General features: G+C 34.7%; 11 protein-coding genes and 1 pseudogene across 22 annotated transcripts in view; 6 read left to right on the top strand and 6 right to left on the bottom strand.

Moving 5' to 3' along the window:
• Positions 1 to 3,152, bottom strand: part of LOC110669236 (probable protein phosphatase 2C 27) — a 3,839-nt gene extending 687 nt beyond the window's left edge. The window contains exons 1-5 of one of the 3 annotated variants that reach the window (XM_021830784.2): positions 2,957 to 3,151; positions 2,271 to 2,476; positions 1,658 to 1,852; positions 1,121 to 1,326; positions 1 to 162 (exon numbers count right to left, since the gene is read on the bottom strand). The exon at positions 1 to 162 is cut by the window's left edge and continues 687 nt beyond it. In XM_021830784.2, the coding sequence (XP_021686476.2) occupies positions 1 to 162; positions 1,121 to 1,326; positions 1,658 to 1,852; positions 2,271 to 2,291 (584 nt within the window). In that variant the 5' untranslated portion in view covers positions 2,292 to 2,476; positions 2,957 to 3,151. Of the gene's footprint in view, positions 163 to 1,120; positions 1,327 to 1,657; positions 1,853 to 2,270 lie in introns of all 3 variants that reach the window. The other 2 variants (XM_058131045.1, XM_021830782.2) reach the window with 2 other exon arrangements.
• A 16,702-nt stretch (positions 3,153 to 19,854) lies between these two features.
• LOC110669234 (glutamate receptor 3.3) lies at positions 19,855 to 25,074 on the top strand. 10 transcript variants are annotated; one of them, XM_021830767.2, is made up of 9 exons: positions 19,855 to 20,116; positions 20,504 to 20,560; positions 20,888 to 20,991; positions 21,232 to 21,588; positions 21,698 to 23,040; positions 23,135 to 23,412; positions 23,676 to 23,707; positions 23,814 to 24,223; positions 24,503 to 25,074. In XM_021830767.2, the coding sequence occupies exons 4-9, from the start codon at positions 21,324 to 21,326 to the stop codon at positions 24,977 to 24,979; spliced, it is 2,805 nt and encodes a 934-aa protein (XP_021686459.2). In that variant the 5' UTR covers positions 19,855 to 20,116; positions 20,504 to 20,560; positions 20,888 to 20,991; positions 21,232 to 21,323; the 3' UTR covers positions 24,980 to 25,074. The 10 variants fall into 10 exon arrangements, with proteins under 10 accessions (XP_021686459.2, XP_021686461.2, XP_021686460.2 ...); XM_021830769.2 differs by having other exon boundaries at positions 19,870 to 20,116; positions 21,197 to 21,588; XM_021830768.2 differs by having other exon boundaries at positions 19,870 to 20,116; positions 20,504 to 20,565.
• An 826-nt stretch (positions 25,075 to 25,900) lies between these two features.
• Positions 25,901 to 27,899, bottom strand: LOC110669259 (glucan endo-1,3-beta-glucosidase 12). Its single transcript, XM_021830814.2, has 2 exons — positions 26,281 to 27,899; positions 25,901 to 26,179 (listed from the first exon to the last, which is right to left on the bottom strand). The coding sequence occupies exons 1-2, from the start codon at positions 27,650 to 27,652 to the stop codon at positions 26,148 to 26,150; spliced, it is 1,404 nt and encodes a 467-aa protein (XP_021686506.2). The 5' UTR covers positions 27,653 to 27,899; the 3' UTR covers positions 25,901 to 26,147.
• Positions 27,900 to 29,061: 1,162 nt separating this feature from the next.
• Positions 29,062 to 34,141, bottom strand: LOC110669257 (serine/threonine-protein kinase/endoribonuclease IRE1b). Its single transcript, XM_021830812.2, has 6 exons — positions 33,811 to 34,141; positions 33,392 to 33,626; positions 31,202 to 32,679; positions 30,271 to 30,443; positions 29,836 to 30,082; positions 29,062 to 29,676 (listed from the first exon to the last, which is right to left on the bottom strand). The coding sequence occupies exons 1-6, from the start codon at positions 33,960 to 33,962 to the stop codon at positions 29,226 to 29,228; spliced, it is 2,736 nt and encodes a 911-aa protein (XP_021686504.2). The 5' UTR covers positions 33,963 to 34,141; the 3' UTR covers positions 29,062 to 29,225.
• A 1,515-nt stretch (positions 34,142 to 35,656) lies between these two features.
• LOC110669260 (glyceraldehyde-3-phosphate dehydrogenase B, chloroplastic) lies at positions 35,657 to 38,471 on the bottom strand. Its single transcript, XM_021830815.2, has 9 exons — positions 38,313 to 38,471; positions 38,120 to 38,233; positions 37,415 to 37,576; positions 37,167 to 37,334; positions 36,922 to 37,082; positions 36,776 to 36,837; positions 36,645 to 36,694; positions 36,144 to 36,550; positions 35,657 to 35,993 (listed from the first exon to the last, which is right to left on the bottom strand). The coding sequence occupies exons 1-9, from the start codon at positions 38,409 to 38,411 to the stop codon at positions 35,858 to 35,860; spliced, it is 1,359 nt and encodes a 452-aa protein (XP_021686507.2). The 5' UTR covers positions 38,412 to 38,471; the 3' UTR covers positions 35,657 to 35,857.
• A 595-nt stretch (positions 38,472 to 39,066) lies between these two features.
• LOC110669261 (uncharacterized) lies at positions 39,067 to 42,146 on the bottom strand. The gene is made up of 5 exons (XM_021830816.2): positions 41,975 to 42,146; positions 40,817 to 40,937; positions 40,198 to 40,294; positions 39,848 to 39,934; positions 39,067 to 39,416 (listed from the first exon to the last, which is right to left on the bottom strand). Exons 1-5 carry the CDS (start codon positions 42,033 to 42,035, stop codon positions 39,282 to 39,284), a joined length of 501 nt encoding a protein of 166 aa, XP_021686508.2. The 5' UTR covers positions 42,036 to 42,146; the 3' UTR covers positions 39,067 to 39,281.
• A 1,613-nt stretch (positions 42,147 to 43,759) lies between these two features.
• LOC110669258 (MLO protein homolog 1) lies at positions 43,760 to 47,272 on the top strand. Its single transcript, XM_021830813.2, has 14 exons — positions 43,760 to 43,888; positions 43,967 to 44,024; positions 44,124 to 44,389; positions 44,721 to 44,837; positions 44,912 to 44,972; positions 45,057 to 45,142; positions 45,608 to 45,682; positions 45,767 to 45,855; positions 45,954 to 46,003; positions 46,123 to 46,163; positions 46,269 to 46,442; positions 46,531 to 46,566; positions 46,649 to 46,777; positions 46,862 to 47,272. Exons 1-14 carry the CDS (start codon positions 43,763 to 43,765, stop codon positions 47,240 to 47,242), a joined length of 1,689 nt encoding a protein of 562 aa, XP_021686505.2. The 5' UTR covers positions 43,760 to 43,762; the 3' UTR covers positions 47,243 to 47,272.
• A 3,538-nt stretch (positions 47,273 to 50,810) lies between these two features.
• Positions 50,811 to 56,697, top strand: LOC110669284 (protein S-acyltransferase 21). Its single transcript, XM_021830849.2, has 10 exons — positions 50,811 to 51,177; positions 52,157 to 52,270; positions 52,388 to 52,508; positions 52,923 to 53,125; positions 53,573 to 53,641; positions 53,961 to 54,032; positions 54,168 to 54,296; positions 54,711 to 54,791; positions 54,892 to 55,098; positions 55,558 to 56,697. The coding sequence occupies exons 1-10, from the start codon at positions 51,133 to 51,135 to the stop codon at positions 56,482 to 56,484; spliced, it is 1,968 nt and encodes a 655-aa protein (XP_021686541.1). The 5' UTR covers positions 50,811 to 51,132; the 3' UTR covers positions 56,485 to 56,697.
• Positions 56,698 to 57,412: 715 nt separating this feature from the next.
• On the top strand, positions 57,413 to 61,345 carry LOC110669244 (MLO-like protein 9). The gene is made up of 15 exons (XM_058129429.1): positions 57,413 to 57,833; positions 58,316 to 58,373; positions 58,489 to 58,790; positions 58,884 to 59,000; positions 59,165 to 59,222; positions 59,347 to 59,435; positions 59,500 to 59,574; positions 59,656 to 59,744; positions 59,848 to 59,897; positions 59,984 to 60,024; positions 60,109 to 60,282; positions 60,365 to 60,400; positions 60,492 to 60,559; positions 60,665 to 60,725; positions 60,815 to 61,345. Exons 1-15 carry the CDS (start codon positions 57,705 to 57,707, stop codon positions 61,112 to 61,114), a joined length of 1,647 nt encoding a protein of 548 aa, XP_057985412.1. The 5' UTR covers positions 57,413 to 57,704; the 3' UTR covers positions 61,115 to 61,345.
• Positions 61,346 to 61,526: 181 nt separating this feature from the next.
• Positions 61,527 to 63,693, top strand: LOC110669262 (peptidyl-prolyl cis-trans isomerase FKBP18, chloroplastic). The gene is made up of 6 exons (XM_021830817.2): positions 61,527 to 61,836; positions 62,410 to 62,480; positions 62,599 to 62,685; positions 62,928 to 63,077; positions 63,221 to 63,280; positions 63,394 to 63,693. The coding sequence occupies exons 1-6, from the start codon at positions 61,527 to 61,529 to the stop codon at positions 63,454 to 63,456; spliced, it is 741 nt and encodes a 246-aa protein (XP_021686509.2). The 3' UTR covers positions 63,457 to 63,693.
• A 157-nt stretch (positions 63,694 to 63,850) lies between these two features.
• Positions 63,851 to 68,882, bottom strand: LOC110669263 (dolichyl-diphosphooligosaccharide--protein glycosyltransferase subunit 1A-like; annotated as a pseudogene).
• Positions 68,883 to 87,890: 19,008 nt separating this feature from the next.
• LOC110669202 (RING-H2 finger protein ATL8) lies at positions 87,891 to 88,870 on the top strand. Its single transcript, XM_021830720.2, has one exon. It carries the CDS (start codon positions 87,981 to 87,983, stop codon positions 88,563 to 88,565), a length of 585 nt encoding a protein of 194 aa, XP_021686412.1. The 5' UTR covers positions 87,891 to 87,980; the 3' UTR covers positions 88,566 to 88,870.
• Positions 88,871 to 118,994: the final 30,124 nt, after the last annotated feature.

The following is a 118,994-nucleotide window of genomic DNA, read 5'->3' as shown; positions in this document are numbered from 1 at the left end:
AACTGGCCATTAAGGTAGCCATCATATATGACTCCACCGAGTTTCTCAATTCTCAGTTTTTCAGATATGCAAATAGGTTTGTGGTCTTTGGACATCTCTATTGCTCTACCTCGCCTCCCCAGCACTGCTCGACAATCTCCAGCATTGGCAATTATCAAGGTTCTGCAAAGAGAGATTATTTCAGTAGCAAAACAACCATGAAACAACAAATATCAAATGAGAAGCAACCAAGAAGAAAATTCTAAATGACCAAAAATCTAATTGTTCTACTTGTTTAAGAACCAGGAACAAGCAGTAGACTTGTCATATTTCAGTGATTAAAGTAATCTTAAAAAGACATATTGATGTTTGTATTCCTGGAAAAAGATGGCAAGACATAACAAAAACCAGAACAGCCCTTGTTTTTACATCAGTTTTGAACTTGCACAGTTCTTGATATCAAATTTCAAAGGTAAATAACAATGCATCTTAATAATCCCAGCTCAAACTAGCTAGTTTACAAAGTTGAAACAGAATTTGATCTGATGCATCACTATTGCTAAGCTACCCATAACTTTTATCTTCAACTCTCTCACTTCCATTCTCATCCTTCCATTTTTATTATAAATTATAATCATACAGATCCATGTTATTAAGAATAATATCCATCCATAAAGTCATTTGTATCATCCTCCAGGGAAGTACTTTTAGAGGCCAACGTCCATCTGCCAGGTGCTAGGACAATAGGGGCATTACTACCCCCTTAACCTTGTGTTTGGATGGAGAATTTAAATTTTGAGATTTGAATTTGATAAAATTATAGATTTTTTCAATTATTTGGAGTCATGAGTTTATACTAAGTTCATAAATGTTGAGAACATCTTATTTGAGTGTGGACTTAAAATGTTTTATAAAATAATGTTAATTTAAAATCTACTATGAATGAGTTCTTAATAAGTAAAAGGTACTATTTGAAATCAACTATTTATCAATAATTTATATTAAAATCAAATGCAAATCCTTTTATTTCAAATTTGGGTATCCAAACATAGCATAAAGGAATGTGGCAGCAATCATCACTGGTGCCATAACAAATCCCAAGTCAAAATTAAATTTAAATGCAACTCCAAGGCTAACTTACCTTCCAAATATAAGGGCAGTTAGTGCAGTGGTACCAGATGAGATATCAAGTTCACTATCATCTGCAAATGCATAATCAGCTTTCACAAAAGCACTCTCAATTGCCTTCTCCACACAAATTGGAAAATGAGAATCCTCAATTATGAACCTGAGAATATTACGTCTAACAAATGATGCTGCATCAGTACCTCCATGCCCATCAAATACCTGTTCATACGTATCAATAAGTATCGGTTAATGGATATAGCCAGCTAAGGCAACAAATTCTTAACAATTTAACAAAGGCATAACTTTTGCAACAAAATTGATAAATACTGCCACCTCTACAAAAGCAATGAAGAGAAAGAATGATAAAAAAGGAAGTGCTCAGAAGTCCGATCATTAAAAGAAACCCACAGATCAAATGCCATATGAATTGTCATTTGTCTCCTTTCAGTAACTTTTGATCACAGAGATTGTCCACCTAGATTATTTTTTATTGATTAACTAGGAAGGTAGTATATCTAGAAGGTAAATTGTAAGAAAATGACAAACTCACCCCATAGAAAGCTCCAGGTGCGGGAAAGTTGGAACTTGCCCCTAGATGTTCAACAAGATTATCTATACACACGTGCTCATCCTCCATATACTGTTTAAGCCCTCGTTCAGCACAGCTCCCTGATTGGAACACTGGTAGAAAATTTGATTTTTCATCAGCAGGCGACTCGTTGACAACAATCCCAACATCCATTGACTGAAGTAGATCGAAGTAAATAGTTAATAAACGGACTTGTAATAAATCATATAACTATCTACACGTAAAAGGAAAGAACTTTAAATCTTGTATTAATTTTTGAAAGGGAATGAAGAAGAAAAAATTATCAAGAACCTTGCCACCACTAGTTACTGAAGTTTTTGTGTATGAAATCTAAATTAGGTAGTATATTCCTCATCACTCACGAGAAAACGTTGTACTTACAAAAAAAAATGCAGAAAATGACCATTCAAAATGCAAGATGTTCCAATTCTCAAGATTAACTTTCTAAATATAAGACCATTACAACATTCAGCATTTCAATCAAATTTCAGAAGTCAGACACAGACCAACTGCTACTGCTACCACCACCAACAAAAAGGACGAAAAAAAAAAGGACAAAACAAAATAAACTCACCAGATCAGCGGCAGTCAGCATCCTCGTTGAACTGATACTATGCCACACACCCGAGAGGTTCCGTGGAGGTTTCCCGTTTGCACTTCGTTTCAGATTATCTAAATTCTACGAGTTCTGATTTTCAATAGATGATAAATTGTCCGTACTAGAACCACTTTCTAATACAGTAAACGAAGGTGAAAAATCGATAACAGCGGCCATATCCCCTTCCAGTCATAAATCAAATATTTTCTGTGAAAACCCTTAAGCAAACAACTTTATTTGTCCCTCAAATCCTCCAATATATTAAAATATCCTAAAAGTATAAGCTTCACAAATCAACCAAATTGACGAACTACACACTTTAAGAAACGGAATTCCTTAAGATATCAGACAACTATGCAAAGCATAATCAGCAAGTAAATCCAAAGCTTCACAGAACCAATTCTAAAATCTTCAACTACTCCCAGATCATAGAATCATGCTCAATCATTCAAAATCTACAAAAAAGAATTTACCAAATTATTGGAAATCTGCAGTAGTTCAGAGAACCAAATCAAAGATAAACCCACCAATTAACAGGAGAAATACGAAAAAGTATTCCGGAAATGCTACTAGAAATGGTCAGAAACACAAGGATTAAAAAAAAGGCGCAAAATTTGGAAAACAGGGGAGTCTAAAAAAAGAAAATCGGAGAGAATTCTCACAGATGGAGATGATGGTGATTCCTTATTCCTCTTTCTATGTCAGATCATCGAAGAACCCCAAAAACACAGACGAGAGACGTCTCATAGGGGGAAAAGAAAGAGAATCAAAAGTTGTTCAAAAAGGGTGGAGAAAAAATGAAGGCTGATGCGTCGCAGAGAAAGCGAGAACCAACTGGCTGGCTTTCGGTTGGCTACTGGGGATTCCAGGTAAGCCGGTGGATCTTCTAGCTATTGCTATGAAGATAGCAACCGACACGTGGTATGATGTGGTTAGTAGAAGGTCGGTTGACCGGATAGTTTGTGGATTGATGCCACCATTGAGTCCCAGCCGTTGGATGTGTGAACTGCTGTAAAGACGGTGCAAGTGGGCCTTTTTGTCATGGAGGCTTAGGTTTGGTTAACGGCCGTTAAGGTCATAGCCTTGGATTCCCGCGATACACGCGTCGGTGTTTAATTGGTCCACACTTGAAAAATGGGGGTCAAGGAAGCAGTGGGTGCGTTTTGATGGTAATGTGGGAAAATTCAACCCACCCATCCAAAAAAGTTACGGTAATGTTGGTTTAGCGGGTAACATTAATGCACATTATAATATTGTTAAGTTTAACTGTTAGTTGAAATTGATTGTATTAATTATTATTATTAATACATAAAATGATTAATAATATATATTATATTATTTATTTTTTTAATTAAATAAATATAAAATTATTAATTTATTATTTATTTTATTCTTAAAATAAATATATAATTATAGATTTATTATATTACATTATTTATTTTACTATTAAAATAAAAAAAATAATTAAATTTCTTATAAAAATAATAAATAATTTTAAAATTGTAGTTATAAAATAATAAAATTATTATTATTATTGATAAAAAAAATCTTATAATTTTAAGTTTTTTTAAAAAAATATATTCTTTCATAATAAATAAATTTTTATATTTTATGTTATTAATAAAAGATATTTTAATAAAATTACAATACATTAATTATGGTGTTAATATTGTACATAAAAAAGGTAAAAATAAATGATATTAATAATATTAATTTTTGGATTATATGAAATAAAATCAAATTAGTTGTGAACCTATGAGAAATAACTTTAAAATTAAAACTAATATAAATTATAGTTAATGAATATTATATCAGTTACTTATCAGTTATAACTCTATTTTTTTTAAGATTACCAAACACCTTAATTTACTTATTTAAATATCTATAGACTATTAACTACACCTAAAAGATGAACCAAAGACTCCCTATATTGAGAATTGAGAATTCAACCGTCTTTCTTAATGTGATATGTATATAAATCTCATTGTATATTTTGAGAGCCTCTCTCATTTGAATTGGAAAAAAAATAGAAATTTCTTATTTTCTTGTTGATTTATATGTATAATTATAAATTGAGAAATTATATAAATATATAATTTATTTGTGGAAACCTAATATTTTATATATATATTTATTTGTTTATTTTAATTAGCTAACAATAATTTAATATATTTATAAAAAATATATATATTTTATTAAATGGCCTCCTTATATATATATATTAGTTTTGAAATTAAATATATATCTATAATCTGAACAACCCAGTTCAATAATAATTCTTATTGCATTATATACCTAATAGAACTCTTCAAATATATATACTCTAATCATCTCTTTCTGCTACACTTTACTCTCAAAGCCTATTTATCACCTCATTTTTCTACCAAATACTCTCAACAAGTATTTTCATCATCTTTCATTATTGTTATATGTGTGTGTGTGTGTGTGTGTGTGTGTATATATATATATATAAATTTACGATTTATAATCTGATGTGCGTAGAGAATCTATAAACTCTTACTTCTCTATTCATCACCTTGGATTATATTTTTAAGGAGATTCGAATATTCAATCTGTCAGCTGAAACTGTCTCTCTTTCATTGAATATAACTATTGTCTTTGAGGTTTCGGGTGAGTGGTAATTATAATACATGGCACAGTTTTAGTCCCTTTTAAAATTTCTTAGCATTAAATTTGTCATTAAATAGAATTTTAAATCAATATTTTAATAATTATTTTACATGTGGTTTTCTAGAGTTTTATTTTATTATTAAATTTTATTTCGATTTTAATTAAATAATTGATTTTGTCAATTATCTCTGCATTAGAGTCATTAGGATTCTGGGAGCAAACTTTTAATGTCTTTATATTGATTGATATCTGACTATAAAATTTATCAATGTGTTACAATGAATTTATTTGAGATTGATTTGATTTTATTGACTCTATGAAATTATTGAAATTAATTATTGAAATTGCACTATCAGTTATCATTTGCTATTTGAAATTTTTTTTGTTGATTTTGATTGATTTGTACAAATTGATTTTCTGTTTTGAATTGGTACCTGTGCTTAGTATCTGTATCTGTTATTTGACCCCACCGTGTGGACTATCACGGTATTAGGTTGTATTATTGAGTCATGCATCATTGCAATTTATGATTTGCATTAGTATCATATGCATTGATATCTATGAAGGAGGAGGAAGTTATCTGATATCTGGTAGCACGCTTACTATCTGGCCTTTGGTGATGTGGGGTATCATTACTCTTGTGTATTGTACCATAAAATTTTATTGAATGAATTTCTTTTATATATATATATATATATATTATGATATTATTTTATTAATGATTTTGATAGCATGAGCATGATTTTATTGAATAAAAAATTTATTGTGAAATTAATCAAGCGTCTGTCTGTTTTTGTTTCGTTGTGTGCTATAATTATTATTCACTGAGCATTAGCTTAAAGCACGTTTTCTCTGTCTGTTATCTATTTCAGATCAGTAGAATTCTGCAGCTGATCTAAATATTCATTCCATTTTCTGGAGAGGGAAAATTTTTAATTTGTTCTCATGGTATGCCCAAATTCATGTTTCCTCGGGCTAATAATTAGTTTAATTTATTAAACAGTTTAAGTTTTTATTTGAAATCTGTAGAGACTCCGCAGTTTACTTATGGGATATTCATGATGTTTATTCAGTATTTTGTTTATTTGGATTTTATCTATTTTTTTGGAATTAGTAAGTAATAATATATTTATTCAAGATACTCTGATAAGGCTTGCATGATTTAAGATTACTTAAATTATGCGTCGGTTACGATAGAAAATTTTGGGTCGTGACAAAGTTGGTATCAGAGCCCAGTTTAGGTCTAGTAAACTTGCGGAGCATAGGATCCTTAATGTGTTTTCAGTTTATCGTTGCTTTAGATATTTACGTCCTTCGTACTTTTTCACCTATCTTAATTTGGCTCACATTTTCAGATTTAATGCTTGTTTATTAAAATGAATAGGTGTATGGGTCTGTTAAACATAAGAGGAGAACTAGGGCCAAGGGTCTTAATGGTGCAAACCTTTATCCAACAGGGGAGGTACCATCTCAAACTATTAATCAGACATCTGAACAGACGCCTATGGCTAAGACTGGGGCACTACCATTCCAATTAGCTACTGCAGCTCAAGCACCTAGAGCTGGTCAGGTTACTGTGGTAGATCTGGCAGTGGGATTGCATGCATTGAATCATGCTGTTAATAATATAACTGAGTACCTTACAACTCAACAATAGCAACCAGTGGTTGGCCCTATTTCAGCACCAACTCAGGATAGGGCTTCATTTCTTAACTCCACAGACTTTCTCAAGCTAAAACCAAAGGAGTCAACTAGAGAGGATGCATTAGCTGATCCCTTAGATTTTTTAGATGACATGGAGAGGTGTTATGACACTATGGGTTGTAGTAGTGCTAGGATGGTAATGTTGGCAGGAAATCAATTTAAGGGAGTTTCTTGTGAGTGGTATCTCTCTAAGAAGAATGGGCAACCCGAAGGTTCTATCCTCTGGCCTTAGTTTCACTCTCTCTTCTTACAACGATTTCTCCCTTCTAGTGTTCAAGAGGCTAAGGCTTTGGAGTTTAAAACCTTAAAGCAAGGCAACATGATAGTTACAGAGTATGAGACGAAGTTTACCAAATTATCCCGCTTTGGTAAACACTTGATTCCAAATGAGAAGAATAAGGCTCACAAGTTTGAAAGGGGCTTACGAGACAGGCTAATTGATTGTGTAGCTCCTTTACGACTACCTAATTATGAGGAGGTGGTTGATCAGGCTAGACAGATGGAGATATATGATGAGGAATGTTGGGCTCACGAGCAGCACGAGCGATTTAAGAAAGATGGTTAGGGTAATCAGTTTAACAGAGGATAGAGTCATCAGGGTTCTCAGTCTATAGTTGGCAATACGGCACATCAATCTAGAGTTGGTCAGGAACGTGAGCAGAGGACTCATGCATGGAATGGTCAGTATAGTCAGTTAGCACTGGGCCTATTTCCACTCCTTGTCAGCATTATGGTAAGCTACATAAGGGCACTTATCATTGGGTCACTGGAGCATGCATTGGTTGTGGACAGCTAGGACACCGTAAACAAGACTATCCTACTAGTGGGATAACTCAGAGTGCTGGTCAAGTAGCGCATCCTACTCCCTCTCAAGTTCAGCCAGTTTCACAGTATGGTGGTAGAGGTCAGGGTTCTAGTGGTCATGGTCAGGGTGGTTGAGGTTCTGGTTGTAGAGGATATGCTCAAACTCAGGGAGAGACATTTGGTGGTAGAGGTCAAGCCAGGGTTTTTGCTTTGACTCAGCAGAATACTCAAACATCTAATGTAGTAGTGACAAGTACACTTTCTATTTGTTCATTTAATACTAGAGTACTGTTTGATCCGGGTTCCACTCATTCCTTTCTTTCTCCATACTTTTCCATGAGATTTAGTACACCACCTACTTTGTTAAAGTATCCTTTATCTGTATCAACACTTATGGGGAATGCAATAGACACTGATATAGTGTATAAGGGATGTATAGTTCACATTAGAGATAGGGAATTAGCTGCAGATCTTGGTTCTTTGGATATGTTTGAGTTTGATGTGATTTTAGGCATGGACTGGTTAGCAACTTATCACATTTCATTGGATTGCCATAATAAAGTTGTATTCTTTAAAATTCCTAGGGAGGTATAATTTCAATTTCAGGGAGATCACAGTATGGCTTCTAGTAATCTTATCTCAGTAATGAATGCTAGCCGATTATTGCGAAAGAGGTATAAGGGGTATCTAGCTTATGTTAGAGACGTTTAGGTATAAGGTGCAGGTTTGGAGAATGTTACAGTGGTTAAAGAGTTCCCTGACGTGTTTTCAAAAGATTTATCAGGTTTACCCTCGGAGCGAGAGGTAGAGTTTAGTATAGACTAAGTTCCTGGAACTGAGCCCATAATCGTATGGCACCTATAGAACTTAAAGAGTTGAAGGAGCAGTTAGAGGACCTACTAGATAAGGGGATTATTTGCCCTAGTGTTTCTCCATGGGGTGCTCCTATGTTATTTGTGCGGAAGAAGGATGGGTATTTGAAAATGTGCATTGATTATAGGCAATTGAATAAGGTGACTGTCCGTATCAAGTATCCTCTTCCACGCATAGATAACCTGTTTCACCAACTTCAAGGTGCAAAGTGCTTTTCCAAGATTGATCTTCGATCTGGGTATCATCAATTGAGAGTTAAAAAAGAAGACATACTCAAGACTGCCTTTAGGACTAGGTATGGACACTATGAATTTCTTGTAATGCCTTTTGGTCTTACCAATGCTCCAACCACTTTTATGGATCTCATGAATAGAGTTTTCAAACCTTTCTTATATCAGTTTATTATAGTGTTCATTGATGACATTCTAGTGTACTCAAAGAGTAAGGAGGAGCATGAGCAGCATTTGAGAATTGTCCTTCATACCTTATGGGAACACAAGTTATATGCCAAGTTGTAACAATCTAAAAAGACTCCTTTTATACTCCCAAGTATATTCTTTCTCATGAATCTGGAGCCTAAGCTTTAATACCACTCTTGTCACGACCCAACCTATGGGCTGGATCGGCACTAGGACCTGAACCGGCATAAAGCCCCCGAGGCCTGTAGTAAGTCTTACTGTTCTCAAGTCTACAATCAAGGCACAAAAACTTAGGCCTAACATGTAAATAAAATTAAATAAGATAAAATATATTTATTCAGGTTAACCCACTCTGATAACCATAAAAAAATGAAGTCAGGGGAGCCCCACTCAACTCTGATACCAGCACTTACAAATTGTTTAAATACCATACAAATATTCATTTATTAATCTCAAGAATTTAAATTAATATAATCTCTAACAAGGTCCATACTACTACTAACACATACGGCGTTCTAGATTTCAAATTGAGAAAAAATAATAAAATTATTAAATAACCGATATTAAACCTGCAAGGAAGAAAGAAGGTTGCTCTGTAAAAGAACTCCTCCTATAGCCTGAAAAAATAGGTGGACAGGAGTGAGCGTTCAACTCAGAGAGTAAAATACTAATTTTAACCACAATTTCTATAGCTAACTAAAACTAATGCATCCTAAGGAATGTAATGCAACATTATTATAATTTTCATACAAAACACATCATAGTAGTAAAAAGGCAATTTAGAGCACTCACCCACCCAACACTGTTTAAACAGTACATATATGGGAGCTGATCCCCTATACAGCTCTCTTAATCCAACCTCTGCCAGTGAGTGTCCTCAAGCCGGATTTTCACTTAATAAATCAAATGCGGGGTCCCAGCGAGTGTCTCTCAAGCCATGTCTACCCCGACTTATCCATAAAGGATCAGGTCCCAGCGAGTGTCTGTAAAGCTGTGTCTACCCGTCCTGTTTATATCCAATACCATACCACATGCATGCCAACGCATGCACACAACTCCAAATTACCATAAACAACATCCATGGCACTTCATTAATTATGAATGCAATATAAAACATGCCTAGTGTTTAACTACATAGATACATATTTATAAGTGATGCATGGGCATACTTGAACATATAATAATATCGAAATTATAATTAAAATTAATATTTTACTCACTGTACACTGAGGACTTTGTGGCTGCTAAATGGAGGAAAATAGCTGACATCGATCACCTAAATAATTATATTATAAATTTATTAGTACTAAGTCAAAATAAAACTCTAAAGAGACAACAGACAACCTAATTCATTTCGAAAATCCGGCAAAGTTTTTCCTATACCTAGGACCTACCAAACCTGCTAAAAATGGTTCAAATAGCACTTTTAAACTCAACACATATCTCATCATCATTATATGGCCCTCCTGGGCCCTCTAAAAGCAATACTCAAAATCTTAAAAATTATGTTCTAGTCCCTATAATTGATATTTTATAAAAATCCACTAAAACAAGCTCTAAAAATTCTAAAATTTCATCCCGCAGTCCTTAATAAAGTTATAAAGCTATCGCAAAAGTAATTGTAAATTTTTAATCACCCATGAATATTTTATTCAAGAATATTACTCAATTCCTTAAGTTTCCAATAGCTAACATATTCTTAATTCAACCCAATTCAATATTCACATATTTAAATCTCCATCCTCAAGCTTCAACCAATCATATAAAATTTAAATATCATAATTTCAAATAATCTTATATGCCCATATGCTAAAAATCTAACTAAAATCCATCTATATTTTTCAAAAATATTCTACAATCACTCAAAAATTTAACAAACACCATAAAATATCTCCAAATAATTTTACTTTCATAGTATATTTTTCTTAAAATTTTTCTCCAAATTTTCCTGTTTAAGAAACACTGCATTTGTGCTCCACAGACAGAGAAATAATAAAAATAATCTTATCCAAAGCTTATCTGTGTCTTAAAAATTTCAAAAATTTATGAGGAAGCCTATGGATGTTGAATCATCTCCAAAGCTCATCGGAGCCACCGCCGGAACCATCACAGCGCCGCGGTCAGTGATCCGCCACATCCGCGGATCTGATCATACTATCATGTTCCTCTCCTCTCCCTCAGTCCATAGGTGGTCTCGGATCGTCAATCCAACGGTCGGATCGTCCTAGATCTGACTTAAAAGCTTGAAAAACCCGAAATTTCTCTCCTCTATACTTCACTCATCCGACCTCCATTTGCAGCAAAACTAGTATCAAAAGAAAGCTCTTAGAACAAGCTTTCCAACACCACTTGAATCGCCTCGATTGGACGTCGGATGAAGCCGGAATCTCGTCAGAAAGTTGCTGTCCACTGTGCGAGCGTTGATGGGGAAAACTCCTCCATTTGCGCCGTTGCTGGCGCTGCTCCGACCAGCTGGCAGCTCTTCAACATCGCCCAGGGTGGGGGGACTCCTCACTGGCTAGCCATGGTGGCTGGAGGCTCGCTGGTTAGAAGAAAAAGGGAGGGGGAGGGAGAGTGACGGGAGAGAGTTTAGACGGGAACCCTCTGTTTTCTTTTTTTTTTTTTTAATTTCTGGAAATGAACCTGGACAGACATGTTGTTTAGATTCATTCCTGAAAAAATTTTAAATTTTAAATGTTTAATTTAATTTTAATTAATTTATTTATATATATATATATATATTTTTTTTTTTTTGGTTTGTTACATCTTCCTTTAGCTCTACTATATCCGGCTGTAGCACATGAGAAGGATCAGGTATGTATTTCCTGTGCATGGAGATGTGAAATACATGATGAATATGAGAAAGGTTGGGTGGTAACTCCAACCTATAGGTAACTGCTCCAACTCTACCAGTAACCTCAAAAGGTCCAATATATCGAGATGCCAACTTGTCCTTATTTCCAAATCTCATGACTCCCTTCATTGGAGAAACCTTCAGGAATACGTAATCGCCTACTGCAAACTCCACATCCCTCCGTCTGGGATTTGCATAACTCTTCTGCTTACTGAAAGCTGTTTTCAATCGTTCCCTTCTTAAAGGAACCATCTCTGAAGTATACTGCACTAGGTCTACATCATACACCTTCGCTTCTTCCATTTCCGTCCAACACAAAGGAGACCTACACTTTCTGTCATATAGCGCCTCATAGGGTGCCATCCCTATGCTGGAATGATAACTGTTATTGTAGGCAAACTCCACCAAGGGTAGCTGATCATCCCATTAACGTCCAAAATCCAAAACACACATGCAAAGCATGTCTTCCAGTGTTTGGATTTTCCTTTCGGATTGCCTGTCTGTCTGAGGGTGGAAGGCAGTAGTGAAGTTTAACTGTGTGCCAAGTGCCTCTTGCAACTTCCTCCAAAATCAAAAAGTGAACTAGGGCCCTCTGTCAGATATTATGGAAGTAGGAACTCTATGCAATCTGACTATTTCTTGAACATAGAGCCAGGCGTACTGTGTAATAGAATATGTGGTTTTCACAAGCAAAAAATGAGCTGATTTGGTCAGACGATCTACAATTACCCATATCGAATCATATCCACTTGTGGTACAAGGCAACCCAGTTACAAAATCCATAGTAATCATTTCCCACTTCCATTATGGGATAGGGAGCTCTTGCAGCTTCCCTGACGGCTTCTGGTATTCAAACTTCATCTTCTGACAAGTCAAGCACTTGGACACAAAGTCTACTATGCCTCTCTTCATGCCATTCCACCAGTAGCTATCTTTCACATTATGGTACATCTTGGTGGAGCTTGGGTGGACATTGTGCAGTGTATAGTGTGCCTCTCGCATTATTTCATTTCTAAGATTGTCCACGTTAGGCAAACATATCCCAGAACCTTGCATAAGGGTGCCATCATTGGCAAATCCAAACTCACCAACTTCAACCTGCTGTACTCTTTTTATGATCTTCATCAATTGCTGGTCTCTGTGCTAGGAAACTCTGACTTTGTCTTGCAGGTATGGTCTCACTGAAAAATGGGCCAACAACACCCCCTCATCTGAAAGATCTAAAATCAGACATTGATCCATCAACTCATGTACTTCCTGAATCAACGGTCTCTTCTCCGCTGATATGTGCCCTAAGCTGCCAGAAGATTTTATGCTCAAAGCATCTGCTACTACATTGGCCTTCCCAGGGTGGTACTGGATGGTACAATCATAGTCCTTCAGAAGCTCCAGCCATCTCCTCTGTCTCAAATTTAAATCCCTCTATTGGAAGATGTACTTCAAACTCTTGTGGTTGGTGTATATCTCGCACACTTCACCATACAAGTAGTGTCTCCAGATCTTTAGTGCAAAGACTACAATCGCCATTTCCAAATAATGGGTGGGGTAGTTCTGCTCATGCCTCTTTAGCTGCCTTGAAGCATAAGCCACTACTTTTCCATTTTGCATCAAAACACACCCTAAGCCAACTCTGGAGGCAACACAGTACACGGTATATCCTTCACCACTCATCGGTAATATCAACGCAGGGGCGGTAATTAGACATTCCTTAAGCTTCTAGAAGCTCTCCTCACAATTATCTGTCCAAATGAATGGAACATTCTTCTGAGTTAACTTAGTTAGGGGAGCTGCTGTCATGGAGAAATCCTGTACAAAGCATCTATAGTAGCCAGCTAGGCCCGAAAAACTTCGCACCTCAGTGACTATTGTAGGCCTAAGCCAATCAGTTACCGCCTCAATTTTCTTGGGATCCACTTGAATGCCTTCACTAGAAACCATGTGTCCCAAGAATGAGATGCTTTCTAGCCAAAATTCACATTTTGAAAATTTGGCATATAGCTGGTGCTCCCTCAAAGTCTGCAACACCATCCTCAAATACCACACATGTTTTTCCTCGGCCTGAGAGTATACCAAAATGTCATCTATGAATACAATGACAAAACGGTCCAGGAATGGCCTAAACACCCTGTTCATCAAGTCCATGAAGGTTGCTGGTGCATTAGTGAGTCCAAAAGACATCACCAAGAATTCATAATGACCATATCTTATCCTGAATGTTATCTTGGACACATCCTCATTCCCGATTCTCAACTGATGGTAGCCTGATCGTAGGTCTATCTTGGAAAATAATCTAGTCCCTTGGAGCTGATCAAACAGATTATCGATCCGAGGGAGTGGATACTTGTTCTTCATAGTCACCTTGTTCAGCTGTCTATAATCAATACACAACCTCAAGAACCCATCTTTCTTTCTCACAAATAGAAGAGGAGTGCCCCAGGGTGAAGTGCTCAGACGTATGAAACCCTTGTCCAAAAGCTCTTGTAGTTGCTCCTTTAGTTCTTTCAATTCTGCTAGTGCCATCCTCTAAGGCGGCATTGATATGGGGTTTGTACCCGGTACAACATTAATGCAGAACTCTATTTCCCTTCCTGGTGGCAACCCTGTAAGCTCCTCAGGGAAGACATCCATGAATTCTCTGACAACAGGAACGTTTTCTATGTTAACATCTTCTGCAGATGTATCTCTCACCAATGCTAAATACCCTTGACATCCACGCCTCAACATTTTTCTAGCACTAATTGCTGACACCAAATTATATGGAGCCACGCTCTTGTAACCATCAAAGCTAAACTCTTCCACACTAGGTATGTGGAAATACACCTTTTTATTTCTGTAGTCTAAAGTGGCATAATAAGTTGCTAACCAATCTATTCCCAAAATTACATCGAAATCCATTACTGGTACAGGAACCAAGTCTGCTGGGAGGATCCTTCCATCCACTACTATTGGGCTATCTAGAAAAATCATATCCACATATATGTTGTCACTAAGTGGGATAGCTACAGACAAAGGGCATTCTAAAGTTGTAGGGTTTCTACCCAATCTCATGGCAAAAACAGGGGAGACAAATGAGTGCATAGCACCCTGATCCATCAAAACACGAGCCTCATAGGAACAGACTAGAAGAATACCTACCACAATTGCATTGGAAGCTTGAGCATCCTGGTGGGTCAAGGTGAAAACTCGAGCTTGACCCCTACCCTGTATTGCAGAACCCTGAAATTGACTTCTACCTCCTGACTTACCTCTAAATCCATGTCCTCCTTGTCCTTGGCCCTGTTGGCCACTGAACTGACTACATGCCATGCTAGAAGCACCAGGATACAATTGACAAGGAGCATTTGCAATAGAACCCTATGACTGTGGCTCGCTGAACACTGGACATTCTCTAGCAAAGTGACCCTGCTGGCCACACCGGAAACATACTCCTGAACCCATCATACAAGGTCCTGAATATCCTCTTCCACACTGCGTGTAAGGTGCCAAGGAGGATCTTGAACCACACCCAGAACTGCTGTAACCCAAACTGTGACCACTGCTGGATCTGTACCTTAGTCTGAATCCTCAAGATTTATGTTTAAAACCACCCTTCTTGTTGCTTCTACCTCTTCCTCTGTAATGACTTTGGCCGTCACTATCCGTGATACCCGTGTAGGAAACACCTGAAGAATCCTCTATTTTATTCTTTTTTGCCCTTCCATTATCATCTCCTGTATCAATTACCATATCAAAAGACTGATCAGATATCATGGCCAGGTTTGCATACCTTCTGTCCAGCCCCTTTAGGAACCTCTTTACCTTCATAGTTTCTGTAGCCACTGTTGTAGGGCCATACCTGCTCAGTTCCAGAAATTCTATAACATATTCATCTACGAATCTGCCATTCTACCTTAAGGCCTCAAAGGCCTACTGCTTTTGATCTCTGAAGCTTTCTGGCACAAACCTGTTGATGAACAGTTCCACAAATTGGGTCCAAGATAATCCCTCAATACGAGGTAGTACGTAGTTCGTCATCCACTATCTTGGCACTGGCCCCAATACATGCTGCACACACTTTATAAGCCTCCTATCAATCAACTGCAACTCCATCCCTGCCTGTTTGCAGGAATCCAAAAATCGATAGGCATCGTCCGACACATCATAAGTACCAGGCACCAATTTCTTGAAATTAATTATTTGTTTGTAAGGTTCCCCTCTTGGTGCTATGGGCTAATGCTGTTGGGGAGGGTGGATCATATATTGTGCCATCATATCGATGGTTCTCTGCAATCTGGTTAAGGTAGCTATCATTGGGTCCATGGGACCCTGGGCCATTAAAAACTGTTCCTGAACTGGTGGTGGCTACTCTTCTGCTTGAGCAGCTCTAGGTCTCCTACCCCATCTCCTCAGGGCAGGCGCCTCATCCTGTGCTGACACCTCATCAGGCACATTCGGTTTTGGTGCAGTGGTAGCTCTTCTGCTTCTACGCATTTTCCTGAAATTTAATAGCATTAGCCCACAAAAATTCAAAACGACATGTTACACAGCTCTATAGACTCATATTTACACACAATTATATAAAGCAGAAACTAAAAACAAAGATGACAATGCAAGGACGAATGTGGTATCAGAGCTTAGGCTCCAGATTCATAGGGAATATACGTCTAAAGTTTTGGGAAGAATCTAATAGGAGTCACATGACCACATTTGTCACGACCCAACCTATGGGCCGAACTGGCACTAGGACCTGGGCCAGCTTAAAGCCCCCGAGGCCCATAGTAAGCCTAACTATTCCTCAACCTAACTCTAAGGCCCTTTTGGGCCCAATTTCAAGAATTCAACCGGACAGAGTCTGGTCATAAAATGGACCATTCAACGGGGAGTTTTTGATTCGTCCGACCTGTAAACACAATATATAATAAATTGGGGAGCTCAGCTCACCCTCCACATAATTAAAATGTCATAACTCAAATAGGAGCTCAACTCCCTCATCCAATCCCATCATGCATACAGTTAATAATTTTATAAGTCCAACATAACTTTTATAATACAGGCCTAAAATAAAAATAAGTGCTTCTAACATATACGGAGTCTAAAATTTAACTCAATTTTACAAAATACATTAAATAGTATTAATGGATATGCGAAGAAGAAGAATAGGTTAGTCACAACAAATAATCCTCCTGTAGCCTGGAAAAATAGATGAACAGGAGTGAGCGTTCGACTCAGAGAGTAAATACCAATTTTAATCATAATCTCTATAGCTATCTAAAGCTAATACACCCTGTGGAGTGATATGCAACATCCTCATAATTTTCATACAATTCATATCATAACTGCAAAAAGGCAATTTGGAGCACTCACACACCCAACACTGTCAAGCAATACATATATGGGAGTTGATCCCCTATACAGCCCTCTTAATCCAACCTCTGCCAGCGAGTGTCTCTCAAGCCGAACTTTCTCTTAATAAACCAAGTGCGGGGTCCCAGCGAGTGTCTCTCAAGCCGTGTCTACCCCGACTTATCCATAAAGGACTGGGTCCCAGCGAGTGTCTCTCAAGCCGTGTCTACCCGTCCTGTCCATACCCAATATCATACCACACGCACGCCAACGCACACACACTGCTCCAAATTACCATAAACAACATCCATAACACTTCATCAATTTAAAATGCAATATAAATCATGCCTAATATTTAACTACATAGATATATATTTATAAGTGATGCATGGGCATGCTAAAACATATAATAATATCGAAATTATAATTAAAATTAATATTTTACTCACAGACTTAACCGAAGTCACCGCGGTGGCTGGACGGAGGAGGAAGGCTGTCCCGACTCACCTGACAATTTTATAGCAATTATTTAATATATTTGACCCGATACAAGATTGGAAAAGACCAAAGACACCCTAGGTCGTGCCAAAAATTCGGTAGAGTTTCCCCCATACTTAGTACCTACCCAACCTACAAAAGAGTTCAAAATACACTTCTATATCCACAAATCACACATACATAACTCAATCACATCACATGGCCCCTCCTGAGCCCATCCAAACAATCAACAATCACAATGTGAAAAATTATAGTTTAGTCCTTATAATTAACCCCTTTTACAAAAAAACTACCCATATGAGCTCTAAAAATTCTAAAACTTTGCCTCGTGGTCCTTAGCAATATTACTAAGCTAATGCAAAAGGAATTATAATTTTCCAAGCTACCACCAATATTTTATAGATTTTTAATCAAATTCAAGCACTAGATAATTAAGAAAAAGTAAAGTTCGGGTTTACCTATGCCGATTCCCACCCCGGGACCGCATTCGAGACGTTTGACAACGGTAGGGTAGCCAAAATCTAGACCCAATTCCGAGACTTTTTCAGTAGCCTGTCTACCTGGTCCGAAATTTACAGACCCGGACAATCGTTGAATTTCCGCGAATTGAAGGTACCTACACGAAGCTCACAACACGGGGGTTAGTACATAATTTTTACAAAATTTTTTAAGCTCATTTAGTGTTCGAAAAAATACTACGAAATTTCATGGGACTCACCAAAATACAGTGTCGAAAAATTTTGAAATTGGTATTGCCGCGAAGCTCTCGATGAGTGGAGCATTCCGGTACTCTCGGTTTTCTCGTGGGGTTTACGATTTGCAAGAAATTTAGCCCAAAATTTGAAATGAGCTAAAACTTTCCGAACAAAAATTGGACAAACCGCTCGATGGATTTTAGTGTTCTTGGTGTATATGGAAAGCTCTTGAGGTATAGAAGTGTTTTGGGACAAGACCCGGTCTGATTGGTGGCCGGAATCGGCCCAGGAAGGTGAAATGGCGTGACTTGCGCGTAAGCGCCTTTGGGCGCATTTTTCCGGCGTTCCAGGCGGAGGCCGGCGAGGGGGAAGGGCTGAGGTGGTGCGCCGATGAGCTGGGGCGGCGGTGGGGCAGCGATAGACAGAGGGAGGAGAGAGAGAGAGAGAGAGAGAGAGAATACGTCGGGAACGCGCGAAGAGGAAAGAAAAAGAGGAAGAGGGCCGGTCCGATTCGATCGGTCCGATCTGGTCCGGTTTGATTCGGCCGGTCCGATTCGGAATATAAAAATTTAAATTTTTATTCTGCCTTGGGACAAAAAATGAGGCCCAAAAATTTTGAAAAAATTCTAGAAAACTCAGAAAAATTCGTAGAATCAAATATATTTTTAATTTTGCCACGTGATTTTTAAATTAATTTTTTTAAAAAATCATCAAAATTTTATATTTTTAAAAAATTAAACCCAATTTCTAAAATTCGAAAAATTTTAAATAATTTCTCAAATTTTAAATAAAATAAAATATAAATAATTATCTATAAAATAATAAATTTAAAAATGAGGGGGTTACAGTTGAATTTTATAATTTAATAAATTAAAAAAATTAAATATATAAATTAATCAAATATTTGTCTCCTATGCCCTATATTGAATTCTGATAGAGCCATAAGCATAAATTAGAAATTGTCTTGTAATGGCTATTGCTTCAATTAAAGGGGAAAATAAAACTAGGGTTTTAATTTTTGAAGGAATAGCATTGGATTTGGAAATAAAGATATTATCCTCATTATTGGCAAGATATTATCTTTTCATTTTCAACTACTTTATTCTTTCTTTATTCACATCAATGAATATATGCTTATGCCTTCCACATGATTTATACTGTGCCATGTCCTTTTCATATCATTATCTCCTTCAATTTGGTGCTAAAGAATATTAATTTTTCAAGAGACAAATTAAAATGTATACTAACTCATGTGTGTGTATTTTTTATTTTTTTATAAAAAAATATAATGTAAAAATAATTTTTAATTAATATATTTAAGATACTATTTTTTAATAATTAACTTAAATTTATTGAATATTTTTAAATATTTAATTCAATCAAATTTTATTGGGATAAATTAAAATAATATATAATAAGTTCAATGTGAGTTTATATTTAAAAAATAATATATGTATCATATTTAAATTTTATATGTAAGTACTCGTTTATATGATTAATTAATTAAATATATATTTATAAATTTGCATATATTTAAAATAAATAAAATTTTATATATTTTATAAAATTATTAAAAGTTTAGAAAATAAATGATTAATAAATAGATTATTAATTAAAATATATAAAATTTAAAACTATTAATAAATAGTTGAAAAAATTTTAAATAAATTTTAATAAAATTTAAAATATATTTAAGTATTAAAAATAATAATTGAATTTAAATTTAAATAGAATAATTTTGTAACTATTCTAACTATTGTCATCACCAATGGCGTCAACCGTAAGTGTTAGGGGACTCTTACCAGACTTGCTCAGATTCTAGAAATATCAAAGCCATATCTAGAGATTTTGTTCCTAGGCAAGTGCATGTCTTTTTAAGCTCCTTTACCTTTGTATCTCTGTTTACGTGGACTTTGAATTTAATCTTTGGTCTTGGTCATTCAATTTCTCAAGTAAGTCTCTCATGGATTGATGAACGATGGCCCTCCACTCATCTTTCCAGCAGTCGCATTGGTTCATCAGGTGAGTGTACCATCTGCGGGTCTTTTCTCTTCTTTATGCGTTTACACAGCTGCCTCTCTTCTTCTTTTTCCCATTTATTAAGTGAATTGATGGCATCAAGTTGCACATGACCAATGTTTACAGAACATCACTTTCGCTTCAATTGGGCTTTTTCATGTTAATCTAAATCTAGTGGCAATTATTTATGATTACAGTATGTTTTTCAATTATTTCTATTTTGACATTATTCTGTCTTTTGAGTCTTACAAACTGAAAAAATTTCAGTACGTGTTCCTTGCCCAAGTGAATTCCCACTTCTCCATGCCTTTCTTGATCTTTCTATTGTCGTTGTTTTGATGAAACATGCTTTGTAGATTGATATTTGATAGCTTATTTGTCTTTTTCCAGAGAGAAGTTGCTGCTTGGTGCTCCACTCAGTTCCCATGTTAGATTTCTCTTTTTCAAGTAAGGTTGTCGTCTGGATCTTTACTCTTCATAGCTGCCTCCTTATTATTTATTTCGTGGAATTGTTTGTCTTAATTGCATTAAAGAGCAGTAGAGCATATGGATTGTAAAGAACAAGAATCATCTTCACAAACAGGCTGTCTAGTTCTTATAATTTCAGTGTCATTTTTTTCCAACTTTAAATGTGGATTTTAGCTTAATTTGTACAGGGAATCTAATTCTTGTTTTTTGCTTTCAATCTTTTTGAGTATCGAATCTTTTTCTTTCCCTCCATTTCCCTCTTTCCCCTCCCCTATATACTATCCCTATTACTTGTTTGCTTGATAGGAAAGCTGAAGAAACAACACTAAATGAAAATTTTGAAGCACATGGATCAGTGTGTCTTAATTTGCAATAGATGAAGCACAAAGTTAAAATTTGTGTAATAAGAGGTATGATTGAGTTGATGATTTTATTTCTATGATTAATGAACTCTATTTTCCGCTTCTTCTTACTAGTTTTGTTCAGCAATGAAGACTGTATTTCAGCTCATTTAAATTCAGTGCTTGTTCATTTCTATTCTTAGATATTCTCATAGAGGAAGCATCAGATATTTTTAGTCATCTAACTTGTATCTTTGAAAAATTGTATTGTAAGAACTGCTGATGAAGTCCTGGTTTTCATCTCCTTAGAGCCCATGATTCAATTGACTGCAAATTCTCCAGCAGTAGCAGTTAACAAATTAATTTGGGATGCATGAGGATGGTTATGCTATTGATCTGAAATGAATGCAATTGTGCTTGTTTCGTATCTCTTTGTTTTCTGTGGACTGTTTTCGAGTGGCTGTGGTAGGAATGTTACTTCAAGACCTGCTATTGTAAATATTGGAGCCATTTTTTCATTCGACTCTACCATTGGAAGAGTCGCCAAGATTGCCATTCAGGAAGCTGTCAAAGATGTAAATGCAAATTCTAGCATTCTGCATGGAACCAAACTTGCTGTCACAATGCACAGCTCCAACTGCAGTGGGTTTACGGGCATGGTTGAAGGTGAGTAACTACGTACATCCTCTTAAATTGATGTAAGTTGCGCACTTAACTACTTAGCATGGGCTGTAATGTATTTTAATTATATTCTCTAATTATTGTGTTTTGACAGCTTTGCGATTCATGGAGAATGATATCGTTGCTATTATAGGCCCACAATCTTCTGTAGTTGCTCATATCATATCCCATGTTGTAAATGAACTCCAAGTTCCTCTGTTGTCCTTTGCCGCAACAGATCCCACTCTTAACTCACTCCAATTCCCCTTTTTTGTTAGGACAACACAAAGTGATTCATACCAAATGGCTGCAATAGCTGAAATAGTTGATTATTATGGTTGGAAGCAGGTAATTGCCATTTTTATTGATGACGATTACGGACGAAATGGCATATTAGCTCTAAGTGATAAACTTGCTGAGAGGAGGTGTAAAATCTCTTACAAATTGGGGATTCCACCAGACACTGATGTTAGTCAGGGAGAAATCATGGATATTCTTGTTAAGGTTGCATTAATGGAATCTCGAGTTGTTGTTCTTCATGTAAATCCTAAGTTAGGTTTTAGTGTCTTGTCTGTGGCAAAATATCTTGGGATGATGGGTAATGGATATGTATGGATTGCCACAGATTGGCTTTCATCTTATTTAGATTCTTTTTCTCCCTTATCTTCTGAGACCATGAACACAATGCAAGGAGTTCTTGCTTTACGTCATTACACTCCAGATTCAGATAGGAAGAGATCCTTTTCCTCTAGGTGGAGCAAGTTGGCTGGTGGTTCTCTGGGGCTGAATTCTTATGGGCTTTATGCTTATGATTCTGTCTGGCTGGTTGCTCATGCTATTGACGCATTTTTTGACCAGGGTGGGGTTGTCTCATTTTCTAATGATCCCAGGTTGATTCCTGCAGAAGGTGGTAATCTTCATCTTGATGCAATGAACATTTTTGATGGTGGAACACTACTGCTGAAGAACATATTGAAGAGTGATCTTATTGGTTTAACAGGTCCACTAAAGTTTGATTCTGACAGATCTCTGATTCTTCCTGCTTATGATGTTATTAATGTGATAGGAACTGGGTATAGACGGATTGGGTACTGGTCCAATTATTCTGGTTTATCAACTGTTCCTCCAGAGACACTCTATACGGGGCCACCGAATCGTTCCAGTGTAAACCAGCATTTGTACAGTGTCATTTGGCCTGGAGAGACAGTATTAAAGCCCCGTGGATGGGTTTTTCCCAACAATGGGAAGCAATTGAGAATTGGTGTGCCTGTTCGGTTTAGTTTCAAGGAATTTGTAACACAAGTGCGAGGGACGGACACGTTCAAGGGTTTTTGTGTAGATGTATTTACAGCTGCTATAAGTTTATTACCATATGCTGTTCCATATCAATTTATCCCCTTTGGAAATGGTAAAGAAAACCCCAGCTACACAGAACTTGTGAATAAGATCACGACCGGTGTGAGTACTACAACATAAATTTATTGTCTGAAATTCAAATTGATGGGGAATCTGTTTTGCCCTATTGTCTGACTTTCTTGTATTCTTGTTGCAGTTCTTTGATGCTGTCATTGGTGATGTTGCCATAGTCACAAATCGAACCAAAATTGTGGATTTTACACAGCCATATGTAGCATCAGGATTGGTTGTTGTGGCCCCATTTAGGAAATTGAACTCAGGGGCCTGGGCTTTCCTCCGACCATTTAGTCCACTTATGTGGATTGTTATTGGCAGTTTCTTCATTGCTGTTGGCACAGTTGTCTGGATTCTGGAGCATAGGATAAATGATGAGTTCAGGGGTCCACCTAAAAGACAAGTTATAACTGTTTTATGGTTAGTTCCTAAATTAATATCTTGTTATGATATATCTTCCCAACTTGTGTTAATTTGTGATATGGAGCACATTTTGCAAATTTCTCAATTTATGCAGTAGCATTAGCAAGAACAATGAACGGAGCTCTATCATTTGGCCTTTTTTTTAAAAAAAATTTTTTATCTCATTACTAATACCATCGCCATTAATCCCAAATATCATCTTGCAATCATGCAAAGATATTTCCATCTGATCCATCTCTTGTTTGTTAATGCTGCTGCAGGTTCAGCCTCTCAACCCTATTTTTTTCCCATAGTAAGTGAGCTGTCATATTTTTGCCTGGATTTTATGCTTACTGTTGGGGCATCAAGCCTCTTTTTTTTTTTTTTTTGATAAGTTGATTTCTTTGTTCCTTTTGCAGGAGAAAACACTGTGGGCACCCTGGGTCGCTTTGTGCTAATCATATGGCTCTTTGTAGTATTAATAATTAATTCAAGCTACACTGCAAGTCTTACATCAATACTCACAGTTCAGCGGTTATTTTCTCCTATCAGTGGGATTGAAAGCTTAAAGGAAGGTGATGAACCCATAGGATACCAAGTGGGTTCTTTTGTTGAATATTATTTGAGCGAAGAACTTGGAATATCTAAATCTAGGCTTGTTGCCTTAGGATCACCTGAAGCATATGCTAAAGCACTCCAACTTGGTCCTAAAAAGAAGGGGGGTGTTGCTGCTGTTGTTGATGAACTTCCTTACGTTGAACACTTCCTCTCAACCCAGTGTGCATTCAGGATTGTGGGTCAAGAATTTACAAAAAGTGGCTGGGGCTTTGTGAGTGCCTATTTTCTGGTTGCTATGTTCTTTTCTCATCTGAAATCAGAAGCGTTAGGTCTAAAATGCATGGATATTTGTCTCGCTAAACAACTGATGAAACATTCATTCAATTGGTTCTTTTATTCTTTGGCATTTGGACTCTAAATTCTGAGCTCACATTGGATTTATTTCACAAGATGAAATTTGACATAATATCTGCAATTAAACAGTGCAATATATGTTACTCAGGCTTCATTTTTATTCATTCTTTCTTCTCGTGTATTTTCTGCATGCCAGGCATTTCCACGGGACTCTCCTTTAGCTGTCGACATGTCGACTGCAATTCTAGCACTATCGGAAAGTGGTGATCTTCAAAGGATCCATGACAAGTGGCTCATGCATCGCAGTTGCAGTTCAGATACAGCTGAACTTGAATCAGATAGACTTGAGTTGAAAAGCTTTTGGGGCCTCTTTCTCATTTGTGCACTAGCTTGCATCTTGGCTCTCTTCATATACTTTCTGCAGATTATACGCCAATTATATCGTGCTCCCCCTACAGAATCCACTTCCCCTGTTCAAGGTAGCTCACGCTCTGGGCGTATTCACAGACTCTTATCATTAATGGATGAGAAGGAAGACCATTCTGGGAAGAAGAATAAGAGAAAGGTGGAAAGATCATTATCTGAGAATGATAGGGATGCAGAGTTGGGAAGGAATACCAAGAGGAAGGGAGTAGAAATGAGCTCCGGGAGCAACATCAACCCCAGCATTTAATTCTGCATGCTTGTTCATGAGAATATACAGCCCCTTAATTGTATGATTACACAATAATTTAACGAGACCATATTTTAGAGCCTTTTAATTGTTTATATATATGTCCAAAACCATATCATTTTGTAGGAATTTTAGCATAGAAAATTTTGCTTAATCCCCACAAGAGAATCTTGGCTTGAAGATTTTCCCTTGTGAAGAAATGTTAAAAGTGAAATACCGGAGCTAATAAAGAATGTAAAACAATTGCATTATATAGTACATTTTCACTTATTATCCGATTGATCATGAATCTAAAATACAAATATATGAGTTTTATTTATTTTATATAATAACTGCATTAAATTTGAGGAGTGGATTAGGTTTTTTTTAAGTTCATTTGGCTTTGACCGTTATTATAAATTTAGAAATGATCTTAGTATTACTGAATGAAGATTCATCGTTTTTGGTGTAGATTAGGGTTTATAATTTTCTGATGAACGGGAGAGACTAATAGAGACAACCAGAGTTTGGAAAGATGACAGCCGACCCTCTTAAATCTCCTCTTAAATCTGTAAACTTTTATGGTATATTTGGACGAATCTTATAGAATATGTTATGATCCACTTGTGCAAAGGCATATTTTGGAAATGCAAAAGTAGGGCGTAACAGAGCAATTGCTGCCAAACACACAAGCGACTAATTTCCAAAATACTCCAATTAGACGCATTGGATTTGGCATGATTAATCTCTGATGTTCATTCACATGTTGCTGATCGTGAATCTTGAACTTGGAGTATCCATGATTAGATCTTGAGCTAATAATTTTCCTCGGGAAAAGTTTGCCTATGGGACCCATCCTTTTGCAGGTCACTGCAGGACAGATAGGCCCCAAGGGTAGAAAATGGCCTGGCCAAGATTCCCTCTACAAGAAAGGGCAACAAATTTTTCAACCCAAGAACCAAAAAAAATGCCTTTGATTATGGAGATATCCATCCATGTGCTCATCTTTATCTTCTTTCCCGCCAATAAAAAGACACTTTTAAGGCTCCTTTTTCAGACAAACCAACAAAATATTCAAAATTCTGTAATGAAGACAACCATTTCTTATAAACTTTTGGCGGTACTGTAAACAGTACAAAATTAGCTGCAAACCATATGGGCAAATAACATTATTGCTGTACTGCCATATTCACTGCTGGGGATACCGGCATTTACCATAGCCTGGTCACCAATGAAAAACAAGGAGAAAGATTAATTAAATATACTCAATTAACACATAATAAAATGAGAAATAAATTGATTAATTAATGTTCTGAACTTACTTGGATCACTGAAGGTGACGAGTCCAGTGCCCTTGAAGTCGCAGTTCCAGTAGTTCCTTCCATGCATCTGATAATATGCATTCATGGCAAATGATGCATGTGCATGGAGCTTGTCTGGTGCAAAACAATTACCACTTTCATATATCTCTCTGCAATCCACTCCACCTGGTCCACAGCAGAAGTCCAACACAGCTTGAAGCACCTTCTCATCTGCATGGGGCTTAGCCACACACCAAACTGAAGGACCTCTTACTCCACTTGACGTTTTCTCTCCGAATTCAAATGCCCCTTCATTGCTGCAGAACTGGCAGCTCAAATCCACATCGTATACCTTAGATCCATCCCCATTAAAAATCCCAAAATTTCTTTCACTCACACCACCATCCTTTTTGTTCTCATTGAACAAAGCAAACACAAATATCTCTATATTATCCTTAGGCTTCATGGGCGTCCCTTTATTGGACTGTGCACGTTGGATCAACCTGGTATTATAAGTCTTTGCATTATCTGGAGTCGCTGCTGTGTCGCCAGGATCACCTTTGGATGGCCAACCAGATTCCGACACTGTAATCTTAACAGTCTGATTTCCATACCCTAGTGCGTTGATGGCTGATCTAACAGCATCAATTTGTGCATCTAACATATTGTTGTAGATATAGCCCATAGGATCACGGACTCCGGTAGCATTCCCTAGTAAGGCATACTGTAGATTAACTGAACTAGGGTTGTCCCTGTAAGCGAAATATGGGTAAGCATTGACCATGAAAGGAGAACCAGTGTCAGCTAGAAATCCCACCAAGGAGGTCATGGTGGGCATAAGGGTAGTGGCGAAAGAGGAAGCTGAAGGAGGAAATGAGGAAGCAAGAACAGCCATGCTATGTGGGGTTGTGATCTTGATTTTGCGATCAAGCCCACGTGCTACTAGCACTGCATGCAAGTTCTGCATGGCTTGAACAAGATTATTTGGGCGCAAATGGTCGGGATCTGTGGTTAAATACTCATTGCCTACGGCTATGGCCACTATGGAAGTGGCAGGAATAAAGGGCAGCACACGGTTGGCAAACCACTCGTCTGCAGCTGATACCTCGGAGCTGATGTTTGCCACATGATAGTTCTCCACCGCGACAATGAGGTCTATTCCGGTGTTGGAAAAGGCCTCGAGGATTTCAGGATTAGTGTCGTAGATTTTGACCTTGTCAATGAGTGTGGACTGAAGGAGCTGCGCTACTCTCTTCGGTGATGGGAGGTTGTTTCCGAGAGTACCATAGTTTACTCCGACACTGGAAACTTTTTGGAAGGGGCAAAGAACAAGGAGAAGGAGAAGGAGCTGGAGAGAAGCCATTAAGGTTTGTTCAACTGGGGTACTGGGCATTTAGAGCATGAGTTTTGCTGGCTGGCTAGTGTATATATATAGCGGATACCTGTAGCACTTTTCATGGGGCAAATACCATCGGCCTTCGAAAGAGTTACTTTTACTTGCATATGGTGAGATGAAGCCTTGCTTATGCAGTAAAGGTTAGCATTAAAAGAAGAAAAGAATAATAAAGGATTTGAAGTTATAATCTTGGGTAATGAGTGTGGAAAACAGTTTATACATTTTGTTTTTGATGCAAAAAAATAAAATTCCAGATCAAAAGGTGAAGTGTGGGCCATTCATGTTCATGTACCTGGTAAAATGATGGCCTGGATCCGCGGAGTTCATTGGGATCCAACTGTAACAAGTGGTTCTAAGTTTGAACGAGTCCACTGATGGTTGATTCTCCCATGTACAGTATAATCAGCTAGGCCAGGGGTTTCTCAACATCTATCTTAACCACTTCATTTAGGCCCTTGAGCCCTGTTTTTAAAAAAATTTTATTTTTTGTTTTGATCTAAGATGGGATTTACCTACCCCAAATGATCCAATAAGCTTTGAACTGTGTAAGATGACAAAGTCAGGAGAATTAAAAGCCAGTAGAAGAATCGTATCAACCAAAAGGATTGCCAAGAATCTTCAACACCTCAGAAGATCTTTTGCTTCTCAGGCTGTGAACCATTGAACTTTGACTGCTACAACACCAACTTATACAAGAAAATGGAAGTTTAAGCAGTGGATAAAATCATAGAAATCTTTATTCCACACATAAGAAGATACATGTAAATTGATAATAGTGCTCTATAGGCAGAAGAGATCAACACTAGTGTCCAAGGTCGAAGGTACATAACACGCACTAGCCTGGCTGACCAGTTGAGCAATGCTTTAATTGTTCTCTGAAGGCATACAGAATCATTAGAGTATTTGAAAAATTGTCTACCATATTTGAAAAACTCAATGAAATTGAAAGCTCAATCTCAGTAAGACCAGCTGCAATGATGATTTTTCAAATGGACAGACATTGCATAAGCAGCGTACTCACAGCAACTACTTGCTCATTAGGATAAAAACTCCCGTAGGATCCACTGTGCTATTCTGGAAATGTAAAAGTTACGAGCAGAGAAAAAAAAATGCAACATTTAAGGAAGATGAGAACTCACCCTGCTCATTCTTTTTGTTATTACCAGTTCTTTGTCACTAGTCAATGGTCAACCAGATGTAAAAGCCCACTCCTTTTATCTAGCACTCTTTGAAAAATATACCTGTACTTCAATTAAAAATTTTAGAAGCCAAACATAAGAACGGGTTAAGGACCAAACTCATTTGATTGTTGAACTCCAATTGTCCTAGTCCTACCCACTTCTAAGCATGATACAAAGGATCTGCTCCCAACTAACGGTGCTTCTTAACAGCAAAACACTAGCAAATGAGCGTTACAAGAACGTAAATTAGTAAAATAATTGATATGTACAACAGGTTGAATAGTTATATGATACAATTTCTGTTACAACACGGTACAATTTCTGTTTATAATTACTTAAAACTCAAACCTAGTGAGGGAAAAGAGGATCATATAGGGGCAGGGGGTTCTCTAGAATACACTGCACTCTACGAATTTACGAAAGAATTCCTCCTCTTTGCAGTACCTATAAATAACTTTGAAAACCTCGATCAAGAGTTTTGGAAATCGGCATGAAAAATAATTCTCAAATCCTTCTGGATGAGATCCTAATATTTCTTTGATTTCTTGAGGAAGTTCCCTATAGTGATGTGACTTGTTGCGTATTACCCGCAACAAATCACGGACGCTATCATACTTATACCGCCTGTACCGACCAATATTGTTGATAAATGCAGCTTCCATCTTTTCGTCCCATTTCCCATTCAATGCCATTGTTCCAACAGTCTCTAATGCAGTTAAGAGTTCCGATTCATTCTCCCTATCTTCCAGTTCAACCCTATCACTGACATCCTGAAGAAATAAGAGTCTTTTCTCAGAAGTCCAGAACAAAGGATGGTTCAATACCTCCTGAGCTTTTGGCCTACAACAAGTGCCATAATTACACAAGTTATTCACAGCAATTATGAAACAAACACCAAAGATGAGAATTTGGAATTTTCTAAAATGAGAAGATTCTCAAGTTTTCAACTACTAAAGGATCTTAAAGGTCTTCAAAAGATTAATAAAAAATCTGTCTTACCTCTTATCTGGGTTAGGATCCAAGAGGCAAGAAAATAGATCCACAGCTTCTGGTATATTCTCCACCAAGAACAGGTCTTTTCGGTCATTCACAATATTTACATCACGTTCAATATTGTCACCAAAAGGGTGCTTTCCTCCTGTGACGCAGAAAAATAGAACACAGCCTAAGCTAAATAAGTCTACTGCACGTGTTTGGCGTCCATGCAATAGTTGTTCAGGTGCTTGCCAGCCCGAACTCCCATAACCTACATTTAAAAACAAAAAAGAACCAAGAGAAGGAAAAAAATTAGTATAGAACTTTCATTGGGGTGTTGGGGGTTTGGGAGTGGGTAGAAAATCAGTTAGTAGTTTCCCTGATTGAACAATAAAAGTCTAATTTGAATTATGATTCCATTTATCATCGTTCAGATAGTCTATAAAATGACAAACTTACCAGTTGTGTGTTGGGTCAAGGAAGACATGTCTCCAACAAGGCGCTTGCTAATGCCCATATCAGAAAGCTTTGCGCAAAAAGATTTCTCATTGATTATCAAAACATTTTGAGGCTTTAAGTCCCGATGAATAATTCCAAGTTCATGCAAATGAGCAAGACCAGAAACCACATCTCTGCAGAAATAAAAGACACCCATGCGTTTCAGAGGAGGTTTACTTAATGGCTTTACGTTACAAAAGAAAAAGCATCCAAGTGCAGATCATGCATTTTCTTAATATGGTATCTAACCTAAGCTTTTAGCAAAAGTTCTCTGGAATGACTAAAGAAATGTATGCCAGTCTTCCAATTAGTTTAAAATCTAAATATCTTGATTATTGTGAAAGGTCTAGAACTCTAGATGCAAATAAGATAGGAAAAAGTTCATGAGAATGCTGTTTATAACTTTAAAGTCAATTCAAAGGATAGTGACTTTTCAGTTTTCACTAACCAAAGGATAGTGACTTCAACCAAAAGAAATTCTCATTTAGTTAGAGGCTCAATTTGGTTGGAAGCTTTGCCATGTCTTTGTCATGTAACAGCAGAAAGAAATCAGAAAAAATCTGAACACAGACCATAAAATAAATTTGTTCACATCATAAAAAAAAAAAACAACGTTCTACACAGAAAAAGCAAAGGAGAAGAAGCGGGGGGGGGGGGGGGAAGCTTCCATGTCTTTGTCATGTAACAGCAGAAAGAAATCAGAAAAAATCTGAACACAGACCATAAAATAAATTTGTTCACATCATAAAAAAAAAAAAAAAAAAAAAAAAAAAAAAAAAAAAAAAAACAACCTTTTACACAGAAAAAGGAAAGGAGAAGAAGCAGGTTGGGGGGTGGGGGTGGAAGGGGAAGGTAGCACTAATTTAGGAAAAGAACAAAATCTTAAACTGACCTCATCAATTTTAATAAATGTATTGAAGGATGTCCATTTGACTTCCATAATTCAACATTTCTTCTATGTTCCAACATTGAATGTAGTTGAACAGTGCATTCAGGCAAGCAGTTGAAATCTGCATCCTTGGAAAGCATTCGACTTTGAAAAGGTTCAGAATACACATAAATAAAGTCATTTAAGCTGCAAGTGCATCGCTCCAAAGAAAGATAAACAAAATCTTGATCATACTCCACTCCAAACCATCTAACAATATTTGGATGCTGATCAGAAGCAATAAGGTTCTGAATCTCTTTTATGGCCACATCATGATGCGTCTGCACAAGGCGTTTAACAGCTACAGGACGACCATCATAAATTCCCTCAAGCACAACTGTACCATTACTCCCTATAGCAATTTCTTTGTTAGAAACAAGTAATTTACCAATCCTGCGCCCATCTACACGACCATCAACAACATCAGCAAAGGTTAACAACAGCTTCTTTTCCTTCTTTTCAATGTGTGAAACTCCAATGGTGTCTCCAGCCTTATTCTCAAGAGGGGGATATTTCTCCCTTGTCTCATTATTGGGACCATTTCTGTTGCTTCCTGATCTCTTACTTCTCTTCTTTTTGGGCATCCCACTCCCAGCTTGTGATTTAAGTTCCTCAACTGACTTATTCAATTTACTCTGCTTTCTAAATGTTAAATAACCATAAAAGATGGAACTGATACTGGAAAAAATGGCAAAAATAACAGGCCAGGTATGAGGCTTTGCTATAATTTCAGAAGCTAAACTTGTGCTGTTCATTTCACCAGCATTTCCACCGAGCAAACCAAAAATCCCATGGTTTTTGGCCTCAGATGAAGGCAAAGCAAGCATAGGCTTGTCTTCATTAGCAGGGAGAGCCAGTGGAAATACATTAGCAGGTCCTAAGGGAGGCATGTGAACTGGGGCAGGCAGAAAATGATCTCCACCTCCAATATAAGCAATCGCTAGCTTATCAAATTCTAACACGCCGTAATCACGAATTCGAAGGACAGGAGTCCTCATCTGACAAGGAAATTGAATATCATCAATTTCCTCATCTACACTTGGAGAAGCTCTACCTAAGGAACTTTTAAATCCTTGACAGCGAAATTCAGCCTCAATATCAGCAAATGCAACATTCCATAACACTTCAGTGGAGTTTGGAGAATAGTGTTGCAGCATATAATCTGTTCTTGTTATGTAAATCAGATGCTGAGTTGTTCCCAAGTCAGCAGCAACAGATTCTATCAATTGAGCATCTTTTGCCAACAAAAGAGCATTTTCTTCAGCAGTCTGAGCATTTAATGTGGAAGGAGAACTATCCAACCCATAAGTGCGAACCACACGTCCAGTCTTGGCATCAACCAGAAATGCAGTGGTCTTCTTTAATCCCAGTGTAATTTCTCCATCCTCTGATATGTGTGGTGTCATCTTAATATATTCTTCAGCACTCAATGAGAGTTTTTGCTGTGAAAAGCACATTAAATAATAAACAAATGCACCTAAACTGCACGCTATAACTTAACACTAACTCAACTCAACTCAATTCAACTAAACCTTTGTCCCAAAAATTTGGGATCGGCTATATAGATTCTATATCTCTACTCTACACGATTTTGGGTTAAATCATCCGGAATGTGTTGCACTACTCTCCTCCAAGTCAGTTTAGGTTTACTCTTTCTTTTCTTTCTATCCTCCAACCTAATGTACTCTACTTGTCTGACTGTAGCCTCCGTATGTCTACGCTTTACATGATAAAACCACCTCAATCTCCCTTCTCTCAACTTATCCTCGACTGGCACCACCCCTACATTTTCTCTAATACTCTCGTTACGGACTTTATCTAATCTTATTATGGCCACTCATTCACTTTAATATTCTCATATCCGCAACTCTTATCTTACACACATTCGACTCCTTCAGTGCCCAACATTCACTGCCATCTAGCTTAACACTAACACACTAACACACAGCAAATTGGTCTCCAAGAAAGACTCTTTTAATCGTATCAAGAAAAATATCATTTAAATATTTAGGGTAAAGAGTAAAGACCAGGATAATAAATCATTGTCAATAAATTCGTCTAAAGAAAAACAACCCTAAGATATCTGCTAGATTTGAAATAGGAATACACCCTAAGAAAAGCATCAAATAAGTATGAAAGGGCAGGCTTGCGTACCAATTTGCCAAAGCGCTTACTATGCACGTAGAGTTCCCAATCATCCCCACAATCGATATAATATAAGTCGTTAATCAGTTCAGAGGCATTATGCCTATCATCGTCGTTGACAGTAGCCTGGTAAGAAGAATAAATCGGCTTCCCAGATGAAAAAGACCAGCGAATTTTCCTTGAGTTAGTGTCGATAAAATGTACATTTCCATCCAATGCGACCACTATTGCTACATCTTGTTTACTAAATCAAAAGCCAAACAAAAGAAACTTACTATTAGTGCAGAGAATATGATATACTAGTACTTGGAAACGTAGTATGAATTTCAAATTTTACTATCCATTTTAAAGAACAAAAATGGATCAAAAACTCCATCGAGCACAAAATAAGACAAATTTCAATAGAATTCAACGCAACAGATACTCACGGTTTTGGGGGCAAAAAAGATTTGTATAGCTTGGGAATCTGGCTGCTCTCAACGGGAAGGGCGGTCTCGGAGATCGCTATGCCCCAGACATCCCTTATTAATGGTGATAATATCAGCATCATGAACAAGAGAAACATGAGATAGCGCCTCATCTCTGAGATTTGGATCCAAACTGATAAATTCCAAGGCTTGTTATTGTTTTAAAAATGGGGAACGATGGTTTTGTAATTGGGAGATTTGGCGAATGATCAAGTGGTAAGTTAGGGTTTTTATTTACGACTTTGAAAAGAGGCAGCTGATTTTCTCTGATTTCAGTTTATATTCGTACTTTGATCCCTTGATCTTGCGCCCCGCTGTAGTTTTGCCGTTTACGGTTGGCGCTGGGTGTAAATTGTCTGGTGTAGATGCGACTACACGCTTATGGTAAACAACCAATACATTAATTGCACGTGAAAATCTAATTTTTTACTATTTTGTTTGTTCACAGAAAAATAATCATGTGTGTCTACGGTGAATATATATGGGCGTAGATTCTAATATTATGTTCAAAAAATAAAATAAATTTAATTTCACTCAAAAAATTAATTTAAGTCTCGAGAGTTTTATTCAAGTTATATAATTCAAACATGTTAATCCAGACAATGTACGATAATAGTTAGTCTTTTATGAGTAAGTAAACTTATGACTTATTTAGTATTATTGTTGAAACTATTGTTAAGAAAATTATTTTTTAATTATACTATTTAGAGAGTAGCAGACCCCAAATTTTTTGGATAAAGACTTAGTTGAGTTGAGTTGAGTATACTATTTAGAGAGTATTAAAAAATAATTTAAAATTAAATGTATTTAATAAGTTTTAGTTATAAAAATATTAAAATAATAAAATAATTTTTTTAAAATTAATTTTTTTAATAATATCTAAAATAATAATTTTGGCTTATAAAATAACAATTTTGACTTCAAAACTCAATGTTAAAGAGACACTTAGGGCTGTTTGGTTTAACTATTGAATGTAGCTGATAATAGTTAACTGATAGCCGTTACTGTTAACTGATAGCTGATAGCTGGTAGTTGATAATAGCTGATTTATATTAAGTGTTTCATAAAATTATATTTAACTGTTGCTATTGATATATGAAATGAGTAATAAGGATATATATTATATAATTTATTTTATTATTAAAATAAATATAAAATTATAAATTTATTATATTATATTATTTATTTTATTATTAAATTAAATATACAATTATTAAATAATATATTATATCATTTATTATATTATTAAAATAAATATAAAATTATTAATTTATTATATTATATCATTTATTTTATTATTGAAATAAGAAAATAATTAAATTTTTTTAAAAAATAATTAAATAACTTTAAAAATATAGATAAAATAATAAAGTAATTATTATTATTGATAAAGAAAAAACTTATAATTAATTTTAAGTTTTTATATATAAATAAATATTTTATATTTTATATTATTAATAAAAAATATTTTAATAAAGTTGAAATGCATTAATTAAAATGTTAAAATTATAAATAAAAAATATAAAAATATTAATAATATTAATTTTTGAGTTAAATAAAAAAGAATAATATGATCAAAATAAAAAATAAAATCAAGTCAGCTATCAGTCGATACAAATTGCAACTGATGGGTACCATATCATCTACTTATCAGCTATTAATTTTATTTTTTTAAATTTATCAAACACTCCAGTTCACTTGTTTGAGTGTCTATCAGCTATCAACTGTAACCAACAAATCAACTGCAACCAACAGGTGAACCAAACACCCCTTAGTAAATAAGTAAGGAAGAAATCTCAGCTAAGAGTAGGTGGATAACAAGCATTATCTTGAATAGAAACGTCCAACAACTCCATTAACATCACTATTTGACAATAATGTATTCCTTTTCTCGGCTGTCTTTACAGGATAATTATGCATTTGATTATTTCAAATATTGATTGGGAAATCTGAGTCTCAATAAGATTAAAATCAACAAAAAAAAAAAAAAAAGAATTGTAATCATCATCTAAGCTTCATAGACTTTGCACTCCTTATCTGCTGGGTTTGTCTCGCAGAAGTCTTCCAGTGGGTCTCCACTTCCTGTTGGAGACACTCCTGGCCACTTGCTGGCTACCAAATGAGCTAAATCGACAACCCTTTGGCTGAAAACAAAAATCAACAAACACATATTTGCTAAAAATATAAATATTTTTTCTAACTTGTGAGGTCTCGAGTTTAAGTTCGCATGTTCAAATGAACCAAAAAAGAACACAAATATTTTTGAAAGAAATTAGGATGTCCTCATTCCTTACCTGTACCCCCATTCATTGTCGTACCAGGCTACCACCTTGACCATGTCATCTCCCATGACCATGGTCAATGAAGAGTCAATGGTGGAAGAAACATCGGTGCACTTGAAGTCAACGGATACAAGTGGAACATCACACACATCCAATATGCCCTTCAGTGGCCCCTCTGCTGCCTTTCTGAAGGCTGCATTGACATCTTCTGCTGTAATTCCTTGTTTCTCAACATTCACAACAAGGTCTACAACTGACACGTTAGGTGTTGGGACACGGAGTGCAATGCCATTGAGCTTTCCTTTGAGCTGAGGCAGCACCAAAGACACAGCCTTGGCTGCACCAGTGCTTGTTGGCACAATGTTCAATGCTGCAGCCCTGGCTCTCCTCAAATCACGGTGTGAAGCATCCAAGAGCCTCTGTACAATGCAATTAAACCTTTCATGTTTACAGTTCAATTATATTCTGAAATAGGCTGTGATAGCAGAATAGAAGCTTTTGGCAGTCACCCACCTGATCTCCAGTGTAGGAGTGAGTGGTTGTCATTGTTCCCTTAACAATGCCTGCAAATTAAATAATTTGTGATTACAGGAACGATACTTTCAACTGCATCTGAATTCTATCTATTTTGAAGAAATTCATACCAAATTCCTCATCTATGACCTTCACAAAAGGAGCCAGACAATTTGTGGTACATGAAGCATTGCTGCAAAACATAAGTAAATAGATTATCAACCTTAAAGGTGATTGATTTTAGCAAGAAGATTTTCTTTCTTTTTAAGACACCCACCTTACAATGTTGGAAACCTCATGACCGTAATCCTTTTCATTAACACCAACAACATATGTTGGAATGTCAGCTCCTTTTGCTGGAGCAGTGATAATGACTTTCTTGGCACCGGCTTGAATATGTTTCCCAGCACCAGGGCCATCCACAAAAACTCCTGTTCCCTGCATATTTTTTTTATCACAAACATGGTCAGACCATCTTCCAAACATCAAAAGAAAGAAAGATAATCGAAAGCATTGTTATACCTCAATGACAATGTCTATTCCAAGCTCAGCCCAGGGAAGCTTAAGAGGGTCTCTGTTGGAGACAACCTTGATGGGCTTGCCATCAACACTAATGGTGGCATCGTCCACAATTTTAACATCTGCTTGGAAAGTGCCTAGCATAGAATCATATTTCAGCAAGTGGGAAGCCTGTGTAGATAGTGCAATTAGTTGGTCTCTCAAATAATTCTTCAAAATATAAATAACTCGGAATATCATAGGTTCCTTACGTTCCTGACACCACCACTGTCATTGACGACAATTACATCAAGGGGGGAGTTCTTGCGGCCATGCCAGCATCTTAGGAAGTTCCTGCCAATGCGTCCGAATCCATTGATTGCCACCTTCAGTTTGGCTACTGTTTCTGCTTTAGCAGGAGTTGACGCTGCAACCTGATTTTTGAAATAATTTCCAATACAAAATTAATATAGGATATAGGAAACCTGAGATACATAAATATCAATTCCAAATACCATATTCTTTTAAATCTTTTAGCCCAAAAGGGCTGCATACCTTAATCTATAAAATTTATAAGCAGAAATATTATCTATAAACCTATGATCATTTATGGCCAAGATCACTTGAAATTGGATTATTAATCCTCAGACATGTCTTCATTTCAATTCAAGAAACCTTTTCTTTAATTATTTATTTAAGAGATGGGAGAGTAGAAGCAAGGTTTTGAATTCCTAGTTACTTGTACTAACACAAGGAAGGAAGGTCTACTGCTCAAACTTACTAAACATGGTCATCAAGAACAGTTTTAATTTAAAATGATAAGCCCTCAAAGAACTTGATTTTGGTGTATGTTAGGGAAAAGAAATGATTTTCAATTCATATGGTGAACCATCATGGCTCTTAGCTGCATCACAGAACAATAGTTTTGAGGGAAAAATGAAAAAAGAAAAGGAGCATGCAAGTATAGTTTAGAAAACCTTGGGAGTCATTTGAGCAGCCACCAGGTCAAAGAAGGAGGCCTCACTAGCGTTCTTGGCGTAGGTCACACAAGAACTGGCTCGAAGCCCAGAAAACTCAGCCACTTCCAACCTCTGCAGAGTCAAGTAGGTTAGAAAATTCCACAAAACAAGAGGGCATCTTATTTAGTTGCTAACATGTAAAGAATGAGACCTTAGAGGAGCATTGAGTGGGGAAAGCATGGGTGCTCTTGGAGGGGAGCCTGGTGCTGGCTGGGATTCTTGAAGGAGCTAGAGCTGCGTGGGTGGCCATAGCTGCAACTAAAGCTAAGAGAACAGTTTCTTCTCTCTATATATATATAGTTCAGCTCGTTTTTTCAGTTATTTCACATTTTCACTTGGTAAATATTTTTCTTGAAATTCAAATTATGGTTGCAAGTAACTTAAGACCAATGAGTGGTGAGAATCGTACATGAAAGATATATGGGATAAGGTGATGATTGAGACCATCAATTCCAGATTCTGAAGATTTTTCACTGTTTTGTATTTTCTTGGAGTGCCCCAGGCATAGTTGATGAACTATGGGACTGTCCCACAACATATGTGTCCCATACATTTTTCAGCTTGATTTCTGTGGCTGATGGGGAAGCCATAGTGAATGGTGGAGGACACTCATAAATAGAGAATATCAATGTCAATTCAATGGTCTTTTTTAAATTCTAAAATTAAACTATGTTTGTTTAGTATAGAAAATTTAAATGATTAGAATAATCATATTTATATAATATATAAAATAATATTTACGTTGGAGAATGAAAGAGAAAATGCTAGTAGTAGAAGAAGCTTTTTTAACATTATTTATTTATTTATTTTTATTCATGTTTATATATATATATATTAAAAACATATTTTTAATTTTAATAAATATATTTATATCAATTCATAAAAGAATAGAAAGACAAAAAGAATTTCAATAATAGATAATCAAATAAAACTTAAATGATATATCAAGTAATATTATAAAAATTAAACCAGCGCAAAGCAGCCACCACAAACAATTGAGCAGACAACCACACTGCTCACTAAGAAGAAGACATCACAATCAGTTCAGCTATTATTTCTTGCCATGAAATTGCAGGTGGGAGAGAAGAAGTATAGTATTCTATAACACATTCAGCGTTTCTCATATAACAGCTTCAATTTCATCAGAGTTCACTGCCACTCTATTTGGGGCATCTTCTGATCGAAGTTGAGCAGAAACACCATCAATAGCAGAGTTCAGTTGTGCAATCTTCTCAGTTAATATCTTTCGGGTTCTCTGTAATCAAATAAATCCAAGCATTGCCCATCATCAGAAACAGGGGCGTTGAGAAAATGATCAGTTGAGCATTATCAAGCGATGGTGGTAGGATCAATTGAGCATTGGCTTTTAAAAAAGAAATACAAGCAGCATTGCTGCAATGGAAAAACTTCCAAACATCTAATCTGCTTCAAGAAAATGATCAACAAATACATCGATAGAGCAGGAAATGACTCGAAAAAAGCGATAGGAACTGAGAACAAAATCAGAACTCAGCAAGACACCCAATAATAACTTTTTAAAAGCACCTAGGCGTGTGTGCTGCTTCACTGCATTAAAAAAACTCAACTCAACTAAGCCTTTATCCCAAAAATTTGGGGTCGGCTTGCTTCACTGCATTAAAATGCAAATAATTGATTATGAACAGACAAACAAGAGCAAAAACTCACCTCCAAAGCCTTTTCTTCATCATAGATGAATTTAGGGAGTTTTCTCATAAGATCTTTTCGGTCAGTACCAGCTAATGCCTTGCTAATCTGTATTGGATGAGAAACAAGATTCAAGTCGCAAAAGAGTTATAACAGTAAGTTTGGTGTTGCTAAGAGTGCATTTATGATTAGTTCTAGAAATAGAAAATTTTGGTTGTGCGACTTATATCTTAACAACAGAACCATCTTATAACCCATCTATTTATTTTATCAAACCACTTCAACTGATGATAAAACCATAAGGTTAGGGAAGACGAAATACTACACATAATCCTTACAAAATTTAACAGTAACAGGCAAATCAATTAGACCTGAGGTGCGTATACGCATCCAAGTGCACCAACTATAAGTCCTCCCAAAACAAAGCCACCGACAAAAATACCAGCGCCGCTTGACCTTCCACCATCACTGTAAAAGAAAAAAAGGAGAGTAGGAAAAAAATTTATCAGAAAATTTAAAATGCACAAATTGGTGTACTCAGAGAACATAGTAATCATCTAATAGAATCTCGGGTACTCTTGTCAAATTTATAATGTTTGTCTCCACCAAATACCCTATTCTTTTGTTTACTTATCAATTTTGGATGCGTATTAGTTCATATGAAAATGCCATAAATGGTTCAGTCATGTTAAATTTATGACCAAACATGTGACATGGATGTCTCAAAATAGCTCACTTGTTTTTGGGCGGATTAAGCAGAAACAACTCATGAAGTCAGGTTGATTCTTAAAATAGCATAAAAGAGGGGAGTAATCTAAAAATTGTCATTAGGAACAATCATAACCAACAGTAAGATAATAAATTTTCATTTCCTATTCTATTTTCCTTTCCCTGCCTTTCCACCAATTAAAAACTATCTCAGTATCTCCTAGCTTTATGTTAATGTTGCATCAGCATCATAAAGAAGCAAAAGCAATGGTAAATTGGTACCTATTTGCAGCCTTAACTGTGAGTGCCCTTTTGGAGGTAGTGAGTTGCACTTTTCCTGGACAATTCAAACTGAATGACAACTTGGTGGGCACAGAATTTTGGAGACATTTTTCCAGTGGTCCTAGCAAAAGAATTCAAGAATAGATTGAATCAGAATACAAAAATTTAAACAGACATGTACTTATAAATGAGCCAATTCACAGCTCAAAGCAGAGATGCACCAAGCCTTGAACTTATATGCAACCAGATACGCACTCTGAATATGATATTTCAAGGATGGAGAATTCACAAAGGCTGGAAGAAATTGAACATTATTCCCTGGAAATGGTTTAGATAGTAGACTGCTATAACATTCAAAAGAAATCTCAGTTTCAGGCTTCATATAACTGAAATATGGCTATATGTCTATCAAAGCAATGAGATACGCATATTTCTATTATTTCTAATTCAGACCAAGCAATAATGTCGCAATGCTTGAGTAACATGACATCCAGTACAGTCTCATATCCTCAGTGTCACGACTTATTGGGTGATACAAGTTTTAACATTTAGCTTATCTACATCGATGCCAGGATGATCTGGTTGATGATTTAGTGCAGACAACAGGCCTTAAAAATTTCAAGGGGAAGATAATGGTAGCTAGATTCTATCCATTGAATTGAAGTTTCCAAAAAGATGACCCCACAGGCATATAAAATTCCCAAGCAAAGATTGAAGTATATTTGGGATTTATAATCGAATTCTATAATTTTTCAAGAAATTCAGCTTTCATTGATTACTTAAAATTCAAATCTTTGTTAGTAAAGAGTAGTTCTTTGATCATGGGGCTAAGAAAGATGCAATAACTTTTAGCTTTCACAAACAACCCAAAACCAGTATCCTAAAAGTTTTAACAGAAGGGGTTCAAGAATCAGTATTGACAATACCTATACAAAACAAATGGAGTTAAAATTTCTTCTTCTTTCACTCACATAACATGCTTTTAACATCTTCCAAAAAATTACTTGTATTATCTGAATGTAGCAAAATAACCAATTAATTAGAGATATTCTAAACCCAGAAGTCACCATACGGTAGAAATATATCGTGCATAAAGACTAGGAATGCTAAAGAAAGAATGAGAAAAGGAAATGGAAACGAGAGAAAGAGCAAGATTACCAGGTGAGAGATGAAGCTCAGGATTTCTCGTTAGGACCAAAGAATTTGAGATAGCTGTCATTTGTTATCGCCGTTAGACAGTGCGGTGTGTAGTAGGAAAATTAGAGGGGCAGTCGAAGAAACTATAAATTAATAGGTGAAGGATCGATGGTATCTAAGCTTCAGTTTACGATGTTCTCCACTGACCCTCTTGGATTTTACTGCAACTACAGCAGGTGTTCATGGGCCGACGTCCCTTAGGCCCGGATTCAACATGGATTTTTCTTTTGGGTCCAATCCAGTCCACGCCTGAGCAGATCAATCTAGGATGGCGGCGGTCAGGTATTTTCGAATGCCAAACCTAAGTGACTCGGTGGTATACATATTTAGAATATATTAAAATTTAAAAAATAAAATTAATATCAGATTTAAGTTTTATATATTAATTATTTATTTATATAAATAATTAATTAAATATAAAATATATTTTTTTATAGTAATTTTAATGATAATATAATAAACAGATTAGTCAATTTGGCTGCTCACTCTAACTTGGGAGGAGATAGTATCCTCTTGATTCTCCTCCTACAGTTCACGAGCCGTTGAATTCGAATTTGCAAGGTGCGATCAGACTTGTACTTATGCAGCACATTCAGTAAATTTTTTTTTTCCTTTAAATTAAAAATAAGAAAAATTATTATCGACTCAATTTATTATAGATTTAAAATATAAATATGTGAAATATAAATTTTACAATATATCTTATATTTTATATTCTTAATATATTAAGGTCATATTTAGTAAAACGTAATTAAAATTATAATTTAATTATGATTATATTACATATTTAATTAAATTATTTAGTAATATGAATATCAATTAGATTACAATTTTTTGTTACTCCCTGTTAAACATTGCCTAGGTGTAGGTTAAAAAAATTTTAAAAAAAAATGAAAAATCAGATGAGAAAAGACAAAAGAAATGAAAATATAGAATAAAAGAAGACCTAGTCAAACAAGGTCCTTTTACTATTAATTTGCTTTAACATATATAATATATGGAACTATAAGCTTAAGCTTAATTGGGTTGATTTGGATTAAAATACAACAAAAATCTAGTCAAAAGCGATTGGTGGGTTAGACCGAAGGAACACAAAAGATAGCACAATGGAATTATTTTCTTCGATGTCTTCTAAGCCACCCAACCAACCCTATTGATAAAGAAACAATGACAAGAAGAACATGCATCAAGATTAAGACATCCCACATTGCTAAATTAGTAAATAATTCTTTGCATAATTAAGCATTTAGCTAGAGATAATTTTAAAAATAAAATTTTGAGATTAAAATGGAAGATAAAAGGTTTGTTTAAATGACAGATAACAGTGAATGAAAGGAGTATGATTTAATTATATGTTTTCTCAAATTATTTATTTCAACGAAATCTAAAAATGGCATTTTTTAAAATAGTTTTTTTTTAATTAAAAAAAAAAAAGCCCTTCTGGTTATGAAAGTGGCATATATAAATAAGCCGGCATATGTTGATTTTGTAACATTCTTTGTTTTAGCTCTTGCACATGCCGGCTTGATTTTGCATAGTTAAGTTCAATATAAAAGAAAGGGTTCTCATTGCAAAAGACAACACCTACTATATGACAAGTTTATAGTATATGTGATTTTTGCCCTTTTTTTTTAATTTCATTTTAAATAATGCGTAGTTATTAATGTCTCTCTCATTTATCATTGGAAATACAAGTTTGATTTGTACCGTTTTTGCTTACAAAGTGTGTTGGAAGATTTTAAGTTGCTTATGGCTGCTGCTGCTCCTGGAGATAGGTCTCTGCAGAACACACCTACATGGGCTTTAGCTGGTGTTTGTGCAGTGTTTGTGATCATATCAATTCTGATAGAGCATGGAATTCATTCGTTAGGGAAGGTATTCATCTCTTTAAATGGTTCTGTTTTTTTAACTTCATTCAACTTTTGATTTATATATCCTTCTTTCTTTGCACAGTGGTTTCAAAAACGACATAATAAGGCCATGAGTGAAGCTCTGGAGAAGATCAAAGCTGGTCAGTTTTTTTATTCGTTCAAAATTTTGATAAGTTTTGCAGTTTTCTGATCTGGGTTAATTAAGTATAGTTTCCAGAGCTAACATTGCCATTTTACAGAGCTAATGCTACTGGGATTCATATCTCTACTACTTACTGTGGGTACAAAATATATTGCAAAAATATGCATTCCTCCCAAATATGGAGACAGAATGCTTCCATGCAAACCCGACTACGAGGAGGAAGACTCCAAAGATAAAGGTAAAGGTGGTGGTGGTAACGATGATTATAATGATAGGAGAAAGTTACTTTCATTCGCTGGAGATGTGATATGGCAACGAGTGTTGGCAGCAGCTCCTGGCGGTGACGATTATTGCGGCAAAAAGGTGATTATTTACGCCGGCCATATAATTTTATCAGATTTTTCTTATACAAACTCAGTTTATTAAATATGAATTGTAAAAAATATTTCAATAAAATTAATGTGTATATATAATGATTTTACCCTAATTAATCTCAAGTGAGTTTTACCATAATGGTTATATTGAATCTACCATATATATATCTTCTTTCATAATCAAGAAATTTATTATTTTTAACTAAAAAAATTCTTGTGTAGACTCAAATTATCGTGGATTTGAATGTATAATGAACTGGATTTAAGCGAGAGAGATTCTTCTAACGAAGTTCCTGCCCTTTTGGTTTGAAAATCTGCAGAATAAAATTTCATTGATCTCGCAAACAGGAGTGCATCAATTGCATATATTTATATTTGTTCTTGCCGTTTTTCATGTTCTGTACAGTGTCATGACTATGGCACTGGCACAGGCAAAGGTAAGTTTCTTAATCTTGATTAGCTCTCTAAACAAAATTAACCACATCATGATTTGTTTGGGTTTGATGATCAGATGAAGAAATTGAAGGCTTGGGAATTAGAAACCTCATCCTTGGAGTATCAGTTCACTAATGGTGATTTATTTCTCTGAGGTCCAGTAGAGCTGGTTCTGTACAATTTTCTTTTACATCTCATGGGTTCTGCTTTTAACTTTCCAGATCCATCAAGGTTCAGATTGGCCCATCAGACTTCCTTTGTAAAGCGTCACTCTGGCATCTCCACAGCGCCTGGGATCAGATGGATTGTGAGTTTTATGTCAATTCTTTTCTCTATATATTCAAACTATACAAGTTCGCCCATTAGGCACCTATAGGTAGAGGTGACCATGGTCTGGTTTAAGATTGTAATCAGTCTGGTTCAATTTAAAATTGAAATCAGATTGAAATCAATTAAATTTGAGTTGACTGAAAGCAAATTGAAATCAAACCGAAACTGATCGGTCTCTCTATCTTTAGAATCAAAACTAGATGAAAACCCGTCAAACTCAGATTAACTGGAACTAAAATTGAATTGGATTAGAATCAACAGATCGTGTTTCAGGCCAAAATCAAATCAAATCAGGTTGAACTGAAATCAAAATCAAAAGTATGACCCCAAAACCGAAATGGGACCTTGGTCGGCCCTGCCTATTGGGACGACCATATATTTCCAAATTATTAGCTGAAAGTTGTTAAAGGTAGCTTTCACAATGGCGTAATTTATTTGGCAGGTTGCATTCTTTAGGCAATTCTTTGGTTCAGTAACGAAGGTGGATTACTTAACTATGCGAAACGGATTTATTAATGTAAGTTGGTGTAATAATACCCTTTTAATCATTTCTCTTCTTCTCCTCAATTTGCTAAGGCCACTCGCTAACCATTTACTTCAGGCACATTTTGCTCCAAATAGCAAATTTGACTTCCACAAATACATCAAAAGATGCATGGAAGATGACTTCAAGGTGGTTGTGGGTATTAGGTCTCTCTCTCTCTCTCTCTCTCTCAATCCTTAATGCAATGATTTTAAGTTACTGTAGCTTTATTAACTGTGCTGACTCTTTGTTCTGATTTTTGCAGTATCCCACTGTGGATTTTTGCCATTGTCTTTTTGCTGCTTAATGTCTACAGTAATTTCTTTCACATTCATATGGATTTCTACTTTGTATTTTCATAGAGATCCCATTAAAGTGGAGTAATAAATTCTTAATTTTATGAGTGTTCATGATATTTTGATTGGATTCTGCAGAATGGTACACACTCACCTGGTTGACGATAGTGCCACTCATTGTAAGACATGAGCTTCGAACTTCACTGATTTTATAGTTCCACATAGCTAATCGGGGACACAAACTATGGATTTAGTCCTTAATTTCTTGACATGTCCTGGTGCAGATACTTCTCTTGGTGGGTACTAAACTCGAACTTGTTATAATGGAGATGGCCCAAGAAATCCAAGCAAGAACTACAGTTGTCAGAGGAGCTCCTGTGGTTGAGCCTAGCAACAAGTATTTCTGGTTTAATCGACCCCAGTGGATTCTGTTCTTGCTTCATTACACATTGTTCCAGGTGAACATTAATTAATTCAACATCATTAACTCTATATTTTCCAAGAATATCAAACTAATGCTAGTTAAATTCATCATCAACTGCACAGAACGCTTTTCAAATGGCATTTTTCTTGTGGACATGGGTAAGTAATTTCAATCAATTCGTTATTCTTTTGCTATTTCCAATCCATTAAAAGAATTAAAGCTTGTAGTATACATATACAGTATGAATTTGGGTTGAAATCTTGCTTCCATGAAAACCTGGTAGCCATTTTGGTGAGGGTTTTCCTTGGAGTGGCCCTTCAGTTCGTATGCAGCTACATAACCTTTCCTCTATATTCCTTGGTGACACAAGTGAGTGCTTATCAAATATGTCGTTTTACTTCAAAAGAAACTTGGCAAATTCGAAAGATCTCAACTCTCTTCACATCTATGCAGATGGGTTCGCACATGAAGAGATCAATCTTTGAGGAACAAACAGCAAAAGCTCTTAGAAAATGGCAGAAGGCTGCAAAGCAGAGAAATAAGTCAAGACAACCAGGGGCAGGAGGTAGTTCTCCAGGGTTCATAAGTGGTGAAACCACATCAGGCCAAGGTACATCACCCATACATTTGCTTCATGGCCACAAGCACCACTCAAGTCAAACAGACATTGAAAGTGTCCTTAATTCCCCAAGATCTTATCGATCCGATATTGAACTCTCAGACCTCTCGGAGACCGAGGGATCCACTCACCATGGGAATGAATCAAGAAAACAAGATCATCAAGGAAGAACAGAAGATCCAAATAACAATGATTTTTCCTTTGTAAAAATTTGAACAATATATATAAATGCCTAATTAATCTTCCTTCTTGGATTGTTCCTTTGTTTTTGTATATTATATAAATCTCATATGGAAGCTATCATTCCAATTCATTGATTACTTCACATTGTGCTGAAAATGTTTCATTAATAAATGGGAATGAAAATGTTTCATTGATTACACCAAGTGTATACACCTGTATCAAACAACAAATGACGCATTAGCTAAAATCATTGTAGATTCCATAGATAAATGCATGTTCATGATTTTCTATTGATTGCTGTATACACACTTTGGAAGTCTGATAATGAATACCTCTATCGATCTATCCTTATATTGTCTTGTTGATCTACTTCCTCTCTAATATGTACACAGTAGTCATATTCTCCATTGACTATAGAAGGACCTACCGGCCAGTAGCTTTAATTTTCCGGTCAACGGCAATTCATGGAAGACATTCTCTTCTCCATATATATATATATATATATATATATATATATATATATATATATATATATATGCACTGCAGCCACCACCTTTTTCTTTTTCTTTCACATATATGCGATGAAAACAAGGAAGGTGGCTGAGTAATTATTGATTATGATAATTGTAGTTAAAGGTGATGATCTATTTTAGTAGTCAACTTCATATATTCATGATAATGCAGTTGCCCTACTTTCTACTCCACTTCCTCCAAAAAGAAAAAGAATTTAAAGAAAAAGAAAGAGGAAGGAGAGAAATAGTAGCTGTTTACACAAATGCTTTGGATTTAGATCATTCATCTAATAATTAAATATATGAATGCAATTTAATTCCTTATTGTTTATCTCTTCACCAAATATGTGAATATTTTTTCATATTCATTGGTACGTTCAACTTAAAAAACAAATGCCACCGACTATCTAATCATAAAATATGTAATCAACTACGAATTATTAATCAAATGACATGAAATATTTTAATTTAGAAATCATGTTAGCTCATATATATATATAACAACTACCCTTCTATGGTTGACTTGTTCATAGTCTGGTTCGAAATTGAAATCCATTTGGAATTGATGGTTTAATATGGAATGAAAATCGAATTAAAATTAATGAAATCCATATTGATTGAAAATGGAATTGAACATGCTGGTTTGATTTTGGATATTTATTTTTTCTTCTTTAAAAAGGGAAAAAATTTTGATTGTTGATTAAAATCAAATCAAATTAGAATTAAAATGAAAAATGAGGTCTGATTTTAGTCCGACTAGCCTTAGAATAAAAAATACTGATTTTGATATGAAATTAAACTGTGATCACTCCGACCATACAGTAGAATTAAATGAAAAATGATTGCATAATCCACATAGATATATAATGGAATGAATAGTAGCTCACTCTATATTATTTTTTTTTTCTTTTGAAGGTGTATAATTATATTATTATGCAGTGTAAAATCGTGTAAATTATTAAAAAAAAAAACTTAAAAGAATTCTCACAATAATTTGCTCATAGTCATTAGTTAGTTCTCTCAAGCATAATCTAATATATGTACTATTTTAACTATTATTGTCTTTAACTATATGGGCAAGTGCCCTTTTATTAATAGATAAGAATTCATTCTTTTTAAATTTTATGTCATTTCTCCATGCTAGGCCGAAATTCATTTCCTTCCGTAAGACTGTAATAAGTAAAAGCCTCTCGTTAACGAGTAAAACTACAATTTAGCAATTGCAAATAACACTTTCTGCAATGGGCGAAAAGCTACTCTTCATAGGTAAAAGCTGCCAAATAAATTTTTCAAGATTCTTTTATTTAAAATATTAATTTTTTTCAATTCTAATTTAATTAATAATTTTACTCTATTTAAAAATAACACTAAAATAAGAGTTCTATATAATTTAATAAATAATTCTCATTCATTTATTAAGAAATATTTATCTACAAATATCTTTATGAATCTCACTAAAAATTTGAATCATAATTTTATCATTCATTTTGTTGAGCATTTGCTATTATGAAAGAGAGGGTGTGTTTGATGATTTATGAAAAAAAAAGAAACTATGGTGTCACTAAAAAAACAAAGATTCGAAATGGAAATCACTAATTTTAAATGAGACAAATAGATAAATATTATAAAGAAAATGATCAAATTTTGATGCACCCACCATGAATATAAAATTGTTAGATGACTTATAATGAAAGCATTTGCAATAAAACAATGCTCCCTTTTGAGCAAAAATCTGAGTGCATGTTGAACAAAACAGTACCCTTTAATAGTTTTTAAATGGGAGCCTCTCAATTGGGCTATGCATCTACTCAAAGTCAATAGTTGGATTAGAAGAGGCTTCCTATCTACAATTCAAGGGCTATTTCACAATTCTACAAATTATTGGGGATTTATTTTCAATTTATGTTTTATTTTTTAGATCACAAGACAAGGGTATCCCTGGAAAATGAAAATCTTTTACTGGCTTTGAAATCTTTCCATTTCAAGGAAAGAAAGTTGATATTTTCATCCATGAGATTTGCATTCATCTCATTTTAGAAGATCTCTTATGTTGTTGAGATTTGAGAATATATGAAAACTCAATTCAAAACTTTTAAAAAGAATTACAAAATGTCTTTTAAAAAAAAAAATAATAATAATGATACTACGAGTTGAATGTAACAAATAAGTTATACAGTCGTAATAATTTTTTCTTTTTCTCACTATAAAAATAAATAATTCTAAAATATATAAATAAAACTACTGAAATTCGATAACTTCTCACTTATTGCATCTTAAACCAAAAACTTTTCAGTCTCATTTGGTAAAGTTATGATAAGGAAATTTCCAATGATGTTGTGCTAATTCCACACACAAATCATGTGGGACCATTACTTGATATTGCCCATTCATATGAAAACATCATTTTTTTTTAGAATAGTATTAAAGGATAGAATTAATTGTCCAAAAATTTCCAATTGAATGATGAAGTTAGCTATTTTGGTGCAAATTTAATAATTTACATGACTACATAACTATTTGGATAAATTACATATTAATCTTTTAAATTTATTAAAATTATATATCAATCTCTAATCATTACAAATTTAATAAATTAATTGTTTATTAAATTAAAAAAAAATAATAATAAATACATGAGATGACTATAAGAGAGATGAAAGGAAGGTAGAGAAAGAAAAAAGAATGGATAAAAAGAGATAAATATGAGGTTTATAAAGCGAGAAGATTATATAGAAAAAAAATTTTATTAAAATTATTATTAAAAATGACGTTAAAAAATATTTTTTAAAATTATATTAATTAAAGAATATTAAAGAGTGGTATAAAATTAAATTTAATAAATTTTAATTATTAAAATTAAAAAAATTTAATAATATCTAAAATAATTCTTTTCTTTTTTTTTTATAAGAAAACCTTTTCACCGTCGAACCCAAATATTATATATACTTGTTAAAATAGTGTAGTGTGAGAGAAAAGTATTGGGGCGCATTTGAAAATTTGGATTTTTACTCGCCCCAAAATGCAAAAAGAAAAAATATACGTAAGCGTGCCGGCGAAATCAGTGTTTATTAACACCGAAACGGTTATAATACTCAAAAGTATGGTCTAATACGGTCCCTTTTTTTATTCTCTGGTTCTTCTCCTCAAGTCTCTTCGATCAATGAATTAAACTCTGCGCAGAAGCTCAAAAACCAGCTTCATGAGTCTCAAAACTGACCTTTTAGTGTATGGGCCGAGATTGAACAGCGAATAAACTGTTGTTTACAGGAATGCGCTCAGTTTTTGTTTGAAATGGTTTTGTGAATTTTTTGCATTTTGGGTTCTGTTGGAGTCGGCTTTTTGTTCAAATGGTGGTTTTAGAGCGTAGGTGGTGTTGATTTACGAGCTTATACTAGTGGGTTTTGTTTATTATGGCTAGACGTAACGGATGGCAACTCCCTGTCCACACTTTTCAGGTACATTTAGTTTCTTCTACATCTGCTGTATTTGTTCATTTTATAAGAGAAATGTGGGTTTGTAGTTTTACGGGTTTTTTATTTTCCCTACTTAGGCTATGTGTACTGATATCTGAAGCCATTGAATAGTTATTGTGCTTTCTTCGTTGCCATCTGTTTACATTTTTCTCCTAATTCTGGATATGGTTGGATTTGCTTTACTTTTGCATTTAATTCGGCGATGTTCTATTTTTTTGAAAAAAAAAATTATAGTATAGTGCCAAGAAAATTAATTTCGAGTTTTTTAAATGCTTCTTGCTATTCTTGTGTAAGTCATTTGTAGTTTGAATATGATGTTGATGGCATCTGGGTGCGAGATTTGTTTAGTTAAGCTTTTTAAACTTGAGATATTTGAGTAACCCAAGAACGAAAACGACTTATAAAAAGCTTTTGAAACGAGGCAACATTTCATTCTAAGTCTCACTGTAACTAGTTGACTTCTTGTTAGCAATTGCTTTGTTCCCGAGACAAATGGGTTCGTGAACTGAAAACGAAATCTTGATTCTTGAGACAGATGGTTGTCTTATGCTTTACTTAGCTGAGGCCGTGTGGTTGTGCCTTTGCTTTATTAAAATCATGGATCTCAAAAGCCATATCATACGATTTCTTGATTTATCAAAAGGTTATCTGTTTTGAACTAAGAAAAGAAACTACTTGAGTTCTTGTGAAAGATGGAATTATTTGTGAAGTCACAGTATAGTTGGTAGTCACTTCTGGTGTTTAGATCCTCCTCCCCAACTGTGCAAAGAAAAAAAGAACACGAATGTGGAGATGATAAAACAACATATTAAATTACTAGTCAAAATTCATCTTTCCCCAAAAAAATTGAATGTTCGAAGGTTTAATGTTTTTGGGAGCTTTGGGAACAAGATGATCACCTGCCTTTTTATCATTTTGACAATCAATATACTGATTTTATTTTTCTTTTCATGGTGTACAGATTGTGGCAATAACGGTTTTCTTCTTGCTATCTGTTGCATATTATGCCTTCTTTGCTCCCTTTCTTGGGAAGGATATCTATGAATACGTGGCTGTTGGTGTTTATTCTGTCTTAGTAAGCTCAATAGCATTTTCCCTTATTTCTTTAGTAATATGGATCTCAAGTCCCTTGCTTGTTTCCTTCTTCACAATCCTTTTCTGTTCGTTTTCTCTTTACTTGGTTAATTACCAGGCGCTTGCTGTATTCATTCTTTATGTACGATGCACTGCTATTGATCCTGCTGATCCTGGAATTCTGCTTGAAGTTGATGAGACAGCAGCACATAAATCACAAAATGACATGGATCTGCCTGGTTAGTGTGCTTGCAATGCAGTTATCTCACTTAAGTACTGAGATACATATTACGCTGGAGTCCACCATTTTCTGGGAAATTTTGTTGTTGATTAGGATGATCAGAACACTTTAGCATGTGCCACTTGGACCATCATGAGGAAGAAAAATTGATTATGAAAAGTTGTCTAGAAATGAATGGCTATGATTGCATTATTATGACTGAGTTTACTGCAGGAGTTCCCTTGAGATGTCTGGCCTCTCTGAGTCTAGGTTATTGTTACTTGAATGACAGATGCAAACGCATAAGAACATCCCTTGGAATAAAGTGAATATGGAACTTGTTATCCTCCTGGAAACATTATTTCTGGATAGGAACTTCTGCTCAGTCTTTGCTCTTTTAATTTCTTATAAAAGCTTCATGTTGTTCAACCAGGAAATGCATCTTCTATTGAAGAACCTAGCAAGATGAGGTTAAAGGACGGAGGGAAATCAAATAGAAATGGTTCAAGTTGGTGTTCAAACCTTGGGGGTTTCTTTTGTGGTTTTCTTGTGAAACAAGATTGCTGCAGTGATGAAGATATTCTTCAGCAACAATCTGGGGAGGAGGCTTTATTCTGCACATTGTGCAACGCTGAGGTACAAGATTTTTTTCTGGACAATTTTATTTCAATTGTCTGCAATCATGCCAGCACCTTTCCTTGTAAAAGGGGCACAAAATACTCACACAAACAAAGGAGGACAGAAGTAATAAGGAAGAAAGAAAAAAAAGGGATTAAAGAGGGAACTTTAGAAAGTTAATGAAGTCTTAATCTTGGTTAAGTTACTTGTCCATAGTTGAAGTGGAAGGTTCATGTAGCATTCAACTTTTTTGAGTTCTACTTTTTCAAGTGATTTTGCAATTATAGATTTTGCATGGAGCTCTTGAGGTATGGATACCGAAATGCATGTGTATGCAAGTATTATAACTTTTTTATTGGAAAGAATGAAGAGTATCAATTTATCATCCACGTATGTTCCCTCCTCCCCCTTCCCCTTTATGGAATAATGCTTAAAGAATGCTGCTGACTCCATTTTTTACCTAAGGTGCGCAAGTTCAGCAAACATTGCAGAAGTTGTGACAAATGTGTTGATGGATTTGATCATCATTGTCGGGTAAGATATAAATGTTCATCCTCTCTACCCTTATGGAATATAATATCATTTAGTTATTTATTAATGTCTTAAGCTGTGGTCTAGAAAAGATTCTTAGCTTAGATTATATTTAATGATGCTGGTTTTTACCTCAGCAATCTCTGAATTTTTTTGCAAGAGATTCACATATTTTGCATGTGCTGCTTACTTTGATACTCATTTTACATTTGGTAAATTGTCCATGTCATGTTTCCTAAATAGGATGTCAATTTATCCTCTTTCCATAGCTTCCCTTTTTTTGCATTATTGGGGTTGATAAAATTCTCTCTTGATGGTGCAGTGGTTGAACAATTGTGTAGGAAGGAAGAATTACATCACCTTTGTGTCCCTTATGGCAACTAGCCTTGTTTGGGTAAGATTTGACTTAAATTAATTATTTATACTTTCTTATTTTTCTTCCCTTATGAATTGTTCATATCAGTTAGATTCCCAAATTCAAATGAAGTATATTTTCTCATGTGTATTTGGCTCTGTCTCTGGCAATCAGCTTGTTGTTGAATTTGGAGTTGGCATTGTGGTCCTTGTCCGGTGTTTTGTAGATAGAAAGGGTATGGACCATCAAATAACAGAGAAGCTTGGCATTGGATTCTCCCGTCCCCCCTTCGCTACTGTTGTGGTACAATTCCCAACTTTTTGCAGATTTATATTTGGCAATTGATAATTTTGATTATCAAATTTGAATCACGTAGACTGAGACATTGCCAACAAAATTATACTACAGTGATCATGTATTTGATGCCACCCTTTATTCAGGATAATCCAATTAGGTACATTTGATTTGCTATAATTATGAAAAATTGATTAGGGACTAATTATAATGACTTAACCATGAGTATTAATATTGACTGTACTCACTTGTTTCCAGAAACATTCACTTTTTTTTAAAAAAGAAAATTTCCTGATGGAGTTTATAATAATATATATGTGATCCACAGTTCCTAGAAGTTGAAGTGGAGTATGGTACTGTCATATGCAATATTTTCTATCATCATAAGATCATATTATGAGATTAGCTTTATAATGACTGCAGGCAGTGTGCACAGCTGTGTCTTTTCTTGCCACTGTGCCATTGGGAGAACTATTCTTTTTCCACATGATTCTTATTCGGAAGGTGTGCAACTAATCTCCATCCTTTCACTCTTTGAGTGCCTGTATCTCTCTTAATAGCTTTTGTAGTTAAATAATGGCATCTTTTTGTTTTGTGGTTGCAGGGTATCACAACATATGAGTATGTTGTTGCCATGAGAACTCAAAGTGAACCACCTGGACCATCTGTAGACGGAGGAGACCAGCAAAGTCTCCCATCTTCACCAACTAGTTCAGCTGTGACTGCTGCAAGTGGAAGAAGTTCTATTGGAATGAGCTTGCAATACAAAGGTGCTTGGTGTACCCCTCCAAGAATTTTCATGGACCACCAGGTACTATTAGCATTGATGAGAACTGCCCTTAAACTCTGTTGCTAATCCCATACATATATTAAAGAAATTTGTAATAAAGAAATGGATATCAGATATTACGTAATGTGCAGGTATAATGGACCTTTATCATTTTGTTTCCCTTTTCCAAGATTCGCAGTATTTAAATTAACTCAGTAAGAATAAGATAACACACTTTTTCATTACATTTTAAATTGATAGAACAATAAAAGGCATATAAAAATGTGTGTTAAGAGTTAAATTTTTTTGGTCAAAAAAAGAAGATATTTATATCCTCAGAAGTAAATTGAACAAAATTATGATTCAGTATCAATTATCAAATATTTTGTCAAGGAACAGCTTGGACTAAAGTACATCAGCATTTTTAGTATTTTGAATTCATTTTAATTAGCCCTTCAACAAAATGAGGTTACATGTAATAACTTTTGGATGTTTGAACAGGATGAAATTATTCCACATTTGGAGCCTGGACGCCTACCATCTACAGTTGACCCAGATGCAACTCAAGAAGCTGACAAAGGCAAAAAACTGCCGCATCGTCCAGTTCGAATCAGTGCCTGGAAACTTGCAAAGTTGGATTCCAATGAGGCAATTAAAGCGGCTGCTAAGGCTAGAGCATCATCGTCAGTGCTACGTCCAATAAGTTCTCGACATCATCCATATGACACTGATCATTTATCTAGTAGCAATGTTAGTGGAAAGAGCAGCCCTATTAGTACAGATCAGGGGTTTCATAATAGAAATGCTAGAACAGGGACATCAAGAGTATCTCCTTCTAGGAGCAATTCATATGCACCCAGCAATGTTAGTCATGCTAGCAGGGATGATATTGAAGCATGCAACCAAAGTCTTAGCAACATCAGTAGTGTTAACGTCTCCAACCTCACCACCTCTCCATTACACCAGCAAACTTCAAACAGGGAGCACTTGAACCCCATTTATCAATCATCAGAAAACCAATCTCCTTTTTCCACAAGACGAAGTGAAGCAACTGGGAATGCACCCCAAGAAAATGTGGCACAAATTCATTCAAGAAGAAACCTGGGTGCAGTGGAGAATTTGAGAACCTCAGTGTATTGGGATCCTGAAGCTGGACGCTTCGTCTCCTCTTCATCCAGAGGTGTTGGTTCTTCTCAGGTTCCTGGAGCAGAGCTTTTGTACACAAATCAATCTATATTCTTTGGCGGCCCTCTTGCGAATGAGCCGCTAGGCAGAGGGACAAGAAGTAGTAGTTCAGTGGCACCTGGCCTAGATAGAGGTTCCGCATTGAATCATTATCAGCAGGGCAGATCACAGAGGGGTGGCCAACTTCCTGTATTTGTTCCTAGTGATTCTCAGCAAAACCAATCTTCTTCTAGATTGCCTTAAAATCACAAAATGAGAGATTAGTAGTTTGTTTTACAAATGGATAGAGTCAGGATCTTTCATATGATTTTCATATTCTCCAGTGCGGTGTTTTGATTTCTCTCTCTTATCACTTCCTCTCTGTTACCTTTGGGTGCTTGGGAAGGTAATCAACTTTCGAAATACCTGTGCTATTCTACTGATCTCCATAAAGTGATATAGTCTCCAATTAGTCCATGTAGGACTGCGTTTACGCTTGTGTGTATTTAACAATCACATTACGTTTATATATATATATATATATATATATATATATATATATATATATATATATATATATATGAGGATAACTATCACATTAAATTTGCCGAAATTGTTTAAAGTTGAATCAAAAGCGAAGTTGAAATTTGGTTCCAAGTATGATTCAAAGATCTAAGGATTTGGTTTTGCAAGAACCGAATACTCGATTACATGAAATAATTTCCTACAATCTATGAGATTGTAACTATGAAATTCATAGTTAAACCAAGATTTCTTCATCTATCTTTTCACAAATCTTCACTATTACCTTTTCCAAGTCCCTAATTTCCATTTGATTTCCTATTTCAGTGCATGGGAGAGTGTGTGAAAGCTCAAACTCAAAGAAGGAGACAAGGATAGAGAGTAGTAACGTGAGAAAGACATAGAAGTTAAAGAAAGGAAATGTTTAAGGGTGGGATGATGGGGAGAATGCTTCAACAAAGGAGGGAATTTTAAAAGTGTGAAATCATAAAATATTTTTATATATTTTCTAATTTTGTCCTTATTTAATTAACGGTCAGGTAATAATCTCACTGGTGGATATAAACTGAAGTTATTAATTAGGAGGTCAGGTACTTGTTTAAAAATTTTTCATTTATGAGAATTAATTAATTTTTTTTTATATTTATTTATCATATGAATAACAAAAATAGGTAGAAAAAATAATAATAAAAATAGAACACTGCTTGTGAAAAAAAATAGGGTAGTATCTTGAATAATAGCCGTCACTTCTGCCTCTGTATATTTGTAATTCAATACCGTTATGTAAAGGAAAAATAAGAAAAAAGGAAAAAAGAAGTCTCAGAATTCTTGAAACCTATCAAACATTAGCATCTGTGGCATTTTTCATCACCTTGAAAGGTTTGCAAAGGTTCATTTGATCGAGAAAGGTTTTTTTTCTTTGCATATATATATTTTTGTGGAAAGCTCGAGGTTTTATAGAAATGGCAGGTGGAGAAGCCCCAGGTGCAAGGGAACTTGACCAGACACCCACATGGGCAGTTTCTGCAGTTTGTGCTGCTATTGTTATGATCTCTATCATTCTGGAGAAGGTTCTTCATTGGACTGGAGAGGTTATTTACTCATTTATTTTAAATTTTAAACAATGACTTTCACTTTCATGTATATTTGGCATTTTTCTTCCAAAAAGATGATCATGTACTCTTGTTGGTTGATATCATGGGGTTGGATTGAAACCTTAAAGGAATCAATTTTTTTTTTCATTACATTCTACTTCTTTCTTTTCTTTTCTTTGCATAGAAATTCTTGAGGGGTAAGGTACCAGAGTTTGAACCCATGAAACAGATAATAACCATTAATGTTTTTATAATTTATAAGAACAATTGGGAGACGTTTGAGGCTTTAAGCAATATAATCACGGCAATTTGCTTAAATTTCTCTGATTTATCAAGATTCCTGAATCTCTGCAAAAAGAAAGGAGATAGCCTCATTTTCGCTTCATCTTTTAACAGAACTTCACGTTTAGCTTTTCCTTTCTCCCTATAATTAATCTCTCTTCATATATGCGCTCAATTCTGCTGGTTTTATCTCTCAGTGGTTTCAAGAAAGACACAAGAAAGCTCTGTTTGAAGCTCTTGAGAAAGTTAAAGCAGGTAAACTTCTCTCTCTCTCTCTCTCTTCTCTGCTAGTATTTTTTTTTTCTCTCCTAGTATTTATTTTGGTTTTCTATTGGTGCTCTACATCCAACTTTATGGTTCATTTTTGCAGAACTTATGGTTTTAGGATTCATATCCTTGCTCCTGACATTCAGTCAGAGCTACATTTCCCAAATCTGTATTAAAGAAAAATATGCAAACACAATGTTGCCTTGCCCCAAAAAGGGTGAGTATGATGAACATAATAAATCTCCCTTTAGCGACCCCACGGGGACGTCCGGTAAATCTCCCTTTAGCGTCCCCACAGGGACGTCCGATAAATCTCCCTTTAGCGAGGAGGAACATCATCGCAGGCTTCTATGGTATGATCGCAGATTTTTAGGTGGTGATACCAAAGTTAAAGGATGCAAACCGGTAAGCTTATCTATCTTCTTTGGACTTTGTATTGAAAATTATAATAGCACCCGAAATTGTTTCATCTCCCTCTCTCTCACTCTGTTATTTCAGGGATATGTGCCGCTCATATCTGTGAATGGACTGCATCAGCTGCATATTTTCATATTCTTTTTGGCAGTTTTTCATGTGATCTACAGCGCCATAACAATGATGCTTGGAAGATTAAAGGTGGCAAGCACATACTGGATTTTCTGTAATAGTTCTGTTATATTTATTTAGTTTTTACATTTAATGGAGTAGCAGCAACTTTCTTACATTGTGATTCTCTCCTGTATATCAGCATTTTCTGATTGCATTCAATTAGTACAAATTTAAGAGCCTTTTCTGTGCAGATTCGTGGATGGAAAGAATGGGAAATTGAGAGTTTAAAGGCGCATGATACCATGAATGGTATTTTCTTGGATGTTAACAGATCAATATACTTGTGCTGAGACTTGCAGTGATTATCCATTGTTTTACCGCTATTCAAGTGCCTTATTTTATACTGCTGAATTGGGATGTGTTAATTGTTCAGATCCAACAAGATTCAGACTCACTCATGAGACATCATTTGTAAAAAGCCACTCAAATTTCTGGACGAAAACGCCAGCCCTCTTTTACATTGTAAGGATTTATGAGAATTTTACTTTCATATTCACACCAGCGCTTGAATATTTAATCCCTGCAGGTGTGCTTCTTTCGACAATTCTTTAGATCCGTTTCAAAAGCCGACTACTTAACCATGCGACATGGATTTGTTTCTGTGAGTTTCAACCAATTTAACAATTTCAAAAGTGTATTGGAACTGTTATGATTAGTAAATTAACTGATTTATTCGTAAAAGGTTCATTTAGCTCCCGGAAGTAAGTTCAACTTTCAGAAGTACATTAAAAGATCATTAGAAGATGACTTCAAGGTAGTCGTGGGAATCAGGTAGAATGATGAAATCTTTTGTAAAACTTGCGAATGGCAAAGTAATTTTCTCTGATTTGATTGAAATCATGTATGAATTATTACATTTGTGTGCTTCTGGCAGTCCTTTACTCTGGGCTTCTGTAGTGCTCTTTCTGCTTTTCAATGTTCATGGTTAGTCCTTTTAAATTCCTTTTAGTTTTCATTTTCTGCATTCATATTTGACTAGAATAATATCATGTAGCTTGGTTGTTTTTCAGGATGGGAGGCTATGTTCTGGCTTTCTGTTCTTCCTTTATTTGTAAGAAATTTTCCATAAAAGATTCATTGGTAATGTTTCTTAATATATAACAAGATGAAAGATTAACCAGCAGCTTGATTGAAGGTAATCTTAGCAGTTGGAACAAAGCTTCAAGCAATAATAACAGATATGGCACTAGAAATTCTAGAAAGACATGCTGTTGTCCAAGGAATACCACTTGTGCAAGTCTCTAACAGGCATTTTTGGTTTAGTTGGCCTCAGCTATTCCTTTATCTCATCCACTTTGTCCTGTTTCAGGTTATGAATTGAGTTGCATACTTAATTATGAACACACTATGATTTCTAGGATTTTCTGACTCTACATATCTTACATTTGCAGAATGCATTCGAGCTAACATATTTCCTCTGGATATGGGTAATGAGCTCATCACTTCTCCCTCTTTGTAATTTTCTTCAACATTCTTGAACGGATCAGTCTTATCTAATGACACTTTCTCCTGCTGCAGTATGAGTTCGGGTTGAAATCATGTTTTCACGAGAATTTAACTGTCAATTACATAAGAGTTGCTCTCGGGTAAGTCAGATATTCTTTTCTTTGTGTAGAGGGATCATCTTTCCTGAAATCAGAATTGTTAATGGACAACGGGTTTTAAATTAATGGAAGCTGTTAATTACACAGGATAGGAGCTCAGTTTCTCTGCAGCTACATTACACTTCCGCTTTATGCCCTTGTTACTCAGGTATGATCTTTTCCAGATTTTATGCCAACCTTCATAACTAGATCAAAGAAAACAATTTTCAAAGATTGAGATGTGGTGGAAATTTTTAGATGGGATCGACCATGAAGCGATCAATCTTTGATGAACAAACTTCCAAGGCCTTGAAACAGTGGCACAAGAAAGCTGCAAAGAAAAAGCATGACGGGAAGCCTGAACACATAGCTACCAGGACCTTGGGGGGAAGCCCAGGTGACTCTCCACCACCAGCACGTCTAGGAGAGCAACCAGGGGATCACAAAATGCCAGATGTTGAGGCAGACCAGACAGCAAACATCATGGCTACTGTGGATATTACTGGGGATCAACAACACCCTAATAAGCCATATGTTCAACGTGATCTACTAAGTTGAAGATGCTTCATTATATCGCAGAGAAAATGTTTGATGTTTTAGGGTAGCAAACCAAAGCCCCATTAGTTGTTCTAGTATTTTTTTTTTTTTTTGGGTTAAATTAGCTTCCTCATCAGAGTTGGAAGGTTAACCCTTGGCTGTAATATTATTGACGGATCACATAGTTTTTTTTTCAGTTCAGTGGGCTATTGACTCGAACTCAAACTTAAGATTTCGCAGTTTCGGAGATTACTCCCTGCTGTTGGTAACATACTCTTAACCACTTGAAAAAAAAAATTATATAGTGAATATACAGTTTTACCCTTTTAGCATTTGCAAGTATTGTAGATTTTATGGTTATATTGAGAGAATATGCCCAAGGCATAAGAACCTCTACCTAGGGAGACAATGGTAATTTCGGTGGTAAGAATGGATGCTGCATAGAGATAATGTGGCTTTTTTGTTGGATTCTCATAACCATATATACTTTTTTTTTTCAACGGCCATGGCTTCTCTGAGGAGCTTCGATAGATGGACCATTAATCACTTGCAAATTGTTTCAAAATCCAGAGGATTAACGCAAGAACATTCTAAACAACTCATCCTCTCAACACCCACTTCGAGAAGATGTGCAATTTTGATATCTTCATTGCCTTTCAGTCTTGTTTCGCTCCCTCCATTATCAGAGGCCAGAGAGAGACGCAACAAGAAAGCTATCCCTCTTGAAGATTATCTCACCACCCGTTAGTTACCCATTACTCCCTTCATCTCTAATCTGTCATGCATTATGCTTTTACGGTCCCCTTTTCCATTTTTTTATTACCTTCGAGTCCCTTGAGGGGAACGAAGTTTGGAAATTTGCTGCTTCTGTGCGTCAAAGAATACTTTCTTGATGGTTACAGCATAATCTCGCATTCTTGAATGCCAAAATTTAATGGAACTCAAAAGGATTTTTGCCTTTCTGTGGCTGCTTGAAGCAATGCTGCTACTATGAATTTTTTTCCCCTCATTATGATTTGGAAAGGTTAAAGATTGAAATTTTAGGGGCAAGAAGTTGTAATAAATATTGTAATGGTTAGAGGATAATCTGTTTATTAATTTTTTTCTCCATGCTTTTATTGTTTCAGAAATTTCAAACTGAACATAGGTGGTGTCAGAGTAAATTCAAGAATGGAGAAAGAATACTAGTTGTTTGAACACTATACTCACTGATGCTCGAACTATGAAGTTCTGTTCTGAACTTCTGATGGGCACTGATATTGTGGATTTTGAAATTAAAATTTTGTGTTTCTGCTTTGTTTCCATTGAATGCACAGCTGATGGACTCAAATATTATGATATTGTTGAGGGAAAAGGTCCGCTAGCTGAGAAAGGATCAACCGTTCAGGTTCATTGCAATTGAAACTGAACTTAAATTATCTTCTCTCATCTTTCATTTAAACTAAACTTTTTTTCATGCCTTTTCCATTGCAACTAAACTTTTTTTCATGCCTTTTCCATTGCAGGTGCACTTTGACTGCATATATAGGGGTATAACAGCTGTTTCAAGTCGGGAATCTAAGCTTTTGGCTGGAAATCGTATAATTGCACAGGTCATTGTGTCCTTTCTCCCATCGAAATCTTTGCATTTTTGTGTGCATTCTCATACTTTCAGATAAGGATTTACCTTATCTTACCTCCTGATCTTAGGCTATATTCACTGTCAATTGTCCAAGTGCTGCATGGAGTGCATATCCTGTTAAATCCAATCATTTACCATTTTCACCACATTGTAGCATGAATCTTTAACTAAATGTACAGGTTACTGATGCTCATTTTCTCATGTCTTAATTAGCCATATGAATTCAAAGTTGGAGCACCTCCGGGCAAAGAACGGAAGAGAGAATTTGTAGACAACCCAAATGGTCTATTCTCTGCACAGGCTGCCCCAAAACCCCCAGCTGCTATGTACTCAGTAACAGAAGGGATGAAAGTAGGAGGAAAGGTGATAGCATCCTCTTCCTTTTTGTAATTGTAAGCTCAAGTAGCAGGTGGCTTTTCTTTTAGCTTCTTAATTGTATTAAATCTTCTGCAATCGTTCTTATGTCTTACTAGCTTTTCTGGCATTATTTTTTCTTCTCTATGCAGAGGACTGTAATCGTTCCTCCTGAGGCTGGCTACGGCCAAAAAGGAATGAATGAAATCCCAGTAAATCCTATTCCTTAGTCAGATGCTAATATAGTGGCACAAATTGCCAATATTTTGCTAATGTTAGATAATATTTCAGACACAATTATCAAGTTACTTCATCTGTGATGCAGCCAGGAAGTACATTCGAGCTGAACGTTGAGCTTTTGCAAGTAATGCCACCAGAAGAAAAGTGAGCTCAATTTTGGTTACAAGAAGAATCTCATGGTATATGAAATTTGTTCTTCTGCTGTGGCAAAGGCAATATAGCACAATGATTCTTTTGTTTGGAGAAGCATTTGCGAAAATCATCTGTTGTCAGTTCCCCACTCATTTAATTTGAGTCTTTGATATGCATATTCATCAATGTTGCAGCTATTACATGATTGTAGGTTGAGGTTAATTTTTGATATATATAATTTACATATTTCACATTTTGGTTTTAGGTCAAAATGGAAAATTAAGTACATGGTTGAGTACTTGAGCAAAGTGCTTTTTTAAAAAGTGCTTTTTGACCTTTTAACCACAATTTCAAATAGAGCCTAGTTTACTTTCACAGCCTTCTAAGCTCCAACATCTCTGCAATAGAAGTTCAAAAACCCAGTTTATCATAATCACGTAAAAGTTTAGTCTCCAAATGTAATCACCGAAAGTGCAGTTAGCTCTTCAAATATAACTTAATAAACGACCAAAATTCTAAACCCGCCCGAAGTTCTCAGTTGCTCTACGCCTCTAACCATTCAATTTATATTTCATCAATGTAATCTAGAAGATCTTCAACCTCCTGCCTCAAGGCTACAACTTTTTGCTGCTGTGGAGCAACTCTGTTCTCAATTTCCCATCCTCCAAGCTTCTTCTCGTAGCAATCCACTATTGTTGAGTGTTTCGCCATCAACCTCTCTTGCAATTCTCTCTCCTTAGCCACAAGCTCCTCCACCTATATAAACAGCCTGATTAGATCACTTTGGTGGCACAAGAAATACCATAATGTGAACATGGTAAGAGAAAAGGATGGTAGTATAAAATCAGCTCAATGTGCACCAGGCCACAACAGCATGCACTATTCTCTCAAGTAATAACAACCCATGTCGAATATGATGGTATAACCATTTTTTCAGCCATGCTATTTCAGACTATGATATTGAGATACATTCTAAATATTCAAGTAAACGGCAAATGAACCTTAGGTAATATATGAGCAGCTGCAGGAGATGATTGCAGGAATGCTAACAAGGGCTTTAACTCTTTTGAATGCTCTTTCAACAAACCATCAGCTGTCTTGCGAGTGGTTTTACAAGCTTGGACATCTCCTGTCCTAGAATGATCACGTAGTGATGCTTCAAGGTTCTCATGTATTGCTAAGCATTGCTTAATGATACTCTCAACCTGCTGAATTGTTGCTTGGACCTGAAATTATAAAGATTCTATTATTTCTCCAAGTTGAGAATCAGGAAGTGATGGTGAACTTTGAGAGCAAAATATAATGACACCCTACTTACCTCATCCCACTGCTGTTTTGCCAAATAAGAGGCAGATGACTTGGAGATTGACAAGTCAACATGCACGTATATAATACAAGCAACAAAAAGGAAGAAAAAGCCAGAAATCAACATAAATGGCTCTCTAAGCATTGCAAGTTTGTTGAAGCTCTAGTAGACCTGCAACAAGGAAAAGTTAATTTCTCAATATTCCTATGACAACTCTAAAGAAATGCTAGTGCACAAATTGCATAAAATTCATGAAAGAAGGTAAGAAGCATTCTTTTCCTTTTAAAACTTTTTGGGACAGGTAAAAGTTATTTATTCAATTAAATATTAACTTGTACCGTTCATTCAAATTGCAAAAAGGCAACAGGAGTACCTGGAAATGCTGATTATGTTCTGGCACAACGTTGGCCTTTTCCAGCACAACTACTGGACGACCAACAACATCCAAGAGGGAAATTTTGGTCTGTGTGAACCATAGGTCAATTACATAAACATATCCCACAAATTTTCAAATTATAAAAGAAGAAGACCTACAATAAAATATTCTAACTCATTCACAGGGAAGAAAACATTAATTAATGGATACCTCTTGCCTCTGCTTTACAGGAAATGGAGTCGAAACAGATAAATCTCTGGACCCCTCAGGCAAAACAACCTGCAATCAAAATACTGAGTCAAGACAGCACTTACGTAAATCACAAGAATACAGCTCATACACATTTATGCAAAACCTAAAAGCAAACTAAGCCTATATAGCGAACCTTCACAATGAGATTATCAATGACCAACTCATTCATAGGGGAAGCAAAAGAGATGTTTAGGAAACGTTTCCCCTCTGACTCAAACAAAAAGTCCTGAAGTGGCAAACTGTATCCAATAGTAAAAGCTGTTCTCCAACCTCCAAATATTGGATATCTAGGTTCAAACAATAGCTCTGTCTGCAATTAGGAAAGGTAACTCAATCAGAAGCAGCAATTCAGAAGATCTGAACAATTCAAATATCTACCTTTTTAGAATCAGCCCACAGATGAGATGTTGATATATTCCCAATTTCATCCCTATAATAAATGGAATGAGCTCTTGGTGGCAATTTTGCAACGAAATGTCTAATGGCTGATGCACCTTGAATGTTGAGTCTGGCCTGGTAATCAAGCCTGTAAAATTTAAGGGAAAAAAAAAATCAGAATCAAACTTATCGAAATCACAGCACAAGACAAGCAGATTAAGCACATCCTAACTGACCTGGAAAATTCACCCTTACTTTTAGCACCTTCATGTTCAATATTGTAATATTCTGTGATCTGTACGTTGCCCCAATGTGAAACTTCAATCTCTCGTACTCCTGAGCAACAGCAAATGGCTGATTGGTTTCAAAATGTACAACTACAGGTGAGTACGAGAAAGGAGGGAGATTTTCATATGGACCATATTTGATCTCTGAGCCATGAGTCTTAGTATTCTCAATTTTTGTAAATGACTCTATTCTAGCATCAGGCAGTTTAACACTGAGAGACTGAACCTTTACTGCATAAGGAGAGAGATAGTATGCACTATCCTGGAACACCGCCAACTGAATATCAGCCTGAGTAATTTTCTCAGGAAACGGTTTTAAAGCATGGGTAAATACGGCCAAAACATCCAAAGTCAATGTGTCCCCTTCACCTAGTGCCTTGGGTAATGATACAGAATAAACACTCAATGCAGGAGGCATTCCTTTTGGATTGGCAACTTCAATAGGGAGACTAACTCCAGAATTTTTTATTTTTCCTTTTCCTTCATTTGTTGTTGCCATCAAATACGCCAAATTATTCGCCTGAAATTCCAGGAAGGCCAGCAAAACCTCTGAAACCAAACCAGAACCAGCATTCTTCACCTAAAGAAGCGAACTTCGTCAGAGCGGCACAACTATAGGAAAGAATGCCCGTTTTCAAACTGCAAATTAACATAAATGAATGCAAGAAAGGGTAACAAAACAACCAAAATTCTCGTTTTAAAGTTCAAAAAATCTTCTCCACAGAATTAAACTAGACAGGAAAAGACACACAGTTACCCTTTGTTAAGGGAAATGAAGAGAAATCAAGGAGAGAAAATAAAGGAAAAAAAAAGTAAATTAATTTACTCTATATTATTTGATAAATTATTAAAATAAGAGAAAAATATAATTTCTCTTATAAAATAAATAATTAATATTTTTTATTTTTTTAAGAAAATATTTAAATATTTTATTCAATAATTTTTTTTATTTCTCTTTAAGCTCTGTTTGGATGGGGTGAGAGAAGAGTAAATTAAGGTAAGGAGGGGTAAGTAATTATTATAACCTTGTTTGGAAAGGGGTGAGCTAATGAAGGATAAGGCTTACCCTCTCTTACTTCTCAAATCCTAATTTTTCTCACACCCCAAATTGGGGTGTAAGCAGGGGGAGGTGAGACATGAAAATTATTTTATTTTTTATTTTTATTTTTTTATTATGTTTTTAATTTTTTATTAAAAATCCAACTATACCCATTAAAAATAAACATAATTTACCAATACAAACAAATATTTTCTCTCTCAAGTGGTCATGTCTAATCTCTTCGCTCTCGTGGATTTTGAATTCTTGCAGAAAAAATATTAGTTTTATCTTTCTATTTAATTTCATTTATTAAATCATTCGTTCTTTCAATAGTTTGCTGTAATTATTATGCTCCAATTGTCAATTTTTTTTAGCTAAATAATTTATTTTTTATTCAATCATTTTTTGTATTACTTTATAGATATTTAAGTTCAATGTTGAAATAGTACATGCCATGATCTGACATAAAAAGACAATTAAAAATATAAATTATAGGTCACTAAACTAAAAATAAAATACCTTAATTTTCTAAATAATTTATTCTTTATTCAATCATTATTTATATTATTTTATAAATATTTAAGTTAAATATTAAAATAGTACATGTCATGATCTGACATAAAAAAATAATAAAAAATATAAATTATAGATCACTAAACTAAAAATAAAAGACCTTAATTTACATATTAAAAAAAATAAAAAATAAATTTTATCTAATAAAAAAATAAATTTTTATAATTTTAATAATTATTTATCCCATCTTTTAACTCTTTTCAAACTTAAAGAATAAATATTACCTCTCCTTATCTTTTCATTAATTCACCTCTTTTTAAATATAATTTTTTTTTTATTGTATTCCTTCTTACCTTCTCTTCTCTTCCCTTGCCCTCCTTTACCGTCCCATTAATTAACCTCCCCTCGCCCAATCCAAACTTCTCCGCCAATAAAAATATTTTGAATTAAAATTTCACTTTGTTTCTCCTCCTATCTCTTCCTTTCTCTTCAATTTTCTCTTCGATTCTCTCTTATGTTTGATGTCCAATTTCCTCCTCTACATTTCTCGCGAACTAAACAAAGGGATAAGCACCTTTAGGGTTGAAGTGATGCGTGCGATTTGCGAAGTCAAATCAATCTGCAATGGTAAACCAGGCCAAGAGTCAGTAAGAAGAAGAATAATAAGAAATCAAGGCAATGCAAGGAAGAACAAAAAAGTATATCAAAAGTACAGAAAACAGTAATGCACGACTAAGATCAATTTTGAATCTCAACATAGAAGAACATTCAGACAACAAAGAAATCAACTAATGAGAAGCTCAAAATGAACAGAAAGCTCAACATAGAAGAATATAGAAGAACGTGTATATGAACAGAAAGCGATAGAGATCTCAATAAACTCAAAAGCATTATAGCTCAAAATGACAAAGGAGCTCAATTTGGCAGCAAAAAGGTTAGCAAAGAGAGAAAGAGAAGTAAAAGGACACTTTCTTGCAGCAACTGAAGAGATATCGAATGAGAGGAAGGAACTTACAAGTCGATCGACCTTAGAAAGTATAAGATCGGAGAGTACAGGCGTTGATAGAATCGCAATTGCAAACAAGAGTAGATTTAACCTAAACCAAAACCCCATCCTGTTGCTCTCAGATAGTCGTCTTCCTCGCTAGTTTCCCGATGGAGATCACAGTGTCTTTCTGCCACGGAGAAGGAAATCGCCATGGCTGATTAAGTTGGTTTGGGCCAGCCCATTAGACAAAGCCCAAACGTGGCATTATATTATCTGATAAAGTTGGCTCTCGGCCTGTTTTAGCAGTAGGCGTAGCTCTCCACGACAATAGAATAAAGCAGCACTGTATACTGTGTCTTTATACACCGCACCACCGCGAGAACCGTGGTCTCCACTCTGGACAGGCAAGCCAATTTGATATTTCAATATAAGTTGGTACTTGCTAGGGTTTTGGTTCTGGAATTTTTTTTGGTTCAGATTAGGCTTGTACCAAATATATGTAGATATCTCTGAGATATGGTGGAGACTCCAAAGCTCTGAGAATCCATGCCAAGGAGAAATTCCCTCTTGATTCTAAAATCCACTTGCAGGTGACTTCATCTCTCCTTACTGTCCTTCTTCTTTTGATTTTGAGGTTTAGCTTCTAATTAACTTTATTATTTGTTAAATTTGCTTGGATTTTTGCAAAGCCTATGAATTTTGTGTTGCAAATACCAGAATTATGGCCATCTTCAACTTTCCAAGTGCTTCTCTCCTGTATATTTGGAATTCTCATATGATATTAGCTTGGCATTGATTTTCTTTTTACATAAATTATAGTTAGGTTCATGGAGCTCCAGATACAAGAGTTGGGGCACCAAACTAGTTTAGTGCAATGATAAGATGCTTCTATCCTGATGTATGTCTTCCTTTTCCCTGGATTAACATTTTCATAATTTGTACACTCAGCATGCAAGTTGTTAAATCCTACTATAAAGTGTGTGTATATATATATATATATATATATATATTTGTTGAATAATTATAGTCGCTGGCCAGCCTTTGTGTGGGATTGCAGTATGATAAACATGAGAAACTCACATTGTAATGCCTCAAATTTACATACCGTATTCAGTATATTTTGATAAAAAATTTAAGTATTGAATACGGTAAGTAAATTAGATTAAATGAGGAGTTAAAGTAAAAGTTTACAAAAGGCACCTATGGACTTTGTTGCAAAATTAACGAAGCTTCGGAGAGAAAATTAAAATTTTCTAACTTAGCACATAATTGAGTTTAATTAGAATCATTAAGTGTGATTAATTAAGTTAATTAATCACTAATTAAAGAGGACCAATGGCATGGAGATGCATGGTTAAAAGGGATAAATATCAAAATGCATATAAAAACGAAAAAACTTGTCTTCTTCTTTCTCCAAAAAAAAAAGCCTACCCATCTCCCCTTTCCTCTGCATTTTTTGTCTTCTAAACTCAAATATAAACCCTAACTCATAGATCTAAGATGATGTTTTGTGTTGGAATTAAAGTATTTGATGATCAAAGCATGAAATCAAAGTGAAAGAGAAGGAAGAAATTAAGGAATTGTGAGCTGATTGGTGAGACAGAATAGTTGGTGTGGCTGCCCAAGATCAGGAACTGATTTGGCTTGGGATTTTTTGTGAAAAGTGGTTGCAATTGGGCGTATATTGCTGGAACTAGGTTGAGGTAAGTGCTTGTCTAAGCTTAGTAGCAAAAATTGTTACTTTATGCATCCTTGAATGATGACTGCCAGGATATTGTATCCAGTGAGCAGTTTGTACTAATTTTGTTATAAGTTGAGTTATAGAGCTCCAATTGATATGTAATTTATACCAAAATTTTCTTAAGACATGGACCTACGATTTCTATGTTTTGACCCGGACTTAATTCTTAGGGCAAAGTGGTTGAAATTCTAAAGTAATTTGGAATTACAAAACTGGAATTCTAGCAGTCAGCCTTGTGATCTGTACAAATTCTGGGTGTAACATATGTAAAAGTTGAGTGCAAACCTGAACTGGAAATCTGAAATCTGGAATTCTCAAGACACTGCATCCGTGAACAGTAGTTGGTAAATTAAACTATAACTCACAATATAGGCTTCCAAATTAGGTGATTCTTGAACCATTGGAAACTTAAAACATGTAGGAACATTTCTTATGAAGACTACTTTGATGGAATTTGTCTTTAAGATGGCCAAATTGGCCTATGAATGGGAACCATGAATTCTGATTGTATCCAGACCTGGTCAGGTAGAAATTGGACAGTATGTAGAAAAATGAGTATAACTTGAGACCTAGATCTTGGAATGAGGTGATTCCTGATTCAAATGAAAGCTAAGACCCTAAGCTATAAATTACATGGAGACCATAAGAGCTAATTCTGTTTTTAAAACCCTCAAAGAGAGGGAAAACGGGGTACCAAACAGGTGTTTCTTCTGGAATTGGAACCTGCTTTTGAACAGTTTGTATATAAAGGGCTATAAATGAAATCCTACATGCCTAAATTGGATCAAATTAATTTCTAATGAAAGTCAAGACATAAATTAACATGCCTTATGAAAGAAATTGAACTTGAAAATGTCTTTTTCTTGGCCCAATTATGATCATAATGTGAGTCAAAAATCTGTCTTGTAGAAAGTAACTTGATTGTTTTCAAATGCTATATGATGAGGTGTTATCACCTTGCCAAATCAAATGATGAGTATTACAACCATGTTCTTGTTTGGAATATCCAAATGATTATATGATGATATAAATTGATGTTATGATAATGAATGTCAATTGTTTTCTTGATATGAGAATGTTGGAAATATATATGTGATCATGTTAAAAGATTGTTAGGGCCCAAAATTCCACCTAATTGAAAATAGAAACCGGATAGTTTGGCATGCCAAATAGGAAATTATGTAATAGATTTGCAAACCAAATTTAGTCTATTTCCATGATAAGTCAAAGATGGCATCTGAAAGTTGGTGTCATAATGTATGATTTAGTTCTAAACGGGGCGCATAAAACAATACCTGGAAGAAGGTATTGCAGTGGTAAAAAGGACACGCAAAACAACATCCGAAAGAAGATGTTGCAGTAGTAAAGAGGAAATATAAGACATCTGAAAAAAAATATCGCATTAAAATCCCAATATCCGGAAGAAGGAAGTTGGGCCATTAAACAAGAAATAATGAAATGACAAGCTTTCAAACCAAATGAGTTGCTCTTTTATTTATAAATTGGATTTTACTTTTGTTAATAGATAACTTGTTGCCATATGCACATTTCATGAGCATGATTAGTGAAATTCAAGTAAAGGGCTAATGATGAAATGTTATATTTATATTTGTAAAAATCATTGTGAATTGTTACATGCTTAAATTTATCTTAATAGCTTGGTTAAGTGTTTACAGCATTTATAGTTACAGATGATTATTGAATAGCCATCTCAAGTTAGATTTGCACCACTAAGCTATATGCCTAGCACGATGAGTTTTTACGTCGTGCAGGTACTGAAGCAAAGGATTCACAAAGAGTAGATCTGTAAAGTCTGCATCAGAGGAGCAGTATTTTGTCGAGAGTCTAATTAGGGTTGGCTCTCTCTCTCTACTTGTAAATAATTTTTTTGTATTAGTTGTTTAAGTAATTAAAGATGTAAAGTTGTATCTAATGAAATGAAATGTTATGTAACATTTGTATTTTGCTTAATTCACTTTTGCAACAATTTTTGTGGGATGAGTATGGAATGATTAGATGAAACTAAGATATAGATCTCATAACAGGTTATGGAAATTATAGGTAATGCTCTCGGTTTAGCTGTTATGCTGTCACATTACAATTTTTGGTATCATAGCCTAGGTTTAGGTGGTTCTGGAACTAGATAAAGGAAATGTTAATAAGTCACGTATAGTATAATAAATAGGATTTGTGCGACTCTGATGCAGATCTACTCTCTTGTGTATTGTAGGGATTAGGTATGGATCCCGCTTCGCAACGAGCCACAGATGAGGTTGCAGAAAGTAACAGCCCCATCAGCATAGGTCAAAGAAACTCGGAAAATGTTTCTCCTCAAGCCTCGGCTAGCGCATCTAATCAAGGCTAGAATGCCCTATTTCAACAAATGATAGACTTCTTCAAACAAATGACAGGGGCTATCCCACAGGCTCCACAGAGAAGTCATTTAGAGAAACTCAGAAAGTATGGGGCAGTAGACTTTTATGGCAAGAAGGATGATGATCCCTCCACTGCTGAATTCTGGTTGGAAAGGACAGAGAGGGTTCTACAACAGCTCCACTGCACACCGGATCAGAGTTTAGAGTGTACATTATCTCTGTTACAAGAAGAGGCATACCGGTGGTGGTTGACAACAATTGATCATGCAGAGAAGGCACAACCTCCACGGGACATTACCTGGGATCTATTCTTAACTGAATTCAGAAAGAAGTACATCAGCCGACAGTATTTGGAAAGCAAGAGGAGGGAGTTTATTCAGTTGAGGCAGAGACACTTATCAGTCATTGAGTATGAGAGAGAATTTATCAGACTTAGTAGATATGCTAGGGAGATAGTTGCCACTGAGGAGATCAGATGTAGGAGGTTTGAGGATGGCTTGAATGATTACCTCAGACTCCAACTCACTGGGATGCAGATAGATGACTTCTCCAGATTGGTGTCAGCTGCCTTAAGCATTGAAAGAGTTAAGGCAGAAGAACAAAGCAGAAAGAATAGAGATCAGAAGCGGGGACAACCGAGCAATATCTCCTCTAGTAATAAGAAGCTGAAGGGACCTCAAAGTCAGACAGCAGCCCACAATACTAGGCCGGGGACCCCATTTATGTGTGGCCCACAACAACAGGGTTCCACTGCTAGTTCACCAACTGCTTCCTTCAGGCGACAAGCATTAGCACCGTGTGAGCATTGTGGCCGTCCCCACCCAGGCACCTGCAGAAAAATGATGGGGGCCTGTTTTAGATGTGGGGCCACTGATCATTTCAAGAAGAATTGTCCTGAGTTGAAGGGTACTGATGCCCCACAGATTCAGACACAGGCATTCACACCTGGTACTCAGAGAGGCAGGAAGCCAGGCAGAGCAGAACCAGCTGGGACCGATCAAAGAGGGGTATCAGAGACAGTTAACAGACCCAAGGAAAACAGAGCCCTAGCTAGAGCATATGTGATGAAAGCTAGAGAAGATCAAGATACTTCTGGTGTGATAGTTGATAAATTTTTACTCTTTGATGTTGATGTGTATGTATTGATAGATCTGGGATCCACATATTCTTATATCTGCACTACTGCACCAAGTGAGAAGGGTTTACATGCTGAATCATTGTCACATGATATAGGGGTAACTAATCCTATAGGACATAGCGTGATTATAAACAAGGTGTTTAGAGATTGTCCAATTAGGGTGCATGACAGGGAATTTCTTGCCGACTTGATAGAACTGCCTTTCCATGAATTTGATGTTATCCTGGGTATGGATTGGTTAGTTAAACATCAAGCTGTGGTTGATTGCAAATTAAAAAGGGTTGTGTTAAAAGCTTCTGATAATTCTGATGTGGTTGTATATGGTGAGAGATAGAATTTACGGTCAAATGTGATCTCGGCTATTACAGCTAGGAAGCTAATTAGAAAGGGATGTGAGGCATTTTTGGCAAATGTCATAGACACTAGAAAGGAGGGTTTGAATATTCAAGATATTCCTATAGTCAATGAATTTCAGGATGTATTTTCTGAAGAATTACCGGGATTATCACCAGACAGGGAGGTAGAATTATTAATTAATGTGCTCCCTGGTACTGCACCAATATCAATAGCATCTTATAGGATGGCTCCCACTGAATTGAAGGAGTTGAAATTGCAGCTACATGACTTAATTGATAAAGGGTTTATACGCCTTAGTGTGTCACCTTGGGGAGCACCAGTACTGTTTGTCAAAAAGAAAGATGGCACCTTTAGGCTGTGCATTGATTACAGGCAGCTGAATAAGGTGACAGTCAAGAATAAATATCCTTTACGCGAGATTGAAGATTTGTTTGATCAGTTAAAAGGGGCTGGGGTCTTCTCCAAAATTGATTTGAGATCCGGGTATTATCAGTTAAAGGTTAAGGAACCTGATGTTCCTAAGACTGCATTCAAAACCCAATATGGCTACTATGAATTTTTAGTGATGCCATTTGGGTTAACCAATGCCCCAGCTGCCTTCATGGACTTGATGAACCGAATTTTCAGACCCTATTTGGACCAGTTTGTAGTTGTTTTCATTGATGACATACTGGTCTATTCCAAGACAAGAGAAGAATATGCTCAGCACCTTAGAATTGTGTTGCAGATTCTGAGAGACAAGCAGCTGTATGCTAATTTGAGCAAGTGTGACTTTTGGCTAAATGAAGTTTCCTTCCTAAGCCACATTGTATCCTCAGAAGGCATAAAGGTAGATCCAAAAAAAATAGAAGCTATTTTGGAATGGCAGCCACCTAAAAATGTAACAGAGATTAGAAATTTTTTGGGATTGGCTGGATACTATAGAAGATTTGTGAAGGGGTTTTCCATGATAGCTTATCCTATGACCAAATTGCTGCATAAAGGTGTTAAATTTGAATGGACAGATAAGTGTCAGGCTAGCTTTGATGAGTTAAAGGCTATGCTTATAGAAGCTCCTGTGTTGACGCAGCCTACATCGGGTAATGATTTTGTAATCTATAGTGATGCCTCATTGAATGGACTTGGTTGTGTGTTGATGCAAGAAGGAAAAGTGATAGTTTATGCTTCCAGACAACTGAAGTCACATGAAAGAAACTATCCTACTCATGATCTGGAGCTAGCAGCCATTGTCTTCGCTTTGAAAATATGGAGGTATTACTTATATGGAGAAAAATGCTATATTTATACAGATCACACAAGTCTGAAATACCTGCTTTCACAAAAAGAACTAAACCTAAGGCAGAGGAGATGGATGGAATTGCTTAAAGACTATGATTGCATCGTAGATTACCATCCAGGAAAAGCCAATATAATAGCTGATACCCTTAGTCGGAAGTCATTGGCAGTCTTAAAGGCAATTAATGCTCATCTGAGATTGACAACTGATGGTGTGATTGTGGCTGAACTGAGGATTAAATTCAGTCTGATTCAACAGGTGCAAGATGCACAGAAAACGGATGAGAAGTTAATGGCAGTAGTCAGTAAATTGTCAGATGAGAAGGAAGGTGAATATGTGGTAAAAAGAGATGGTCATTTGTATTACAAAGACAGACTCTATGTGCCCAATGTAAGTGATTTGAAGCAGAGTATCCTTAGGGAAGCACATACTGCTGCTTATGCTATGCATCTGGGCAGTAACAAGATGTACCAGGATCTGAAGTTATATTACTGGTGGCCTGGTATGAAGAAAGACATAGCAGAATATGTGTCCAAGTGCCTAACATGTCAGCAAGTGAAAGCTGAACATCAAGTGCCATCTGGTTTACTACAACCAATCTCTATACCGGAGTGGAAATGGGAACGGATTAATATGGATTTTGTTGCGGGCCTTCCTCCTACACATAGAAAGCATGATTCAATATGGGTCATTGTGGATAGATTAACCAAGTCAGCCCATTTTCTTCCAGTTAGACAAGACTATTCACTAGATCGGCTTGTTGAATTATACATTAGTGAGATAGTCGGATTGCATGGAGTACCAGTATCTATCATATCAGATCGAAACCCACGGTTCACATCAAGATTTTGGGAAAGTTTGCATAAAGCCTTGGGCACACGACTCCACTTCAGTACAGCCTTCCATCCTCAGACAGATGGACAATCCGAAAGAGTTATACAGGTGCTAGAGGATATGTTGAGAAGCTGTATTATTGAATTTGAGGAAAGTTGGGATAAACTCCTCCCATTAATGGAATTTGCTTACAATAATAGCTATCAGTCTAGCATTCATATGGCACCTTATGAAGCTTTATATGGTAGAAACTGCAAAACTCCTTTATGCTGGACAGAATTGGGTGAAAAGAAGTTAGTGGGATCAGAACTGGTGAAACAAACAGAGGATAAAGTGAAGCTGATAAAGGATAAACTGAAAGCAGCAATGGACAGGCAGAAATCTTATGCTGATTTAAAGAGAAGGGATATAAAATATGAAGCAGGTGATAAAGTCCTCTTAAAGGTCTCACCATGGAAGAAGATTTTAAGATTTGGCAAAAAAGGCAAGTTGAGTCCTAGGTTTATCGGTCCATATGAAATAATTGAGCGTGTGAGTCCGGTAGCCTATAGACTAGCTTTACCACTAGAACTATCAAAGATACACAATGTCTTCCATGTATTGATGTTAAGAAGATACAGATCAGACCCAACCCATGTCATTCCTATGGAGACAATTGAAGTGCAACCAGATTTGACCTATGAAGAGGAACCGGTGGCAATTTTGGCTCGTGAAGTGAAAAAATTGAGGAACAAGTAAGTTCCACTAATTAAAGTGCTATGGAGGAATCATGCAATTGAAGAAGCTACTTGGGAAAACGAGGAAGTGATGAAACAACAATATCCCCAACTGTTCAACTAAGGTACAATCTCTAATTTTGAGTACAAAATATCCTAAGAGGGAAAGAATTGTAATGCCTCAAATTTACAGACCGTATTCAGTATATTTTGATAAGAAATTCAAGTATTGAATATGGTAAATAAATTAGATTAAATGAGGGGTTAAAGTAAAAGTTTGCAAAAGGCACCTATGGATTTTGTTGCAAAATTAATAAAGTTTAGGGAGAAAAATTAAAATTTTTTAACTTAGCATATAATTGAGTTTAATTAGATTCATTAAGTGTGAATAATTAAGTTGATTAATCACTAATTAAAGAGGACTAATAGCATGGAGACACATGGTTGAAAGGGATAAATATCAAGATGCATATAAAAACAAAAAATCATGTCTTCTTCTTTCCCCAAAAAAAAAACAGCCGACCCATCTCTCCTTTCCTTTGCATTTTCTATCTTCTAAACTCAAATACAAACCCTAACTCATAGACCTAAGATGATGTTTTGTGTTGGAATTAAAGTATTTGATGATCAAAGCATGAAATCAAAGTGAAAGAGAATGAAGAAATTAAGGAATTGTGAGTTGATTGGTGAGACAGAATAGTTGGTGTGGCTGCCCAAGATCAAGAACTAATTGTTACTTTATGCATCCTTGAATGGTGACTGCCAGGATAGTGTATCCAGTGAGCAGTCTGTACTAATTTTGTTATAAGTTATAGAGCTCCAATTGATATGTAATTTATACCAAAATTTTCTTAAGACATAGACCTACAATTTCTATGTTTTGACCCAGACTTAATTCTTAGGGCAAAGTGGTTGAAATTCTAGAGTAATTTGGAATTGCAAAATTGGAATTTCTGGAATTCCTGCAATCAGCCTGTGATCTTCATGTAGTAAACAGGGCATATCTCCCTCTGTACGTCTCTAATTGAGGTGCTACAAGTTGCTTTGAAAACCTAAGACATAGGCCTAAAATTTTGTTTTAGAGACTCTGTACAAATTCTGGGTGTAACATATGTGAAAGTTGAGTGCAAACCTGAACTGGAAATTTGAAAATCTGGAATTCTCAGGACACTGCATCCGTGAACAGTAGTTGATAAATTAACTATAACTCACAATATAGGCTTCCAAATTAGGTGATTCTTGAACTATTGAAAACTTAAAATATGTAGAAACATTTTTTATGAAGACTACTTTGATGGAATCTGTCTTTAAGATGGCCAAATTGGCCTATGAATAGGAACCATGAATTCTGATTGTATCCAGACCTGTTCAGGTAGAAACTAGACAGTATGTAGAAAAATGAGCATAACTTGAGACCTAGACCTTGGAATGGGGTGATTCCTGGTTCAAATGAAAGCTAAGACCCTAAGCTATAAATTACATGGAGACCATAAGAGCTAATTATGTTTTTAAAGCCCTCAAAGAATTGAGAAAAAACAGGGTACCAAACAGGTGTTTCTCCTGGAATTGGAACCTGCTCTTGAACAGTTTGTATATAAAGGGCTATAAATGAAATCCTACATGCCTAAATTGCATCAAATTAATTCCTAATGAAAGTCAAGACATAAATTAACATGCCTTATGAAAGAAATTGAGCTTGAAAATGTGTTTTTTTTTTGTCTAATTATGAACATAATGTGAGTCAAAAATCTGTCTTGTAGAAAGTAACTTGATTGTTTCCAAATGCTATATGATGAGGTGTTATCACCTTGCCAAATCAAATGATGAGTATTACAACCATGTTCTTGTTTGGAATATGTAGATGATTATATGATGATATAGATTGATGTTATGATAATGAATGTCGATTGTTTTCTTGATATGAGAATGTTGGAAATATATATGTGATCATGTTAAAAGATTGTTGGGGCCCAAAATTCCAGCAAGTTGAAAATAGAAACCGGATAGTTTGGCATGCCAAATAGGGAATTATGTAGCAGATCTACAAGTCAAATTCAGTCTACTTCCATGATAAGTTAAAGACAACATCTGAAAGACGGTGTCGCAATGTATGATTTAGTTCTAAACGGGGCACATAAGACAATACCTGGAAGAAGGTATTGCAGTGGTAAAAAGGACACGTAAGACAACATCCGAAAGAAAATGTTGCAGTAGTAAAAAGAAAATATAAAACGACATCTGAAAGAAGGTGTCACATTAAAATCCCTGTATCCGAAAGGAGGAAGTTGGGCCATTAAATAAGAAATAATGAAATGACAAGCTTTCAAACCAAACGAATTGCTCTTTTATTTATAAACTAGATTTTACTTTTGTTAATATATAACTTTTTGCCATATGCACATTTCATGAGCATGATTCGTGAAATTCAAGTAAAGGGCTAATGATGAAATATTATATTTATCTTTGTGAAAATCATTGTGAATTGTGACATGCTTAAATTTATCTTAATAGCTTGGTTAAGTGTTTACAACATGTATAGTTACAGACGACTATTAATTAGCCATCTCAAGCTAGATTTGCACCACTAAGGTATATGCTTAGAACGATGGGTTTTTACCTCGTGCAGCTATTGAAGCGGAGGATTCACAAAGAGTAGATCATTAAAGTCTACATCAGAGAAGCAGTATTTTGTCAAGAGTGTAACTAGGGTTGGCTCTCTCTCTACTTGTAAATGATTCTTTTGTATTAGTTGTATAAGTAATTAAAGATGTAAAGTTGTATCTAATGAAATGAAATGTTATGTAACATTTGTATTTTGCTTAATTCACTTTTGCAACAATTTTTATGGGATGACTATAGACTGATTAGATGAAATTAAGATATAGATCTTATAACAGGTTATGAAAATTACAGGTAACGCTCTCAGTTTAGCTGTTATGATGCTGGATCGGGGGTTGTTACACACATACAGAATGCGTGCAGAAAAAGCCTTTCCTGTGACCAGTGATAATTTGTTAAGCTGAATATTAAGGGATGGTGCAATTGATAAAGAACTTAAAGAAGTTGGTGTTTTATTTGGTTCATGTTTTATTTGGTTCCTGGAGAAACTTATTGGAAAGGTAATTGGTAGAAAAGGGTTGTTCATTGTTGCTCCTATCATTTTAGCCTGACTGGAGCCATTGAGTCAGTTTTCTACAGTTTTTGTCTTTCGTATGCTTAATGAATTTAAAATGCTGTACAACGGGAATAAAATTTTATAATATAATCTGTTTTTTCTAGCTTCCTTATGCAATTAATGTCTTCTGGTGTGTTGTTGACAGAGGAAGTCAAAAGGAGCTGCTGAATTTTCATGGAGATATGTAATTTTCAGAAAGGCCAAGATGCTAGGTTCAAATTTGGATATGAAGTGGTTGACAAGGTATATTTCCTCTTTTCAGTGATGCTTAGAAGTCTAGAAGTGTACTTCTTATACTTTGTTACAACTCGTCATTACCCCATAACAAAGCGCTTTCAATTTGCTCTATATAGTTTATTTCTGGAGTTCTCCTATCCATTCTGTCTTTACATATATAGTTTCAGGTGATCACTATAGATTTTGATCCCTCCCTCTCTCTTTCTCTCTCTCTAAGAAGGAGATGATGAAAAGAAATGTTAATCCTACAAGACTATAATGCAGTCTTCCAGTTTAGATAATTTTAGATGGAAGGTAGACGCTTCCACACCTGTTTCCACATTGCTTATTAATCCCCTTTTCAGAATTGAAGTTGCTTCTCTCTCTCTCTCTTTTTTTTTTTTGGGAGTATATATAATGGTGCAGCCTAGTGGGATAGTAGCTTCCATTTAAACAATAAACAAAGAAAACCTTAGTAGCTTTCACCATGGAGCATACTAATATCTTCAACTTTGTCGTTGGATGTTAACATCTTATTCAGTGAAGAATTTTCTTCTTGTAAACATCTTTTAAGTCTGTTCACTTTTTACCATATATAAGTGCAGTTGATTGTTTGTTTGGAGTTTGCACATTAAGATAGATACTTAGGTCTATCATTTGACTTACCAAGATTGCACATGTTGCTTGCAGGCATGATATGTGAGGTACACAATTTGTTAGTTTATGTCAGTCTACCAAAGAGTTCTGAGGATAATGTTGTTACTGTCATACAGGATTGATTTTAAAGGACAAAAGCTCAAACTTGTATCACCTAGGAACTATTTGTCCTTCCTTTTAATGTTAGAGCCTGTTTTCTTGTTTCAAATATTGTATTTACTTTTTAGATTGAAGATTTTACATGCGTTTCTATCAGCCATTGCCTGACCATATGCCTGTCTAGATGCCAACGCACACAGCACGTGAGATAAAGAGAAAAGAAGTTTATCAAGTGAGTGGGGATTAGTGGTTTAGATGATCTAAAGACACTAGTTAGAATGTACTGATTCCTTGATTACAAGACACAAGATACCGAGTGGACATATGATGTCAACTTGTGTGGTTGCAGCTCACTCGGGTCATAGGCATAGAGCTTGTAGCAAAATTTGACTTGCTATTTATGTAAACCATAATCATTTGTCTTGTGGGCATTCCCGAGTCAACTCATTTCATGGCCACTGAGTAGGAATAGAGATCAAACTTTAATGTTTGATATTCCCTTCATGCTCCCTTTCATGTAGGAGTGGCGGGACAAAATGTGGTTAACAAGTATGTGTATTTTCAGGGAGTTGAGGGTTTGTTAAGACGGTAATAGTGTTGGTATTTAAAAAGACTATTATGAGATTAGTGTCAGAAAATGTTTAATTTAACTTATAAGTCGGTTAAATCTATTTATAAGTGATTAGTGTTTGATTTGGATTATAAGTTAAAAAAATTAGTTAAAATGAGTAAGAAGTCAAAAAATAAGATATCCCTTATAACTTATTTATTTATTTAAAAAAAATTTTTTATTAAATAAAGATTATATTATTCTAATAATTTTTTAAAAATATTGATACTATCTTTATTTTGATAATCATAACATTCAATAATATATCATTTTTTTGTCATTAATTTTTTTGAGTAGCTTTTAATTAAATACTTAAATTATTTAAAAGTTAATTTTTATTAATTTTATTAAATAATTAATTAATTTATTTTTAAATTAACTTATAAATTAAAAAATACATTTTAAGTAAAAAATTTAAAAGTGAACGAGTAAACTAAACGTTCCCTTCCTTTGAAAACTAGTGAATTTCTTGTAACTTTTGACTTGTCTTTTTTTTTTTAATTTATAAATCACATCATATACTATTATTTTATAAGTAATTATAAGTAAATTTAATAAATTTATAAGTCAAATTAATCACACTAAAAAAAAATTAAGATAGTTTCCACTCGAGTTAAATGCAGTGCAATGAAGAGAGCTCCAATCCAGAAGGCTCGGAAAAGGAAAATTAGAAAAGCAAGAATAGTCGTGTGGCTCGAGAGAAAGTTTGCTTAAGATGCAATTAATTAGCAAAATCATTAATAAACAAATAGAATTTGGGGTTTGAGAAGACAAACCTAACTTGTAGCGATTCACATGGGCCACGCCACATGGTAGTTGGCCAGTGTCTACCAGAAAAGTCACAGGCACAACATGCATGATGTATGTCCCCAGAGAGAGTGTCTTATCTTGTTGAATATTTGATTCCTGCTGGAGGAGTAAACCTCACAATTTTCACGCCTTTGCTTGACACGAGTAAAGTTACTCTACAATTTCTACATGTTTGTAGTCATCAGCTCAAACACTAACCGCATTCTTCCCTTCCCTGTCAACAATCTTGGAACGTTTGCTTCTCTCCTGTCGTAACCTGCTCTTGTGAGTAGGGGTTCTGCATTACAATAGAACAATCCAATCGATAAAATTTAATTATTTTAGTAAAAAATATGTTTGGTTGGATTTAATTTTCGATAATAATTATAAAAATTTTTAATTTTTTATTATCGATTTATAATTATTCTCTTATTAGTGTTAAATCATATTTATTATTTTTTATAAATAAAAAAGATTATAATTATATTTTCATTCATTAATAAATAATATAAAATATAATTTTTTTTCAAGTAATTTAGGTAGAACTCGTAACTACCGAATATTTTCAATTTCAGTTAATTTCTGTTTTCTTTTAATTTTAATTCAGTTTGATTAATTTTAGAGTTAGTTAATAATTCGATTAATTAAAAATTCGATTCAATTCAGCTATTTGAATGCTCACCCTACTTGTGGGTAGCCCTTTTCATCTACTTTATAATCTTATAATATATTTGGATGGAATGTATAAATGTATTTTGAAGTATGATAATGAAATATAAAATATCAAAACATTCTCGGTAAGTTTAAAATATTTTATCTTCATTTAAAAAAATATATTCTTAAATAAATATATTAAGTTACGTTTAGTTGTAATGTAATATAATCAATTATGTAATGCAATTAAAGTTGTAATGTAATTGTCATTACATTCTTTTGTTTAGTTACAAAATAAAAATATAAGTAGCGTAATATAATGATAATTTTTATATATAATGATAATTTTTATTTTAATATTTAATTTATTTATAATATTAATAATAAATAGTAATGATTACTATGATTGGTAGTCAAGTGACAATGGTGATTAAGTAGTGATGATGGTAAGGTGAGGTAATGGTGATGATAATGCCCAATGTGGTAGAAGTAACAATAATTAATTGGTGATAACAGTGATCAAGTTATGGTAATAGCAATGGTAATAATAAAATAGTGATGGTGGTGGTAGTTGATTGTAATAGTGATAGAGCATGAGTAGTGGTAGTAATAGCAGTGATGGCTTAGTAGTGATGATATTCTTGACAATAAATAAATAAAAAATCAAAACAAATATTCATGGCTACATCTATTTTTGTATATTATGATCATTACATTATTTTAAGTATAATTAATTATGTTATGTAATTATTATTATTATATTACATTAAATTTTTTTATGTTATCAAATAATATAATGTAATATAATCGTGATTACATTATAATTTTGATTACGTCATATCAAACATGGCTTTAGATTAAAAATTTATACCTTATTTTCAAAAACCTCCTTATAAACATGAAGTTAGAGTTTATTAGAAGTTGTTGATAAAAATATTTTCTTTAAAGTATATTAATTAGAAAAATTAAAATATATAAAATTAATTTTAATTATAAAATACAAAAATAACAAAATTATTTTTTAATAACATTTAAAATAATGATTTTCTGAAAAGTTGACTACTAAGAAATCTCTAGACAATTTATTTTCCTTTTTTTAATCTCTGGTTTCAATTCTCATCAAGAAATGGTGGCATCCATTAGTTTATAAAATTATGCTAATCTTGTATATTGTTATTATTTTGGAATATTTGTGGAGAAAAATTTTATCTAAAATATATTAACTAAAAATTATAAAAATTAATTTAATTTAAAATGCATATATTTAATTATAAATATTTTAAAATAAATTAAAAAATATATATATATTAAAATCACAATACTTTTATTTTTTTTTAATGAGTAAGATTTAATTCACTAAAAAAAAGTATATAAGAGTACAAGACTTTATAAAAGGCATATTATCCTTATCCGGTAAATCTTAACGTAACTGACTTGTGAGAGCATCTTGCTAAGGCAACGCTGAAGAAAAAATAAATGAGCAAATTGTTTAAAACATCCATTCTATTGGTCAAACGAATCATTAAGCCTTTATTGTACTTCACCAATATTGCCTCAAGCATGTTCATTCAACAGAATTTCAATAGGCTACCAAATGCTTCTTTTTCTCTATTCATCCCAATTTAAGTTTATATATGCGTGTAAATGTGATCCAAAAAAATATTTTATATTTAAAAATTATATAATATCATAAATATTTTTTATTTTCAAAAAAATTTTTGATTTATTAAATTAGATTAATTTAATTTTAAATTCAGATTAAATTGTAATTTAACTTAATTCAAAACGTAAATCTGTATCTTTTTAAAAAGTAGATAATGAGAGTTGAACTCGAAACTTCCTACTCTTTATACTTTTTTAAGGTGTAGAAACACTGGTCACACTATCTTTGATAATAGAAGGCAAGAGTTAATTTGTGCATTTAGTGATAGCTAAATTCATAAACTATAAAATAAGAAAAGTAAAATTTGACTGCATGATTATAAATGAAGACATAATGAGGCGGTCTTCTGTTATAAAAATTATACAGTATTACTAGGACTGAGCAGAATTCGGTTTAAACTGAAAAATTGAATCGAATTGAGTCAATTTGATTTAATCGATTCGGTTTTAAAATTAAATCGATTCGGTTCAGTTTTACATTATAAAAATTTCAGTTATTTCTGTTCGGTTCGATTTTGAAGAGAGAAAATTCGGTTAAACCGAACCGAATAGTAATTTATATAGTCAAATCAAATTAAATCGAACCGAATCAATTTTTGAATTGATTTATTTTTATGAAAATTTTATGAATTATATTTAATTATATATATTAATTGTTTAATTTCATTGATTAATGGTTATTAGGTTCAAACCAAAGTTAAAATTAGACCAAATAACTTGAAAATCAAGTCTAAATTAAAAAATCAATAAAAAATCAAACCAATCGGTTTAAACCGAACTAAACCGAAATAGAACGGTTCGGTTCGATTCAGTTTTTCATCTATTTCGATTCGATTCGGTTTCTAAAATTTACGATTCGATTTTTATAATTTAATTCGATTCGATTCGATTCGATTTGAACCGAATGCTCACCCCTAAGTATTACCATGATTTCATATATAATATTCCATGTGGAATAGCAATTTAATAGTGGTTAGACATATATATATTTGTGGTTCTAATGAGTGGGCAGTTCACATAAATTGGTCCAAAAAATTTATAATCATTATATATTTTTTTTTGAAAAAAATAATAACCAGACATATGCTTATATATCTAATTATTATTTATTTATCATTTCATATCAAATACTGACATGAAATAACTGTTTTATTATATAATTTTTTTTTCGATAAAAGCAAATGCAATTATTTGCAAATTAAAAAAATAAAAAATTAACCCAACAGGTAGAAAAGTAATTATACTATTGTGAGGGGTCAATGTGCTTCTTTTTTGCCTACCAAATCTATGTTGATTCCTTTTGTTTAATTTATCACTTACAATTACAAATATCAACAGTAAAAATCACTTTACTTTAATTTCAATTTAATTAATAATTTTTAATATTTAAATTTATCTCAAAATTTATTTTATATATTTTAATTAATAATTTATATAAAAATATTTTCTTATAATTTATATTTTAAAAATTTAATCATCCTATAACATATATAAGTTCTATTATTTAAAACATAATATCTAAAAATTTATTTTTTAAATAATATTCAAAATATTTATAAATATTATTATAAAATATATTTTATATTTATTTTATTATTTATATAAATGGTTTAAAACAATAATATCTAAAACATAAAATCTAAACTTGTTATGAATATTATTTTATCATTCCAAACATAATTATATATTATTCGAATTTATGTTGATAGAATTTAATAAAAATGAATTTAAATAATCAAGATTATATAAAATTTTACCCATGTATTATTTTATAAATTTTAATTCATTTTAAATTTAATTATACACTATAGATTTATTTTAAGTAGCATCATAACTACTTATTACTAATTAATAAAACTTCAATTCAGTTAATTATATTGGATTTTGATAATTGAAATTTAACAAACAAACTTCAATTATGGTAACATAAAACAATTGATAAATCTTATAAATCTTATATATTTATATTTTAAATTCATAATAAATCAAATTTAAGCGTGAATTTTTCGATAGAATATTTTGAGCCTATAATATCAAATATAATGGAGAAATTGAATCCAATTTTTAAAAACTAAAAGCTATAATTCCAAAATCTCCCAAAAGAAGTTTCATTGGGTTGACTAAAAGGATAGGAAGCATTTCTTTCACCTTTTGTGGCAGTGAAGGAAGGGTTTGGTTCATCATTTCGTACTTCTTCGTTGTGTGTTATGAGTTTCCTTTGTTGCAATGGTGTTTGTCTATAGAAGTTGATGGAAAATTGAAGAAGGTAATGGACCAAAAGTCAACTGAAAACTTCTCATAGATTGTTTTCTCCTATAATCGTATGCTGATGTAGCTTATTTGACTTATAAATTAATTAAATTTAATTATAAATAAAAAGTTATAAATATAATAATATTTAATTTAATTTATAAAGTAAAAAAATAATAAAATAAGAAAATATTTAGTTTAATTTATAAAATATATATTAATTATATATTTAAATTATTTATTTTTAAATTAACTTATAAATTAAAAAATATATTATCAAAAGTTAAAGGTCAATTAAATTAAAAATATCAAATATTTATGTTAATTTATAATTATATATAAAACTTTTAATTTTGCGTAAAATAATTTAATCGAAAAGTTAATAATAAATTAAAATATAGTACCTGAAATTTTATTTTATTAATAAAATGATCTATCGATTAAATTTTATATTTTTTAAAAATATATATTTTATTAATTAAAATTAATATAATTATCTTTTAAATTAAGTTAAACATATTTATATATCAAAATATAAAATATAAAAATAATTTTATATTTTTATAAAATAATTCAAAAAATATATAATTAAAAAAATATCTCAATATCTATTAAATTAAATATATATATTAATTAAAATAAAATAAATATTAAATATAATACCAATAAATTAATTACAAAATTAAAATCTCAAGGAAAACATCGGTTCATTTAAAATTTTATTTTATTATGTGGTGCTTTAGTATAAATCCCACCCAAATCAGTTCAATTTCCATATTAAAAATCGTTGTCCGCACAGTGGGAAAGAAAAAGGAAATCTCGCCCCTTCAATTGCTCTTCCTCTCTCTTCACATGATTCGTCCTTTCAGGTTTCTTGGCGCCGTAAACTCGTCGGCGACCATCCAACCCACCACTGCTACCTCGGAGTCCTCGGAACAACCGGCTACTTTAGACTCAGATTTCGTGGTGATTCTGGCGGCACTGCTATGCGCTCTTATCTGCGTTCTGGGACTCATAGCAGTTGCTCGCTGCGCATGGCTCAGAAGACTTTCCTCGATGGCCAACGCCTCGGCACCGTCGACGCCTCCCGTTCCTTCAGCTGCAAACAAAGGTCTAAAGAAAAAGATCCTCCGCTCCCTCCCTAAACAGACCTTCTCTGCCGATTCTGCCACCAAATTCACCGATTGCGCAATTTGTCTGACGGAATTCGCAACCGGAGACGAAATCAGAGTGCTGCCTCAATGCGGTCACGGATTCCACTTGAACTGTATTGACATGTGGCTAGGTTCCCACTCATCCTGTCCATCGTGCCGTCAGATTTTGGTGTTGGCGAGATGTCAAAAGTGTGGCGGTTTGCCGGCGAGTTCGAGCGGCGGAGCTGATACGGAGGCTAGATTGAAGGCGGGAGAAGACCATGCCAATAGGTTCTTGCCCTAGCTTTCTTACCTCCTCCTTGTTTGATAGTTTGGCTATTAGTCCAATATGATCAACAACAACAATTAGGATTAGAAAAGGAAGATTGAAGCACGAAATGCGTAGAATTTCTATGTATTTTGATTTATTTAGCTTATGTAAGTATGTATGTATTACTGGTCGTATAATAGTTAAATACCGTTTAAAAGCATTACCCAAAATAGAAAATCAGAAGTGATGATGATGATGGTTTGTTCAATTAATGCTGGTTATGTATTTAATTACCCTTTTTACATGTGATAATGATAGTGATTAGTGATTATTAATTACTGATTAGGGTGTAATTTGTATTCTTGAGTTATCTTCCTAACCTAATTTTGGTTGCTGGGGGTGCTAGGTGATGAGGTTGAGTGCCTTTTTTTGTGCTCATGAAGAGCAATTTGTGTGCTTTCTTGCAATGGAGTGATGACTGCTCTGATAAACTTAAACTTTCAGTCTTTATTTTTCTAATTTTTAAATTAATTGAGATAAATTTTATATATATTTTTTCATCATTTAATTATATTTGAAATCAAATTTGTTATAATATTTATGATGAAATTATTTTAATCGATATTATTTAATTTCTATAATATTATGTTTTTATTAAATTTAATTTAATCGAAGGTGGGCCAATAGAATCAAGATATAAGAAAAATATAAAAAAAAAAAATTATTATTATATGGGATCAACCTTACTTTGGAATTTCAAATGTTGAGTGGGCCATCTGTTTCAAGGAGACGACTTGTCACCTGTCAGCTTAGCCACCACTAATATCCTCTCTTGACAAAGTAGACTCTCTCTCTCTCTCTCTCTCTCTCTCTCTTGTCAATCAGACTAAAACTTGATGATCATCGCCTTTAAATATGTAAATGGGTTGAATTTATAAATGAACCAAAATTATTATTATTATTATTATTATTATATACAAATGCAACAAATAAAAGTTGGCAATCCCACTAATTAATGTATAAAAAAAAATAAAAATGGAATCTAAGAGATATTATTAAATATTTTACTAACTGTTAGCACTAATTTGAATACTAATTCCGTCTTCTTTTTTGTCTTGACCTAACAAAAGACTGTTAGCACTAATCTGAAGACTAATTCCGTCTTCTTTTTTGTCTTGACCTAACAAAAGATAGTGTTAATCCACTTTAATGGCTATAGCATTTCTTTATTCAAGAACATCTATTCCATTTTCCTTGGAGCCGTCCAATTTTAATAAGCTTTGTATTTGCATGACCCACTATAGCACAAGAATAACCCATTTCATTTTATACAATTCTAGCTATTAAGCTCAAAAGAATAATTGCATAGTGTTTAGATTTGCTTGGCTATCTTTCAAGCATGAGTCAAGCTATTCATCTTTTTCTAATTCAATGGAGTATGATAATTAAGTATATTTTACTCATAATTTCAATTTTATATTAGTGGAGACCACCTTAGTCATCATGGATAAGTTTTCAATTTTGTCAAACAACTTTTTATATTTTTCTTAATCATTAACTATCATTTCTAGAATCGTAAGATTTCGGTTTCGAATTCAAAACTAAATGAATAAAAATAATAACTCCATAAGCAAATAATTTATATCATATGTAATTAGAGCAATAAACATTAGATAAGACTAGGGTTGGAATTGTATGAGCCTCCAACCTCTGTTACTTTAGGTTGAGGCAACTGTTAGGAATTTTTTTTTAAGGCCTGATTTTTCTAAGTTTGAGCTTATTTTGTGTGTTTATGATTGTTTATAGTTAGAATGAGCTGTTGGATTTGCATTGTATTTTAATCTTGGAATCTAGTTGGATCATCTATATGTATACTTAGGTTTTAGGCATTTTCTTGTAATTAATCTTTATTTATTAATATGTCACGTGATATATCAATTAATTAATATCTGACTTTTGTCAGTTGCAGGCTTATACAAATTAGTAGAATATAATGACAAATGACATATTTTTAAGTTAATTACTTAAACAGATGGTATTCATTTGTAAACTTACGTGTATACTTTAGCTTTTATATATATATATATATATATATATATATATATATATATATATATATATATATATATATATATATTGGATGATCTATATCTATAGGTTTTTTCTTGCTATGAATCTTTATTTATTGAAAAAAAAAATAATAATAACAAGGTTAGGAGTGGTAGGCACATAATTAACTAGGGTGGCTGTGGGTGGAGGACAACCATTTGAAGCCACATTCATCTCATCCTTAGTGTGAGGGTCAATGCCAACAATACTAAAATTCTCTTTAACAATCATTTACTTCTTTTTTTATTTTATTTTAATAATCAACTTAATCATAAGACATTAATTCATTAAAGTTTAAATTATAAAATTTAATTTAAAAATAATCCAAACCACACAATATTTTCCCCTTCTTTAATTAATAAAAGAAGTTCAAAATTAGGATCATCCCCAACTCTTTCCTTCTTTAAGCTTGAAGTTCAAGGTTATGGACCTATAAACAACATGTCAATAGTGCAATAAATCTTCAATCTACCCCAAGAAATTAACTATGCTCTGCAGTTGCAGTCTGCCCCCATCTCTTGGAAAATCCGAGCGTCAGTAGTTGCAATTAATGCCTTTATGACTTAATTCATTGATGTTCATTTGTCTACAATCAAGAGATCAACCAATGAGGCTGCTGATCATGTAACAAAACAAGTCCATGCTGCATCTTTAGATTGATCCTTTCCGCAGGATCTTTGGTCCATATTGTACTCTGATACCCAAGTGGCTATTTAATGCAATTCTTGTTGCATTTTAATAATAATAATAATAATAATGATGATAATAATAATAGCAACAGGTGCAGAACTAAAGATTCAGATTGGGAGAAAAATAATAGTGGTAATGAAAATTTTGAATATTTAAAGAGTAAATTGGAAATTTTTGGATTTTAACAAGCCACAAGTAATTATAATACTTGAAAAGAATATAAAAATTTCAACAATAAATTGAAAATTAAATTTAAAAGGATTATAAGTAAAAAAAATATAATAACAAATTTAAAAAATTTTAATGTTTACAATAACATTACCAAACTTTAAGGGGCTAAATATATATTTTTATCAAAAATAATAAAAGTATAAGAGTATATATAAAAGTTTTTCAAGGTATGGGGACCAAAGATATATTTTCAACAAAATTTATAAAAAATATTAGGGCTTAAATAAAAATTGTGCAAGGTTTTGAGGGCCATGGTCCCCCAACTATCAACATAGTTTCGTACTGAATAGGAATAAATTATAATTATGTTATTGGGGTTTAATAAAACAACATATTAGTCCCTAGTGCAAGTTTGATAACAATTTAGTTTTTAAATTTTATTTTTGTTAACAATTAGGCCCTCACATTTTACTTTTCTTAACAAATTGATCCTCAAAACTTACTTATTATAGGAATCAATTTGTCAGTAGAAATGAATGTGAGGAAATTGTTAACAGAAATAAAATCATGTGCCTGTTTGACATTAAGTTTATAGGGCTCAAATTGTTTTTCTGAATAAAAATATAATTTTAGATGCTATTAAAAAAGCAGTTTAAAAAAAGTTATTTTATTATTTTAGTGTTATTGTGACTAAAATTTATTAAATTTAATTTTAAATTAATTTTTAATACTCACTCTCTCACTAGTATATTTAAAAAAGTGATTTTCTCAACATCAATTTCAACAGTAATGCAAAATAGGTTCTAAGTTGTTATCAAACTAATATCAGAAATTAATTTATAAGCTTTATTAAACCTAGGGATTTAATAATAATAATAATAATAATAGTAATAATTCACATAATTTAAGATTTATTGAAGTTATTATTATAAAATTTTTTAAATATATTAATTAAAGAGTATTAAAATTTTAATTAAAATTAAATTTATGTATTTTAATCATTGAAGGAATTAACTTGTAAGCTTTATTAATTTCATTGTAATAATAATAATAATAATAATAATAATAATAATAATAATAATAATTCACATAATTTAAGATTTATTGAAGTTATTATTATAAAAAAAATTTAAATGTATTAATTAAAGCGTAAAATTTTAATTAAAATTAAATTTATGTATTTTAATCATTAAAAGCTCAAAAAATCTTAAAATTGTTTTTTTCCCCGCAATTAAAAAGTAATTGTCAAATAAAAAAAGTATTTTACCTTCCAACAACATTCCCAAAATAGAACCTTAATAGAATGGAATTTTTTTTTAATAAATATGTTAGTTAGGAGATGTTTCAACACAACTAAACAATATTTTAAAATTATTTTTCAATGAAATTTAAAATTATAACGACCCAAACTAGGGGCCGAGTCAGTTTAAAGCTACTAGAAACTGTAATAAGCCTAAAATCTGTGAACATACCTTTAACATCTGTACTATCAACACTCAAACATATAAAAAACCATTATACTTTAATCTTTTCATCTATACATAAACATATTTAACATAATAAAAGTGGTTTGTGACACCCCTTACCCGTCTACAGTGTAGCCGAACAAGATATGCCACACAGTGTGCCGGAGCACCATACTCTTTCTTAATTTATTTATTTATTCATTTATTAGTCACTAAGTGAAATTTATGTCATTTAATTTATTTATTGAAATTATAAATTAATTTAAGGTTCTGAAAATTTTATAGAAAATCTGGCAGAGTGCCAGCTAAAAATGGAGAAAACAAATCTTCGGAACCTGTGAAAAAAAACACTTCCAATAAGTTTTCAATCATTCCCAAACTCCATTATATCAACAAAATCTCAATATTTCTCAACAATTCTTCTATTTCTCATTCATTCATTTCACATCATTATCATGCTCAAATCATAAATAAATTCTCATATGTTATTTATAAACACAAAGTTACAAATACTTAAATTAATACAAAATTATATTACATTTGTTTCAAATATACATGATAAAATAAGAGTTTAATTACAAAACTCACAAAAATCACAAAATACAAAATGGGACTTATTGTCCTACCAATGCACTGTAGTCTGTGAGGTGACACGGATACTATGCAGAACTGTGAATGGCCTTACCTAGTCTGTGGTCTACTGGGCTCTCTGTCCAAATCTTCAGCACCTACGCGTTGCAAAAGCGATGCGCTAAGCATAAAGCTTAGTGGTGCCAATAATACAAGAAAATATAATATGCAAATAAAAGTAAAAAATTTCCTAGTTATTGTGTTCATAAGAAATGAATATTTACTAACTTATTGTTTAGTCGAAGGCTAATTACATTTTATGATATTAACTCCTTCATGTATTTTGTTAATCATTTTCTTGATGATTTTGAGCTTGTTTATTTAATTGTAATCATTCTTGATCTTTTTCTTAAATTTAATTTCCGTATTTTCTTTAATAATCAGTTCAATTACAATTATACTTTTTCATGCCCAAGTAACATTTACAAATTGACCGGACTGGATAAACGGGTAAACTAGCACTTGGTACCAGGTACCTCGGGCCGTCACACCATCGGTCACAATGTGTCTCCCGGTGTGCAAACAGAATGGCTAATAAGCCATAAAAGCAATAAGGCATAAAGCCAAGTATAACATCATAATCAGTGTAGCCATAGGCTATCATCACAGAATGGCATGGAGCAATACATCATACGCAGAACTGCTATCAGAACCCTATTGGCATGCCAACCTATCCAAATCAATCACATTAGGCCTACTAGGGCATCTTACAAAGTCATTTCTTGAATATTTGTACTTTATATGTAAGGTTACTATTCATTTCATTAGTCAACTAAAATGTTGATTTTTTCATAAATAATAGGTATATTGGTTCAAATATCACCAACATACCACATTTTAGTTGGATCATCTATATGTATACTTAGGTTTTAGGTATTTTCTTGCAATTAATCTTTATTTATTACTATGTCACGTGACATATCAATTAATTAATATCTTTTGTTAAATGACTTTTATCGGTTAATTGGCTTATACAAATTAGTAGAATATAATGACAAATGACATATTTTTAAGTTAATTATTTAAACAAATGGCATTTATTTGTAAACTTACATGTATACTTTAGCTTTTATATATATTGAGATCTTAATTGGATGATCTATATCTATAGGCTTTTTCTTGCTATGAATCTTTATTTATTGAAAAAAATAATAATAACAAGGTTAGGAGTGGTAGGCACATAATTAACTAGGGTGGCTGTGGGTGGAGGACAACCATTTGAAGCCACATTCATCTCATCCTTAGTGTAAGGGTCAATGCCAATAACACTAAAATTCTCTTTAACAATCATTTACTTTTTTTTTTATTTTAATGATCAACTTAATCATAAGACATTAATACATTAAAGTTTAAATTATAAAATTTAATTTAAAAATAATCCAAACCACACAATATTTTCCCCTTCTTTAATTAATAAAAGAAGTTCAAAATTAGGATCATCCCCAACTCTTTCCTTCTTTAAGCTTGAAGTTCAAGGTTATGGACCTATAAACAACATGTCAATAGTGCAATAAATCTTCAATCTACCCCAAGAAATTAACTATGCTCTGCAGTTGCAGTCTGCCCCCAGCTCTTGGAAAATCCGAGCGTCAGTAGTTGCAATTAATGCCTTTATGACTTAATTCATTGATGTTCATTTGTCTACAATCAAGAGATCAACCAATGAGGCTGCTGATCATGTAACAAAACAAGTCCATGCTGCATCTTTAGATTGATCCTTTCCGCAGGATCTTTGGTCCATATTGTACTCTGATACCCAAGTGGCTATTTAATGCAATTCTTGTTGCATTTTAATAATAATAATAATAATGATGATGATAATAATGATAATAATAATAATGATAATAATAGCGAGAGGTGCAAAACTAAGGGTTCAGATTGGGAGAAAAAGTAATAGTGGTAATGAAAATTTTGAATATTTAAAGAGTTAATTGGAAATTTTTTGATTTAACAAGCCACAAGTAATTATAATACTTAAAAAGAATAAAAAAATTTCAAGAGTAAATTGAAAATTAAATTTAAAAGGATTATAAGTAAAAAAAAAATATAATAATAAATTTAAAAAATTTTAATGTTTACAATAACATTACCAAAATTTAAGGGGCTAAATATATATTTTTATCAAAAATAATACAAGCATAAGAGTATATATAAAAGTTTTTCAAGGTATGGGGACCAAAGATATATTTTCAACAAAATTTATAAAAAATATTAGGGCTTAAATAAAAATTGTGCAAGGTTTTGAGGGCCATGGTCCCCCAACTATCAACATAGTTTCGTACTGAATAGGAATAAATTATAATTATGTTATTGGGGTTTAATAAAACAACATATTAGTCCCTAGTGCAAGTTTGATAACAATTTAGTTTTTAAATTTTATTTTTATTAACAATTAGGCCCTCACATTTTACTTTTCTTAACAAATTGATCCTCAAAATTTACTTATTATATGAATTAATTTGTCAGTAGAAATGAATGTGAGGAAATTGTTAACAGAAATAAAATCTAATGACTAATCAATTTGTCAATAGAAATGAATGTGAGGAAATTGTTAACAAAAATAAAATCTAATTACTAAGTGCCTGTTTGACATTAAGTTTATAGGGCTCAAATTGCTTTTCTGAATAAAAATATAATTTTAGATGCTGTTAAAAAAGCAGTTTGAAAAAAGTTCTTGTGTTATTTTAGTGTTCTTGTGACTAAAATTTATTAAATTTAATTTTAAATTATTTTTTAATAGTCTCTTATTAGTATATTTAAAAAAGTGATTTTCTCAACATTAATTTCAATAGTAATGCAAATTAGGCTCTAAGTTGTTATCAAACTAATATCAGAAATTAATTTATAAGCTTTATTAAACCTAGGGATTTAATAATAATAATAATAATAATAATAATAATAATAATAATTCACATAATTTAAGATTTATTGAAGTTATTATTATAAAAATTTTTAAATATATTAATTAAAGAGTATTAAAATTTTAATTAAAATTAAATTTATGTATTTTAATCATTGAAGGAATTAACTTGTAAGCTTTATTAATTTCATTGTAATAATAATAATAATAATAATAATAATAATAATAATTCACATAATTTAAGATTTATTGAAGTTATTATTATAAAAAAATTTTAAATGTATTAATTAAAGCGTATTAAAATTTTATTTAAAATTAAATTTATGTATTTTAATCATTAAAAGCTCAAAAAATCTTAAAATTGTTTTTTTCCCCGCGATTAAAAAGTAATTGTCAAATAAAAAAAGTTTTTTACCTTCCAACAACAATCCCAAAATAGAACCTTAATAGAATGGAATTTTTTTTTTTTTAATAAATATGTTAGTTAGGAGATGTTTCAACACAACTAAACAATATTTTAAAATTATTTTTCAATGAAATTTAAAATTATAATGACCCTAACTAGGGGCCGAGTCAGTTTAAAGCTACTGGAAACTGTAATAAGCCTGAAATCTGTGAACATACCTTTAACATCTGTACTATCAACACTCAAACATATAAAAACCCATTATACTTTAATCTTTTCATCCATACATAAACATATTTAACATAATAAAAGTGGTTCATAAAATTGAACCTTAACATACATAAGTACTAAAGCGTAATAGTTTAACGTATACACTTTCAAAAGAGTTAATATAAATATAAACATCATAATTCATACTTAAAGGCTATTGCTTACTCGGTTTAATTTAATTAATTGAAATTAACTAAGTTATTAATTGAAAATGAATATTGGCTAAAAAGAAAAGGATGAGAGAGCTTGGTCTGAGAGAAAAGTAAAAGAAGAAGAGATTAACATTTAGTCTTCAAAAGTTCTATGTTCATCTCTAACCATTAGAGATATTTAATTCGGTCCAAGTAGCAAAACTAATTATGATCTAACCAAGAAAAATTTTTGTTAGTTTGAAAGCAATGAAATTTAGCAAGCTGGATTTAGAAAGCCACCCAAAACATAAGTCTGCCTTAAGAGGCATCAACAAGCCACTTAAGATATTCATCCACCCAAAGAAGCATTGACAAGCTATCTAAGGCACAGGTGACCTTTGGCTCTTTTAGCTCGGGAGGCAACAGTCACAGAGGAACTTACATATCTACAGTATAGGTATCTCAGCCAACCACTAAGTTAATATAATCTAAGGTTTCTATCACACATGCACAAGTTAATTTTAATGTTACCAAGTTATTCTTATGTTTAAAATTAATTAACTAAGTCAAAATTTATAATTAAGAGAAACCCACATGCAAAACATAAGAGATAGAGATTTCTTCTTCATCTTTAACCTTTTTCTCTCAACCTCCATTGCTAAAAACCTTAAGCTTTCCTCCTAACTCCATTCAAGAGATATTAGAAGTTATAACTCTTGAATTCGAAATTGAACGAATTGTTTCTTCAATTACCCTAGTAGAACCAAGAGAACCAAAACCCATAAAATTAATAAAAATCCTTAAATACCAAATCTCACTTTTACTAATTTATTTTTTTATACGATCTATCATATCTTACTCCTTTTTTGATTGAAAAGAGAGTTCCTTGACTTCTGCTTGAAATTTCTTACTATCTAACGTACTTTCTGACACATTGGTACTTAGATCGAGGCTTTCAAAAGCAATCAAAATAGTTTTTTTCCAAAGTGATACAACAATATCCTCGCAGCAAGATTTGTCTAGCCATTATATGCTCATTGGCATGTGTGGCAAAATTTCCTTCATGAGTTTCAAAAAGAATCTTTTTTGCTTCATTTGCATCCATACATCTTAACAATTCAGCACTTTGTCCCATCAAATAATGAATGCCCAAGGACAGAGTGGATTGCAGCTATGGACCAGTATTTCATTAAGCTTATGTTAGACCAAATAGTAAAAGGCAATAAAGCTAGTAGTACATGCAAACCTAGTGACTTTACTTACTTATGTTCACTTCCTTATTTTTGATGATGTCTCTGAAAAATTTTATTTAATGTCTATGTGCTTGATCTTTTCATGGTACTTCTGCCGTATCAAGATTGAATCGTAGTTTTTCTTCTTACGAGGCTTCCTCGTGGTGTTCTGTCCGGGTTGATGGAACTTTCATACCAAAGCCTAACCATTTCTTGATTTTCTCTCTCCATGGCTCCCACTAAAAGATCTGCAGGAAGGATTTCCAATTTAGTTATTATTAAAATTTTATTTATTATATAAATACTAAAATGTACATGAATATTAACGTTATGATGAATTAATATGCAATTTTAGTTTATTTTTACTTTTTGTCTATATAAAATTTAATTGCTACTTAAACTATAGACTACCCCCTACTACCTTGAGGAAGAGATCTACAGAGATCCTATTTTCCCATCTACACTCAATTAGCCAAATCTGAAGACACTGCTACCCCAACTTGTCATTAAATTCAAAGGCTTTACATCTTTGAAGAAAATTAGCATTTTTCCACTCTGAAATGAGGTTTTAATTTGGTTGCATACTTAAAATATTACATATTCTAATTTTCTATTATTACTAGCAGTACTATTCATTCACATTTTACATGTCCATCTACCCATACATCATACATAAAAAGAGCACTAAAACTATCTATGATGACCTCTCTTCAAAGATGTAACGCCCTTACTTTAGGTAGTTCGTACATTCTACTGTTCTGGTGACTAATGTCTGTCCGGACAGTTAGGATGTCTGGAACTACACTCAAACTAGAGTGAGGAGGCATAAATTGACTGAATAAAGACCAAGAAAAATCAAGAAAAAATAAAACAAGCAATGTGCAACTCGATTAAACGAGCTGGAATCATAGCGATGGGTTACCGTAATGGGAAGCGACTGCAAAGTCAGTTGTTGACCCCAGAAATGCGAGGAACCCTTGGAATTAATTTTTGGGACTAAATTAGAGAATTTATGAAGATTAAATGACATTAAAAAGGTCAAAGAAAATTTAAAAAAATTAGTTAATCGGTACAGATAAAAAATAACCTGGTGAGCCTAATGAAGGGCATTTTGGCATTTCAACCCCAGGGTTGAATTTTGACCTAAATGTCAATTAAAATAAAAGAGATTAAAAATACCAAAAATAAAATTTAATTATGAAAAATATAATAGAAATGGAAAATAGGACAAGAAAAGAAAAGAAATAAAAAATAGTTAACATATATTTATGATGTCATAATGACATCATTAAAAATTATAACCAATGGGAATTTAACAAACACACAAGAGGAGATAAGAAGGCATTTAAAGGAATTAAAAATAAAAATAAAAACATATCTTCTTCTTCCTCATTTCATGGTGGCCGAACCACCTTCCCCAAAGAAACCTCCATAGCTTCTTCTTTCAAGCTTTATTTTCCCTCCATTTCCTTCATAAATCTTCATACTTCATTCACAAAAACTTGATTTCTAGTCTTGGTAAAGCTATTGGTAACAACAAAAAGAAAAAAGATTGAAGTTTTGGGGAGCTTAAATTGAGATACAAAAGGTTAGTGCTATGTAACTCTTTCTTTCTTCTTAAACTATGTTAAGCATTGTCGACACCATATTTTGGCCGATCCCCAGAATTAATAAACTCTGAAACCGATCCCCAGTACTAAATCTCTTTGTGCTAGATAACCACATTTCCGATCTCTCCTCACAAGGAATTGAATCAATGCTAAGTCCTCACATCAGTCAAGGCCTTACCGGTCTATTAAATCACTCACCGATCTCTCAAACCCATTGTTGAATCTCCTGACCAGTCAAGTATATTCCTGATCTCTGTTGAAAAACGAAATGAACTAACACTAGATCTTTTCTTACCAGTTTTATTGCCGATCTCCCTTTCAAAAGTTTAAGAATAATCAAAGGTTTCGTTCCGGTTTAAGGATGATTCCGATCTTAAATGTTCAAGCCAAATTTCTAATTTTAATCAAGTTTCGTTTAGCGTTGGTTCTCTACTGATCTTATGCTCATTATGTCTTCCGATCTCTCACACTTGGGTTGATAATCACTTTCAGTTCTTTCAAGATACTCAAACAATCAAGTGTTTAATAATTTAGAAATGTTCCGATCACAACCATTCATCGAACAAAAGAGGCATTCCATTTCATTTCATTTCAAAATTTGTATAAGTTATTCAGCTGGAGGATCACCCCCAGCCTGATCTACATTTTGTCCGTCTTCTCCCTCACCCTCAGCCTCCTCCTCACTATCCTCACCCTCGCCTCCGGGAGCCAGGTCGGCCATCCAAGAGAAGTCCTCCTCTGGGTAACGCTTCTGGAGCTCGGCCAAGAGATCCTTGTGAGCATTCACATAAGCACCGGCTATTCCTGTCACCATCTCTTCATCTTTTGCCTTAAGCTCCTCAGTAAGGTGAGTGACCCGAGCAGCTTCGTTGGCCCGGAGCGCCTGGACTTCTCCAAGAGCACGATCCTTTTCAGCCAAAACATGAACCTGTTCGGCCAGCTTATCCTCATAGTACTTCATACGCCCCTCAATTTGAGATATGTAATCCTGAGCGGATGAGAGTTGGGATCGGAGGGATGCCACTTCTTGACTCTTCTTCTCGACCTCATTACCTGTGCAAAGGAGCCTTTTCCCGGACTATGTGCTGGTTCACCAGGCACTCTACATTCAGACTCATGGATCAGGTCAGAATGTCGTCGAGATTGTCCGGAGACAGTAGGTCCCGATCCTCCCGAAGGCAGATGGAAGACCCCAAGACTTTGGCAAAACCTGGGTTCTCCCGAATAGTCCGGTTCTTCTCCAGGGAAGCGATCAGCACTTGAGCGTCACGAGGAGGGGGCCTCGCAGAAGGTTGAGAAGGACCCCCTTCTGTGCTTGGAGCAACTGGAGGAAGTGGAGGCGGCTCTTCTCGTCGAGGAGGAGATCGGACAGCTTCTGCGATCGGCGGTCCCGAAGATCGAAGCGGGCCTCTTTGTATCTCCCCAGGTTCATGGCCGGGTGTTTGAAGCAGTTCCGAATGCTTCATCTCTTTTATCTTTCGGGAAATCTCTCTTTCTTTCTTCCGCTTCTTGGAACCCTCACCACCCGCCATACCTGCACAAAGAAGAGGTCAGTGAGATCGCTAAGGTTCTGAGATCTGAGATGTAGAAAGTACCAATGCCGAGGTCAGAGAGCGGAAGCTCGCAATCTTGGCCGGTGATCAGCTGTATAGTCCAATGATGCAGCTCGACAGTCACCGCATCTAAACAGGAGAACTTCTCCCTAGCCGCTTGATCTTTCAGTTCCATCACCACGGCTCCCTCTTCCCTATTCAGAGCGAGATGCTTCGGAATCAAGGGCCCCTGGTGCCACCAGCTACGGGGGAAGCCCTCAAAGCAGTTCGGATTTTTGCTCCTCAGAATGAAGAAGCGGTTTTTCCAATTCTTAAGGGAGGAGGGCAGATCGGTAAAGAGCCCACAATGAGGCTTCGCCTGAAAGAACCAGTGCTCGTCGTCCTTTCGGCGAGTTAGCCTGTGCAGTTCGGCGAACACCTTAGCCGTAGGACTGATTCCCTTAGCTCGGCACAGGCCTCGGAAGGCTACTAAGATCCGCCACGAGTTAGGGTGAATTTGGGCAATGCACACTCGGTGAAATTTTAAAACCTCTTTGAAGAAGTCGTCCAGAGGGAACCGAAGACCGGCCTTTAATTGTTCTTCGTAGACCATGATCATATCGTTTTCTTCGAAGAAGTGATCGGCACGAAGATCGCCGTGGCATTTAATTAGCTCGTACGAGTCAGGCCGAATGTTGTATTCTTTGCTGAACGACTGCAGATCGGTTTCTTGAAGGACCGATGGCAGCTCGTCCAGGGGGAGGTTCTCTCTCCCTGAAGAAGGCGCATGCCTTGATAATGTCGCTTGTCCCAGAGCTGGAACGGAGACCCTAGGAGGTTCAGGTCGCGCGCTTGGCCCGACTACCTCTACCTCATCGGACGACCACGAAAACTGAATAGAAGGAGGGCTCATAGCTCTCTGACCTTTGGCACCGCTCATTTTCAAAGGAAATAAAGATTTTAAACTAAAAGAAAGATCAAAGCCCTTACCGGAGTCTGATCGGTGTCGGAGGAACTTGAAAAAATGAGAGGATTTCGGGGTTGTTTGCGAGAGACTGAAAATGACATAAGAGAGCGAATGGCTGGCCCCTCCTCTATTTATACTCATCCGAGCATTTAATGCTCACTCTATCCTAGGTGGCGCATCGGTTAACGGGATTCGCCAGCTGTTTCTGACATTTCCCAAGAATATTCTAGATACCTCACAAAGAGATCGGCTAGGTAAGGATCGGCGAATTAAAAGGGATATTTTGAATTGCAGATCGGATAAGTGTCATTCAGGTAAAGAACCAGATCGGATAATCACATTAGAGATCGGAAAATAATCAATGCAATAATAATAAGATGATAATCGACAAAATAAAGTCTTTATTTTCAAAAGATTGGATTACATCATTTGGGCGATCTCTAGGGATCGGATTACATTAAAATTGGATTACATCATTTCTGTGATCTCTAGAGATCGGATTACATTGAAAACAAAATACATCATTTGGGCGATCTCTAGGGACCGGAATGTCACATTGTGATTGATCCAAAGGGGTGTCACCGACCAGAACCGAGGCGCTGTCGGAACACCCAATGCGGAGGAAAGTCATTTGGAACACCCAATGTGGTGAGAAGCCGAATAAACTTGGAAGAGCAACCGTCAAGGATCGGCGGAACATCGCAATTTGCTCGCCAAAATCGGTTCGCGATTATGCGATTGAACGACTTCGAGATCGGCACAACCGAGGTCCGCAATCGGTCGGTTAATTGATTCGATTCTCTCACCATCATCGATAAGGTCATCACGATTATTCGATCACCGTGGTCATGAGTTTTCATCGGGGAATAAAAAGGTCCATCGAAAAGATCAAAACCACAATCCTGCCGAACAACGGTGAACGATCATTTGGAATAACTAGAATAGGAAAGTAAAGAAGAAAAGAGGAAAATCAGATGGAGAACGTTTTTGGGTCAGGGGGTATATATAGGGGGAAATCAAGCATTTATTGCTTAGCGTAAAACAAAGCGGACGCCGGGAATCGAAGGAATTAGTGCTTTGACCGACCGCCCGTTAAGGGAAGTATTGGAATAATAGAGATCGGAAGAGGAGATCGGTATGAAAGATCGGAGAAGGACCATGTTAAGAAGGTCGGAAAGGAAGAGAGAGCGAGAAAAGAAAGGGCGCCTCTGCCACCATAATCGTGAGCCGAGGTAGTTAAAGCATTGCTGTAAAATCTCAACCGCAAGCCCCGAATCGCCCACATTTCGACATGCGCACGTCAGACAAGATCGTACATCCTAATCTCCACCATTGATCCAACTTGTAAGGACGAGCCCAGAGCCCTTGGATCAAAGAAGAAGACGACAAAACCAGCGCCTTTCACTCCTAGCCCTTGGATCACCCCGGACAAGAGAATTTGAGGCCGTCAGATTAGAGGAGGAAGAAGACAAATATTCTGAAATGGATCTAGGCCGTCTGTTCTGATTCTCTTTAATTCTTGAGCTTAGGATTATGTCCCTTGAAATCTTGACCCTCCATCTCCCTTAGGATAGATCCTGACCCTTCAAGGGGAACACTCGGTCCCTATAAATACCTGCATGAAAAACTGTTCAAGGGACGGGAAAAAGATAGAAAAAAGGCAGTGACCATAGTGGAAGAACTCTAAAACTTAATTCATTTCGTTACTATGCTATTTTAGCTTTCATAAGAAAAACTTTGGAAACCAGTTTTCTGAAGTGTTTTCTTGCAAAGGGATTTTTGAATACTGAAATTCTTCATTTTCAAATTGCTTCATTATCCTGTGACACTCTCACCTTTTGTCTTTGTTATCTTCTATTTCCATTCATATTGTCCAAGTTCAACTCCATTCAAGATTGGTTATTTTGACCTGTTTACATTTTAACAAAGAATATTTCATTTCGAGGCGAACCTTAGTCCTCCAGCTATCAACCTGCAGTCCTGTTACATTCTGTGATTCCATAGTTAGTTTAGTAGATTCGACTCCCTACAGGTGAGTGCTATATCGTTATTTTATCAAATGTTCTTCTTTATTCACGTATTTCATTTATTCTTTTTCTGTTTGTAATTTTCACCAAGTTTATACTATATTTTAAACACGGAGGCAGTCATTCTCGAGTTTACTTCTTTGTTAATCAGTTTATTCTTTGATTTATCTTCATTACTTCTTAGCACAGGAGTTCTGGTCCCGAATAGCGTAGAAGTAACTAAACAAAATGTAGGTAACGGCAACTTAAAAGTCCTTTTATAATGATAAAAGGTCTAAATAATAAGACAGGGAAATGGTGAAGCCAAATCACGAGGAAAATTCAATAGGTCATTAGGCAAGATGTCATAAGACAAAATGAAACCAAACCTTGGATAACTAAATAGAATAGATCGGGCATTAATAAGTATTGGTAAGGCGACAACATGGGAGGTCGGTACATTCAGTCTTGTATCCCCCGTCTAGTCACAAGGTATCAATTAGCTAAAAGAAGCCTTATCCCCAGCACCTTTGAATGCCAGAATCCTTAGCTTTAAGACATGTAGCTGAAATTAAGATTCGGGAGATCGGAAAAGTCCCTTTCAGACCCCTGTTAATTTAAAAGAGATCGGAGGAGAGTTCTTATCTGATTCTCAACTTAAAATTCCAATAGACATTTAAAAGAGATCGGAGGAGAGTTCTTATCCGATTCTCAGCTCAAAATTTTTAATAAGTACTTAAAAGAGATCGGAGGAGAGTTCTTATCCGTTTCTCGATCTAAAATTTCCATAAACATTTAAAAGGAGATCGGAGGAGAGTTCTTATCCGATCTTCGAGCTAAAATTTTAATAAATACTTAAAGGAGATCGGAGAAGAGTTCTTATCCGATTCTCAATCCTAAAACTTTAAATACTTCAAAAGAGATCGGAGGAGGGTTCTTATCCGATCTCCAATCAGAATTTTAATAAATATTTAAAAGAGATCGGAGGAGAGTTCTTATTCGATTCTCACACCAAATTTTAACCTGTGCGCAAAAATAATCCCAAACCTAAAAATGATATGCGACATCAATTCACTGAGGTTGTCTCATTTACTTATGTATCTGGGTAATCCAAATTTAGTGAAAAATCAAATATTCCTTTGGTCAAAAGGATTAACATTCCCATTCAAGCCCGCCTAACTAATGCAAAGTTAAATCTACTTACCCTTATTAAGGGACGAGGCGGGGTGCCTAACACCTTCCCCACCCGTTTACGGACCCTGAACCTAGAATCTCTGCCTTGAAGTGGTTTCATTTCAATTTATCTTCATAAACGGTTTTCTTTAATTTCCCTCAAAATTAAAGTGGCGACTCCTCACTCTTTCCCACTTTGGTGAGGGTTCGTTCAGGCGACCGCAAAATACCTTGCGACAAGCATGCATAAGGAAGTAAAAATTGAAAGAAATTAAAAAAGATTGTTGAGTATATTACATGGCCAAATTTCAACCAGCCTAGGAGTGATGGATAATGGAATTAATTGTAATAAAAATCCAATTTCTAACTTAGAATAGATGGAAGACAAGATATATAAGATGATTGGTATAAGGTTTGCATGATTTGAGAAATTTTGAGTTAGGGTTTGAATTAATTTTGGTACCTTGGTGTTATGACTTAAGATTGATCTTGTTGATACTGTTTGTTGATCATTTGAAGTGTTATGCATGATAAATTATAGTTGGGAGTAAGGAGGAATGAATATTGGGATTGATTCTCTTATGCAGGAATTCGAACCTATGAGCAGTGTACTATTTGAGTCATAACTGTAATTGTGTGACTCCAATTGGTATGAGGCCAATTGGAGATGAAACTAGACTCAAAATATCCCATTTTTAATGAAGAAATCCTACCCAAATTCTGTCAAAATCTTAGTCAATTTACTGTCCTGATCCAGGTATTCAAACACTAAACCTAGAAAAAATGACCAAACGAATGTTCATTTGGCAATAACTCCCTCTAGACAGGTCCAAATGACCTAAATTTTATACCATTAGAAAGATTAGACATAGGACTATAACTTTTATTGAGAACATCAAGCCCAGAAATGCCTCTAACCAAATGAAATTACTAACCCAAATTAGGTCACCAAATTGACCAGAATCAATTCTGCCCAGAATTTTCTAGACTAAAGCTCACTCAACCAGTTTTGGCAAGATGGGCATAACTTGGTCTACATAAATCCAAATTCAATAAAACTAGTGTCAAAATTTCTATAAGACATAGATTTACAAAATTGGTCTTTTGACCAAAATCCAGACACTAAGGGAACGAGGCCAATTTATTAGGTTAAGTTAGTATATGAATTTTGGAAATTACCTACGTGATCATTTGACCCCAGAACACTCATTTAGCCATATCTCCCACTAGGAAGCTCTAATTAGGATAAATCATACTGATCTAGAACCCTAAGAAACAGGGCTCCAACTTTGTTTTAGACGTGGTCTTCAAACTATGAACATAAGAACCCTAAAATGTAGGTCAAAGTTACTGACTTGAACCTGGACCCTGAGGACACAGGGTACCTGAGTCCAGGCCAGTGATTTGACCATAATTAATTCTACAAAAATTGAAAAATTATAATAAAAATTTCTGAGTGACTATAAGACTTAGGGTAACAACTTCTATGAAGAACCTTAGGCCTAAAAATGACTATAACATGACCAAATTCTGCCAAATTCTGGACCTTGAGAGAGGTTCATAAAATAACTTAGCATATGATATGAAATAAAATAGAATACTTTGTTAAGCATAAAAATGACATGAATTAATCAAACTATAGGTATGAAATAACATTATTTTGCCTAAAGTACACCTAGACTCATTTATATAGCTTGGATCGATTGGTATACCAATTAGGAACTACATATTGCAGTACTGCCCACAGAGATAATCATTGACAGACAACATATGTCTAAGATGATTGTTCTACTGGCTTTATACCTGCCCGATGGCCATAGTGCCAATTTTCATTATTACTGGCTTATACCTGCCCACTGGCTTTGTGCCTGATATGACCGTTGTATACTGGATGGACATACGGATGTCTAACTAGTATACTCCCATATATCCAGTTTTTATAGTCTGTTATAGGTTACTTGGACACAGTTATGAGAGATAAAATTTTAAATTCAAACAAGTACATCAGAGAACTGTTAATATAAAGTATATAAGACCGAATATAAATTACATAAATAAAAAGATCTCGATTAACTTAATTGCTTCTAAAGCTTTATAAATATTTAAAATACTGTAAATTCACATAATTGTATATTTATTTATAATGTTATGTGCAGGATAATTATTTCAATTATTTCGATATTTTTATTTCAATTTGTGCACCACTAAGCAATATGCTTAGCGTGTTGATTCTTACAGCGTGTAGGTACTGGAGAGCAGTAGCAGCAGTAGGGCCTAGACCAGACTTGGACCAGATCTGCTATAGTGTGGGTTGTCACCTCATCAGTTGCTTTGGTAGGGCTCATATACATATTAGATTTTGAATTTTGGTATTGTATATAATTAAATGATGTAAATCATTTTTGGATTGTATGTCGACACCATATTTTGGCCGATCCCCAAAATCAACAAGACTTTGAAACCGATCCCCAGCACTAGGTCTCCCTGGGCCAGCCAATGACATTTCCGACTTCTCTTCATTTTTCTTTACCAGATGACCATATTTCCGAACTCTCCTTAAATGGAATTGAATCAATGCTAAGTCCTAACATTCGTTAAAGCCCTGCCGATCTCTCAAATCATTTACCGATCTCTCAAACCCGCTGTCGAATTTCCGGACCCGTCGGGTATATCCCTGATCTCTGTTGATAAATGAAGTGAACTAGCATTAGATCTTTTCTTACCAGTTTTATTACCGATCTCCTTTTCGGAAGATTAAGAGCTAAGGTTTTGGTTCGGTTTAACGAGGGTTCCGATCTTAAGTTTTCAAGTTAAATTTTCAATTTTAATCAAGTCCTGCTCAAAGATTTCTTCCCCACCGATCTAATGCTTATTGTGCTTTCCGATCTCTTATACTTAGATTAATAATTGCATTTTTGTCTTGTTGTGCTCATACAATCAAATACTCAGACAAACAATGGTTTAAAATTTTTCGATCACAACCCTTCATTGAACAAAGAGGCATTCCATTTCATTTCATAATTTGTACAAGTTATTCGGCTGAGGGATCACCCCCAGCCTGATTTACATTCTGCTCACTCTCTCTCTCACCCTCGGCTTCCTCCCCACTGTCCTCATCGCCGCCTCGGGAGCCAGTCGGCCATCCAGAGAAGTCCTCTTGGGGTAGCGCTCGAGTTCGGCCAAGAGGTCCTTGTGAGCATTCACATAGGCTCCGGCTATCCCTGTCACCATCTCTTCGTCTTTCTCCTTAAGCTCCTCATCCTTCGCCTTAAGCTCCTCGTCTTTCTCCTTAAGCTCCTCGATGAGTTGGGCGACCTGAGCAGCCGTTGGCACAAGCGCTGGACTTCTCCGAGAGCCCGATCCCTTTCACCAGACACGAGTCTGCTCGCCACCTGTCTTCATAGTACTTTGCCCGCCCTCAACTTGAGATATATAATCCCGAGCGGATGAGAGTTGGGATCGGAGGGAAGCCAATTCTGATTTTTCTTCCCGATCTCCTTACCTGCACGCTGACCTTTTCCCAAACCATGGTCCGATTCACTGTGCACTCCACATTCGCACTCATGGAGTGAGTCAAGATATCATCAAGGCCGCCGAGGATAGCCTGTCCCGATCCTCCCGAAGAAAGATAGAAGACCCCAAGACTTGGGCAAAACCGGGTTCTCCTGCAGTCAGTTATTCTTCAAAGACTCCATTAACTTTGGGCGCCACGAGAGGAGGTCCTCCCGGAAGATTGAGAAGGCCCTTTCCGTGCTTGGGACAACCGAAAGAGTCTGAGGTCGCTCTTTCGATCTAGGAGGAGATCGGACAGCTTGATGGTCGGGCAGATCCGAAGGTGGAGGCGGGTCTCCTTGTACTTCCCTGTGTTCACGACTGTGTGTTCAAGCATTTCAACGCTTCATCTCCTTTATCTTCCGAGATCTCCCTTTCCTTCTTCCGCTTCCTAGAACCTCACCACCCGCCATACCGCACAAAGAAAAGGTTAGTGAGATCGCTAAAGTCGTGAGAACCGAGATATAGAAAATACCAATGCCGAGGTCGAGAGCGAAGTTCGCGGTCTTGGCGGTGAGCAATTGAATAGTCCAATGGTGCAAATTTCTACCATCGCATCCAAACAAGAATACTTTTGAGTGGCGGCCGACTCTTCGATCCATCACTATTAAACTTTCCTCGACTCGTGGTAATGTGCTTGAAGCAAGGGCCCCGTACCACCACCACGGGAAGTCCTCAAAGCGGCTTCGGATCTTTGCTCCTCGAATGAAGAAACGGTTCTTCCAATTCTTAAGGGATGAGGGCAGATCGAAAAGAGCCCGCAATGAGGCTTCTGAAAGAACCAAAGTGTTCGCCATCCTTTGGCGAGTTAGTCTGGCAGCTTTCGAACACCTTAGCCGTAGGTCTGATTCCCTTAGCTCGGCATAGACCTCGGAAGGCTACCAAGATCCGCCACGAGTTGGGGTGAATTTGAACAATGCATGCTCGGTGAAGTTTTAAGACCTCCTTGTAGAAATCGTCTAGAGGGAAGGAACCTCAGACCGGCCTTTAACTGTTCCTCGTACACCATAACCATATCATTCTCTTCAAAGGAGTGATCGACACGAAGATCGCCGTGGCACTTGATTAGCTCGTACGAATCAGGCCGAATGTTATATTCTTGGCTAAACGATTGCAGATCGGATTCTCGAAGAACCGACGGTAGCTCGTCTATAGGGAGAGTCTCTCTCCCTGAAGAAGGTGCGAGCCTTGATGGTATGACCCGCCCCCGAGTTGGAGCGGAGGCCCTGGGAGGTTCTTGTTGAACGCTTGGCCCGACTGCCTCTTCTTCATCAGACGATGACCACGAGAACTGAATGGAAGGAGGGCTCGCCGCTCTCTGACCTTCGGCACCGCTCATTTTCAAAAGAAACAAAGAATTTAAACTAAAAAGAGGATCAAAGCCCTTACCGGAGTCTGATCGGCGTCGGAAGAACTTGAGAAAACGAGAGAACTTCGAAGTTGTGAGCAGGGGATTGAAAATGGAATGAGAGAACAACTGGCTAACCCTCCCACCCCTATTTATACTAGTCCGAGCATTTAATGCTCGCGAGGTTCTAGGCAGCGCATCGATTGGTGGGACTCGACAGCTGTTCTGACACTTCTCTCAAATATCCGAATGTTCAGAGATCGGTTAATTGGAGATCGGCATAATAAGTTAAATAAAGGATCAGTTAAAGTGTCATTCAGGTAAAGAACCAGATCGGATAATCACATTAGAGATCGGAAAATAATCAATGCAAAAATAATAAGATGATAACCGATAAAATAAAGTCTTTATTTTCAAAAGATCGGATTACATCATTTGGGCGATCTCTAGGGATCGGATTACACTAACATTGGATCACATCATTTCTGTGATCTCTAGAGATCGGATTGCATTGAAAATAAAATATATCATTTGGGCGATCTCTAGGGATCGGACTACAATAAAGGTCTAACTACATCATTTGGGCGATCTCTAGAGATCTGATTACATTTTAGGATTACATCATTTGGGCGATCTCTAGAGACCGGTGGAACATCCTATCTAAAAGGCCTATGTCAAAGCCTAGTCTCGTGGCTGAATCAAAAGACGTGTTTGACCAGGAGACCGGCTGTTGACATCGGATAGATGTGCAGCTCAGATGGGGTGACTATGACTCCCATGAAGATGAGAGACATCGTCACCGATGTTACCACCCGAAACCGACCCGCTGTCGGAACACCCAATGTGGAGGAAAACCGCTGTCGGAACACTCAATGTGATGAGAAACCGAATGAACTCAGTTGAGCGACTCGAGATCGGTACAACCAAGGTCCGCAATACAGATCGGTCAAATCCGGTCCTCTCACCATCGTCAGTTAAGGTCATTCGATCACCAGGATCGTAAATTTTCAGCCGATGAGTAAAGAAGTCCATCGGAAAAAGATCCAAGCCACAGGTATAGCGAATTTCCACCGAGCGGCTAGAACAGGAAAGTAAGAAAGGAAGAGAGGAAAATCAGATGAAAGAAATGTCTCACACAGGAGTATATATAGGGAAAATGAGCATTTATTCTTTGGCGAAAACGGCTAACGCCGAATCGAGGACAATTAATACTTTGACGGACCGGACTGAAGAAGGGAAAAGATCGGAATAGTAGATCGGAAGGTGGGAGACCAGCATGAAAGGTCGGAAAGAACATGTGAAAGAGATCGGAAAGAGGAGGGATCGGTAGGCAAAAAGAATAAGACAAATTCCAATAACCGTCTTCAGAATCAGAGCCGAGGTAGTTAAGGCGTTGCAGACGAGATCTCACCGCACGCCTAAGAATCGCCCGCAATGCCGAGTGCTGTGGTATGTCATGTGATCCTGTACATCCCAATCTCCACCGTTGATCCCACTTGTAAGGACAAACCGGAACCCTTAGATCAAGAGAGAAGACGATGCAGCGTCTTTCGCTCTTAACCCTCGGATCGTTCCGGACAAGGAAATTTGGGACCGTCAGATGGAAAGAAGAAAAGGACAAATATTATGAAGAGTGATCTCAACCATTCATTTTGATTCTCTTTAATTCCTGAACCTCCGATCATGTCCTTCGAAATCTCGACCCTCCATCTCCCTCAAATAAATCCTGACCCTTCACGAAGAGCACCCGATTCCTATAAATACCTGCATAAAAACTGTTCAAACGACGGGCAAAAATAGACAAGAGGCTGTTATTATAGCAGAGGAACTCTGAAATTTCATTTAGTTTGCTACTCTGCTACTTAGAAGGGTCAATAAAAAAAACTTTTGAAACTAGTTTTCTGAAGTATTTTTCTTGAAAAGATTCTGAATACTGGAACTCTACATTTCCAGTTTGTTCATTATCTGGTCACACTCTCACTTTCTGCCTTTTATCATCTCTGTTTTCATTGTCCAAGCTCAACTTCATTCCACTCGGCTCTTTTCATCTTGATCTGATCGCATTTTAGCTAAGTACCCTCCAGTTCACAAGGAACACCACCCCTCAGGCCAATCAATCCTTGCCTTATCACTATTTGACACCCCATAGTTATTTTAGTAGATTTGGCTCCTTACAGGTAAGAGCTCATACTACTGTTTTATTAAGTGCTTACATTTACTTTCTGCATTTTCTTTATTCTTCTCACATCTGTGACTTCCTACTTTTGCACAAACGATCCCCAAAGAATGTTACTGTAAGAGCTCATATCACTGTTTTATTGAGTGTCTGCATTTACTTTCCGCATTTTCCTGTGTTCTTCTTACATCTGCAACTTTCTTCAAGACTATTTTTGCACAAACGATCCCCAAAGAATGACACTCCCAAATCATCTATTTAGTGATCAGTTCATTTTTATTAATCTTCATCTTTTTTTGAAAGTAAGTTTTCTAACTCCTAGTAGTATGTAAGTGGTTGGGTAAACGTAGGTAACTGCAACTTAGGGGTCTCTTTTAAAAGAGAGAACATGAATAACACGTCAGGAAGATAGCCAAACTATTAGGCCGACGTAAACAGCAATTCGACAAAGATGTCATAAAGTGGAATAAGACCAAAGTAAACGAAACAGAGTAGATCGGTCATTAATAGATATCGGTAAAATAAACGTATGGAAGGTCGATAAATCAAGTCTAGTTTTCCCGATCTAGTCAAAAGGTATCGAGAAGCCTTATCCCCGGCATCTTAGAACGCCAGAATCCTTAGCTTTAGGTTCTTATGTCATGTAGTTGAAATTAAAAATCCGGGAGATCGGAGAAATCCCTTCCAGGCTCCTGTTAATCTGAAAGAGATCGGAAGAGAGTTCTTATCCGGTCTCAATCCAAAATTTTAAACGTAAAAAGAGATCGGAGGAGAGTTCTTATCCGGTCTCCCTTCAAAATTTTAATAAACATTAAATAGGGATCGGAGGAGAGTTCTTATCCGGTCTCAGCTCAAAACATTAATAAATAACTCTAAAGGAGATCGGAGGAGGGTTCTTATCCGGTCTCCCCTCAAAATTTTAATAAATAACTTAAAGGAGATCGGAGGAGGGTTCTTATCCGGTCTCTCCTCAAAATTTTAATAAATAACTTAAAAGAGATCGGAGGAGGGTTCTTATCCGGTCTCCCCTCAAAATTTTAATAAACAACTTAAAAGAGATCGGAGGAGAGTTCTTATCCGATTCTCACACCCGTTCACTAAGGTTGTCTCATTTACTTATGTATCTGGGTGATCCAAATTTAGTGAAAAATCAAATATTCCTTTTACCAAAAGGATTAACATTGCCGTCTAAGCCCTCCTAACTAATTTATAAAGGACGCATAATTAAATCTACTTACCCTTATTAAGGGACGAGGTGGGGTGCCTAACACCTTCCCCACCCGTTTACGGACCCCGAACTTAGAATCTCTGTTTTGAAGTGGTTTCATTTTTAATTTAACTTCTCAAATGGTTTTCTTTAGTTTCCCTCAAAACTAAGGTGGCGACTCCTCACTTTTTCCCACTTCGGTGAGTGATCGTCCAGGCGACCGCAAAATCTATTGCGACATTGTATATAAATTGTAAATATTGTACTTGATTTCTATGAATGAAATGAGTTATTCTATCTTTTTGAAAAATTTATATGAGCAAATGAGATATGATGTGATGAATGAATAGATAAAATGGATATGAATTGTTTTAACAGGTAACATGAAACCCACCATGCACTAATAGAACAGAGGGGACTTTGTCTAGGTCTCCATAAGAATGAAATGGGATTAAAAAAAAAATTTCTATAAGTGAGATAATAAAATTAAATGGACATTAAATTAATATTGTAAATGATAAGATATGATAGGGTGCTCCGACACCGAATGTAGCACACCTTGCTTAGCTACACTGTAGATGGGTGAGGAGTGTTACAAAAGAACTCTTCTAATCTTGCAAACCTGAATTTAGAGGTTAGGAAAAAGGGGTAAGCTTAAACAAGCTCAGTGAGTAAACTAACAAACATTAATTATATCATTCATTTCATGCATATGTAATGCATCGTTCAAATGGGTTTTCACATCATAAACATTTCACGTATGATAGATTTGTCACCAGTAACTCCTCAAATTCAATGTGCCTAGCTCATACAGAGGCTCCTTAGGACTTTCACTTAAAATATGGCATGTGTCATGCACCCACGATAACTTAGATATCTCCCATGATAGGGCATTATGAAGATTTTGTTAGTAGTATGCCCTAGAGTATATCATTTAGTTTGTATCTTGTACATGTTTTTATTAATAAAAGGCATTTTCACTTTTCCATTTACATAATATATTTATGTGTAATAGAAAAGGTCCATTGATATTTTGTTAGAAATTCTATTCTTAAGTTGTTAAGAATATGAGTGACAGTATTTCTAGTACAAAGTATCATAAATAGGTTTACAATCGTAGATACTTCATAATAAGGACATGACTTATCCAGAAAAATTGTATTCATGTTTGTTCCCAAGTTATTTATATGAGATATAGATAAGATGGAATGGTGAGTCTCATGCCATATAGCAAACACGATAGGCACTTATACATGATAAGTAGGCCGAACCAATAACACTTATGATAAGCACATGAAGTTTACTCTTGTCAACGTATTGTCATAAATAATATCAGTGCATATAATCTTTAGACCTGAGATAGCACATTTATCTTGTATATAGGTGGTTTGAGTTTGATACTGCTTTCATACTTGTACTGTGTATGGGTATATGGGCATGTGTTGGCTCCTACTAGTTATATATGGAGGTAGGTGTTGATCAAGATGGAATCTGTTCCTCTAAGTAAATAAAGATAAAATCCTATATTCATTTAATTGTTCTTGATGTTTCAAGTTCTTGGTCAGGACAGATAGATTTATTCAGAAAGAGTTTCTGATGAGAAAAATCTTTTTAATCAAGAATTGGAATTAAAAGAGAACATAATATTCATAGCAAATGAGGTTTGACATAAATTATGATTCCAGCTTGAGTTGGGATATTGTAACAGAGAGATTCTAGTACATGGTAACATATGATTATAGGTTCATTTAAGGTAAATCTTATTACTGATTGGGTGGCCATGGCATGCTATGCTAGGTGTTAAACATGGTCTATGAGGTGCACAAAATGATTTAGAGAAATCATTTATGGTAAGAAAGAATTTTGATGATATTGAGAGTTGATATCATGTCTCATTGCTAATTAGTGATAAGCCTAGTAAGTCACACACATACATAAGTTATCACCTAATTAAATATGATTTAATTAATTAATTGAAGAGTTTAATTGATTAATTAAATAGGTTTGGTTTGCAATTAGATTGCAAAGTCCCTAGCATGACTTGAAACCAAATCTAGATTATTGGATGTATAATATAAGTTAAATTTATATTTAAAGTGTTTAAATATGAATTTAATTAATGAGAAATTAATTAATAAAGATTAATTAATTGATTTATATTTGATATAAATTGATTAGAAGAAGAGAAATAATTATTTTGGATTGAGAACTCAAAATTAAGACACATGGGCATTTTGGTCATTTCACAGGGTGACATGAGGCACCATGAGATGGTGACACATGGCATTAAACATAAGCTTGCCAAATATCTTTTAATCATGTAAGATGATTAAAATTAAGATTAAATATAGGTTTGACACTTGGCACAATGTGATTGGGTCAATTAAACCTAGAACCAATCACAGGGTGACATGTGGCAAGGATTTAATGTGTTGACCTAGCTATATAAGTGTTGTTATGAAAAGAAAACAACACAACCAGCAGCTATCCTCCTTTGTGCCGCCACCTTGAAGTTCCCCTTCTCTTCTTCTTCATCTCTCACCAATTCCATGAGATTAGCAAACAATCTCTTGAATTAAAAATACTAGAAATTGTTTCTAGTGTCCTGTTTACATCTTTAATCTCTTAAAAGGCAAAACTTGATTTTTTAATTAATAGGAAAAGCTTTACAAGCTGTTCAAGGGCTGCCATAGGTGTTCTTGGTGTGGACAAGCTAGAGGAACAACATTTGGTGTCCTGAAGACGCATCTGAAAGGCACAAAAAATTCTACAGTGCATCAAGAGGTTAGTGTATTTGTTCTTGATCTCATCTAGGGTTTTAAAATTAATCTGATTAATTTTTAAAATCTTAAATGATAAATATAGATCCAAAACATATTAAAAGTGTTTTAATATGTTGTTTATCATTGAAATCAAATAGATAAAAATAAATCTTGCATGATGCATGTGACCCTAGATGAAAATTTTTGAATTCAATAGTATAAACTTATGTTTTTCATGCTTCTGCTCCTTCAATGGTATCAGAACCGCCATATTTTCCATTTAGATTATTGATTATATGATTTAATTGTGTGTTTTGATCATGAGATGATTTATCCATTGCTGGTTGCAATGGATGTGTGGCGGTATGCTTGAAGAACACCATCTTTGGTGCGCCAATTTTGGCTTTCATGGGTGGCTCAAGGTTTGACTTTTTAATTTGCAATTGTTGTATGATCTAAAAACTCATCCTATGTCTAATTAAATTGTTTAATTGGAATTTTAATCACACAATTAAATTTTGATTCAAATCAGAATTTTAAAAATTGTTTGAATGTGATTCAAATCTGAATTTTAAAAGTTGTTTGAATGTGATTCAAATCTGAATTTTAAAGTTGTTTGAATCATATTTAAATCTGATTTTTTAAAGTTGTTTGAATAATATTTAGATATGAATTTTTAAAATTTGTTTGAATGTTATTCAAATTTGATTTTTTTTAAAATTGTTTGAATGTGATTCCAATATGAATTTTTAAGGTTGTTTGAATGTGATTCAAATCTGAATTTTTAAATTTGTTTGAATGAGATTCAAATATGAATTTTTAAATTTATTTGAATCATATTCAAATCTGGATTTTTAAGTTGAATATGAGATATTCAATTTAATTTAAGCATGTATGTTTTATTTAATTATTAAATAGTGATATGCATGATGGATGATCATGGACTATAAAAGACCAATGTGATTGGATTATTTCTTTTATGTTTCTTTGGGATTGTAAATTAATTAATTAATTTTAATTTATTTTGGGCATGTATTATTAAGGTTATAATAATTTTTGGGTTGTAATTTCATTTATTTAGTTCTTATAAATTTGCCTTAGTATGCCAAGGATTACTATGTAATATAGTATGCCAAGGATTACTATGTAATATTGGATTACAAGAAGACTAAGGAGGTCAAGAGTATTGGTAGGACCAGTAGGAGGAATTTAATATCAAGTGTTAATTATATACTCCTTCAGCAACTCTTATAAAATGAATGAATGAAATGCACCTAGGAATGCCCTGATTCAATTCTTAGTGGCTCAGATTGAATCCCTTAGAAAGTCCATGATCATACTATATTTACTGCTTATCCATGAATGCATGAGATGTATGGGAATATATGCACTATGTGATATATGCATGCTAAATAGATAATGTGCAAAGTGAGACCTTAATAGTAATTAGGATGACCATAAAATTTTCCAAACAAATGATTAAGTTAGAAATGCTATAATTAAAGTAATTATAACATGAGCCCTCCATTGGGGCAATTATTTTAAGAAATTTTAGATAGTTGCATAAGATGCAATTAATTTAAGAGATTTTTTTAAAAATAATTGTTAAGCATGAGATGTTGTAAATATGTAAATGGTTTGGTGGCCAATATTGGATGTACCTGAGGACATTAAAATTATTTGCATAATTATTGGCTCAATGGGATCAACTTAACTAATGCAAGATAAGTCAATAATGGATGTACCTGAGATTTTGAGCATTAGGGTCTAGGTAAAGGATTGAACCTCACATGAGATGTGATGGGCAAGGAGTTGCTCACTTATAGTTTATTGTAATTCCAATAATGGATGTACCTAAGGATGATCAATAGAATTATAAGAATTCAATCACCCACAAGAAATCCATCCAACTAGGATTTCCGTTCTCTACTTTGAAAGTGTAGGATTCGCTAAGTTAGTGGGAGGACCAATTTGATTAAAAGACCATAATCATTTTGGTTAATTACATGATACATTTACTAATTAATCTGGTTATTTTCTGCAGTTAATTTTCTGATAATAATGAGCACAGAATAACCACCACCATCCAATATCCTTGCAAGCATACTTGATCGCAATAGGTTGACAGGACCTAATCTCTCTGATTGGCTAAGAAATTTGAAAC

This window comes from Hevea brasiliensis, chromosome 2 (assembly GCF_030052815.1).
Source record: "Hevea brasiliensis isolate MT/VB/25A 57/8 chromosome 2, ASM3005281v1, whole genome shotgun sequence".
NCBI lineage: Eukaryota > Viridiplantae > Streptophyta > Magnoliopsida > Malpighiales > Euphorbiaceae > Hevea > Hevea brasiliensis.
This window is presented reverse-complemented; position numbering and strand designations above follow the sequence as displayed.

Excerpts from the sequence above, each read along its gene's own strand:
- LOC110669202 (XM_021830720.2), top strand. The coding sequence starts at position 87,981 with ATGATTCGTCCTTTCAGGTTTCTTGGCGCCGTAAACTCGTCGGCGACC.
- LOC110669257 (XM_021830812.2), bottom strand. The coding sequence starts at position 33,962 with ATGAGGCGCTATCTCATGTTTCTCTTGTTCATGATGCTGATATTATCA. Across the intron at positions 30,083-30,270 it reads CTTGACCCAACACACAACTG|GTTATGGGAGTTCGGGCTGG; the intron begins GTAAGTTTGTCA and ends TTTTAAATGTAG. Across the intron at positions 29,677-29,835 it reads GATCCTAACCCAGATAAGAG|GCCAAAAGCTCAGGAGGTAT; the intron begins GTAAGACAGATT and ends CACTTGTTGTAG.
- LOC110669262 (XM_021830817.2), top strand. The coding sequence starts at position 61,527 with ATGCTGCATAGAGATAATGTGGCTTTTTTGTTGGATTCTCATAACCAT. Across the intron at positions 62,481-62,598 it reads AGAAAGGATCAACCGTTCAG|GTGCACTTTGACTGCATATA; the intron begins GTTCATTGCAAT and ends TTTCCATTGCAG. Across the intron at positions 63,078-63,220 it reads GGATGAAAGTAGGAGGAAAG|AGGACTGTAATCGTTCCTCC; the intron begins GTGATAGCATCC and ends TTCTCTATGCAG.
- LOC110669259 (XM_021830814.2), bottom strand. The coding sequence starts at position 27,652 with ATGCCCAGTACCCCAGTTGAACAAACCTTAATGGCTTCTCTCCAGCTC. Across the intron at positions 26,180-26,280 it reads CGTCACCTTCAGTGATCCAA|GCTATGGTAAATGCCGGTAT; the intron begins GTAAGTTCAGAA and ends ATTGGTGACCAG.
- LOC110669244 (XM_058129429.1), top strand. The coding sequence starts at position 57,705 with ATGGCAGGTGGAGAAGCCCCAGGTGCAAGGGAACTTGACCAGACACCC. Across the intron at positions 59,436-59,499 it reads CGCCAGCCCTCTTTTACATT|GTGTGCTTCTTTCGACAATT; the intron begins GTAAGGATTTAT and ends TAATCCCTGCAG. Across the intron at positions 60,283-60,364 it reads TCCACTTTGTCCTGTTTCAG|AATGCATTCGAGCTAACATA; the intron begins GTTATGAATTGA and ends TTACATTTGCAG.
- LOC110669234 (XM_021830767.2), top strand. The coding sequence starts at position 21,324 with ATGAATGCAATTGTGCTTGTTTCGTATCTCTTTGTTTTCTGTGGACTG. Across the intron at positions 21,589-21,697 it reads GTTTACGGGCATGGTTGAAG|CTTTGCGATTCATGGAGAAT; the intron begins GTGAGTAACTAC and ends GTGTTTTGACAG. Across the intron at positions 23,708-23,813 it reads AACCCTATTTTTTTCCCATA|GAGAAAACACTGTGGGCACC; the intron begins GTAAGTGAGCTG and ends TTCCTTTTGCAG.
- LOC110669258 (XM_021830813.2), top strand. The coding sequence starts at position 43,763 with ATGGCTGCTGCTGCTCCTGGAGATAGGTCTCTGCAGAACACACCTACA. Across the intron at positions 45,683-45,766 it reads TGCGAAACGGATTTATTAAT|GCACATTTTGCTCCAAATAG; the intron begins GTAAGTTGGTGT and ends CATTTACTTCAG. Across the intron at positions 46,164-46,268 it reads TGACGATAGTGCCACTCATT|ATACTTCTCTTGGTGGGTAC; the intron begins GTAAGACATGAG and ends GTCCTGGTGCAG.
- LOC110669284 (XM_021830849.2), top strand. The coding sequence starts at position 51,133 with ATGGCTAGACGTAACGGATGGCAACTCCCTGTCCACACTTTTCAG. Across the intron at positions 54,033-54,167 it reads TGGCAACTAGCCTTGTTTGG|CTTGTTGTTGAATTTGGAGT; the intron begins GTAAGATTTGAC and ends TCTGGCAATCAG. Across the intron at positions 54,297-54,710 it reads CCCCCTTCGCTACTGTTGTG|GCAGTGTGCACAGCTGTGTC; the intron begins GTACAATTCCCA and ends TAATGACTGCAG.
- LOC110669260 (XM_021830815.2), bottom strand. The coding sequence starts at position 38,411 with ATGGCCACCCACGCAGCTCTAGCTCCTTCAAGAATCCCAGCCAGCACC. Across the intron at positions 36,551-36,644 it reads ACTCCTACACTGGAGATCAG|AGGCTCTTGGATGCTTCACA; the intron begins GTGGGTGACTGC and ends TGCATTGTACAG. Across the intron at positions 35,994-36,143 it reads GACAATGAATGGGGGTACAG|CCAAAGGGTTGTCGATTTAG; the intron begins GTAAGGAATGAG and ends TTTTGTTTTCAG.
- LOC110669261 (XM_021830816.2), bottom strand. The coding sequence starts at position 42,035 with ATGACAGCTATCTCAAATTCTTTGGTCCTAACGAGAAATCCTGAGCTT. Across the intron at positions 40,938-41,974 it reads TGAGCTTCATCTCTCACCTG|GACCACTGGAAAAATGTCTC; the intron begins GTAATCTTGCTC and ends TTCTTTTGCTAG. Across the intron at positions 39,417-39,847 it reads ATGAAGAAAAGGCTTTGGAG|AGAACCCGAAAGATATTAAC; the intron begins GTGAGTTTTTGC and ends ATTTGATTACAG.